The sequence below is a fragment of the Globicephala melas genome, chromosome 12 (assembly GCF_963455315.2).
Source record: "Globicephala melas chromosome 12, mGloMel1.2, whole genome shotgun sequence".
Lineage (NCBI taxonomy): Eukaryota > Metazoa > Chordata > Mammalia > Artiodactyla > Delphinidae > Globicephala > Globicephala melas.
In genome coordinates this window covers 27,646,090-27,779,194 of record NC_083325.1, presented here as the reverse complement: position 1 = coordinate 27,779,194, position 133,105 = coordinate 27,646,090, and the positions used below count along the sequence as shown (strand labels likewise).

Here is a 133,105-nt window from a genome sequence, read left to right as displayed (position 1 = left end):
GTGACATGGATTTGTTTTTCCTGCCCACAATGCTTCTGTCAAAATCACCATCTGTGAACATACAGGATGCCTTATCTGTATGTCATGGCATTCCACATAGCATTGCTTTTGACCAAAGAATTTCTTTTACAGCAAATGAAGAGAAACAATGGGCTCAGGCTTACGGTCTTCACTGGTCTTACCATGTTCCCCATTACTCTAAAGTAGCTGGCCTGAGAGAACAGTAGAATGGTCTATTGAAGACTCAGTTATGGTTCCAGCTGGGTGGCAACACCTTGAGGGCTTGGGTAATGCCCTTCAGGATGAAGGATATGCTCTAAATGAGCAACTGACATAGGGTGCTGTTTCTCCCAAAGCAAGGATTCGTGAGTCAGGAAACAGAGTATAAATGAGATAACACACAGTACTTCTCTAGCAGAATTATTGCTTTCTGTCTCTGAAACTTTGGGCTATGCTAATCTAGAGTATTAGTTCCCCAAAGAGAAATATTTCCACAGGAAACACAGCAGTGGTCCCACTGAGCTGTAAAGTGAGACTGGCCCTGGCTACTTTGGGCTTCTCTTGCCAGTGAATCAACAGGCAAAGAAGGTTATTGTACTGCCTGGGGTGGTTGGTCCTGACAATCAAGGGGGGAATGGGGAGTCTCTTTACCAAGTATTCTCACCTCCTGTGATTAAAATCGACAGCAAAACTACTACAAACTAATGCAGGAAGGAGTGCTATTGGCAGAAACAAGGGTCACCCCATCAGGCAGGGAATATGAAATGGGGAGTGGAAGCGTATTTTTAAATATCAGCTAACACAACACAACCAGTTGCAGGAATGAGGACGAAAATGTCTTCTTATTTCAATGTAAATATTTTTGTGTTTTAACCAAAATTTCCCTTAGGCTTCCCATCCCTCTACTGTCTAAATAAGTTTTTAACATTATTCATCAGTAATTGTTACAGGATATCACAGGGGCAGTGTGACATAGCTAGAAGAGAAGTGAACATCACCAAACTATGAAAACTATGAACTTACAGACTTTGTATCTTCTTTTGGCAGGGGAGGGTTAGAAATGAACTTTTTCTTTTTCCACATAGATAACCACTTGATCCGACATATTTTCATTGTACAGGGATAGGTATATCATGTTAAGCAGAAACAGAATTTCGCTGTAGTTTGCTTTCAAACTTTATTTGAAAGTTAGGTCTGGTGAAAACAGGTATTTATGGATGCCAAGTTGACAAAGGGTGGGCAGTGATGGCTTTGGACTGTATCACCTTAACTAAGCTGGAATCATACTTCCTAGAATTCCCTTTCCTCTATGGTTCTAGGTTAGTGTTGGCCACAGGAGAAATTTCCATGATATTTGCAAGGTAGAAGTGAAGCAGCTATGTTTATACTTGGAAGGTCGCTGTAGGGTCAGGTGTTATTGCAGTTCAAGCACAGTGTTGTGGACCTGTTGGTTCACTTTATTGGTGTGAGGCAAGAGCCAAGTCTGCAGCTCTTTCAGCTCTCATTGGATCTCCTCCTTCAGCTTCTTCAACTCCTGGGTTAGGTGCATTTTTAGCTCTGGGACGAAAGACACCAGATTCTTCTACTGATCTCCTGCATCATGGAAGTTGGAGGCTTGGAGGTAGTGAAAGAAAGAAGTGAGTTCCAGTTTCTTCTTGAGAGCTTCAGCTCTTCCTCGAAGGTTCCAGCGATCCCTATCCTCCCCACTTCATGTTCACTTTTCATTCCTCACTGCCTACCCTGCCTACTTGAGGCCTCAGTACTAGATGCAGAAGCAATAGCTGTACGTGAACTGTTTAAATAGTACCCATAATTACATAAGATCAAATTTCCATAATAAATGCCTTATGGCATGCCACCCCTAGTGGTTTGGATTCTCTGATTGAATCCTGTCAGCTCTGGGGGTTGTACATATATTATCTCAGTTTGTGACTTGGCTTTTATCTTTGTTTATGGTGTCTTTTACTGTACAGAAGTTTTAAGTTTGAATGTATCAAAGTTTATTGTGTTTCTTGTATTTAAGCAAGTCTTCCTTATCCTGAGGTCATAAAACTATGCCTTTTGAAAAATGAAATCTCCTTTTTTCTTTTTCCATATTCATAACCAAATAATATGTCCACATTTTTACTATAGCTTTATAAGAAGTGTTGATATTGGGTAAGGTAAGTTCCTTTACCTTATTCACTTTTTTCAAATTGTCTTAGATACTCTTGGTGTTTTGTTCTACAGTTTTTGAATCAGTATGTCAAGCTCTATAATTGGGATTTTTTAAAATTCTAATTGCATTTAATTTTTGGATAATTTTGGGAATAGTTGTCATCTTTTGACCTTGAGTCTTCCCATTCATTTATTAAGGTCTTATTTTATGTCCTTCAATACTGTTTTCTACTTTTCTCTTTAAATATTTCACATATCTCCTAAGTTCATTCCTAGGTACCTTATAGTTTATGTTGCAGTTATGAATGAGATATATTTTTCTATTACATTTGCTAATAATATTTACATTTACCAATTTTTATATATTGATCAGATACCCAGCAACTTTACTAAATTTTCTGATTAGTTTTAATAGTTTCATTGTGAATTTGCTTGAATTTTCTCTGTAGTCATATTGTCTACAAATAAGAGTAATTTTATCTATTCCTTTCCAATTCTTACATCTTTCTTTTTGTGTCTTATGGCATTGTATCACCAGTACAATGATAAATAGACACTACAATACTGGGTATACATCTTATTCCTGACTTTAATTAGGGCTACTTCTGAAGTGTCATTTTGAAATATAATTCTTCCTGTAGGTTTTTTTTTTGATTTTTTTTTTGTTGTTTTTTTGGCTGTGTTGGGTCTTCATTGCTGTGTGGGATTTCTCTAGTTGCGGTGAGTGGGGGCTACTCTTTGTCGCGGTGCGCAGGCTTATCGCGGTGGCTTCTCTTGCTGCAGAGCACAGGCTATAGGCCCGCAGGCTTCAGTAGTTGTGGCTCACAGGCTCTATAGCGCAGGCTCAGTAGTTGTGGTGCACGGGCTTAGTTGCTCTGCGGCATGTGGGATCTTCCCGGACCAGGGCTTGAACCCATGTCCCCTGCATTGGCAGGTGGATTCTTAATGACTGCACCACCAGGGAAGTGCCTAATGAGGATAGTTTAAAAGACTTCTGGGACAATATCAAACATGGTAATATTCACAATCCAAGGGCCCAGAAGGAGAATAGAGAGAAAAGGGGGCAAAGAACTTATTTGAAGAAATAGTAAGTGAAAACTTCCCTAACCTGGGAAGAGAAACAGATATTCAGATCCAAAAAGCATAGAGTCCCAAACAAGATGAACCCAAAGAGGTCCACACCAAGACATGCTGTAACTAAAATGGCAATAATTAAAGATAATTATATTTAGATATAAAATAATTGGCATAAATATAAAGATATTTAAAAGCAGCAAGAAAAAAGCACTAGTTATATACAAGGGAACTCCCATAAGACACTCACAACAAAGGAAAGGAATCCAAACATAATACTAAAGATAGTCATCAGATCAAAAGGGAAGAGAGCAAAAGGAGAAAGGAACAAAAAAGAACTACAAAACAACCATAAAACAATTAAAAAGGCAATAAGTGCATACCTATCAATAATTACTTTAGGGAATTCCCTGGTGGTCCAGTGGTTAGGACTCCATGCTTCCACTACAGGGGGCATGGGTTCAATCTCTGTTTCGGGAGCTAAGATCCTGCAAGTCACACGGCATGACCAAAAAAAATTACTTTAAATATAAATGGATTAAATGCTCCAATCAAAAGACATAGAGTGGCTGATTGGATACAAAAACAAGACCTATATATGTGCTGCCTATAAGAGACTCACTTCAGATCTAAAGACAACACACAGACTGAAAGTGAGGAAATGGAAAAAGTATTCCATCCAAATGGAAATGAAAAGAAAGCTAGGTTAGCAATACTTATATCAGACAAAATAGACTTTAAAACAAAGACTGTAACAAGAGACAAAGAAGGACATTACATAATGATCAAGGGAACAATCCAACAAGAAGATATAACAGTTGTAAGTTATATGCACCGAACATAGGAGTACCTAAATATATAAAGCAAATATTAACAAAACATAAAGGGAGAAATTAACAAAAATATAATACTAGTATGGGACTTTTACACCCCACTTACCCCAATGGACAGATGATCTAGACAGAAAATCAATAAGGAAACAATGGCCTTAAATGACACGTTAGACCACATCGACTTAATAAATATATATAGAACATTCCATCCAAAAGCAGTAGAATATACATTCTTTTCAAGCACACATGGAACATTCTCCAGTATATATCAAATTCTAGGCCACAGAACAAGTCTCAATAAATTTAAGAAGCTTGAAATCATATCAAGCATCTTTTCTGACTACAACAGTATGAGACTGGAAATCAACCACAATTTTTAAAACTGCAAAAAATGCAAACACATGGATGCTAAACAAAGTACTACTAAACAACCAATGGGTCACTGAAGAGATCAAAGAGGAAATTTTTAAAATACCTGAAGACAAATGAAAATGGAAACACAATGATCCAAAATCTATGGTATACTAAAAAAGCTGTTCTAAGAGAGAAGTTTATAGTGATACAAGCCTACCTCAGAAAACAAGAATAATCTCAAATAAACAATTTAACATTACACCTAAAGGAACTAGAAAAAGAAAGACAAAAAATAAAACATGTTAATAAAAGGAAAGAAATAGTAAAGGTCAGAGTAGAAATAAATAAAAAGAGACTAAAAGAACAATGGAAAAGATCACTGAAACTAAGAGCTGATTCTTTGAAAAGCTAAATAAATAGATAAACCTTTAGCCAGATTCATCAAGAAAGAAAGAGAACAGTCCCAATAAATAAAATCAGAAATAAAAGTTACAACCGACACTACAGATATACAAAGGATCATAAGAGATTACGATGAACAATTATATGCCAATAAAATGGACAACCTAGGGGCTTCCCTGGTGGCACAGTGGTTAAGAGTCCGCCTGCCGATGCAGGGGACACAGGTTCTTGTCCCGGTCCGGGAAGATCCCACATGCCGCGGAGCGGCTAGGTCCGTGAGCCATGGCCACTGAGCCTGTGCGTCCGGAGCCTGTGCTCTGCAACGGGAGAGGCCACAACAGTGAGAGGCCCACGTACCGCAAAAAAAAAAAAAAAGAAAAGAAAAAGGACAACCTAGAAGAAATGGATAATTTCCTAGAAATGTACAACCTCACAAGACTGAATCAGGAATAAATAGAAAATATGAACAAATCAATTACCAGTAATGAAATTGAATCATCAATCAAGAAACTCCCAATGAACAAAAGTCCAGGACCAGATGGTTTCTCAGGTGAATTCTACCAAACACTTAAAGAAGAATTAACACATATTCTTCTCAAACTACTCCAAAAAATTCAAAAGGGAGGAATGTTTCCGAACTCATTCTACAAGGCCAGCATCACCCTGATACCAAAACCAGGCAAAGACACCACGAAAAGATAAAATTACAGTCCAATATCTCTGATGAACATAGATGCAAAAATCCTCAATGAAATACTAGCAAATCAAATTCAATAATACATTAAAAGAATCATACACCATGATAAAGTAAAATTTATTCCACAATGCAAGGATGGTTCAATATCTGCAAATCAATCAATGTGATACACCATATTAACAATTTGAAAATAAAAATCATATGATTACCTGATGCAGAAAAACTCTTGACGAAATTCAACATCCATTTATAATAAAAATTCTCAACAAAGTGGGTATAGAGGGAGCATACCCCAACATAATAAAGGCCATATATGATGAACCTATAGCCAATATCATATTCAATGGTCAAAAGCTGAAAGCATTTCCCCTAAGATCAGAGGCAAGACAAGGATGCCCACTCTTGCCACTTTTATTCAACACAGTATTGGAAGTCCTAGCCACAGGAATCAAACAATAGAAAGAAATAAAAGGAATCAAAATTGGAAAGGAAAAAGAAAACCTGTCACTGTTTGCTGATGACATGATACCACATATAGAAAATCCTAAAGATGCCACCAGAAAACTACTAGAGCTCATCAATGCATTTGGCAAAGTTTCAGGATACAAAATTAATATACAGAAATCTGTTGCATTTCTGTACACTAAAAAAGAAGTATCCAAAAGACAAATACAGAAAACAATCCCTTTTACAATTGCATAAAAAAGAATAAAATACCTAGGAATAAATCTAAATAAGGAGGTTAAAGACCTGTACTCAGAAAACTGAGACATCAATGAAAGAAACTGAAAATAACACAAACGAATGGAAAGATATACCACGTTTATGGATTGGAGGAATTAGTATTGTTAAAATGACATACTACCCAAGGCAATCTACAGATTCAGTGCAATTCCTGTCAAAATGCCAACGACATTTTTCACAGACCAGAACAAATAATTCTAAAGTTTTTGTAGTAACACAAAAGACCCTGAATGGCCAAAACAATCTGAGAATGAAGAATAAAGCTAGAAGTATTATACTCCCTGATTTCAAGTTATACTACAAAACTACAGTAATCAAAACAGTATAGTACTGGCACAAAAAGAGACACATAGATCAGTGGAACAGGATAGAGAGCCTAGAAATAAGCCGATACACTTACAGTCAATTAATCTATGACAAAGGCAGCAAAAATACACAATGGAGAAAAGACAGCCTCTTCAATAAATGGTGCTGGGAAAACTGGACAGCTAGATGCAAAAGAATCAAACTGGACTACTTGCTCACACCATATACAAATATAAACTCAAAATGGATTAAAGACTTAAAAGTAACACCTGCAACCATAAAACTCCTAGAAGAAAACATAGGCAGTATGCTCTTTGACATAGCAATATTTGGGGGGATATGTCTCCTCATGAAAGGGAAACAAAAGCAAAAATAAACAAATGGGACTACATAAGGCTAAAAAGTTTTTGAACAGTGAAGGAAACTATCAACAAAAGAAAATGTAACCTACTGAGTGGGAGAAGATATTTGCAAATGACATATGCAAGAAAGGGTTAATATCCAAAATATACAAAGAACTCATACAACTAAATAGCAATAAAACAAACAACCCAATTAAAAAATGATCAGAGGACCTGAATAGACATTTTCCCAAAAAGACATAACAGATGGCCAACGAACACATGGAAAGATGCTCAACATCACTAATCATCAGGAAAATTCAAATCAAAACCATAATGAAATATCACCTCACACTTAGCAGAACGTCTATTATCAAAAAGACAACAAAAAAAAATGTTGGTGAGGATGTGGAGAATAGGGAACCCTCATGTGCTTTGGTAGGAATGAAATTGGTACAGCTACTATGGAAAACAGTATGGTGATTCCTCACAAAATTTAAATAGAACTACCATACAATCCAGCAATTCCAGTTCTGGGTATTTTTCTGAAGTTAAAAAAACACTACTTTGAAAGCATATATGCACATCTATGTTCATTGCATCATTATTTACAATAGCAAGATATGGAAGCAACCTAAGTGTCTATCCATAGCTGAATGGATAAAGAAGATGTGGTATATATACATATACAATGGAATATTACTCAGCCATAAAAAAGGATGAAGTCTTGCCATTTGCAACAACATGGATGGATTTAGAGGGTATTACGCTATGTGAAGTAAGTCAGTCAGATAAAGACAAGTACCATATGATTTCACTTATATATAAAATCTAAAAAACAAAACAAATGAATAAACTTAAAACAGGAACAGACTCAGAGATACAGAGAATCAACTGGTGGCTTCCAGAGTGGAGGGAGGGAGACGAGTGAAATGGGAGAAAGAGATTAAGAAGTACAAACTTCCAGGGACTTCCCTGGTGGTCCAGTGGTATAGAATCCGCCTTCCAATGCAGGGGACATGGGTTCGATCCCTGGTTGGAGAACTAAGATCTCACATGCCGTGGGGCAACTAAGACCACGCGCCACAGCTACTGAGCTCCCACACCTCAACTAGAGAGGCTGCGTGCAGCAAACTACAGAGCCCACATGCCCTGGAGCCCGCACGCCACAACTAGAGGGAGAAAACCCACAGCCACAACTAGAGAGAAGCCCACATGCTGCAACGAAGAGCCCACACACCACAACAAAAAGATCCCGCATGCCACAACAAAGACCTAATGCAGCCAAAAATAAAAATAAGTAAATAAATAAATAGAAGTACAAACTTCCAGTTATAAAATAGATAAGTCATGGGGGTATAATGTACAGCATAAGGAATATAGTCAATAATATTGTAATTACTCTGTATGGTGACAGATGGTAACTAGATTTATTGTGGTGATCACTTTCAATTATACTTCAGTAAAAAAAGAAAAAAAGAAAAAAGATTCCATTGTATGTATAAACCACGGTTTGCTTACCCATTCTTCCATCAATGCACACTTGGGTTTCTTCTATGTTTTAGCTATTGTGAATAATGCTGCTATGAACATGGGTGTGTAAATATTTCTTCGAGACCCTGCTTCCAATCCTTTTGGGTATAGACTCAGAAGTGGAATGCCTGGATCATACGGTAATTCTATTTTTAATTTTTTTTTTTTTTTTTGCAGTATGCAGGCCTCTCACTGTTGTGGCCTCTCCCGTTGCGGAGCACAGGCTCTGGACGCGCAGGCTCAGCGGCCATGGCTCACGGGCCCCGCCGCTCCGCGGCATGTGGGATCTTCCTGGACCGGGGCACGAACCCGTGTCCCCTGCATCGGCAGGTGGACTCTCAACCACTGCGCCACCAGGGAAGCCCTTCACTGTAGTTTTGATTTGCATTTCCCTAATGATTAGTGATTTGAGCATTTTTTCATGTGCTTATTGTTCTTTCATATATATTCTTTGGAGAAATGTCTATTCAAGTCTTTTGCCCATTTTTGAATCAGGTTGTTTGCTATTTTGTTGTTGAGTTTAGGAATTCTCTATATATTCTGGATATTAATCCCTTATCAGATATAAAATTGCAAATATTTTCTCCCATCCTGTGTGGCCTTTCTACTCTGTTTATAGCATATTTTGATGTACAAAATTTTTACATTTTTTGTTGTTGTTGGGTAGAGTGTTCTGTATTTGTCTGTTACATCTAGTTGGTTAATTGTGTTGTTTAAGTCTTCTATTTCCTTACTTATCTTCTCTCCATTTGTTCTATCCATTATTGTAAGTAGGATATAAAAGTTTCCAACTATTATTGTTGAACTATTTCTCCCTTCAATTCTGTCAATTTTTGCTTTGTATATTTTGATGGTCTGTCATTAGGTACATAAATGTTTATTATACTTCTTCCTGTATTGAATATTTTATTAATATATAATGTCCTTCTTTGTCTCTTGTAACCCTTTTTTTTTTTTTTTTTTGGTTTAAAGTCTATTTTGTCCAATATTAGTATAGCTACTCCTATTCTCTTTTGGTTACTATTTTCATGGAATATCTTTTTCCATCCTTTCACTTTCAACCAGTTTATGTCTTTGCTTGTCAAGTGAGTCTCTTGTATAGAGCATATAGTTGGTTCATGTATTTTTATCCATTTTGCCAATCTGTCTTTTGACTGGAGAGTTCAATCTATTTAAAGTAATTTAAAGTAATTGATTATTACTTTATTGATAAGGAGTGGCTTACTTCTGTCATCGTGCTGTTTTCTGTATGCCTCATAGCTTTTGTCCCTCATTTCTTACAGTATTGTCTTCTTTTGTGTTTAGTCAATTTTTTGTAGTGAAATGTTTAAATTTCTTTCTCATCTTCTTTTATGTATATTCTATAGCTATCTTCTTTGTGGTTACCATGGGCATTACATTTAACTTACATCCTAAGTTATAACACTCTAATCTGAATTTATACCAGCTTAATTTTGATAACATACAAAAACTCTGCTTCTTCACAGCTCCATCCCTACTCTCTTTCAGTTGTTGATGTAACAAAATTACATTTTTATATGGTGTGTGCCCCAAAACATAAGCTAATACTTATTTTAAATGCATTAATCTCAAATTATGTAGAAAACAAGATTTGGAATTACAAATAAAAATTACAGTAATACTAGCTTTCACACTAATAATATTTTCTTCAAATGTGTTAGTCTCAAATCATTTAGAAAACAAAGTACAGTTACAAACCATTATTATAATTAATTTTTAAATTTTTGTGTATTTAAATCAATCAATATTTTCCTTTATTGATTCAGATTTTGACTCATCCTTGAAAAGTCTTTTTTCTAACACCTCCACAAAAATCAATTCCAGACCTAAATATAAAAGGTAAAATAACAAAGAATTTTAAAAATAACAGAAGAATATCTTCATGACTTTGGATAGGCAAAGGTTTCTTTTAAAGGACACAAAAGCAGATGATTAAGCTTGATTAAAATTAGTAATTTTGTTCACCAAAAGAAAACTTTAAAAGAATGAAAAGGCAGGCCGCAGAGTGGAAGAAGATATTTGCTTATATATATATATATATTTAACAAAAGACTTGATTCCAAATATCTATCTCTATCTATACATAAATATTCTTACAAATTAATAAGAAAAAGATAGTAACCCAATGGAAAAATAAGGAAACCACTGGAACAGGCGCTTCACACAAAAGGGGATATCCAAATCGCTGATAAGCTTAAGAAGAGATGCTCAACTTGAACAGTCTTCAGGGAAATAAATGTAAATTAAAACAAATTTTGCTAAGGGTGAAATAGCTAGGGGATTTGAACCTAGGCAGTCTGTTAACCTCTCTTGCTCTATTTACTTATATGTAAATGGAGGATATTAATGTCTATACCCTCAGGAGCTTACAGTTTGAGGAGAAATAAGTGAAACAACAGAATATAGATAACTATGTACTGAAATACAGTGAATTATGTATGGAAAATCCAGACCTAGAGACAGTGACCATATTTTTTACCTAAAACTCAGCACAAACATACTTAACAAAATGGTCATACACCTTCCATCTTACAAGCTTTTTCTTGTTCTTTGTCAACTTCCCCTGATTCCAGGGTGCATGCTGTTATTGTAAATAGCCTCTCTCCTCCCCATAATAGCTAGCATGTAGCTAAAAACTCAATCTCATTCAACTCTTGTAAGAATCCCATTAGGTATGATTTTCTCACTTAAGAGACCATTCCCATTTTATAAGAAACTGAGGCTTAGAGTGAATAGGCCACTTATCTGAAGTCACAGAAAAGTTCAGTGACAAAGTTGGGATTTGAAGCCAGGTTTGTCCAACTCCAAAATCCACATTTTCCATCATCTTGCTCCACTGTTCCCTGACTGCATAAGCTGCTGTCTTTGTGGGCCCAAAAAAGTGGGTGTGTGTATCCAGGCTCACAAGGCCTGCTTCTGGTGCCTTGGCACTGCAGTCTGGGTGGGTCCTGGGTGGGGTGGGGGGGTAACACAGCCCCTCCTTCTTGGAGAAAAAGCTCCTCCAAAAGAAACACGTTGAGAAATGGAATGGTGTGTGTAAGATTTGGGAGTTATGGGAGGGGGGAGCATCTAGAACTTTCCAAATCCCAGTGGGTCTGACCTCACGTAAGACAGAGTCCTTCCCATCCATGCCCCATCCCTAGGGCTCTCATTCCTGTATCCTCATCTCTGACCCTGCGTACTCTGGTCAGAACACAGTAAGCCTAGACCTGGGATCAGATCGGACGCTTGCACATCATTTTGCCCACAATCTCACGTTCCAGGCTGCCTGGGGGGTTGCTCAGAAGGCAGGGCCGGTAGTTGCTGAATTAGGAAGTGGGGGAGGGCAGGAACCCAGCAAGGTTCCTCCAGCCCTTACTTTGCAGAACAGACAGGGCATGTTGGTGTTCCAAACAGCTGACACCTATGGACAATGCCACTGAACTGCACCTCGACCTGGTAGAGTGGTTTCAATGTTAGGCATTGATTTGGGGAGGCAGAATGCTATGGGAGCCTGGAAGGCAGGAATCCCTCAGAACTCTGCAATCACAGCATAGTGCTCACCGGCCAATTCTAAATGATTTACATGCATTAACTCATGTAATCACACAGCAACTCCATGAGGTACCTACCATCGTTATCCATTTTACAGGTGAAGAAATTCATACAGCAACTTGTAACTTGCCCAAGGACATGGGTAAATACTGATTATCCAACTGTAAAACTGGATACAAATGCCTGCCTTACACCTACATAATTCAGGTTTTGTAGGACATCAACTCTCATGCATTTGCAATAAATTAGTATTTCTTAATCTGGAACCATTAATGTTTTTACCCTTCTACTTTTTTGAATACAGGAAAGATTTTTCCAGTGGGCCCTAAGTAATGTGGGTGCAGAAAGTTCCTGGAAAGACTCAAAAGAAATTGGTAACTACAGCAGTGTCTCCAGTCAGGGAAAGGTGGGAAATTGACATTTCACAGTGGTTAAACAAGATATTTAAATTAATTTTTTTTTTTAATTTAGGGGCTTGCGCAGTCACAGGTGAGTGTGGCCAGGGGCTTCTGCTTCACAGACAGTGAGAGGATGAGCTAAAGCTTGAAGGCAAAGCTTAACATCCATCTACACTGGCAGGGTGGCTCGCCCAGGATCACCAGCAAGTCACAGCGAGCTCAGGGTCCTTTACCCGACAGCACGGGCTGGGGTTGGGGGTGGGATTTTTTTTAATGCGTAAGGAGGGAGGGCGCTGGGGCACACGGAGCTTTGGAACTTTGCGGGGTTGGTTGCGCCCGGGAGGCGGTGCCTGGGCTGCGGGAAGAAAAGGCCCGGCCAGTCCGGCCCCGCCCTGTCCAATTTAAGAGACCTCGCCGGCAGCGGCGGCTGTTCCTGGACAGCAAGGCTCGCTCCGTTATTTAAAGCAGGTGTCCTCACTCTCTTCTCGCGCTGCCCACACAGCCCAGAGGCCCCCGGCTCCCCTCCCTGCGCCCGTCCGGGCAAGGGCCGCGCCATGCCCAGCCCCGGGCAGCGAGGCTGCCGGCCGCCCGCTACCTCGGGCGCCCGGGTCCAGCGCCCGCGCTCCAGCTGCTCTCCCGCGCCCGCGTCTCCCGCGCCCGCGTCCCCCGCGCTGCCGCGCCGCTCGGCAGGCCCAGGCCCACCCCGTGCAACCGGACGCCTCGAGTCCTCCTTCTCTGTCGAGGCCATCCTGGCCAGACCCGACCGCCGTGCGCCCGCCATCTCCTCTCTGTCTGTCTCCGCCGGCGCTGCCGGGGGCCTCTGGACCGCGCCCGCCCGGCCTCCCGCTCCGGCTCTGCCCAGCGCGTACCCGGCTACGTGGCTGCCCGCCTACCTGAACGCGGGGCTCGACCAGCGGTGCCCCCAGCTCCCGGTGCTGCGGCTGCGCACCGCCCACTTTTGCGGCCTCCAGGGCCTCGGCGTCACAGGTACGAGGTGGCGGACGGCCGCGACGGTGGGCACAGGGTAGAGGAGAAGTCCCCGAGTTTGAGAGCCACACACTGTTAGAGTGGGTGGAAACGCTATGACCCTTGAGCCTGCCGTTGATACCGGGCGGAGAGAGGGACCCAGACCGGGTGGGAGGCTGCCCGGCCCGCCGCTGAGGTGGGAGAAGGTGTGTGTGGTGAGGCGGGTGCGGAGCGGGAGGTGAGGGCGGGCCAGAGGGGGCTCGGAAGACAGCTAGGACCAGCGCAGGGCTGCAGGGGGCCCAGCCCCGCGTCGCTGGACGAGGGATTGGTAGAGGCCCTTGCTCCCTCCCACACCCGCTTCGGATAATGCTTGGTGGCGCAGGCTCTTTCCCAAAGCGGCTCTCGTCGCGAACCCAGGGCCCGGTCTTAGACGGGAGAAGCGGATGCTGCCGCTGGTACCCTCCAGCGAGGAGCTGTTGGGAGTTAGCCGACGCGGTTACGGCTCTGCGCCTGCTTGCTTATAGCTCTTAGAGTGGTACCTTGGGGCTCTGGGTCCTTGGAGCGCAGTCACTTAAATCCCAGCGAGACTTTAACCATTGAGGTAACTTTCTCCTCTAGCATTAACATCCATCTACACGAGTTTCTGCCATCTTTGGCTCTCTGGTTCATGCATCTGCGTGGTTCCCATGAAGGAAAACAGAAGCAAAGTTAGTGCAAGCATTATTGACCCATACCAAGATCCTTGTAAGACAATCTTACCTGGTTCCTACTTCCTGGATTCCCCCCATCCTGCATCTCCTCAACTCCCTTCAGCTGGCATTTCTCCTAACCATGTGGGAGAGAAACACTGGTCTCCCAACCCCATCCAAATTCGTGCCATGAATAAGAGCCACAGCCCTCACTCCAAGCCACCTTTTTCTAACATCCCCACACACCTGAGGTTTGAATTGCAGTTTACGACTTTGTATATGGTTGTCTCATTTTCAAGTTAGTTTTTGCATGGGTATTACATCCATACAGTTCAAACTTCAAAATGTTAACTGAGATATAGTATGGAAAAGAGTTTCCTTTACCACTCCTGTCCCCCAGCCACCTGGTTCTCCCCACCCCGCAGGCAGCCAGACACCAGTTTCTTTATTCTTCCAGTGGTATTTTATACCTGCACACACGTATATATGTGTGAGAATAAATATATATATACATACATAAACACACACACATTCTTCTAACCCCCATACTAGACACACTGCTCTGCACCTTACTGTTTTCACCTGACCGTGAATCAGAGATTTTTCCTTGTAAGTCCATGCAGAGCTTCTTTGCCACAGAATGGTCCATTGTTAGGATGTACCATATTTTAAATCTGGCCCCATTGATTGTTCTTCATAGTTTTCTATTAATGCTTATGTTTATGGTAAGCCAGGTGAGCCCAGTGGTTTGGGTCTTGGGCAGCCAGGCCTCACTCCCTTCACTGGGGCAGTTTCGTTTGCCAGCCCTGGAGCCTCCCCAAGGCTAGTGGGAGCTGAGCAGTCTTAGCACTGCACTTGCCAGGCCTCTGTCTGGAACACTTCCCTCCAAGCTAGCCCAAGGGCTTACTTCCTCACTCCTTTGGAGTTATGACTCAGGTACTGCCCTCTGGCAGACCAATCTCCATCTCTGCTGGCCCACAGCTCTATGAGCTGAAAAGCACCCTTGTGTGCATTAGAAAAGGTTACCCCCTAACTTCAAGCTGGCACAACACCTTGTCAGGCAGGAAGAATTGGCCTGTGGAGAGTGGTCAGAATTTCAGACTCCACTTACCCTCTCAGCTGGGTACCTGTGTGCAGGGCACAAGCTATACATAGTGGCCCTGTTCAAGTGTCAACTTAGTGAGGTGCCTACCTTTCTAAAGATACAAACTATCCCCCTCCCCCTCCCACACACTTAACCCTGTCCTTCCCTGCTTTATTCTTCTCACTAGTGCTAATCCTTTTCTGACATACTCAATATTTTACTTATTTGCCTTTTTTTTACTATTAGGGATTTTCTGTTTTGTCCTGGAACCATGCCTGAAACATAGTAGACATTCAAAAAGTTGAATGAACAAAAAGGATGAACCCTCACTCTTTGTTCAGAAGCAGGTCTCTTCTCTGCTCATCCCATAGGGTTTTCCTGAAGTAGCCAAGGAAAGGAAAGGAGAGATGGAGGTTTGGCAGCTCCTCTTAGGGCCAAAGATTATGCCACTCACTTGAAGAATAATGGAGCCCGAAGCGGTCTCACAACACTGTCCCTTCTTTCTCATTTGTTTTACTTCTGCACAGTCTCTTCCCACCCTGCCTTCTTGCTGTGTTACCTGGCCAAGGGTAAGACAGGGCAGTGGAGCTGTGAGCTTGTTCTCTCTCCTCTAAGATGAGAAGCTAAGGGGTTACTGGCTAACCTCTCCTCCTGCTAATTGCTCTTCAGGCTTGGAGCTGGCTCACTGCCTAGGCCTCTGGGGTCCCCGCAACTGGGCCCAAGCTCAGGACCTTCAGGACACTGAGAGATCCCAAAAGAGGGTCCGAACCATGTTTAACTTGGAGCAGTTGGAAGAGTTGGAGAAAGTGTTTGCAAAACAGCACAATCTAGTGGGGAAGAAGAGAGCCCAGCTGGCAGCCCAGCTCAACCTTACAGAGAACCAGGTGAGAGCAGGGACTCCTGTGGGGCCCGGGCTGTACCTAGGGACAGATACTACTCTCTCAAAGACCCTGAGTTGGGGCTGGGAGGAATTTATAGGCCTTCATCCTCTGTGCCATGCCGATGGGGGAGACAGGCCCTAACCACTGGCACACTCCCTTCCCTATATGTTGAGAAAAATAGTCCTATTTGAAATCACATTATGGAAACAACACATGGTGTTAATCTAGAACTTTATAATGTAATGTCTTCATGCTAAATAAGGAGCTGACAGTGAAATTAAGTAGGTATTCAAGGGACTAAATATTAAAAATAATAAACATTCCCTTGACCTCATATTCCCCTCTGGCTACTGCATCATCTCTCTGCTCTTTTCAGAGGCAAACCTATCAAGAACTGGCTATGTTCTCTGTATGTCCTCACCTCCCATCTACTCCTTAACTCATTGCATTGTGAATTCTTTACCTACCATTTCACTGAACCTTCTCATCAAGGTCTCTAATGTCCTCCATGTTGCCAAAGTCAGCAGATGCTTTCCTTTCCTCATCTTACCCCACCACTCAGTACAGGCAACCACTCCTTCTCTTAGGAAATACACTCTTCTCTTGGCTTCCAGACACCACACTCTCTTGGTTTTTCTCCTGGCTTTTTGGTCCTTTCTTCTTGGTTGCCTTTGTAGGCAACTCTTCTCTTTGTGACCTCGAATTTTCCTCCCTAGCTGATTTAATCTATCCCCATGGGTTTTAAATACTATCTGTAAGCCAATGACTCCCTAATTTTTATCTTCAGCCCACCTTTCTTTCCTGACTTGTACATCTAACTACCTTCTTGCGGCCTCCACTTGGATGTCTTGTGGGTAGCCATTTTAAACTTAAGTCAGAACCTCAATTCTTGATTTTTTTTTCTCGCCATATCTCTTCCTTTTCCCACACATGGCACCACCGTCACCCAGTTGCTCAAAACACTTAGTCATCCTAGATTCCTCTTTCTCTCCCACTTCCAATCCATCAGCTAGCCTTTTCACTTCTACCTCCAAAATACAACTGGAATCATTTCATTTCTCTCCATTGCCCCCAGTTCCAAATGGGACTGTTTTTCTCATCACACAGGGAAGGGAGTGTGCAGCCCCAGCTCTCACTAGATCCCTGCAATAGTCTCCCCAGCTATCTCCCCAAATCTGTTTATATCCATTCTTCACACAACTGCCAGATGTGCAATTTACTTGACATGTAAATAGGACTGTGTTTCATCCCACTTAAAAGCTCAAAGTTGACACTTCTAACCCATGGCCTTCACAGTTTCCCTTCCTTTGCTTTCCTCTCTCAGATGTGCCTGCCATGCTGTCCTCCTTTTTGGTCCTCAGACGCTCCAAGCTTGGTTCCCCTGCCCTGGCTTGCTTTTTTCTCTGTTCCCATCGGGCTGGCCTCTTATCCTCTGAGCCTCAGCTTAAGTGCTGGTTCTTCAGGGAGGCTCAAACCCCTGTTCATACCCCCTTTTGTGTTTATACATTTGTTTCCATGTTTGTTATTAGTCTCCCTCCACTGGACTATGAGCTCCATGAGGGCAGAGATCATGCCTCTACTGCTCACTATTATCACCGTCACCTAGGGTGATGCCTAGTTCATATCAGGAGCTCAATAAATATTTGCTGAGTGAATGAGTGGTGACTGGCATTAGAGGGAAGGGTGTGCTTCCCTTAGAATGAAGAGTAAATTTTGACCAGAGAGGAGTGGGGACTGTGGGAATGGGGGAAGCAGTGGGAACTGCTGGTCACATTCTGATCTCTTCTCACTGCCTCAATTACAGGTGAGGGTCTGGTTCCAAAACCGCAGGGTTAAGTATCAGAAGCAGCAAAGGCTGAGACTGCCAGCTGCATCTGCCATGGCTGCCTCCCCGGATGAGCCCTCCAGCAGCTCCAACACCACCATCCAGAGAGAAGATGCAGAGTCAGGAGTGGACAGCTGAGGACTGGGACAGAGGCTCAACCCAAGCTGTTTGGGCTAGTTCTTCCTGGGGGCACCAACTGGACCTCCCTGTTCCAATTTTTAATGAAGAGCTTGTCAGGTCAAAGGGCATCAGGGGAATCTGAACTGTCAAGCAGGGGTCCCCCTTTCCTATATCTACCCCTGGGAGCTGTAATAATGCAAATGGTCATGGGTACAGACTTTGGCCTTCAGCTGTCCTTGGCTAAGTTACCGAACTTCTGAAGTTTTTTTCCCCACCTGTATAATGGGTATGTTGATAACGTAGACCTCCCAAGACTGAGATGATGTCTGTAAAACACTTATAGTGTGCCAGGCTCAGTACTAAGTGTGCAGTAACTATTAAGGCTTATAGGCCCCCTTCATCTGTGGGAGTAATACCTCACCCCTGGCTTCTCCAGGGATTAATCTTTGCCTGGCCTGGCTGTAGACGAGAGAGGGCCTCCTTGAATCAGTATATGGGCCTAGAAGACTTCGCCATTGGAGATGGTGGAGTTGAGAGCAAAGAAGGAAGGGCAGACCATTTAGCCCATTTCCTCTCCCAGAATTTACCAAAGTTTTCTTATTTTGTCTGAAATGTTAACACTCTCAGAAGGAGCTCAGGCCCAGCTGCCTCCTTGGAGCAGACATGCTACCCTGACCACCATCTTTTTCCGTCTACCTACTTGACTTGACCCCCTATCCATCTTCATACAGAGAGATTTAACTCTGCCTTTGCCAAAACTGGCATTTTGTCATAAACTCTGCTGTATTATTATTCCCCTGCTTCACAACCAGTTCTCATGGCTCCCGTTCCTTCCCAGGAATCTACTTAGTTTCTTTCCAAGAAGCGTAGCTGATAGCCTACTCTTGTGAAGCCTGCCACCAATATTTCCAGAGCTAATTTCTCTAGCACTCCACATTCCCTGGCGGGCTTCCGTTGAGGGTATTCATTTAGAATACAGAATGACTTCTGGGTGTTGAGATGAACTGGTGGAAGGAGGACTGCCCTGCCACCTGGTGGTGAGAGAGGGCATGGTCCACACTGCTCTCCAGAGTTTTCTGAGGGAGGGAGAAAAGGCAGGGAGCAGGGGTGGCCTTGGGAAACCACCTGCCGCCAAGTCAGTTGACCATCGCCTCCAGGACCAAGCTGCAGCTGGAGGGAGGCCAGGGTCCAGCTTCAAGAACCCTCCTGTTCCTGTCTTCCGGGAAATCCTTCCTAATGCTGGACCCAGTCAGCTCTATTAAAGGAACACAGCTACATTTGCCTCTTCCGGGAATCATGGGCTCACTTTTTTTTCTTTTTTTTTTTAAATCACCAGCAGTGACCTATTCAGCAGTTACTGTGCTCTATCAAATCCCTAAATGTCACCATGAGACCGCAGCAGATGCAGACACAGGTCCCTTTTCAAGTAGCACGGAATCAATTGGAGGACGAGAGAACAAACTGAGACATGGTGGTCAGGCCTGGCTGTGGGGACAAATGTTCAGGTCAGTCCTGAACAAGAGAATAGATCCCTCTCCTGTTGTCAGGACAATGAGAATCTGCAGACTCACTTCTGCATACAATTTCACGGGTCCTTAGACCTCCAGCACCCCCAGGCTACAAGGTCCCTACGCCCTGAAGAGTCTGAGGAAGACACATGTCCAGCTTGATCTTTCGTAGGACAGTTTGTCCCGCTGCCAGACTGCCTACGGAAATAGGAAATCTTGCGCCGGACTTTGTAGGATGGATAGGTGGGGGTAAGCTAGTTCTTCCCTTCAGGTTGAGGGCCAGAGAGGATAGCAGTAAGTCAGCCCGTTGCTGTCCCACCCCATGACTGGGTCCAGAGAGCGCTTTACTCAAGATGGACCACTGGGTGGCAGAAACAACAAACACAAACGTGAACTCGGATACAGGTACACAGATCAAAACTACACGCACACACAAGCTCTGGTACTGGCCACGAAGATAGAGACAGAGGCAAAACTGCGCAAAGGCAGGCCCAGCTACACCCAGTAAACGAACTACTTAACCTACAGATACATAAACCAAAAAGATCCAAATTAAGACCGGCTAGCGCGCAAACCCTCGCAGCCTCGGGGACGCTCACGCTGGGGTCGGGGCCAGTGAGGGGCGGGGCCTCCCGGGTCGAGGCGGGGTCAAGGGTCAGCAGGCGGAGGCACGCCCAAGATGGCGGCCTCCATGTGCGACGTGTTCTCCTTCTGCGTGGGCGTGGCGGGCCGAGCCCGGGTAGCCGTGGAAGTCCGCTTCGTGAGCAGCGCCAAGGTGAGGCCGCGGCGGACCGTGCCGGGGTCCCCCCACTCGGCCCGGCCTTGGAGACAGCCCCACCGGACCCCATGCCTGGAATCTAGAGGCTCCTCTGCCGCTCGGGCGCTGCGGCCCGTTCCCGGCTCGGGGCCCGGGGGCTACCTGTCCCCGCGCGCAGGGTTCCGGGGCGGTCATGCGGTGGGCCCGAGCCCGCTGAGTTTCCGTGCGCGTCACCTGCCCCCGTGGAATCGGGCCTTTCCGCCAGTGGGGCCGGGGAGCGCCAGGCCGGGGGACATTACTGCTGGGTCCTGGGAGCTTTGGGCGGGACGTGCTGGGCAGGGGGAGCTGCGGTACAGAAAGGCCTGGGTCCTCAGGGAACTTTATGAGTGAGATTTGGGTGGGGGTTGAGGGAAAAGGCCAGGACACTTCACGAAGGGGCTTGGAGTGTTAAGGAGTTTGGACCGAAGCCCGTAGTAGCATTGAAGGGTTTAAATCAAGAGGGTGACATTTTGTTGTTTTATTATCGTGTTTTAGAAGTTCGTTGTAGAAAAAAAAGCGCATGTAAGGAAAGAGAAGGTAAAACACTCAGAATCTATATTTGTGCAAATATATGCATATTAAAACTATTTTTAGAAACTGCTTTTTGATGCAGCAGTAAATATTTCAATATCAATAACGCTACATATTAATTTTTAAGAGTTGAGTAATAGTCTGTTTCATGGGAGGACCACTGTTCACTCAACAACTGCTCATTTATGGACCCTTATGTTGTATCTTGTTTTTTATCTCTGAGGTCAAAGATATTGGAGCTCAGTGTCTGTGCACACATCCTTTTGTTCTCACCAGCACTGAGTATTTTCTTTCTTGGATATCTTTGCTGGTTGATTTGTGCAAAATGATATCGCTTTGTTCTCATTTATATTTGTTTACTAATGAGGTTGAACAGTTTGTCATGTGTAGTGGCTGTGTGTATCCTTGGTCCTTGCCCTAGATGTCAGCCTTCTAGTCATCTGTCTCCTGCTCTCAACATCATCCTAGTCATCCAGTTCCCGAACCCAACCTTCCATTGTCCTCTTTTCACTCCAGAGGCATCTGGAGTGTTCCTCTCTTCCCGTGGTAAATCAGCTCCCATATCCTTGGCCTCCTCAGCTGCCCACAACTCCATCTCTACCCCAAGGCCTCCAGTGCTCTTCATTGGTTCACAGTTTGATGGTGTCTCAGTTCCGTCGCTCCTAGCCTGCAGAGATACTCACCTTTACTTTCACTTCACCCCTATCTCTCAGGCCCCTCCTTGTTTTACTTCTTCCCTCTTACTTCATCACTTCAGCCACTCTCCTTGCCCAATTGTCCAGCCCTAGCCTTCTATCAAAACCCCAGCTCTGGAAGAATGAGTTGGCTTCCCTCTTCATGCCTACATCATCTGCTGCTGCAGAAGAATCACATACCCAGACCTGGTGACAAGATGGCTTATCCTGGGCTTTTTGCCTCTACATTCATAAAGTGAGATTAGTTTGTGATTTTTTTTTTCCTTTATGGTATCTTCCTTAGGTTACCACATCAAAATTATGCTTGTTTGTTTTTTAATAGAGAGGCTTTCCATTTTTTCTCTGTTATTGGATAGTTTAAATAGCACAAGAATTACTTATTTGGTTTGAGAGAGCTCGCTCATGAAACCATATAGACTAGGGGTCTCACATGGGGGTAGTTTTTGACCACTTTCTCTATTGCCTCTATGGACATTGGCAGGAATGATTTCCAAAATTTTACCAATTGCTATGCCAGGGACATGACCAGTCAGAACAGAAACCTGACCAAATATGGTAGATGTCAACCAGGATGCTGTACTAATGCACATCAGGCAGGTACTGGCATTGCAAGTCTGTCTTGGCTTGGCTTTCTTCCTTTTGAATTCACTTTTGGCACTTGATATTTTTCTAGAAAATAATTTAATAAAGAATTAATTTACTACATAGTCTTAGATATTTTGGTACAATCTTTTTTTTTTTTAAACTTGAACTTTTCAAATTGGAAATAAACTTTGCATAGTTTGTACCCTTTCCATTCAGGTTCCGTTCTCTCCAGTCTTCTTGGTAATATGAATTAGAGTTGTTTTTCTTGAAATACTTTATATGTTTGGGGGATAAGTGGTTTCACAGAGGAACAGCTCTGATTCTTCCCTTTGCTTTACTAAATATTTCCTACATTTGGTCCTCCAGAAGGAGGGAGAAAGAGATCAATATTTATTCAATATTGAGATTTGAGGTTGTCAGAAGTAATGTGGATAGCTGTCCATATCTTCTTGTCCCACAGAGGAAGGCCAGGTTTTCATTTTGCTGGGTGGCTCCCAGGGGCTACTAGGCATGGAGGTGGGCTTCTAGAAAGACAACCAGGCTGCATCCACGGCTTTGCCAGTGGTTTTGTTCCAGCTGCCCCACTGTACCATATTAGAGCTCCCAGAGTTATTCACAGGATTGAGATGTGTGGCTCACGGGGTGCTCAGGGCCTGTCCAGGTCTTTACATCCTGCTGCTGATTTTGGGAGGTGCCCCTGTCTATCCAGAGTGCCAGTGCTAGAAGGAAACCGGGAGCTACCCAGGAGGCAACGTGACAGGACATTTCACTGCTGTGTCAATCATTTCCTTTCTATCTCTTTTCATGACAGTTCACTGTTGGCAGGGGCACCACTCCTCTGTAGAGTGGGAGAAAGTGCCCAGGTGGGCCAGTAACTGCCTAGGTTCTGAAGCTGTCTCCTGCGTCCCTTTGCACATTTGAGAGATGGCAATTCAACAGTTTTCTCATCCTTCATCCTGTACATATCCACAGTGCTTTAGACCAGTATTTCTCATTTAATGTGCATATGAATTGCCTGGGTATCTGCAGCTGATTTTAACAATGCAGATTCTGATTCAGCAGGTGTGGAGTGGGGCCTGAGATTCTGCATTTCTAACATCTCCCAGGCAATACCCATGCTGCCCAGTCCATCACTTCACTTTGAGTAGTAAGGAGCTAGAGTTCATGAAATTCCTTCACCTGTGTTATATCACTGCATCCTGGAAACTACCTGATAGGTATTATTATAATACCCACTTTTCACATGGTAAACAGATGCAAAAAAGTGAAGCAACTGGCTCAAATTTTCACAGCAAGTTAGCATTAGGACTGGTGCTAGGATTAGTCATTCCTTTCAGTGTAACACCTGAGAACTTGTTGGGTACCAGGTACTATGTATGCTAGGTGCTGTGAGTACCCAGCTGACCAGGGAAGAAGGGCATATACTCCTGCATAGGCCTCTCCCTCCCGTGGTGTAGGATTTCTATGCAACCCTGAGGAGCAGCATCACGACCAGGATCCTGGAGGGGCATGTGGGTGACTCAGAGAAGGCCGCCCTGTACCAGTTCCTGGTACTGGAGGCTCCAGCCTGCTGTGAACCTTGGCCCTGCTCTGGCCATCCTAAAAATTCTCTGATTAGTCTGACATGGCTGATGTGGTGGCTCTCTTCCCATCCCAAGCCCTCTGCTCTAGACAGGCTGGTAGAAGTGCGACTGAAACTGGGCAGAGCTGCGTTTCCAGAGGAGGCAGTTATGGAGGGTGCCGACCATGCTCCGTGAACCCTCCTGAGGCAGAGGCCTCTGATGAGAGGGAAGCACGTGGGGGTGAGGGGCCCTTGAAGCTATGTCCTCTGTCTCTTCTTATGGCCATCCTATTCTTCTCTGCCCTCTTAGGGAAAGGGGTTGTTTGCCACACAGCCGATCCAGAAGGGGGAGACCATATTCATCGAACGGCCCCTGGTGGCTGCACAGTTTCTCTGGAATGCACTTTATCGCTACCGAGGTGAGCACATCTCACCTACTCCTGAGGGCTGTTGGGCCCAGCAGCCTTTGCGCATGGAAGAGAGTACGTACATCCCTACCGGCTGCCATCTCTAGGACTCCAGGTGTTGGGAGGAAAGTGCGTCTTCCCTTGGAGAGCTGCACCTGAGAACCATGCCTCTGTCTAATCTCAGGCCATTTGGGGCTGTGAGCCTGCTGCAGAGAGGTTCTTCCAAAGTGCTCCTTGGGGGAGGACTGCTGGAACTCAGTGTGGCCTATACTCTAAGGTACTAGATGTCGTGCTGAAGGGCTCTGTGCCAAAGTGGAGCCCTCTACCAAGTGGAGACCCCATGCCCCTTGGTCAATAAAGGCTGTGTTAGGGGTCAGAAACAAATAGGACGCTCTTAGCTTTGCCAGTCACATGCTTTTTTCACACTTTTCTTGGGCTAGAGAAAAATCTGTGAAAGGAGGGTCACTCGGCTCCAGAATGTGGGGAAAGCCCAGTTTGGGGGCTGGGTGGGGAACCCCATAGACTAAGTCCCATCAAGAAGCAGAGAGAGTCTGCCGGGAGGAGTGGGGACTCCGGAGAGGGAAGAAGGCATCATCTATAATGCGTGTGAAATACATTCATTTAACATATTCATTCACTCACTTCTCATACTTTTATTGAACACCTTCTCTGAGCTAGGTGCTATACTAACTCTGGGCATATTGCTGTGAAAAGGACAAATGTGGCCCCTGCTCTCAAGACACTTAATTGTCAACATCTGGCTCTCTCCCCCAGCCTGTGACCACTGCCTTCGGGCACTGGAGAAGGCAGAGGAGAACGCCCAGAGACTGACTGGGAAACCAGGCCAGGTTTTGCCTCACCCTGAGCTGTGCACTGTGCGCAAGGACCTGCACCAGAATTGTCCCCACTGCCAGGTGAATATCCCTGGGGGCTAAGCTGAAGTCCTCTCTGGGGAGACAGGAGTGAGGACAGACTTGGTCATGGCCCTTGAGAGCCCGAATGTAGGGAAAGACATGAAAAAGACATTACTGTGCCAGTTTCATCCTCTGTTCCAGTCCCATTGTCTAGAAAATAGGCTTGGTGGGAGCTTGCCCTCTTCCTAGGAGCCTGGCAGGGGCCCTTCCCTGTACCTGAGAAGCAGTCTCTCCTTCCCACGTTTTTACAAGCCTGGGTCAGGTGCCCCTCTCACATGTCTCCAGAGCACTGTATGCTTTTTCATCTCACAATACCACTGACTACTGCTTAGGGGCTGTTTGTGGAAGGAGTACAGTTAGAGGAGGTGAGACCACATGGGTGTCTGTGCCTCACCCCACTGCCAGATCCTAGGGTGCTGACCTCCACCTCCCCCAACAGGTGACGTACTGCAGTACAGAATGTCTGCTAGCCGCAGCTGAGCAATACCATCGGGTCCTGTGCCCAGGCCCCTCCCAGGATGACCCCCTGCATCCTCTCAATAAGCTACAGGAGGCATGGAGGTAGGTAGCATTTCCTCTCTTCTTTCCTTTATCCTTCCCTCCCTGCCTGCCATCCCCACGCTTAGTGGATGCAGCCATCTTTGTTAAGTTACCACCCCCTAGATTTTTCCTCCATTCTTAGGACTAAACTATCACCCATTCCCCCTGCCTTAAATCTGAGCCGCCAGTCCTACCATTCTCAGTATTTTACACACTCCCAGGAAGAGCCCCATGAAGCCCATAGGGATATAAAATCCTGCCCAAGTCCTTGCCAATGACTTTCTCTCTTTGGTTATAAATGAGATTGGTAGGAAAGATTCTCTGTAGTAATCAGACTGGGCTTCCCTGAATTCAGCTACTGGGGAGGGAAGTTCTAGGCCAAACCTTTTTCTTTCTCCCCAGGAGTGTTCACTACCCCCCTGAGACTGCAAGCATCATGTTGATGGCCCGGATGGTGGCCACAGTGAAACAGGTGAGCCCACCTGATCTTCTCAGGGAAGCTGACTCCGGCCTCATTCAACCCTTGGCCTCAGTTTTCTTCTCACCTTAACACTCTGGCTTGGATACAGAGTTCCTTCTGGGCTTCCCAAAGGAGAGCTGCTTGCTGTGTAAACCTTAGGAGTAGCTAACCATAAATCTAGCAGGGGACATGGGGGCTCATCTTGCCTGTGGTCTGTGATCTATGGATGACTTCCTGTGCAGCAGCAATTCATATATAAGCACCACCTTTTCAGGATTGTGCCTCTTAGATAAAGCGAGAGAAGCCACTCTGACCCCTTTAGTGTTGTTGCTCGTCAGCCTCATCCTCCTATTTTCCCAAGTGTCGTGAACTGGCTAGCTTGGCACCAGCTGGGAAGATGGTTGGGTGTGGGCAGGGTGGGCAGGAAGGGTCTACTTAGAAGCTCATGTGTGATGGTGTTTCTCAGGGCAGGGGTTTTAGAATGACAGCTTACTCCTCTCACGTGGGCAGGAGTGGCAGTAAAGAGGAGGGTGTCTGTGAGTCCATGTGTGCACATGCATGCGTGAGCATGTGTGAACCTGACCCTGAAGTATATTTGTTCACTGCAGGCTAAGGATAAGGATCGTTGGATCAGGCTCTTCTCCCAGTTCTGTAATAAAACCGCCAATGAGGAGGAGGAAATTGTCCACAAACTCCTGGGGGACAAATTCAAGGTTGGTCTCTCCACATGACCCTCCCACCCCCCCAGTAGCCTGGGGATGTCCATGGCTACCTAAGGGAAGCTCCACATTTGCTGCCTTCCCAGCCACAGGAAGAAGTTAGAGCCTGGGTCCAAAAATCTGTTCAGAGACTTGTATTCCTGCCGCTATTTAACTTCATGACCTAATGTGGACTTAAAATTGGGAAGTGGGGTGATGACAGAGGACAGAAGGGCTGGGTGCCCTGATGTGGGAAGGCAGGACCCCATGATAGGATAGCAGTGGGTGAATCAAGTGTAATGGAAAGTGAAGGGCTGGGGGTTCCACAGGGTCAGGGAGCGGTGTGAAACAATTTTAGTTGCCAATGTACTGAGCACTTGCTTCAAATCAAAGAACTATGCATTCTCCCTGAGAATAGCAGACTTCCATGCAGGAGCTGCCTGAAGGTGGAGGTAGGTGTGTGAAAGGGCGCTGGGGTGGGCCTTCCTGCACTGAATCTGAGGAAAGGAGGGGGAGGGTCAAGCTGGTCTGGAGGCTGGGGCAGGGAGCCTGGAGGGTGGTGGTGAGGACAGACATTTTAAGCCAGGCTGCCTCCGCCCTGCTGGTACAAGGGCTAGAAAATAGGGAGGAATTTGGGTTTGCTACCCTGGGTTGGAACAGGCCAGTAGACTGCCAAGTCTCTTGCAGATAAGGATTCTGTGGCTTTCCTTTGCCCCCAGAGAAAGCTCGGTCTGCAGAGCTCACCCTTTTCCTTCCCTTATATGGTCTTATGGGCCCTGCCTGGGTGCTAATGGGAAATCCCCAGGGATGCAAGTCTCTCCCTGCTTCCCCTAAACCAGGGCCAGCTGGAGCTTCTGCGGAGACTCTTCACAGAGGCCCTTTATGAGGAAGCACTCAGCCAGGTGAGTGTGGGGAAGGTGGGACCAATGGCCTCCCAGTCACTCCAGCACTCCAGGAGCAACCAGGTCAGCGTCTCCTACTGGGACAGCTAAGCCAGAGCAGACCTGGTCTTCTGGAGTTGGGATGGGACTGACTCACAGCAAACTTCCTCAACAGGAAGAAAAGCTAGTGGCTGTAACCTGAATGCTCTTCTCCCTTTTTCCCCACAGTGGTTCACTCCGGATGGATTCCGGTCTCTCTTTGCTCTTGTTGGGACCAATGGCCAAGGAATTGGGACCAGGTTAGGAGAGAATGTTCCAGAGCTGTTGGGCTTGTCCCTCAGGGCTGGGGTGGGAGATTGACTGAGGAAGGTAGCCACATCTCTTTTCAAGACTAGGGTGGGGCAGGGTGTGACTCTGGCCAGAATGCTGGACTAAACTCAGTGGTGGGGGTCAGAAAGATTGAGTCTTGGGAGCACTTAGTCTGTTGGGGAAGGACACACCCACCCACCCCCACCCTCTCCCTGGAGAAAGAAATGGACTTAACTTGCTTGGAGTGGGGGAGCCCTGTGAGCTAGGCCTCCTCCTCTCCAACCATGGCTGCCTGGGACCCCCAGCTCCCTGAGCCAGTGGGTGCATGCCTGTGACGCTCTGGAGCTGAAGCCTCAGGACCGTGAGCAGCTGGACGCCTTCATTGACCAGCTGTACAAGGACATCGAGACAGGTTGGTGAGATGGAGTCTTGGCCTCACCCAACTTTGGAGACATCCGTCAGTTAGACAGTGGACAGTCTTCCCCCAGGGAGCTCTGAGTTCGTGGTTGGGGAAGGTAATTCCTGTGTGCCTATGGGAAGCTTCAGATCTGTTTGCAGGACATACACAAGAAATGGCTCCGCCATCCGTGCGGAGGCTTGATGCTGGGGGTGGGGGAGGGCTGGACAGTAAGGTGGTACCATTTATAGGAAAGCAAGGCTTGTGCCTCAGAGAAGCAATTTCAGGTAAAATAGTAGTGATTGGGTGGCAAGACAGTGGAGCCAGTGCCTGTCCTTATTAGCCTAGTTTCTTTTTCCCACCTATAAAGTGGATGCAATAACATCTGCATATTACTGTCTTACAGCAACTGGTGAGTTTCTTAACTGTGAAGGATCTGGCCTCTTTGTGCTGCAGAGCTGCTGTGAGTCCCAGCATTGAGAAGGGGTAGCCCCACAGCTGCAGTTCATCTCTCTTGGCCCCTTCTGGGCTGGTAGAGTTGAGTCTAGGAGTGGGGTTAGGGCTGAGCCTCCTGGGGATTTCCCCTCAGCCTTCTCCTTCTATTATTTTTCATTCATTTATTGGACTCTTGTGCCTTGATATAAAAGCTTCCAGTGGGCTAGGCCCAGTGCTGAGGCAGGGCACAGAGCTCTGATTCTTGCAAAGGGAAGCCTGGGTTTTGCCCCACCACTGCCCTGTGAGCTTTGGTAGGAGAGTGTTGTGATAGCCCGGGAGGAGCTCAGGCTGGAAGGCAGTCTTATCAGCACCTGATGGAGCGGGCAGAGCCAGCTCAGACTGTTGTCTTTTCCAGATCCCAGCCTCCCACCCTCTGCTCTCCTCACTGCAAAACCTTCCTCCCAAGCTCTGGGGACACTACTCCTCCCAAACTGGGCTCTCAGAGGGCCTGGCTCAGCTGTTACCAGACATCCAATAACAGACAGGACTGAGTTAAGTGGCCTGGCACGGGCATCCCTTTCACAGCCCTGTCCCTCCGTTTGTGAGACACTGGGAACACATCTGAGGATCAAGTTGACCAGTGAGGAGAGAAGGGGCAGTCATGGCAGGAGGGGAGGGGAGTGATGCGGGATTGCATTAGTGCCTGTGCTCTTCAGGAAAGAGCACTGGACAGGGATATAGGAAACGGGTCCCAGGACCTGCCTAGCCCTAGCAGGGATCAGAGAACAAGGAAAGATGGGACCCAGTGCTCTGCACAGTTAAGGCTGTTATTTTTATTAGTCAACAATCCTCATTACCTGCCTCTCATGACCCAGGCAATCACAGCTGTGTCCCCAATGCAGAGACCTCCTTCCCAGAAAACAACTTCCTTTTGCATGTCACCGCCCTGGAGGATATTAAGCCAGGAGAGGTGAGGGGGCCAGTAGCTGTCGGGGTGGGTGGGCAGTGGGCCTTGCAGGTTCTCTCCAGGAATTGGGAGCAGCAGTGGCTACAGTCCCAAGTTCAGGCTGTTGGGTTGAATCCCCACATGCTCCAGGACATGAGTCTTCCCCATGAGTATACTCTAACCCCACCCCACTTCAAAAAATAACTCCAGAAAGCGTCAGAGCAGTGTTTCAGAGACAACTGTGTGCCTCAGTTCTTGTCCCCAGCTATCTTTTGATCAAGGAATCTGCAGCATCTAAGGAAGCAGGACATGGCCCTTTGTGGCTTGGACTGTGGGGTACTAGTGTGGGTGTGGGGTCCTGGCTCTTAGAGCTGTGCACGGAGCCTGACTGAAACTTCTTTCAGGGCAAGTAGCTTCACACCAAGATAACCTCTGCCCCAGCCACAGACCTTGGCCATGGCCCAAGGCCAAGCATAGCCCCCTGTCTCAGACACAGATTGTGAAAGCCTCATAGTGGCCTCTGCTGTGAGCACAGGGGAATGGATCAGGGTGACCTGCGCCTTCGCTGAAGGGCAGCTCCGGCTCCTGGGGATGGGGCAATGGTTGGACATAGGGCAGAGGTTGGGGAGGCCCTAATCCCATCTGTTAGAAGCACAGACTGTCAGAGCCCACCTCTCTTCTGCCCGTTAGGAAATCTGCATCAGCTACTTAGACTGCTGTCAGCGGGAGCGCAGCCGCCATAGCCGCCACAAGATCCTCAGGTGCCAGCTGGGGGTGTGGTGGGAAGCTGGGCTCTGGGCTTCTCCGTGCTGGTGGCTGCCTGACTTTGTACCCTCACCATCATCCCCCCCAACCCTCTGCAGGGAGAACTATCTGTTTGTCTGTTCCTGCCCCAAATGTCTGGCAGAGGCTGATGAACCCAACATGACCTCTGAGGAGGAGGACGATGAAGAGGATGAGGAAGGAGAGCCGGAAGATGCTGAGCTGGGGGATGAGATGACTGATGTGTGATGTCATCCTGCCTGCAAGTGGTCCTACCCTAGACCCTGCCAGAAGAGGGGGCCTTCCCCCAGAGCAGAGGCTTGGAAGGAACTCCCACTCCTGTTGCCTGCTTTCCCCCCATGCCAGCTCTGTTTCTTCCAGAGGGTAAGACAGGCTGGACCCTAGGCCCTCCACCTCCCGCCAGACCTCATGCCCAGGACACTGCTGTTGAGCGGCTCAGGCTCTGCGCTGTCACTGAGCCTCTCAGAACTGGCCTCCCCCTGAGGTATGGGTGTAAGTGGCTGGAACCAAGGTCAGGGCCTAACAGTGTTTCTTCCCCTTGGCTCCATGGCCCCACTTACTCATCCACCTAAGGCTTCACCCTTCTCAACTCACTGTTGGGGGGGTGGTGGTTGGGTCACAAAGTGGCAACCTGCGAACAGCCTGACTCCATTGAAGAAGAGAGGGGGTTAGACACCCTTACCCTCTTCCCCACTAGCACAGCTGGGAGAGGCAAGAGGGAGGAACTGGGCCTCCAGAGCACCTTCCTAAGGCTTTCTGTGGGGGACACTGAACCGGGGGCATTACCTCCCTCTGCTCACCTCCCCACACCCACCATTTAGACATCCGGGGAGTAGAGAATCTCCCCAGACCCCAGAATCTGTCCTTATGCCTTGCCTCTCAGGCCCTGGCACAGTGCCTGGCCTCACAGGGTGTGGAAGAGGTCTCTGCCTCCCTTGGGAGGGACATCATGACCCCTTCCTCCCACCTTCCTCCCACTGAGGACTCTAGCAGCATGGCTGAATTCTGGGGGATGAAAGGCCTGTGCTCCGTAATTTAGGATGTCCTAGAATCTTCTAGAGCATGGGTCAGTGAGGGGCTCTCCTAGTCTCAGTCTCCATCTTTAGGATCATTTAGGAACACTGAAGTCTTCCAGAAACCTAGGAGAGCTAGGCTAGATACTCAGATTAGCCCTGACTCTCTCCCTCTCCTCCCCAGATTAGCACTACCCCTTACTCTTGGGTTGGAAGCTGTGGAAATTATAACCTATCACCTGCAATTCCTTTCTGCCTACCTTTCCTGAGGGGCTGCCACATGCCCCTGCTGAGGGATCCCAGGGAGGGCAGGTGCCGCCCCACAGGCCCTTTCCTGCATCGTGAGCCAGGTGGAATCTGCCTGTCTGGCCTATTGGGTTCTTAATCCTTCGCAGTAGCCAGCACCCCCTCCCCACCCGCCCACTGTTCTCAATAAAATATGAGTGGTGACAGGCCTTTGCAGGAATGCTTTGTGGAGAATGGCTTGACAAGCTGCTCCAGGAAGGCAGCAGTCACATGGGTGGTGCAAAAGTGCATAGGATAGAGCAGGTGACTGCAGGAGATGGGAGCTGCAGCTCCCCAGTTTGGGTTCATCCCTGGTCTTGCCTATACTCTGCTGTGCAAATGTTTCTAAAGTCCAAGAGCAGGGCTCTTCTGAGGTCCAGTGTGGATCCTCAGTACCAGGCTACAAGATGAGGCTTTTGCTCAGGGACTGAACTACAGCTTCCCAAGTTTTTGAGCAGGAGGCTGTTGTGATCCAAGATTAGCAATCTGAGCACTGGTCCTACAGGGCCTTGGGCAAGTCATGTATCCTCTCTGGGCCTCAGTTTCCTCCCTTCAAAACAAGAGCATGGGACCAGATAAGTGTTTGAAGGCCCCTCCCACCCCTGTGTACTTTCACTCTAGGACACAGTTACAACCCTGATGAGAGGCTTTATTGCTAAAAAGTCAGTGAGGGTTTATTATGTAGTCCTCAAACACCAGCTCCTTATACCATTCCAGCAACTGCTGTGAAAGACCCTGGGTGGGGAGGCTGAAGCCAGGTGGGATGTGACAGGTCTCAGATGGCTCTCAGACCACCTGCTGTTGGCCCCTTTAGTTCCAGACCCTAGCCCATAAGACCTGGGGCCTGGGTCTTGCCTCTTCCCATAGCATGAGACACCTTAGGAGCCCGGGGGGGGAAGGCCAGTGGTGTGTCTTCCTTTAACTTAGCCAAGGCCCAAGCCCTTTTCCTCTGCCTGGCTCCCCCAGTCCCCAAATGCTATCCCCAAGTCCCAAACAGCAGAATTCCTGGATTTTCCCCTTCCCAGCCCAGAGTTGCTTATGGCTGGAATGTGGGACCAACTCTTCTACCAGAAGGTCCAGGGTGGTTGCAGCAGCTCAAAGGTGGGGATGCTGGTGACATTGACTGGGATGGAAATGATGGCCCATGGCAGCCCATGCTGTTCCAGGGAGCGGCGGATCATGTAGCTGGGAGAGCATGAAGAGAGGTGGTGATGGTCACTTTCCTGACACCCCATTCTGCCCCACTGTCCCCATCACTCTGGGAGTTCCAGAGCCTGAGGACTTTTTTGGCCCTCCAACCAGGGCATCCCAAGATGAGGCTTGTGGGTAGGGACTGGTGATTGCCCTTGACCTCCCCGAGTCATGGCACCCAGCTTGGTGCTGATACAGCCAGAGACAAAGAGCCCTCACCCATCTCGGCCAAGCAGGAAGAGGGCGGGGATGTCAGCTGTGCGCTGGGTACTGTCTTGGATCATCTCCACGTAGAAGCTGTCATTGTCAACTGCGTTGTCAGAGATGATCACTGCCCGCCCACCGTGCTCCTGCACCACCCGGGTCTTGGAGAGGAAGGAGCAGCCCCTGGAAGAGGTGGTGATGAGACCAAAGGAAAGGCAGGGTCCTAGCTATCCGTTCCCCAGACCACCACCCTGGGAAGATGAAAGGAGGACCTTGGAGGCTTTTTGATAAAGGCTCACAAGTAAATGGCCAAAGGCTTGGATAATCTTAAGATGTTTCTTAAAGACCCTTAAAAAGATGAATTATTTAAAAGCAGCTATTTCAAAGCATCACCACCAACATTGATCTCAGAATCTACCCTATGCCTGCCTTCCCCTTGTGCCCATGCCTGTCCGCTCCTTACCCCCTCTCCACCAGAGCGATCTGGTCCTGGATGAAGAAACCGTTGCTGAGTTCCCCGCAGGCCTCTGAAGGTTCAGCAGGGACAAGGTGAATCTGCTCATACCTTGTGTGCTGAAAGACATTTAGACAGGTGAGAGTGTGGGAAGACACACCTGCTTTAGGACTGGGCTGACCATCCCATCTTATCAGCTTCTCACAAAGTGTGAGGGAAATGAGGAACGATTTCTGTGTACTGGACACTTGAGCATTTTTACTTAATTCTCACAAAGGTCTGTCTACTCCTATCCCACCCTGCCTTTCCCAGACATAGGAAGGGAAGTTGGTATGGACCCAGAGAGGGGAAGTAACTTGCCTTGAGTCATGTAGTTCAGAGGGGGAGCTAGCAGAGCCCTTGGTTTTTCACTACTTCGTGTCCCTAAGAAGATAGCTTTTCCCTCTGTGGTGCCCAGGTCTGTATTATACCCAGAGGAATAGCTGGAAGCCATTCCTGGCTTTGTAGCCCCTGGAAGACAGCTGGATTCTGCCCCCTTCTCTGTCCCAGCACTCAGGTATGGGTTGAAGCCATGAGGGTCACCTCGGCTTAGTGCGGGGAATGTGGAGACAGGATCAGAGATGAGGGGGCCTCCCTGAACTTACAAAGATACCACCAAAGTCCTTGGCAGGCGTGGCAGTAAAGATGTATCGAATGTCCCCAGGACTCAGCACTTGAAAGTACAAATAATCATGGATGCGTAAGCCTGAAAGGTAAAATGTACAGGTGAGAAGGCTCAAGGGAAAAAAGCTGGTTCAGGTTCAGATCATGGACCCCATGCCTTCAGTGGGGCTGGTTAAGGTCTGGACCCAGAGACCCAGCTTCAGCCAGTTGGGTCCTGCAGGTGGGTAAGATAGAGGTCTCTGCCCTGGAGAGGATAGAGTTGATGCAGACAGAGTTAGTAACCCCAGAGATTTACAGCTGCTGCTGTTGCTGCTTACACAGGTGAGCCAGGAAGACATAGCTCCAGTGTTAACCTCTCTGAGGGTTAATTCATTCATCTTTGCTCTGAAGCAGACTTGGGAATTTCAAGATGGAGATGTGGTAGCCTACGTATAAAGCAACTCTCACCAAAACTTAAAAGTTGACTCTGGTTCCACTGCCATCCTCCTAGTCCAGCCACTATCATTTCTTGTCCTGGCTGTTGCAGCTTTTTAACTGGTCTTTTTTTTTTTTTTTTTTTTTTTGCGGTACGCGGGCCTCTCACTGTTGTGGCCTCTCCCATTGCGGAGCACAGGCTCCGGATGCGCAGGCTCGGCGGCCATGGCTCACGGGCCAAGCCGCTTCGCGGCATATGGGATCTTCACGGACCGGGGCACGAACCCGTGTCCCCTGCATCGGCAGGCAGACCCTCAACCACTGCGCCACCAGGGAAGCCCTAACTGGTCTATCTTAGCCTCCATGTTTGCTCCCTACGGTCCATTCCCCCAATAACTGCCAGGGATTTTCTTAAAACATCTTAAAGCAAATATGATCATGTCACCACTTCAATACCCTTCAACGACTTCCCTTTGCACTTAAAATCAAAACTGTGGTCTGCAAGGCCCTGCTTGATCTGGCCCTCCAACTTCATCTCTTCCTATGTTCAAGCTACACTGCCCTCCTTTCAGTTTCTTCACATCTCCAAGGCTTCTTGCAAGTTCCCTCACCCTACCCCCACCTCTACCCCTTTATATGGCTCACTTCTATTCATCTACTAGGTCATAACTTAAATGTCACTTAGGGAAACCTGCCCTGTGACTGCCCTCCCCTTATGCCCATTCAAAATGTACTTTTTCTCCAATGACACTTCTAACATCATTTGTAATTATACAGTATTTGTAATTTTTTGTTTATTGTCTATCTCCTGCACTAGGACAAGGGCCTAAGTTTGTAACTTCATTCAATACTGTATCCACATTATCTAACATAGTGGCTAGGATACAGTTGGTGCTCAAAAAGGTTGTTGAATGAATGAACGGCTATTTCCAGCTCTACTGTGTTGAGGAAGGGAATTGCCAGAATAACCAGATATTTCTGGGGTGTGGATCTCTTTAGCACCAAAGTCTAATGATTTACCTGAACTTGAGTCCCTGGTTTCCTTAGCCCAGAGAGACTGAGGAATGTGAAAAGGTGGAAGCTGCTGCCACAGGTCTGTTAGTCAATCAACAAACTATCAAGTCGCTACTGTGTGCCAGCGTTGGGATGGATTGTGGCTTTTGCTGTCCTTTTCTACTGTCCAAAATCAGCCACCCGGTAGAGCTCCACTGGCTTGGCACTGGGCTACATATATGGCCTTTTATCCTGGGAGTGAAGACTTCCCATCGGGTACAGATACACTCCCAAGGAAGCTTTCCTGGATTAGCACTAAGCTTCCCCTCCTCCCCACATACATCTTTGCCTGGCCTTTGCATCTGCTGCTCTGTGTAAATCAAGTGTAGGTATACACATGTGCTCACGTACGTATATGGGTGTATGTTTATGTTCTCGTGTAGGTGCAAACAAGTTGGGTGTGTACGTATGTGCTAGTGCCTGTGAACCCACGTGTAGCAATGTGTGGCCCCGTTTACGTATGTGAGTGCTCACGTATCTCCAGCTTGTAGTATCGCTAGTTGCTCCTTGTTCCTCGCCCCCTTCGCCACCTAAGTCAGCGCTAGTGGGGGTAGAGGGAGTCTTACTTCGACGTGGGGGGCTGAGGACTCACAGCCCAGTCTCAGGCCGCACACAGTTCATGTCCCTCGGGAACCACTACCCACCCACTCCAGGCGCCCGTCTCTGAATCTGCCCTGCTCCGAATTCGCGGGGTCCCCAAGGTGACCCGTGGCCCCCGGCCCGAGCCGGGCTTAAGCTGGACCGCCAGCCCCACCCTGAAGCGCAGCCCCGCCCGTTGCCGCTCACCGTGGGCCGCGACGCACGCGGGGAGCCAGAGCACGAGACAACACCAGCCCGCGGCGCCGGGGACCATCTCCAGGGCCCGGCCCGGCGCCGCGCTTCCTCCAGCCGCCCTGCTGCGCGTAGCTCGCCGGACTTCAGCCTGACAGCTGCTCTGGACTCCCGCCCCCAGACCCGCTTACGCCGCCGGTTGGCGCACCGGAACGAGGCCCAGGGCTGATTGGTTCTGACGCCTGCTCGTGTAGCCACATTTGTCGCCCCTGTGCCCTAGCCCACTTCCTATTGGTGGAGAGAAGTGGGGCCGAGGGCTAATTTGTTTTAACTCTTAACTGCAACTGTCGTCCCCGCCCCAACATTTCTCTGATTGGATTCGACTCCGCAGGACCTCGCTGGCTGGGGCGGGGGCGGGAGAACTGCAGGTGGGAGACCCGCAGGACTCGCCTCAGCCGCCGAAAGTCTTGGCCAATCAGCTCGTGAGGTCTCGGCCGGATCCTCCCTGTGGCCGCTTCGCAAGACGACGATTTACCTTCCCCTAGTTGTGTTTTCCTCCTTCCCATCCTCTCTTTGGGAAGGCATTCGTCTAGCGCCCAGGTGGTCTCCGGCGACCCCTGCCTAGTTCTACCGGCGCTTGCGCTCTCATAGTCAGTAGGCTCTGGGGACATAGACTGATGTACACGACCCTCGAGGAAGCGCTGGCCAGTGCCGAGCCAGAAAACGAGCATTGGGGCCAGGTGCCCGCGCCTGTTTATCTACCATTTACTGTACAACTGTGATTTTGGACACCTAACCTCTCAGCCTCAGTTCTCTCATCTGTAAATTGGGCATGATTTCAGTGCCATCGCGATAGCGTTGTGAGGGTTAAATGAGCTCACTTACGTCAAATGCTTACTCAGCAAAAGCCTATTCCGCAGTCAGCGCTCAATAAATATTTGCGTTTATTACATTCCTTGGGCTGGCGTTTGAGGGGAGAAGGGAAATGGAATTAGAGTTAGTGGGCGACGCGGGCCGAGCAAGGATCCTACATGCTCAAAAAGAATGGCACCATCGAAAACCAGCGACTGACTGTTCCTTTACCACCGCTTCTCGTAAGACGGCTGGCGGAAGCCCAGCCTCTGGCCCTTCTAGCTACGCCGACTCTGTGATAGCGAACCATAGAGTGGCGGAAGCGGCCCATCCCCTTCCTCTCCCTTTGCAACGGCTTGGCGAAGCTTCTGGGGGTTTCTCTGGCGCGGAGGATTGTGGGGTTGCTGGGCGGCCCGGGCGCGAGAAGAGGAGCAGCGGGCCACTGAATAGGCTTCCAAAATGATGGTGAGTGGTGTCTTGCGCATCTGGCTCCATCCGCTGCCATCTGGTCAGTAGCTGGCGCCGCCTGGCCGGGGCCGGTCCAGTAGGACCTCCCCCCCCCCCACCGCCCCCGCCAGCCTACTGCCTCGGTCCTTCCCCCGAGCCCTGTCTGTGGGTGATCCCGGCCCGCCGCCGTCTGGTGGGCCCGGGCACGGAGCAGGGGCCCTCGATGAGGGTTGTGGGGGGCTCAGGAGGAGGCTCTGGTCGGCCCCGCTGGGGACTGCAAATCCCAGGGTGCTTCGGGGCCGCGAATCCGCATCGGCCACCCAGTTTTCTGAGCCCCCATAATCATGACCTGGGTTAAATGACTGCGGGTTGATCGTGCATACGCGGTCGAGGCCAGCCTAGGAAGCTCTGGCTGCCCTGGAAAATGCGGATGTGAAGCGGGTGCTTCCTAGAACCTGCAGAGGCAGCATGGGGACCTTATGTTGGGCCGAGCCCAAGGTCTCAACTGTGGTCTCCCACTGCTCCCCGCCTGCTGCTGCGTAAATGGAAACAGACCTCTCGGCTCGTACTTTAATTAACTCACTCGTTCATTAAGCAAACGCATATTTATTACCTACTGAATGTACCAGGCTCTGCTGGTTGTCGGAGGTCCACCTCCTCAGCCAGGAGAATAGGTAGGGCAGATGGGGACGCTGCATCAGAGGTGGGAAGACCCGGCCTCTGAGTCCGACCCTGTCTGCGCCTCCAGATGTGACATTAGGCGGCTTTTCTAGTTGGCCACCTAACTCTGGTTCTCGTTTTCTTAAGTTAGGGAGGTTGGTGAATCCTGGAGTGTCTCTGTAGCCCTCCTCCCCTCCCCGCTTCCACGTTGTCCGTTTTTCCATCTCAGCTGCAGATACCTTACGTGGGTCCCAAAGCACCTCGGTGGTGTCTCCTGAGTTGCTGTTGAACAGGGTCAGCTTTTAAGTGTTTGAAGCGAAACCCTAAGATACTGCTCCCTGTGCACTTGGCAGTTCACTCGTTCATTTTAGCCTCTCAATCCAACTCAGTTCTCTGTTCTTTTCCTGCTTCCTCAGCTTATCCCTGACCTAGTAGATGTCAAACTGACCCTTATGAGGTGTTCATTGTGGCCAAATGCCCTGTGAATCCCGCCTGTACCCAAGATAGAAGGAACCTGGCATTAATCTGTATTCCCTCTCCCTTTCATACCTCTAGTACTGCCTTTTTCAGTCCATCTTCAACGTTACTGTTCCTGAAGTCATCTTCATCTTGTGTGCAGAGGCAGCATAGTAGAGCAGTGGAGAGTAAGGGCTTTGGAGCTACACTGAATGCCTAGGTTCGTAACTAGCTCTGCCACTTACTAGGTGTGTGACTTTGAGCATGGTATTACATTTCTGGCCCTCAGTCTGTTAAAGGGGATTAAATGAATGAATACATATGAAGTGCCCATCAGGTAGTAACACTCAGCATGTTAGCTAGTCTGCTAGGTGGTTGCTTGCCTTTTCGTCCCTGTAATCCACCTTCCTGCCAAGGCTACCATAAGAGTTTTGGTTGGCCTTTAAAGAACTGGGGATCAGAACCAAGATTCTTCTGACTGGTGATAAAACCCTTCACCAAGAGGCTCCAGACCACCACCTTGGGTTTTTCCTGAACTGACATCTTTTCTGTTTCTTTGCTGTATTGACCAATTATAGTTGTCCTTTTGGTGTGTGAAACTTCAGTCACCAAGAATTCTCCTTGCTCTTATTGAATTGGTACTTGATATTCTGGAAGCCTTCTGGGATTGAGAGGTAAAACGGTTCCCCAGAAAGCTCAGTCTTTGGTACAGCCGTACAGAATGTATGCTTGCCTTTGTGGTGTTGAGCACTACATGACTTAGCATATGAACACCTGTTGTTTTATAGAGCGTCAAGCTTAATAATGCTTAATACAAGTTTTTAAGGAGGATGAAGAAGAAGACTATTAAGCTGAAATTACCAAGGCTTCCATGGTACCCTTGGCAGATTACTGGATTCTGCTGTTGTTTCTTTACTTGAGTAAAAATGCGGTTGGAAAGTAACTTAGGGACAGAAGCTGGGCTTTCCATAGCAGTGCTTGCCCCCGGGAAACTGACAGAAGAGGACCCATCCTGATTGACCTGGCTTGGCTCAATCCAGCCCTGCCACCTTTCCCTCCTTAAATGATCTCTGTACCCAGCCTGCCATTTATGTAGGGCCTTTAAAGTGTAGGGAACTTGGGGACAACGTGGTGAGCTGCTTCCAAGCCCTCCTTGCTTTGTACTTAAGAATTTTCAGTGAATTTAGTATCACCGTGATGCCGATGCTTTTCCAAAAATAACTGACTGCCACCTTATTTCATGACTTGTATAAAGCATTTTCAAGTGTAGTTGACCCTTGAAGAACTCGGGGGTTAGGAGGTCTGACTCCACTCAGTTGAAAATTTGCATATGATTTAGTCAGCCCTCCATATCCGGGGTTCCTCTGTATCCGAGGATTCAACCAACCTCAGATAGTGTAATACTGTAGTATTTACTATTGAAAAAACATCCAGGTATAAATGGATCCACACAGTTCAAACCCATGCTCTTCAAGGGTCAGTTGATGTGTAACAGTTGAATTTTCAGCACCAAAAGCTTCTGTATATTGTTTCGTATGTGACCAAATCTAGGCATTCTACACATTGAGATTAGTGTACTCCTTACCTTTGGGAAGCTTGTACTTTAAGATGGATGGCAATATAAACATCGTGCTCAAGAAGGAGCAGGGAGTGTTGGGATCCCCTGTTCCCAATGCTCATGTTAACGGCTGTTGAGAAAATTTGGAAGAATGGAGACTCTGAGGAATTGCTGGCCTAGTGGTAAGCAGGTGGTTTTGGTAGAACGGGGCAGTGTGGCTCTTGTTGGTGGGGGTACAATTTGGAGGTAGAGGGAGAAAAAGTTTATAAAAACATTGGATAAGTTAGCCTTGGAGAGGTGAAAGAATCTGTCAAAGGAAATAGGAAGGGATTAAGACTCAAGTTGGTTTTTGATTTAAAACGTAGGGCTTCATCCGGGGCAGGGTTGGACCAGAGGTGACTTGAGGTTGCCCTGAGGAATGATTTAGCAGGACTGGGAGAAGGTGGGGCCTTTTGGGGGACACAGCTTTCCTGTGAGGAACCCGAAGGAAAGCTGAGAGTATAGAGAAGCCATTTCTTGCCACCAAACCTGGGATTCTACCATGAAAAGGAAGGAATTTTCCTTCCAGTATTCTTTAAAAAAAAAAAAAAAGTAATGTGTGATATGTTTGTTAGAAAAAGTTGAAACAAAACAAAATATCCAAGTGTCAAAACTTTCTTTACTTACCACTCTTACTCATTAGAGTTTGTTGTACATTTTTCCAGCCTGTTTTTATGCATTTGCACATTATATCTTGCCTCTTCTTACCCATTTTCTATAGTTGTTTTTTGTTTTTTTCCCAGTGTAAATTAGACTATGCCATTCCTCTGCTAAAAGCCTTTCCAGGGCTTCCCTTCTTTGTAGGACTAAAATCTAAACTCCTTACGATAGTCTGTAAGTGAGTAGTGACCTGGTTCCTGCCTGCTTCTTCAGCCTCATTCCAGTCTTCCACTTACTCACTACCCTCCAGCTACACTGGCCAAAAGAGTCGAATTTTTAAAGAAACTGCTCAGTTAATGTGGAGTCAGCCTCATGGGTTGCTCGACTTTGTAGTGTGTGAATTCCTGGCTCCTTTTTGTTGGGCTGAAACAGCCCTGTGCTTTCCTATGCCTTCCCTGCTCAGACACCTGAAGTACCCCCTAGGGGTGGACATGGGCAGTGATTTTCAAACTTTATATTGTAACCCACAGGAAAAAATAAATTTCAAAGCATAGCGTAATAGCACTTGCATAACTAACATAACAAAAATGTTGCAACAGTATTTATCCTTAATTTGTTTTATACACATAAAATCAGTCACAAATGCAGGGAAGACTGGGCCTGGTTCATGAGCTCATCTCTGAAGGCACAGGCTTGGATGCAGAGAGAAAGCAGTCTTGTGTGCTAAGCTAAGGAATTACTGTCTGCTAATGGTCACTGGAGCAAAGGTACCTAAGCAGGCGCTTTAAAATAAGCAGATATCCCTGTCTTCCCAGAGTTTCTAAAGCAGTTCCACAGATAAAGCCTCTACGAGAACAGTGACTGTTCTGGAAACCAATGCAAAATAGAGAAAAACTTGTTTAGGGTATCTGGTTGGAGATTAGTCACAAGGAGGCTTTATGGACCCAGCATGAGAGAGGGAAACATTGCTGTACAAATTAGATTTGTTGTCATTTTGTGAGGCGGACAAAGGTGCCATTTGTTTCTCTGCCTAGCCATTTCCCTACACTCCAGCTAAACATCATTGGTAAAGCTGTCTGCCTGGGCATCTCCAGAACAACATCTGAAGCTGTTAGCACCTCATGTTTTGCATCAGTGCCCCATCTACTTCTCTACGATTAAGCTCTAATGCAGATAAATGAATGCTTGCTGGAGGGTGAACACTGAGCATGGCCTGCTTCCTCCTGTGATGTGGCCTAATTCCTTAAAACAGGGAATAAGGTCAGAAGTTGAAAGGGCTATGCTTATGCAGTTGGGCACTGGAGAACACATTATTTGATTTGTTCTTTTTGACTAAATCAGTGCTTCTCAAACCATTTTCTGGCACACCTGCAAGTATGCTATCTCTGGAGGTAGAGGCAGTTTAAGGAATTGATATAGTGGATGGACAGTGGAGGAATGTGGTTTAAAAGGGCCTCCAGATATATTTCTGTTATTGGGGAGATGAGAGCATTTTTCCTCTCCCTCCTTAAGTCTTATGTAATGAATGATTATTTTTTTAAAAAAACCATTCAATTGCTCTTTCTTCTCTAGCCCACACCAGTTATCCTGTTGAAAGAGGGGACTGATAGCTCCCAAGGCATCCCCCAGCTTGTAAGTAACATCAGTGCCTGCCAGGTGATTGCTGAGGCTGTAAGAACTACCCTGGGCCCCCGTGGTATGGACAAGCTCATTGTGGATGGCCGAGGTAAGTCTGCAGAGTTCCTCAGGCCAGTTGCAGAAGAGGAGGCTCCCCCAGAGTGTTTGGGGCTAGCAGAGGTTGGCATTAGAAATCTCACTGCCTTTTTTTTTTTTTGCGGTACGCGGGCCTCTCACTGCTATGGCCTCTCCCGTTGCGGAGCACAGGCTCCGGACGTGCAGGCTCAGCGGCCATGGCTCACGGGCCCAGCCGCTCCATGGCATGTGGGATCTTCCTGGACCGGGGCACGAACCCGTGTCCCCTGCATCGGCAGGAGGACTCCCAACCACTGCGCCACCAGGGAAGCCCAGAAATCTCACTGCTTTTAAGACCTCTGAAGGATTGCTCACTGTGAAGCAGTTTCTTTTCAGACATTGTCCTGAATCCTGAGCCCCCTGGGAATATATGAGAGAAGCCTGGCTCAGGAGCCTGTTGCCTTGTAGAGAGATTTAGCCTAGAAACACTATGGAATCTTCCGGAGTTGCCTGTGGTCACTCCCATTGGATCATGTTGCCAAGACAAATTCCCCCTTATGTTTTAGTGTATTAATTTACAAGTGAAATACTAGGGTATCAACTGTTAAGAATATCTAAATGATTATTCATTCTTATTTTTTAAAATGTTTTCTACATCCAGTAGAGGTGTGCTCTTTGCTCTTCAAGGAAAATCAGGAGTTCATGGTCTTTGGAATGTGTGATTTTAGGTGGCCCTTTTTGCACAGAGCTAACTCTGTAAAAAGATCAGTTCATTCCCACCATGAGCCCCTCTGTCCCATCCCAATAATGTGTATATGGGCTCCAAGTCCAACTAGAAGACAGAATTTAAGAAAAGGTCTTTACATTTTTACTTTGTGTTTGTTCCTTTTAAGGCAAAGCAACAATTTCTAATGATGGGGCCACAATTCTGAAACTCCTTGATGTTGTCCATCCTGCAGCAAAGACTTTAGTGGACATTGCCAAATCCCAAGATGCTGAGGTAGGAAAATCAAGCCTATGTGTTTCAGTGAAACACATGCCTGCTTGCTCCTTTGCTCTCCTTTCTTTAAAAATTTTGATTTTATGTCTAAAATTATAATTTCACAAGTAATTGCTTGCGAAAATATTTAGGTGGAATTAATAGTCTTTTAAAATTCCTGCTGATCCACTGTGTGTGGCTGAGATCTTAAGATCAGGCCTGTGTGCTGTCATTCATTTGAATTGCTCGGTAAATAATTTAACCTCTAATCTCTTGGTTGCCTTATAAGATGGGGCTGGAAACTGTTTCCAGTTTACCTTTCTTTTTAAAAGAAAATATTTTTATGGTGGTAAAATATACGTCGCCTAGAACTTACCATCTTAACGTGTGCAAATCAGTGACATTAACTCGTCTGCCTTTTTCAAAACCATTTCTGACACTGTAGTCTTGATAATAAATGTTGAGAGAGGCAAGTTTGCATTTCAGAGTATTACAGATATGTCCTGAAGTTATATCAAAAGGTCTGTTAGGACCCAGTAGCCTGTAAAACAGTATGGGTTATATAAAATTAAAGTGAGAAGAGTATAGATTTGATTGGTTAATATTTTCAACAAAGGAATACCTTTCTGTTCAGGAATTTGGTGGCTTAAACCCTTCGCCACAGTAACCATTTTTTCTCCCTGAAGTCCCTTATATTATACAGTGGACATAAGTGAATAAAAAATAAGTATCTTCTAAATCAGAGGTTAGCTAGTTTTTTTCAAAAGCTCTTATTCTTAAAAGAGAGAGAGAGAGAGAGAAAGCTCTTATTCTTTTCCTCCTTCATTAAAAATAAGGTTTAGATCCTATCATAGAAAATAGCTATGTAAGAAAGATTAGCAGACTAGTGATCTGCTAATTCCAAATAGTGTTTAAAATAAAAAGGACCTTAGCTGGTCCTTAGAGGTTTGTTTTGTAAACTCCTGTAGTATTTTGTGCTCCTTAAAGAATATTTATCTCATACCTCTTGCTACTATGGTTATTTGTGACATGTGAGCATTGTATTATAAGCATCTCTGGAACTGTCTTACTCATCATGGTATCTTGTCCGTAATAAATAAGTTCTTGGCTAATATACATATATGATTTCATATTCTGGGGAAATTTGTCCAAATCAGCTCTCTTTGGAGAATGGCCTGGCTGGGGAATTAATTTTGTGGCCCAGGACCATTTGATGGGATGAGTACCTATCCACCAACACCTTTCTTCTACTTGTTGCAAAAAGCTGTGCTTCCCAGAAAAGGCTTAATATCCATTTAAACAGTCCCCAGTTTAAATGGGTAGATTGCTTAAAAAGTGGAGTTTTGGAGCTTTATCCCTGAACGTGAGAAAACGTGAATTTACTGTCATCCTCTTCCAGGTCGGTGATGGCACCACCTCAGTGACCCTGCTGGCTGCAGAGTTTCTGAAGCAGGTGAAACCCTATGTGGAGGAAGGTTTGCACCCACAGATCATCATCCGAGCTTTCCGCACTGCCACTCAGTTGGTATGGGAGTGCTGGTGAACTTGGGCGCTTTGGGCACCTTTGTATTTCTCTTAGGATACTATCTTTATTGGGGTGTGGAGGGACTGGGAACAAGGTTCCTTGGACATTTTCTGAATTCTGCTGCCTAGGAATCTCAGTTCTACCATTCAGTAGCTTTGACTAGGTATATTACTTAATCTCTTTAAGCCTCAGGTTTCCTGATAGACTATGATAATAAGCTCTTGGTGAGAGCTGTTTTTGTTTTTATCAAGTACTTCATGGCACATCTTGAGACCTTGCTTTTATTGACCTTTGACTTTCATTCTGTAACCTGGGGTAAGTCAGTTCCTCTATGCCTTACTTTGTCTCGTTACTATCTCTGTTTTGGGGTGGTGGCATTAAAACGAAATCATACATGAGAAGTAAGTATGAACGGATATCTTTTGAAAAAGATGGCTTTGAAAAGATACCATGTTTAACGTACAAATATGTGTATCGTATATAACATACCTAATTAATATATAAAGTGCTAAAAGTTGTCACAGGTGCTGTTTGTAAGCCAGAAAATTTGGCCTAATTTAGTGTCGTAGTGTGTTTCCATTCATTTGTTTTAGTGTGTTACCTGCAGATCCAGAGCTGAATCCTGATGTACCCTGATGATTCTTCAGAACTATACCTACTCTACATTTCTAACTTTGGGCATTTTCTAAACTATAGAGATTTATATTTTTCTGGGCAGCTACAAGACTTAGAAATGTTGTTTCAGCTGTGGAGTAGAAATGCTTGAGATTTGGGAGCAGACAGATTAGGGACTAGCAGGAGCGATTGGGACGCACTTCTCCAGTTTGTCTTGAGCATGAGAGACTCACCCAGCTTGTGTTCTTGGCAGGCGGTTAACAAGATCAAAGAGATTGCCGTCACTGTGAAGAAGGAAGATAAAGTGTAAGTTTGCAGTGAACTTTGTCAGACCGTTGACTTCCGTGGCCAAATTGAATGGAGAAGCAAGTGGAATCCCTGCATGGCCTGGGGCTATTTGGCTCTTGCTAGACCTCTGGCTGTGCCCCAGCCCATGCATTACAAAAGAGGCTGTAGGTTGTAGTTTAAAAGCTATCACTCATAAGGTCTTTGACTGCAAGTCACCGGCTGTCACTGATAATCTGCCCTAAAGATACAGAAGATGAAATTGTTGAGGGCTGAGTTTAGAGACTAGAACAGAAACTATCTCCACATTGCAGTAGAGTCAGGTAAGAGGGGCTTTCAAGGCCTGATGCAGGTCCCACCCTTGTGTCCCAGGGAGCAGAGGAAGCTGCTAGAGAAATGTGCCGTGACTGCTCTGAGCTCCAAGCTGATCTCCCAGCAGAAAGCCTTCTTCGCTAAGATGGTGGTGGATGCGGTGATGATGCTCGATGACTTGCTGCAGCTTAAAATGATTGGAATCAAGAAGGTTCAGGGTGGAGCCCTAGAGGTGAGCCTGCTGTGGCCTCCCTAGGAGGCTCTTGCTTTCACATTGACCCTTCAGACAGCTTGGTGTAGGAGAGCACACGGTACAGGAACAGAGAGAATGCATGTTGGGCTGGAAGGCAGACTGGAGCTGTTCCCCATACTGCTGCTACAGGCTTCTCCTGTAGGTGCATTTTGTAACCTCTGCAGACCTATATTTACTTGTCAGCAGAATGGAAGATTGAACTGGCTGATTTTAAGAATCTCATTGTTAATGTGGGAGGGGGATAGGGCTAGCTCTGATAAATTATCTAAAACCCTCAATAAATATATGAGAAGTACATTTCAGTCCATTCTTCTCCAAGTGATATGGCCAACCTCTCCCTTCTTTTATTCATTAATTTTGAATAGATAATACATAATTCAAACTGTTTAGAATTCCTAAAGGAAAAAACAAATGTCCCCTACACCACTCCTGCCCCAGATACAGCCACCAGTTAACTGTGTGTGTGTGTGTGTGTGTGTGTGTGTGTGTGTGTCCCCGTGTCCCTGTCCATGTCCTTCTTCTTCCAGAAGTACTCTGCATCTCTAAGTACAAATGTAAATATTGTTTTCTTAAACAACTGCTCACTTGTAATACATAGTGTTCTGCAACTTGCTTTTGTCTACTTAACATATTTTTTCACTTATTTAAATTTAAATAGAGACATGTTGGCTAGTGGCCACTATATTGCACAGCATAACTATAACTTTTTTCTTTTTTAACACAGAAGTATCTTTCTGGAAACCTTCTTTAATGTTGGTGTCTCCATGTTGGACCTTTCTAGTCTTTGGCCTGCTCTACTTCTAACTTTACTCTTCCTTGGTGACCTCAGCCTGAGGTGATTTGGACAGGACAAGACCTGCTTGAAATATTATATCCTGGCCCTTTACTTTTTGTTCTTTGAAGTCTTTGGAGGGACTTCTACCCCTCCAAATTGCATTTCATTCTGTCCACCTCCCTCTTCCTCCTGTCATGGCACATGTCAGTGGGATGAGGTTCTCTTTATATAATAAAGCTGTGAGGAATCTGGAGGTCATCTGAGCCATTCCCCATCTTCAGCCCCCACTACCACTCATGTTTCCGCCCATTCTTTGCATCATGGCTTGCCGACTTTGTCTTTACACACTGCTTTGATAGCAATATTCCATTTTCTCCTGGGCCTTCCTACTCCCGTAAACCCTTGAGATTAGACTGGCATTCACTAAACTAGGGGTCAGAACTAATCTTATCTGGTGAGAAAGCCAGGGGCTCCAAGCCACACGTATGTTCTTCAGACTGTCCCACATCTCTTAAATGCATGTAAAACCTTTAACACAATACTTGACACACAATTCAGTAAATGGTGGTAGTAATTATTTACTTGTTCTCAGGATTAACTGAAAACTTCCTGATATATATCTTCAGCCTTTACCTCTCTCTTGAGCTTCACACTCCTGGATCTCACTGCTACTGAACTCATTATCTCATCCTCCAAACCTGTAATATTTTCTGTATTCCTTGACATAGCTGCTATCACCACCATTATTCAGTCACTCAACCCAGAAGTCTAGGGTCATCCTTAAAAATATTTCCAATTCCCCCCAACCTGTTGATCACTGTTGTTTCATTTTACCTACCAATCTGTTGTTTCCTAAATCTGTCTCTTTTACTAGACCATTGTCCTGGTAGTGGTCACTCTTCCTCCAGTCTTGCATCCCCTAAGTCCATTCTATTTTTTGTTGCAGCGTGAAGTTCCCCAGTTTACACTCTGTGTGTAAAGCATTTTGGGGTTCCACATTGTGTACAGGATAAGAGTCAGGCCTTAGCAGAGCCTTTAAGATTCTCCTAAACTGGTCCCTGTCCTCTTATTTTGTATTCCAGCAACTGCAGGTAGCTTTTCATCCCGATTGCACCACACTGCCTCTGTCTTTTGGGAACATCTCTTTCTTTTTTCTGTTTGACTAATTTCTGCTTATCCATCTTGATTCAGCTCAGGCATCACCCCCTTTAGGAGGCTGTGGATTTGAATGATGTAGCAATCTGTTTCACCGATAGGCTACAGTATTATAGACTAGTATTGTAGATTAGCACTAGCAGAGAACATATAGGTCGTTGAACTGAATACACTATTTAAAAAATTTATTTTTTTGACGTATAGTTGATTTACAGTGTTGTGTTAATTTCTGCTGTACAACAAAGTGATTCAGTTATACATATATATGTATATATTCTTTTTCATACTCTTTTCTGTTATGGTTTACCACAGGATACTGGATATAGTTTCCTGTGCTATATAGTAGGACCTTGTTGTTTATCCATTCTATATATAATAGTTTGCATCTGCTAATCCCAAATTCCCAATGCATCCTCCCCCTTGGCAGCCACAAGTCTGTTTTCCATGTTTGTGAGTGTTTCTGTTTCATAGATGAGTTCATTTGTGTCATATTTTAGATTCCACATGTAAGTGATATCATATGGTATTTGTCTTTCTCTTTCTGACTTACTTCACTTACTGAATACACCCTTCTTTACAGAGTGGGAAATGACTAGGTTTTTTAGTAAGAAAGAGATCTGAGATTTGAACCTGTCTTCTGATACTGCTGAAGCCACTCCCAAGTGCAACATGCTTTCTATTATGCCCTGCTATTAAATCCACCCCACAGCAAGCTCTGTTATGGAACAAGTGGTATTAGTTCATATTTTGAGGGATCAAGATGGGAATAGCCACAATGATAGCTTGGGAACTGCAGGAAATTTCTGACCCTTAGGACCTTTTGTTTTCATCTCCTGGAAGGAGGAAGCACCTAAGCTACAGCACACAGGTATGTGTGTGCAGTACAGGTAGGGAGGGGTATGTGTACGTATGTGTAGAAGACTGGGAGGTGGGGAGTTGGGATCAAAGTTCATCCCTTGGCACCCGCTTTGGAAGTCAGTCTCAGAGAACAGCCCAAACAGGCCTTTACCATGCTTAGTCTCTGCAAGCAAACTGGTTTTCCTTATACTGAAGACACAACCAAAATATGCTCTGTATTTTTCCTAGCTTTTAGGATGATGGAAAAACTTTGTTACAACAGTGAAATAAAAACATGGTTAACTCTTTCAGGTTCACAGAAATGGACACGCATTATTAGTCCAGCACACCACTAACTTGATTTCATTTCGTGCCAGTACTGAACTGTTGAACTGTTTGTTTTTTTAAACAGGAGTCCCAGCTTGTAGCTGGTGTTGCATTCAAGAAGACTTTCTCTTATGCTGGGTTTGAAATGCAACCCAAAAAGTACCATAATCCAATGATTGCCCTTTTAAATGTTGAGCTCGAGCTGAAAGCTGAGAAGGATAATGCGGAAATCAGAGTCCACACAGTTGAGGTAGGCCCTACCAGCTGGCAGTGGCATGGAAATGGGCAACATTCTGGGCCATAGCCTTGGGCCTTTGTGGCCATCTTGGGCTTAGCTTTGTTTCTCAGGTACCTTATGGGCTCCTTTCTCCTCCTATCCCCCTAAATATTAATGTCTAAATACTGGGTCCACTTCTTTTCTCACTCTATGCTCTCTCTCAGTGACCTGGACCTGAGGAGGTTTGGATAGGGCAAACATGCTGAAATACTATCCTCTGGCCCCAGGGAAGGGGCTTGCAGGGGCCTCTCAGCTATATAGTGAGCCCAGTATTTTGATTCCTCTTATTTGGGCAGATGTGAACTCTGCCTTTTCTATACTGGGTCCCGTGTTGCAGGGACAGGTGTGCTCCCAACATTGATATCACCAAGGCTGTCTCTGGAGGTAGCAGTGTCACCCAGCTGTAAGCAAGTATTCTTGGAAAATGTATCCCCAACACAGAATGGCCTTTGGGGGAAAGGGTCTTGTCATTGGTAACTCCATGGGTGCAGTGCCTCAGAGGAGCTAGAACTTAGCCGGGCTAAAGTAGGTCTCGCACCGTAGCAAGTGCTAGCTCTGGAGTAGCTCCTAGTCCTGGGGTTACTTTCTGCCTTTGTGTTTGAAAGTTTTAGGTGACTCTTACGTTACCTTATAGGGTCCTTGTATATTTGGACTGAGAGGAGGCTCTTCTGTTTATCCGTTAATTCCCAAACAAATCAGTATATTTTAGTTGGCAGGGGTGTGTTATATTTTAACATACCACATAGGCTAACCTCCACTCCAAAGCACCCTCATCCTTTTCTGGGTCTCTTCAGGATTATCAGGCAATCGTTGATGCTGAATGGAACATTCTTTATGACAAGTTAGAGAGGATCCATCACTCCGGAGCCAAAGTCGTCTTGTCCAAACTCCCCATTGGGGACGTGGCCACCCAATACTTTGCTGACAGGGACATGTTCTGTGCTGGCCGAGTGCCGGAGGAGGACCTGAAGAGGACAATGATGGTAACCAAACTTTCACAGGCTGCTTCTTGGTCTTTGTGGCCCCAGGGGGGTTTTCACTTACCCCTGGTGTACTGGAGTGATTGGTATGTGAATCTAGACCTGTCTTCTTAACTCTTTTTGCCATGAAACACTCCAGTTCCAGTGTGTATATGCTCGGTATACAAGAGTTAATCTAACCAAACAAGTCAGGGAAGCTGATTTGTAAGGAAACCTAGCAGTAGGGCTATGATTAGCTGGCTAAACTCCAGGCTGGATGCTTCCGGCCAGGTTTCCTCCCTTTCTTCTTGAGCATCTCACCAAAGATGTTTCAGGTCTAAAGCACTGACCCTGACTTCAGTCGCTGGGCCCAAAGCACCCTAGTTTAGGGGAGGGGGTATTGGGTGAAACAAAGGGTCACCATCTCCTTTTAACCAGGCTTGTTTGCCCTTCATGTGTCTTAGTTCTGTTTTGTTTTCTCCTCTTCCAGAGGGAGCCTGGAGGTCAAGGGTGAGAGTGGGTCATCCAGTGAGGAGAGCTCCGGGGCACCATGGCAGTCTAACATGGGAATTGGCTTTAAGACTAAGTGGCAGGAAGCTCACTTCTGGCCTCGTGTGAGCCTTCACTGCTAGATGATGTTGTCTTGTGTTCCTCAGGCTTGTGGAGGCTCCATCCAGACCAGTGTGAACGCTCTGTCATCAGATGTTCTGGGCCGCTGCCAGCTCTTTGAAGAGACCCAGATTGGAGGCGAGAGGTGAGCAGTAGTCCTGGGCTCCCTGTTTGCTTAGCTCACGAGACTTGCCTGATGGCCTTCTGCCATCTTTGGGGTGTGCTGTATGTATAGCACATGCTATTATTCTCTTCTGAGGTCTTATATCTCATGGGGCATAAAGAGCTCAGATATAGAGAGTGTTTTGGGAGGGAAGAAGATCAAGTTGGGTCTAAAGTCTGATTCCACATCTTTTATGCCCCTGTGGTACAACCAAGCCCCTGTGGTACCTTCCCAAGAACATGTCTTTAAGAGTGGGCTTGGAGAACCTTAGTGAGGAACAGAAGAGCAGCTGCTGAGTGTTGGGAGGACTTGGTAAGGTTCGAACACAGCAGGTTGGCAGCAGAAAGGAGTTCACAAATATGATTTGACCCTGGGTGTAGGTACAATTTCTTCAAAGGCTGCCCCAAGGCCAAGACTTGTACTATCATTCTCCGTGGTGGCGCTGAGCAGTTTATGGAGGAGACAGAGCGGTCCCTGCACGACGCCATCATGATTGTCAGAAGGGCCATCAAGGTACTAGGCTGGGAGCTTCCAGCCTGCACAGCTCACTCTGCCTCTTGAGCTGATGAGACCCTGGATTTGTGTGGTGATTCCTTCTCTGTATAACTTGTGTCCTTCCATGTGGGGCATGTGGGCCCTGATTCGTCTCACAGATGATAAAGAAACAGCCTCAGTCTCTCAAAATAAGTCATGCTGCCTTAAAAGCTAAGACTTGTTCTTGGGAGCAGCTGTGGAGCTGATAGAGTCAGCCATCCCAGGGATTGTGCCAGTGCCCTCAAGCTACAGGTGACCTTGAAGATGGTCAGAAACCATAAGGTTCACCAGATTGAAGTTGGGATGTGCTAGACAAGGTCCATGTCTGGGCTTCCTGGGGCTTGGGCTGAGGGAGGGAATGTGGAACCAGCCCTCTTTCTGGGCTGGAGGGCCTATTGACTGAACGGCCTAATTTGGCCAGGGCTGGAGCTTAGACCTGGGGACCCCTTGCATTTAGTGGTGGGTCTGGTCTCTGCAGAATGATTCAGTGGTGGCTGGTGGCGGCGCCATTGAGATGGAGCTCTCCAAGTACCTGCGAGATTACTCAAGGACCATTCCAGGAAAACAGCAGCTATTGATTGGGGCCTATGCCAAGGCATTGGAAATTATCCCACGCCAGCTGTGTGACAACGCTGGCTTTGATGCCACAAACATCCTCAACAAGCTGCGGGCTCGGCACGCCCAGGTGGGTTATTCCTCTCCTCCGGGTCCAGGGACTGGGTGGACGGGGCTAGATTCTGAGTGTGTGTTGTGCTTACTCAAGCTCTGTGTGGTCAGCCCAGGTGATAGTGCTGGAACCAAACCCAGTACCAACTGCCTGCCTCCTCTGAGGTCAGAAGGAAAGACCAGTGCTGGGACTGGTGGTTCCAGGGTTTGTTCAGTGCTTCTTCCAAGAGTCTGATCACTCCTCACGGTGCCGTGAGGGGAACCAAAGGAACCCTGTGGCCTTCTGCCTGGAAGCACATACCATGTGTACTGGGTTCCTTGGTGGTGAAGCACTCCAGGGCCCTGCTGACAGCAGTCCAGCCATGGCTCTACCACTTCCAAGTTGTGATCTCTCTGAGAATTTAATTTGTTCATCTGCTGTTTAGCAAATACTCATTTAGAGATGTTTCTTAAATGCTGTCTGTTAAATGCTCAGTGCGGTGACAGCAGCATTAAGTGAGTGACTTAGTTTCTGACTTGTGTTAGAACTTTAAGTAAGTCACTCTCTGCGTCTGTTTCCTTGTCTGTAAAATCGGGACTAATGGAAGCAGTGAGATGATGAAATGAGATAAGGGATTGGAAAGTGTTCCTCTTGAAAAGCCTGGTTTGACATACACAGTCCTCAGGTGACCTGAGGATGGGGCCTCCCTAAAAGCCAGCAGCTTGCCTGGGAGAGGGCCCGGAGGTCTTCTGTGGTCAGCACTTCTCAGGTTGGGGGTGGGGGAGGGGTGGGAAGAGGCTTCCAGGCTCCTGTTGTAATGCCACCTTCCTCAGGGAGATGCCAGCGGGTTCAGAGAACCTGAAGATTCCTAACAATCCGAGTCGTTCAGAGGGTGTGCAAGAAGAAATTTGAGAGCAGTTCCATATCACTTTCCCTCTTTTTCTGCTCTTTCAGGGGGGCATGTGGTATGGCGTGGACATCAACAATGAGGACATTGCTGACAACTTTGAGGCCTTCGTGTGGGAGCCAGCTATGGTGCGGATCAATGCCCTGACTGCAGCCTCTGAGGCTGCGTGCCTTATTGTGTCCGTAGATGAAACCATCAAGAACCCTCGCTCCACAGTGGATGTTCCCCCAGCTGCTGGCCGGGGCCGAGGTCGTGGCCACCCCCATTGAGAGGCACCCCAGCTCTCACTGCAGGCTGCCTGCAGGCTGTGCTCACTCTGTCTTGGTGAAATGGTATTACAAGGAAGGGGTAGTATTTGGCCCACTCTCTTCTCACTGGAGGTTATTTAAATAAAACTTAAAAGACTTAGAATTCATTTTGCAGATTATTTGGGCACAGGAGTTGTACTCATACATGTCTGGACTGCAGCTCACAATTGTAGCTTTATATGTACTCACCCAACAGGTAGAAAAGAGAAAATCATCTTCCCTCTTGGGCTGAGTCCTTCACAGCCTCTAGTCATTGTTGGGCAGAGTGTAGGTCCACTCTGCCAGGGGAGGAGGAGCTCCACCTGAGTAGCCCCTGTCTGGAAGTTTAGCTTTGGTTGTTTTCTCAGTCCTAGCAGTGGCTGGGAGGTGTGGAGTTGCTTCCTTTTCTTCTGACATCACCTTACATAGCCCTGGCCTCGCCTGGCTCTGCTGCCAGGGTTTCTCTGGGTTTGAGTTAAATGCATTACATTACCTTGTCTACCCCCTTCTACTTCCGTATTCTTTTGGCTCAGTCTTTTCATCCCTCTTTTTCAAGATCTTGAGGTTGAGGGCTTTCGGAGGAATGTTTCAGAGAGGACAGATCCTTTCTAAAGTCTTGTGACTTCTTAGAAGTAAGTCCATTGAGGAGGAGGCTGAAGGAGCCACCCGGTCTTCTCAGTTCGGCCACCAGTGGTCCTTTCTGCTTTCTTCTGACCAGAGGAAGTTTAGAACAACCAGCACAGATAAAATCAGCAGTCTGACTGCCTCCTTGTTTATTGCTAGTTCTGAGAGTTGGCCTGCAGCTACCTGTAATTAATAGGAAGCTTCTGCTCCCTAAATCTGGGAAGTGATTTTTTAAAAAATCTCTTGAGTTCCAGCCAAGTCAGATGAACTCAAAAGCAGAATGGGGGTGGTGGCAGGTCCAGACTTCGGAGTTTGGCATCCCTCCTAACTTGATTGTCTGTAAGTAAATTTTTTTCAGCTCTTCTACCTGTATAACGGTAATAGCTGACTCAGAGTTGTGGGGATAAGTTCTCCTCTACTTGTTTGATGCTAGAGCCACACACAGTTTAAGCCTAAACACCTGTTCTTTTTTCTGATTTTAAATGTTTCAAGACCTGAGTAATTAAATCAGTGGGGCAGCCCCATTTTGTAAAATGGGAAAGTTGAGCCAGACCATGATGGGGAACTGGTCTCCATCAGGCCAAAGTCGGATTGGCTGGCCAGAGCATCCTAAGGTTACCAAGCCAGTGAGGGGATGGGCAAGTGTGTGCTGTTCCTGCTATATTTGTGCTGGGGTTGCCCTTAAAAATGGCTTCTCCTGGCTGAGAGCCAGAAGGGACACCCTGAGGCTCTTTATCTGCCTGCACACACTGAAAGCTATGGCACGGTCAGTGACCTGCATGGCCTTCCTCCAGCAATGATGTCTACTGTCCTGATACAGGTCTTCCTAATGCTTCAGTTCACCTCACTGATGCCATTCAGATCATCCACCTCCTTCCTGCCTCAGTGCATTTCAGCTGAAGGAATGTTTGGTGACAGACTGGGAAATGTGGCCACCTACCATTTACTTCCCTGAGGCAGATACGATTCCAGTTTCACCATCTTTTATTGGATACAGAGCCACAAATTCTGATGCCCATCTGAGTCCTTTTAAATACATACGCTCGGGTACATTCAGCAAAGGGCATCTACGGATGATGTGGGGCAAAGTGCTGGGATGGTGATGCCTGGGTGGGTGGGGCAGAAAAGTGGGGCCAGGGAAGGCCCCCTAGGGGCTGGAGGTACTGGCGCCACTTCGGAAACAAAACCAAAAAACGCTCTCCACCCCTCTGCCTGATGTGCTCGGGGTGAGGGAAGCTCCATTCTCCCAGCTCAGGCCCACTGCAGCCTGGCTGTGCAGGGAAGGCAGAGCCTGGGGCCAGTTGTGGAGGTCCCCGCCAGCAGGGCTCACTAGAGCCAGGCCTACTGGCACTAGCCATGAGGCAAGTCTGCCCCTGCATGCAAGACCCCTGCCAGGGCAAAGCTGAGGCCTGGGGCCCTGCCAGCAGTGGCAGACAAGGCTCGGACTTGTGGCGGGGAAGCCTGCCTGATTGTCGGGGCAGTCTTGGGACTGGCCAGGGTCCCAAGGGGTTGGGGTCAGACTAGGAGCTGGTTGCCTCAGTTGGCCCTGGTATTCTGATCTTCACCCAATCCTAAACCTTATCCTCAGGCAAGGCTGTAGATGCACACACTTGTCCGGGAATAAATACACACACAATACACAGCAATATATACAGAAATGGGGCCTGGGACAAGGCTGGGTGAGAAAGCACAGCCACCAGGGGTAAAAAGAGAAGTGCCAGGCCCCTGGGGGAGGGAAGTTGCACTCATCAGGGGCTGATGGGCTGGGACAGATCCCATTGGTATGAGTTAACTCCTCTGGGCACTTGGGCCCTGCACCCAGTCACCATCTCTCCTGTTTTCACCCCAAGTCCACCAGGAACTGGGTCTTTGGCACCAATAGTCCCTCTGGAAAGATCTTCAACTTAGCGCCCAAGAGGGACTGGGGCATGGGCAGCTCCCCACCGGCAGCCCAGAGGACTAGAGACCAGGACCAGGGGGACAGGCGGGACCCAAAGGCAAAGGACACAGTCAAACCTTGGAGCAGCAGGCCTTGGGAAGGAGGTGGCGCTTTTTTTTTTTTTTTTCCCCCCCAGCAATTGCTGAGGGACTGGCTCAAACTCCACTCTCATGGGACTAGGAAACCATGAGCTGCCTTGGTCCTTAGGTGGTCTCCTGGCCAGTGAAAAGCCATGGTTCTGGGTAGCCCACTTTCTCTCCCTCAGGGATGCAGATACAGCATCTCCTTTGTTCTCTGCCAGTGCTGTGGGGAGGCAGCCTGAATAAAGCACGATACACTCAAGCCAAATACCCCAAGCCTCCCAGGCGCTGGGCTGGCAAGGAGAGGTGGTAAGGACACCAAGTGGCCATCACCCATGGGGCCTCTACACATGCTGGGACCCCTGGAGCAGGGCCTGTGTTGGTTTGCTCTCACAGATACTCCTCTTTTGCATCTCATCAAGGTGTGAGATGTGGAAGAGGGCTCTCCTGTGGGTGAGTGAGGGATAAGGTGCTCCTAGGGGATGGCCAGGCCCTCCCCATCCCTGTTCCCCACCCTCAGCCCTAGCTGTGTGCTTGCCAGAGAAGTGACCAAGTGAACAAAAGCTCTCCACTCAGCAGCAGGGCTCATCCCCCTGAGGAGAGGCAAAAATAGCATCAAGCTGGTGGGGAGCCCGCAAACCCGCCAGTTCTCAGGGCACATATGAAGGCCAGGGCACGCAAGTCTGTCAGCCCCAGGTGTGCAGCGGTACAGGCTGTGACCCATCGTTCACCTGTGCAATACGCTCCCCACACAGCCCTCACACACTCAGCTAGAAAATACAGGGCGGGGGGCTTGGTGGGTTTCCTGGAAACAGCCATACTTGTTGAGAGGCAAACTCCCCACCAGCAGGAGAGGGGAGTCTCTGTTCACTCTGCTGCCCCAGTGCCGGTGGTGCTCGGCGCTACTGCACAGAAGGAAACTACGACAACCGTCAGGCCTTTCAGCACCACCTTTCTCCCACTCAAGCCTGCTGCCTGTGCACCCTGACCTCTCCCAGAACTGATGCCAGGCATTCCAGCAGGCATCTTCCCAGGGAGAAACTGCCCAAAGCCTTGTATTCAGGGATGGAGGCTACCTAGGGCAGAAAAAGCCCCTCAGTAGGACAGGCTCAGGCCAAGCAGGGCATCCCTTTGTGCTTTGTCCGGGAGACATCCTGGGGTCACAGGGGGCAGGGGCTAGGGAGGGAGGATGCAGTTGGCAAAGCAGAACAGACACACCCAGGGCAACCAGGCCGAGTGGACCTCCACCTCCGTCCCAGGCCCCAGAACAGAGGAAAGTTGTGCTTCTCCTTCGTGACTCCTGGGGACAGGGCTGAGGAGGTAAGAGCCAATGGAACTAGCTGCTCTGGGGTGGGGATGCCACACAGACAAGGCTTCGTGCAGGACTGGACAAGGAGCTGCCAACATGCCACCCTTGGTATTTGGCGTCTTTAAAGGGCAGGGCCCGAACAAGCCACGGGAGGAAAATCATCAACAATGAAAACAGCCAGGACACAGCTGAGTGGGGAGCCAGGAGAGCTGGGTACACTTCTGATCCTGTGGGGTCCCAGCTCTGGACGCCTCGTTGCAGGGTAACCCAGAGCAGGGCTGATGTCCGTGCCAGGTTGCGGCAGAAAGTTGGGTTTCTGGAAAGGACTGAGAAACTAGAGGAGCCCAGCCCCAGCCAGGACCAGTGGCCTAATGATTAGGGCTGAGAGCCCACCCTGTAACAGGAGAGAAGGAAACCCTAAGATGGACCTAGATCAATGTTTGAAAGAACTTTCCAAATGAAGGTTGGCAGGACCCACGGCCTTTGCGCCACTGTGGGAGTCCTGAGAGGCGGAACTGGGGAGACCTGAGTCTTTAGAGCCATAGTGCCAGGACCTAGCCCTCTGGGAACCGTGCAAGGGTCGGTGAAAGCCCCCATTTGCATTTTAAGTCAGTGGTTCTGGCTCAGGTCCCAGCACTGCCCCTGGCAGAAGACCCCCAACACAGCCCTCAGCCTGTGAGGCCAGTGGAGATTGAGGAGGGAGGCAAGTCCAGTGAGGCGGGGGCTCTTCCTCATTCTTGGCCCCATGGGTCTGGCTCCCTACCAAAGCCACATCTTTAAGCAAGCTAGCCAGACGAGGAAGCAAACTAAACCACCCTCCTTCTGGACTCCTCCAGGCCCTAGCACAGAGGGCAGCCTAGTGATTCCCTCTCACACAGCCTTGGGGACCCAAAGACCATCAGATTCCTGCCCAAGCACCCGGATTAGAAGTACATTCCTGGAGGACAGGAACTGCTGACACCGTTTCCCAGAGACTTGGGATTGGTGGAAGTTATAGAAACATGCACCTTTTAGCTCTGAATTTAGTTCTGGTGTGTCGTGGGTATGTGGTGGCTGGGAGGGATCTTGTCTTTTCTACAGCAATAAAAACTCGAAGTTTTCTCTACCTTGGTAGGGGTGGTCTCGATGTCCTGGGAGGAAGTTCTGGACGAACGTCTTGCCCTTCCACGCCCACCCCACTACCTCGCTGCACCCCCTACCTCTCACTTTCGGCTGGCCGCATCCCCAGACCCCTAGGGTTATCCCTGGAAAATACGGACCCAGAGCCCCAGCAGGCTGCCTGGAGGGGGTGCCCCACAGAAGGCTGGGACACGGCAGGGGGAAGAGAAGAGCCCTCCTTGCCAAGTCCGAGCTGCCTTGTGGAGCAACCCTCTGGCCTGGAGCTTAACAGAGGCTCCTGACCAGGAGGCTGGACCTCACAAAGGGGAGGCCTGCCCCAGCAGCCCGAGTGGCCGAGGCGCCACTGGTGGTTATTGCAGATCTTCAGGGCGACGACACCAAGTGCTGGTGGGACTCAGCTCTTCGCTGACTGGGCCCAGAAAGCTGCTTCAGCTGCGGTTGGGGTGGGAGTCGGGGGACAGCTGTCCAAGCCCCTGCCCTGGAGAGGCAGTGCTCAGGGTCAGGCCTCTTGCTCCACTGTCCCAGCAGGACAGGAGACTGACAACCCCTCCCCGGAAGCCAGGGATAACACTAGGCCTCCAAAGGTCTAGTACAAATCAGGGTCCCTCTGGAGGTCCAAAGAGGGTGCCCTGGTGTGGGGCTGGCAGGGGCCCTGCCGCCCCCCACCCGGGTTAGCAGCCGCCTTCCACCTTGATGTGCAGGATCTTAGAGAAGCCGGGCCTCCGCCGTAGGGCCTGCGGACCAAACCTGCGTTAGTTCCCCTCAGGGCAGACAGGTGGAGCCCTCCCTTCAAACACCCAGGTCACCAACCCCAACCTAGGGATGCCACTGGGGGTCTTGGGCAGCCTCAGAGACAGCTGCTCACCTGGAGTTTTGTCACCATGTCCTCAAACAGCTTCTGGGCCTCAGGGCTGCTGGGCTCTTTGAAATAATCAGCAATCCCAATCTGGACCACAATGGACTTGAGGTTCCGGCAGATGCCTGGGAAAAGGTAAGATGGGGGCCCATGCCTGATCTGTTTACTAATTAACAGAATCAGAACCCTCTGAGAGACAATCGTGTGCCAAGCACTGGGAGCAGATCCATGCTGCCCCGGACTCAACTGGGCAAGGGGAGAAGGTGGAGGGTGAGGTCAAAGAGCAGAGGCTGTGGTGGACTCTGGGAGGACGAGTGGACAACAGCCAGTTGTGCAGGGGCTCTAGCAACTTCCCTGGCAGAGGAGACCGCTGTGCTATGGTCTGGGCATGTGGAAATGAATTACAAGGACGGAGTGGCTGAGGTTAGGCTGACGGATCTCAGCTGGAGCACTGGAAGGGGGGAGGCAGGGAACAAATAAGCGGGGAGCAGAGGGCTTAAGGGACTAGATGTTGCCATGAAGTCAGGGGAGGAGAAGCAAGAAGGCCAGGAGGCTGAGAGGATTCTAAAGGTTATGATTTTGGAGGCCAAGCAGTTAGTTCTGGTGGTTAGTCCAGGGCGGGGCCCTGAGGCTGAATTGGGGGAAGAAGAGGATCCTGGAGATGATAAGAAGGTCGAGGAACCTTCAGTGCTCAGGACGTGAGGTCCTGCCAGGGGCCAAATGGTCCCGGATGATGGTCTACCCTTGGGCGTGTGCAGCCCCAGCTGGGTACCTGTGTCCTTAATGAAGGTGGAGGAATGACTGGGAGGGGAGTGGGGGCTGGAGGGAGGCAGGGGCCAGCGGAGGTGTGTGTGTGAGAACTGTTCTAGGGGGCTCACACATTATCTCATTAATCCTCCCACTCATTCGGTTTAGAAGTCAGCTTAAAAGATGGGGATACAGGGCTTCCCTGGTGGGGCAGTGGTTGAGAGGCCGCCTGCCGAAGCAGGGGACACGGGTTCGTGCCCTGGTCCAGGAGGATCCCACATGCTGCGGAGTGGCTGGGCCCGTGAGTCATGGCCGCAGAGCCTGCGCGTCCGGAGCCTGTGCTCCGCAACGAGAGAGGCCACAACAGTGAGAGGCCCGCGTACCGCAAAAAAAAAAAAAAAAAAAAAGATGCGGATACAGAACCCAAGAGAAGTACAGTAATTTGCCCAAAGTCACACAGCTAATAATCAGTAGAGCCAGAACTGAGACCTAGGTCAGCCAGTTCCAGAACCCATCTGTTCTGCCTTTGCCCTTGGCTGGAGGCTCGTGTGGGGGTAGATGGTAGATGGTGCTGAACAGCTCATGCCTCCAACGTGGACAGAGCACAGGGCAATACATATCACTGAACCATTTGGGTCAGATGCTGGCAGGCCTTAAATGCCACACTGGCCTCAGAAGGCACTGGTGGCAAAGCCAGGACTAGAACCCTGGTCAATCTGACCCCAGTGCTGGTGTTTGCTGACTAGGAGCGAGAGGGAGTCGGTTATGCTACTTGCTGACAAGACATGGTAAGAGGCAACACTGGGACCCCACCCCACGCTACCCATCACTCACTGTTGAAATGCAGCAGGGCCTTGGGGGTGACAGGGGTGGCCGTGAGCACCAACATCTCCAGTCCCTTCAGGCCTTCCCGGCAGACCTCAGCCGCCACCTCTTGGGTGATCTCCGACACGTGGTCCAGCTCCAGGACCTGCAGTCGCATGCAGTTTCTCGCTAGGAAGAGGGAAGAAGAGGCAAGGTCCTGCTGACAAACAACCCCAGGTCACCTTCTGCCACCACCCAGGCTGCAGCCCCGAGTCCCTCTGGGATTTCAGTGTTGCATCCACGCCTGCTTCCCATCACCCCCTACCCCAGTCCCAAGGAAAGACTCACCGAGTGATGCCAGGCCCTGCACCCCACAGCCAGCACCCCCGACCCCCAGGGCCCGGAGGTGGGGCCAACAGCGACCGATCATCTGTAGGCAGCGGTTACTGAAGCGCGTGGGCTGCTGGCTGGAGAACAGGGTGGAGGGAGGGCTGTCAGGGAAGCCCCTGGCTGCATGATACCCTGAGCCTGCTCCTCTGTCAGGACCCGCCCCTCAAAGGCGAGGCCCCACCAACCACCCAGCTGTTCAAGTCAGAAACCTGGGATCTTCCCTGACTCCTCCCCCTCACCTCCTGGTAAGACCTGCAGATTCCGATTCCTGAATAACTCTTCAACCCACAGTTCAGACCACCATCCATATTCATCTGAGTTTACAACTAGTCTCCCTGTCAGTTCATCCAGCGGCTGCTGACAGCCAGCCACTCACTCCCATATCCTTTCACTCAGTCATTCAACAGAAGCTTCGCAAGTGCCTGTCATGACCAAGAACAATTGAGCTGGGCCCTGGGGACACAGTGGTGACACAGAGACATGGTCCCTGCCTCCAAGAGGTGGGCAGTGGGGGGGATGACACAGAACATTCCTAGTCTGACGTCATCCCGTTTTTTAAGATCTAAAATCCCCCAGTGGCTTCCCAGTGCTTTCTAGACAAAATGCAAACATCTAAAACCCCTTAGGCAAGGCCTTCTGACCTTGGCCCAAACCTTCCTTTCCACACTCATTGCTCGCTGGGCCCTGCCCACCACTCACACCACACTTGCTCCTTCCCTGAACACTTCATCACTTAACAATCGCCCACCATCTGCCACGTGCTCAGTACCAGGGATACAGAAATGGACATTCACAGCCTCTGCCCTTAGAAACATGAGTCTGGTGTAGACTGAAATATAGAGAAATTATTGTAAAATGGACTACAGCAGGGGCCATTCCTCTCAGAGGAATGGAGACAGGGGAGCAGTGACAAATTCTACCAGGGTGTTAGTGACAGGACACTGGGGGAACCCGGAAGGAGGTGTCACGTGGAGAGAGGCTTGAAGGGCAGGCACAGGGAGTGAAAAAGCCTGGCATGTTTGAGGAATTCCAAGTAAAGCGATGAATGATCTCACACCCTGGATTCTCAGAAAACCAGCTCTTTTGTACATTATACGATGACCTCCCTGAACTGCCTTTCATGTGCCAAACAAACCTGGCTATTGCCGGCTAGTGTGGGAAATAGCCCACTGTGGGCTCTGTAGCCTTTATGCACACATCTCATTTGAGCCAGCTATAGTCCTAATAAGATCGACAGATCTAATACCACCTTCATTTTACAGTTGAGAAACTAAGGCACGACTGGGTAGCCCAAAGTCACACTGCTAGCCGGCCAGGACATGATCCCATGTCTGATTCTGAAGCCCTGCTCCTGTCGCCTAAAGACACAGACTGATGAATGTGAATCTGTCACCCCAAACTGCATATGGAATGGGCCCAGATCTGCTCAGCCCTCAGCCCCACACCCAGCCCCAACCCTGCCCTTCCCCGCCCATGCCTGGGCTCACCAGGGGTGAAGTGGCGCCACCTGGAGGGAGACAATCTCTCTGCAGCCAGCGCCCAGGGCCCAAATGACCTCATGGCCCACCGGGTCCGTGGCGCTTCTGTTGAAAAGATAAAGCTGGGGCCACCAACTCTGAGGGCCTCTGCTCCTTTCCCTTGGGCCACAGAGCTCTTGGGTCCCTTTGCCCAAGAGCCCTGGGGGAAGGGTATGCAGAGTCCAGGGATCCCTGGGGCCCGAGGCCTTGCTTCTTGCAGTGCGGACCCACCTGTAGGTGACAGCCTGCAGGGCGCGGCAGTAGCAGCTGGCCAGCCAGAGTGAACGGTCGGTGAGGACGTTGGGACAGTGGGAGATGCGCAGGATCAGCAGATTCCCCCCAGCTGCCTTCAGCAGAGATTCTAGCCCTGCTTCCAGACAGCCCCTGGGGATAGCCAAGAGGTCAGGGCACTGTGTGTGGCCAGCTCCTCCTCTGGGAAGCATCCCAACATCACTCTGGGTCTGCAGCCCAGAAGCAGCCCCCACCCACCCACCGTGGCCTCACCGGGTACTCCGGGCATACTCCTCTTTGCTCTCCTTCTTGCCCCGCTGCCGGGGCTTCAGGTTCTGCAGTGTCAGCGAGTGCGCCTGGGTGCACCACTGAGCCAGCATTGCCAAGAACTGCAGGGAGAGAGGGGTTACCTGGGGATGAGGGGATCTGAGTTTGGTTGGCTGGAGGTGGACCAGCCCCAGGATAGGAGGCCTCACAAGAGCATTTCGGGGAGTCAGGTTGGAGCCGGGGTGCTGAAAAGGTTGCAAGGACCAGACCTTGCGGGGCCAGACTCTGCCAGGAAAAAGGTGGGTTCACAGCAAGGGTGATTGGGAGGGCAGGGCGGCAGGCAGGGACAGGCACCTTGGAACAGACGCGGGCATTCTCAAGCAGCACCCGTGTCCAGACGGCAGGGTGGCGGGCCACGAAGCGCCAGTCCCGGCAGACCTCGGCGGCATGTAGCAGTGTGCGCGTGTCCAGGTAGGTGAAGATGCAGAACAGGGCGGCTCGCATCTTGAGGATCTCCGGGCTGATGACCTCATTGGAGCGTGAGGGGCTGCCCCTCTCAGCTCGCCGACCCCGCCCACTGCCTCCCTCAGGGCGGGCTGCACAATATCACGGGGTCAAAGGTCAGTGTGGGGTATGGGTGGGGAGCTGGGGTAGGGTAGGAGCTGCAGGAGGAATGGGCATGACAGAACCATCCCAGGGGACCAGCAACTTGGGAGGAGGGACAAAGGGCCTCTGCTTCCCCCTCCTCTGCATCACCCTCATTCTTAATTTTGCAAATTAGAAAAAGGTGGCCCTTCCTCAAGGGAACTTTCTTTTTAAGGTCGTATATCATCACATAGTCCAAAGTCATCCCCCAGATGAGGTGACTGAGTCAAGGTTGGAGAAGGAAGGGGCTTGGACAGAAACCCTGCATCTGTGAACAGAATGCCGGCAAGAGGTTGCCCAGAGCAGTCACCAAGGCACAGCCATGCACCCTGACCTGAACTCTCCAGCCTCTTGACCCTGACCCACTCACATATGCACATGGCTTTGTGTGGATACAGGAGAGGGTTCGCCCTGCTGTCCCCAGGCTTCAGTTTGAACACTCAACTCCTCTCCTGTGAATGTCATGTGAAGGGACCCCCTTAGCTGTGGCATCCTTGTGCAATACCCAACCTGAGTGCCCCTGTGCTACATCACCGCCCTGTCCCAGCAGCTCCTGCTCCAAACTTGCTGGGCCCTGTGCGGGAGCGAGTTTGTCATTCTCATTGTGGGAAGTCTGGGGCAAGGCGAAAGGCGGTGCAGAAGCCCAGGAGATTTACTGCCTCAGCCCCATGTCCCGAGAGCGCCCAGCACCATGGAAAGACTGGCCTCTCAGTCCCCCTCCTGAGACTCACCAGAGAGCCGGCAGCTGCTCAACGGCCCAGCCATAGCAGGCCCAGGGCGGGGGGCATCCGAGGGGCCCTCAGCCTCTGACTCGGTGGTTCGGGAGCCCACATCCGAGACGTCACCTTCCTCCCCCTCCGTGCTGTGTTGGCGAGGTCTGCGCTGCCAGTTCTGGATGGCCTGGCGCCGCAGGCCTGAGCTGCGAGGGGGCTGGGCCCGTTCCAAGCCGCCGTTGGCAGCCTGGACCCGTGTGCCCAAGCCCCCGGGGCCACTGTCCTCAGGGGCCCCCTCTTCTGGCCGGGGCAGCTCCAGACTGTCACTGTCATAGCAGCCTGAGCTCTGGGATGCAGCTGGGATGCGACTGCAGGCCCTGGGGTAGGGTGGACCAGGTGGTGAGGAGCAAGGGGTCCTAGGCCTGCCTGAACTCCCCATGCCACCCCACCACTGGCCAAGGGCAACCCACCCACCTTACTTTCCAAGAGTCCCCTCTGAGTGTGGAAAGCCAGACAGAGGTGACCCGAGGAGGACGGGGGGAGAAGGGGAAGCCACGGCCCAGATGGGCCAGCCAGCCAGCGAGCCAGTGGATCTTTCCAGGGGGAGGGTGGGCTGTGTGGGGCGGGCCAGGCCCGCGGCTTACCCTGTGCTGGGAGAGGAGCCATGCCGTGACACTGCATACGTGCTAGGCATGGCCAGGCCCGCGTGGTGTTCTCGCTGTGGGCCCCCAGAGTGGGAGGGAAGGGCAGGGGGCAGAGGAGGCCAGAGGATGAGAAGGAACAGGAGAAACAGGGTACAAGATGGAGAGAAGGGGGGGTGGAGAAGAGAGAAGGAGAACAGTTGGGAAAGATGGACAAGTAGACAGATAGACAGCCCAGAGAGGCAGGCTCCCCAGCCCCCTCCCCACACCCACCAAGCACCCCAGACCCCGGCTTGTGGCTCCTGGGCTCTCATTTGCAGGGATGGGCAGAGGCAAACCCCTGCCTGAGGACTGGGGTTGCTGGATGGTATCTCACTACAGCCTCAGGGCTGGCACGTCTGCTGTCAGAGGGTCTCCCCTATTCCTGGACCCCAACTTCAGGCCTGGAATCTGCTTATGGGGAAGAGCCAAAGAAGGAAGCACGGAGCATCATGGGGCGGGGGGTTGTCAGGCCATGTGTGAGGCATGGCTGTAGGGGGTCAGGTGTGCAGGTGGAGGAGGGAAGGCAGGTGGGCACTCACCGTCCTGCCTGGACCCCGGGTACTGGGCCCAGCACCACTTCCCCCACCTCCGCGGCCCAGGCTGGCACTGGGAGTACTGCCACAGCTGCTGCTGATGACCTGCAGCTGCCGCTCAGCGCGGTCGGCCCGCTCGAGGAGCTCCTCGATGAACTGCTGCAGCCGCAGCTTGGCGCTGGCCTCCCGCGCCGCTGTCTCCTTCAGGAACTGGTCAATCTGCACCACCTCCCTGGGCCCGGAGCAGTCTCTTTACCCCAGTGCCTTGGCCTGGCTGCCCACCCACCCTCCGGAGGAGACCCTGAGCGGTAGGGAGAGACAGGGGCACAGCTGGCCGCAGGGTCCGCTCGCGGTCACGTGGGTACACACAGAACACACCCAGGAACACTGCCCCACACAACACCACGGCACACACAAAAATGCAAGCGCATGTTCCGAGTCATACACGCACACCCCACCAACCCAGGCCCAAACACACAACCAGACACCGCTGCTCCCCACAGAAAGACTCACAGGCGTGCTCAGTCACACACAGTCACCTCCCCTCTCCAGAAACGCTCACGGGCACACGCTTACAGTCCACATAGCCCAGCAGACAGCCCCCCACGCTCATGTACATGTACTCGTATCCCATTCATTCACAGGCACACAGTCTGAGGCACAGTCCTACGAACACATTCAAACACACACACTTTCAGAAACGTTCTCAGATTCAGAAAAGCACACTTATAGTTGCACCAACCTCCAGGAGTTGCACGGACACACAGTACACTTAACAGTCATGTGAGTATTTACTCTCGAGTGCATTCACAGTTGTTCATGCATCCATTCACCATTTACAGGCACCTTCTAGGTGCCAGGCACCATTCTAGGTGTTGGGGTGTCCCATCAGTAAACAAAGCAGAGAAAAATTCCTGCCCCCCATGGAGCTTATATCACAATGGGGACAAATAAATAACATCTGTGTTCTTCATAATTCTACACTGAAAGACCAGAGGAATGAGGAGAAGCCAGCAAAGAAGACTGAAAAGAAGCCAATAGAAAGACAGACGGTAATTCCAAAGAGAGTGTCTTAGAAGCCAAGTTAAAGAGGCGTTTCGAGGATCAGCTGTGTCAAAGGCTGCCAATGGGGCAAGTAAGATGATGACTTGGCCTCTGTAACATGAAGGTCATTTACGACATGAAGGATAGTGATGGAGGTGGACAACTGATCAGAGTGGGTTCAAGAGAGAAAATGGGGAAAGAAATTGAAGATGAGGAGTAGAAACAATATTTTCAAGGAGTTTTTCTGTAAGGAGGAGAGAAGGGGTGGTAGCTTAAGGGGGAGATAGGGTTAGGCAGAGTGGAGAAAGGACCGTATGTCTGTATGTTTTCAGTAATGATACAGTAGATAGGAAAAACCTGACGGGGGCAAAGGGAGAAGGGAGAATTGAGCCATGTCTTTGAGTAGGCAAAAGGGAAAACGATCTGGTGTCACAATCAGGAACTGGCCTTGGTAGGAGGTCAGATAAGGAAGAGAAACCGTCTTTACACACGCGGTCACACTGCCATGGACTCAGAGTCCTAAACACACACCTTCATGACACTCTTGGCCACACGCGCACCACCATTACATGCTAGTGGCCACAGATCCCATATAATTTGGGCACATACATAGCCACACTCACGGTGGTGGCGGCGGCACAGTGACACGCGTGGTCACCTACTCAGGAACATTCGCGGACACACCCACCCACAAGGCCCTTCGGGCCACTCACTGCTGCTTGCGGCTCAGCTCCTGTTCCTTGTGCACCAGGTCCTGCTTGAGCGAGGCCAGCAGCTCCACACTCACGTCCACCTGGCGCGAGAGCTCGGAAGCGCGCTCCTCCAGCTCCTCCTTCTCGCGCCCCAGCCGCGCGCTCTCCTGCCGCGCAGTCTCCAGCTCCGCCGCCTTGCGCTCCAGCTCGGCCTGAAGCCGGCCCACCTGGCCCGCGATTTTCTGCTCCACCTCCTCGCTCAGCCGCTCCAGCCGTCGGTCCACCTCCAGCTTCTCCAGCGCGCGGATCTTAAGGCGAGCCAGGCCCTCTTCGTAAGCCACATCGGCAGGCGAGGGAGACGCGGGCGAGGCAGAGGCGGGCCCGGGGCCAGGCCCGGGCGGCGGCGTCGAGCACGCCGAGGAGGCCACGGACTTGCGGGCGAATAGCTCCCCTAGAGGGATCTCGATCTCGCGGAGCGCGTAGCGCGCGGCGGCGGCGGCGGGCACGAGGCCCGGCTCAGCCAGCTCCTCGCAGGGCAGGCTGGCGGGCACCAGGTCGCCAGGGAAGTGGGCAAGGGGTGCGTGGTGGTGATGGTGGTGCAGCAGGTGTGGCGTCGCGGGGGACGGCCCGGCCGCCTGCTCCTTGCCCTGGAAGGACGTGCTCTCGAAGACCTCGCGCCGGGCGCCTGGCACGGCCAGCAGGGCAGCAGGCTCAGGCGCCAGAGGGAAGCCGGAGGCGGCGGCGGCGGCGGCGGCAGCCGCGGCCGCCGCGGCGCCGTCGCAAATGCTGTTGGTCTTGGAGAGGATGTAGAGCGTCTCGTACGTGTGGCTGTACTCCAGGTGCGCGCGCAGCGACGACAGGCTCCGGAAGCGCTTGTGCTCCCCGCAGCGGGGGCAGCGGTAGGGCAGGTCCAGCGAGGCCATGGTCCCGCCGTACCCGCGACTCCCGGGCTCCACCGCGGCCGCCCTGAGGGTCAGCCGGGCGCGCTCATGGGGGGCTGCGGGCGAGCCCCCCTGAGGGGTCAGGCAGACTCAGGGCGCTGGCGGCCAGGGGCAAGGAGGCTAGAAGAGAGGGAGCAAGCCTTAGGAGGTTGGTATCCCTCCCCACCTCCAACCCGTATCCTCCACCCATGACAAAATTGACTTCCCCAGAAAACACGTGCCCAGAAGAGAGAGGCGAGGGGAGACCAATGGCCAGACCTCCCAGAAGGGACTGGCCTGCTCCAGTACCTGTGTGAGGGCTGTGCATGTATGAGAGTGAGAAAGAATGAGAATTCTCTAAGAAAGAAAGAAAAAAAAAGCATTAGTTTTATTATAATAGTTACAACCTGGACATAACCGAAGTGCCCATCACCAGTAGAATGGATAAATTGTGTTATATTCATAATGGGATGTTACCCAGCAATAAGAAAAGGAACTACTGGTACATGCAACAACATGGGTGAATCCATTTAATATTATGCTGCATGAAAGAAGCCAGACTAGGTTGCATACTGCTGGATTCCACACATATGGAGTTCAAGAACAGACTAAATTGATGATGACAGAAGTCAGAAGAGAGTTTACCCCTGGGGCCTATACAGACTGGGCAGGGGCAGGAGGGAACTTTATGTAATGCTGAAAATGCTCTCTATCTTGATATGAGTGGTGGTTATACAGGTGTATATGTAAGGTTATACAGTTTACACATATGTACACTTACGATTAGTGTACTATATGTACTAGCTTATTACATCTCAAAAAACATGCTTATTTCGTGTCTTGCAAACCACACTCATTAGGCCAGCTGGACTACTGGTACCATGTTGCAGTGACCAAGATGTCACCTCACCTGATGATACCTATGTATGTCACTGTTCCCGTTCCTGCTTCTGTCCCACTCCCTCCCATTCCTGCTCTGCCCTTTGCCTCAAGGGCCATGATACTTGTCTTCTCCAGGTTCCTTCTGGCACAAGTCACCACCCTTCCTGGCATCCCACTCCTGGTCACCCTGAATGCCTGCTGCCCATCCCCCCTCATCTCTGGCTTCCGGTCACCCTTCCCCTGCCTTGTGGGATCCCTACCCTATTCTTCACTGCCCTCCTCTTCCTAACTGCCTGCTACCAGGCTTCAACCACCTCCTCTATCACTGTGCTCTTCAAGTCACAGACCACCTGCTAATCAGACAATGTAGTTGTCATCAAGGGTCTTCACTTACTTCGTCCCTTGGATAATACTACTGACCACTCCATGTTCATAGGCTGCCATGAAGCTGCCCCGTTTGGGTTCTCTGACCTTTTCTTCTTGCTGTCTTCCTAATCTTCCTATCTCCTGATGGGAGGTCTGCCTTCAAGTCCCCTTTGCCTCTCTCTGGTTCACTCCCACAGTCTGGTTTACTCACATCTTTAAGCCTTGACTCTCAGCCCTACCTCTCCATCCTGACCTACTCTTGAGTTCCGTTTGCCTTCTGGCTTTCCACATGGATGTATGGGTGGATGCCTGTTCCCTTTGCCAGCCCAGCACCCAGTCATCCCCCTGGCAACAGCACCCTGCTTTGACCTTGGGGAACCATCCCTCCTTCCCCACTTTCTCAGTCCATGTGGTCTGGGTGGGGGTTGATGGTTCACCCTTGCTCCAGGGGTAAGAATGTGATATAGGCCTGGCCAATCAGAGTCCTGAGATGGGCACAGATCACCCAACTTGAGTCAATGAGTCATTTCTCCGGGACTTCTCTGGCATTACTGGGGAAAGCATCCTCTTTGGGCTCAGGTTTCAAAGCTGATGGGGAGGGCCAGAGCTGTGAGGGCCATCTTTGCCTCCTTTGGGAATGAAGCCTGGGAATGAAGCCAACACAGACAGGTAGAAGTGAGATGGAGAGAGATTCCTCACACTGTTTGAGATCCTGGTCTGTTCAATTGTGTGAGCCAATCAATTCCTTTTGCTTTAGCCAGTTGGAGTTGGGTCTGTGTTATCTGCACCAGAAAAAATTGCAAACTCAGAAATTAGAATCAGAAGTCAAATTTTTTGGGAAAAAATTTTAGAAGGAATTAGCTGAAGAGGGACCGTAATGCTTCCCCTGCTCAGAAGTCGGTGAAGCCTGCTACACAGCAGCAAAGCAGCTGATGAAACTCTCCCACGGCCTCTAGAGCTCAGATGTTCCTACCAAGGCTGGAACTTTAGGGGACTTGTAGAAAAATGTCCAACAACAAAGAGACACACTCTGGCTAAAAGGGGCCCATCTGAAAGCAGAGAGGAAGAAAATGCTCCTTTGCCCAGAGAGGCCCTTTCTGCCTGAGGCCAGTAATTCAATATGGCTGAGAGTCAGATAATTAAGAGCCAGTTCTCTGCTTCTAGCTAAAGTCAGCTCAAGCAAAGACAGGCAGGCTGGAAACGCAGAGGGAGACAAACCTGGGGCCTGAGAGGTTCTTCACTCCTAAGGCCTTCTTGAACCCCTCCTGCTGTGCCCTCCCAGCTCAACAGAGGCAACCGTTGCTTCCAATACAAGTAGCCTTCCAGTGGGATGCAGCTTGAGGGAGAAGGGGCAAACGAAACTCTGCCTCTCATCACAGACTAGGAGTTTGCATTGCCCTGCGGCAGAGGCCTAGCTAGAGCCACAGAATCATGGGCTCCTGGGACAGGCAGAGCATCAAGCCCTGTTGCTAAGAGACAACTCCTCCTCCTCCCCCAACAGCATCACCAGGGACTTGATTCAAGAATTATAACTTTCGGGCTTCCCTGGTGGCGCAGTGGTTGAGAGTCCGCCTGCCGATGCAGGGGACACGGGTTCATGCCCCGGTCCAGGAAGATTCCACATGCCGCGGAGCGACTAGGCCCGTGAGCCATGGCCGCTGAGCCTGCGCGTCCAGAGCCTGTGCTCTGCAACAGGAGAGGCCACAACAGTGAGAGGCCTGCGTACCGCAAAAAAATAAAAAATAAAAATAAATAAAAATAAAGAATTATAACTTTCAATAGGTCTCTAGTTTGGTTAATAGCTCTGGGGATGGCTGAATACGAACTGACTGAGAGCTTTCTAATCATTAAAGGGATCGTATTGCCAGGAAAAACCCACAAACCTGGAAAACAAAGGCCAGGGATTACTCAGCCCCTAAAGTTTCCCACCCCCAAACCTGCATGGGAGGTGACCCCTCAAAGCCCCTTTTGCACATGGCCACAGAGCATGAAGGATAAGGGATGCTCTCCGAGACAGCAGAACCAGAGCAGCCGATAGGTGGGCCAGGGAACCTCATTCACGCCGACTGGTCAAGCATGTGGACTGGGCTATGGACTTATGACCCCTGAGTGTTCTCCCTCACCTCCCCTCTTCAACTGGGAGGGTTTTGTTCTTTCAGTTATCCAATTTTTCTTCCATCATTGTAGTTTGGCCATAAATTGAAAGACCATGAGGGGCTAGCTCAGTACCATGACAGATAAGATCTTGAATTGGGCTGGGCATGGTAAGTGGTGAGAACTTGGAACGTCTCCTTCCGGAGGTGGGACAAGTGTGTTTTAAGTTTTGTGAGGGACAATTGCATTATGAGAAACAGAGAAAGTTTTAAAATTATACGAGAAGGGGGATCTGTCTAGATCTTGGACAGAGGTGGAAGGTAGTGGACATTTATTGGTTTTGCTGTTCAACTCCAGTCCCCCTTTGTAGGTAGACACCCCAGTTTTCCCTTGGAGAACCGTTTCCCCCCCACTCTGAGTCGATGTTGTTTGGGTAAGGCTGACCCCACCCCCAGGCTCCAGGGGAGCTCATGTGACCTTGGCCTGTTCATCAGTCACAGTTATCCCTCCGTACTGGGTGAGTTTCCTAGGCCAGGCCAATACAGCCACTCTAGACCTGTGCTCAGCCGGCAGTGTGAGGCTGGAGCTGCTGGTGGCCCTTTCTGTCCTCTCTCTGGGTGAGAAGAAGAAAAAGACTCCTCATGACATCCCTTGAGCACCCAGATCCAGATGTGCCCAACACTTTAACCCAGGACTTGTCAATTGTGTGAGGCAGCAAATTTTTTTGTAGATTAAATCATTTGAATTGGTAGCCAGTAATGAGGCTCTAAACTACCACAAAGACCCACAGCACCAAAAAACAAACCTTGGACTTCCCTGACCCACTCCCCAGCATCCCTGTTTCCCTCAACAGTGCCACTGTCCTCCCAGGCACCCCACAGCCCTGGCCACCTTGATTTGGCTGTCTGCTAGCCATCAAGACCAGCTGATTTCTCCTTTGAATTCTCTCAACACAGCTGTTCTCTTCTCATGCTTTGTGCTCCCCCGACCCCTGGACTGCTAGTCCAGTCTTTGGTCTCACAGCTCTCCACCGCCCTATATCAGGCACCAGATGCCTCTGACTAGACATAGCTCCTGCTTACGATCCTTCCATGATGCCGATCATCTGTCGGCTGCAGCCAAACTCCACAGCTTCATGCTTTGGCCTTGATGTACTCTTGCCCATTTGAAAAATGGCCTGGCTGTGTCACTTGCATTTTTTTGATTACTAATGGCTGGACATTTTTTCACAATTTATCGGTCATTTATATCTTTTTGGTGCCTTGACTATGTACTACTTTGCTCATTTTTATACTGAACATTCATCTTTTCTTGTTGATTTTTTTTTTTTTTTTTTTTTGGTGGTACGCGGGCCTCTCACTGTTGTGGCCTCTCCCGTCGCGGAGCACAGGCTCCGGACGCGCAGGCTCAGCGGCCATGGCTCACGGGCCCAGCCGCTCGGCGGCATGTGGGATCTTCCCGGACCGGGGCAAGAACCCGTGTCCCCTGCATCGGCAGGCGGACTCTCAACCACTGCGCCACCAGGGAAGCCCTCTTGTTGATTTTTGAAGACTTTTTATAATATTGATATTTTGTCATTTATATACTACAAATATTTTTCTCGAGTGTGTTGATTAGCTTTTACTTTTGTTTACAGTCTTTATTGATATACTAAAGCTTTAAAGTTTCCTTCAGTAAAATCTTTAGGATTTCTCATTTTGTTGTCATGCTTAGGAAGTCCATCCCTATCCAAGGATTATATAAACTTTTAGTACTTTGTGATCTCCTTTTTTAAAAAGTCCAGAACATTTTTTAAGTTAAGGGCTTTAAACAAATAACCATAATATTATAACTGACAATGACTGATAGCATGCAAACATTTCAGGCTGTGTGGTTTCCTTTATACACTGGAGTTTTCATCCATCTAGAAATTTTGGGTATGCATGGTGAAACAAGGATTTTAAAAAACCCAACTTTTTGTTATGGAGATTTTCACACATATTCCAAAATAGAGAGAAAATGATGATGAACTCCTATGTACCCATCATCTAGCTTCAGAAATTATCAACTCGTGGCCAGTTTTTTTCATCTGTACACTGTTCTCCGGCTCACACCTCCTCCGTCACTGGATAATTTTGAGCAAATCCAAGTTATTGTATCATTTCATCTAAAAGTACATTAGTATGTATGAGATAGGGACTTAAATTTCTTTTAAAAAACTAAATATTAGTCACTGTTCTAACATCACCATCTTTTAGGTATATTAACACTCAAGAATCTGAAAAAATTGGTATAGACGATCTTATTTACAAAGCAGAAATAGAGACAAGACATACACAACAAACGTATGGATACCAAGGGGGAAAGGGAGGGTGGGATGAATTGGGAGATTGGAATTGACATATATACACTATTGATACTATGTATAAAATAGATAACTAATGAGAACCTACTGTATAGCTCAGGGAACTCTACTCAATGCTCTGTGGTGACCTAAATGGGAAGGAAATCCAAAAAAAGAGGGGATACATGTATACATATAGTCGATTTACTTTGCTGTACGGTAGAAACACAATATTGTAAAGCAACTATACTCCAATAAAAATTTTAAAAAAAAGAGAGGAAAAAAACCCCCTCAAACAGTAGCCTTAAGGGGTAAATCCAAAAGATGGTTCTCTGAAAAGACCAACAAAATAAATAGCCCTCTGGCAAATCTATTCAAAGAGAAAAAGAAAGAAAACAATTACATAACACTATAATGAAAAGATGGATATAACCACTGACACAGAGATTTTTTTTTAATTACTGAAATGCTACCAGTTACAACTCCTGGCCCAAATTTTTGAAAATCTGGATGAACTGAATGCTTTTCTAGGAAAATATAAATTATCAAAATTGACTCAAGAAGAAATAAAAAACCTGAATAGACTAATGGCTATAGATAAAACTGAGGAAGTTGGCAAAGTGATCAGGTATATATTATAAGGAGAACTTGGTTCACACACACACAACTGTTCAGGAACAGGGTTATTCTTCATGCACGTTCAGCCGGGTTTCTGAGCGCCTGTGTATGCCTGTCCATCTCAGTTAAACACTGGTCCTTCCTGTGGGGGAATCTTGCCTACACCTTGCTAGCACCTTGCTAGCCAGGCTTCTAGAAGAGCAGGGGAAGGGGGAGGCCTGGGGGTATAGGCCTAATTGTGGATGTGCGAGCTAGAGGAAGGAAGGGGCTTCTGGGATCCAGGTGGCTCTTCACCTGAGGCCAGCCCACCCCACAGTTTCCCTCCATCTGCTGGAGCTGAGGAATAACTATGAATCATTCTTAGGAATATTTCTGCCTAGATCTACCCACCTTCTCAGCATGAGCATGAAGCTTTGCCTGAACGCAAGCAAGAAGGTGATGGAGGGAGGAAGGGAGAGAAGGAAAGGGCAAAATAGAAGTGTTGTCTATTCAAATTCCATCACAATCCTGTACTGTGATCACCTTGACAGAACAGTCAGAGATTTTCCTTTTCTAGTCTCCCCAAATCAGCAACCTCTGCAGACCGAAGACCTGCCTCCTTTCTCAGCCTGGCCCTGCCTCCCTGCCATCCTCAGGAACTGTTATCTCCTTCCCCCATCTCAGATGTCTATCTCAAGTCTTTTTTTTTTTTTAAATCTAGGGGGATTCCAGGGACTCCAGTCCCCAGTCAATACTATTAATACCTCATTTTTTTAATTTATTAATTTATTTGTTTTTGGCTGTGTTGGGTCTTTGTCGCTATGCACGGGCTTTCTCTAGTTGCAGCGAGTGGGAGCCATTCTTCGTTGGGGTGTGCGGGCTTCTCATTGTGGTGGCTTCTCTTGTTGTGGAGCACGGGCTCTAGGCACACAGGCTTCAGTTGTTGTGGCAGGCGGGCTCAGTAGTTGTCGCACACGGGCTTAGCTGCTCCGCAGCATGTGGGATCTTCCCAGACCAGGGCTCGAACCTGTGTCCCCTGCATTGGCAGGGGGATTCTTAACCACTGAGCCACCAGCGAAGTCCAAGTCTACTTTTTTTTAAGTCCAGCCCAAGGTTGTTTTCTTTGGGTAGAAAACTGGATCAGAAGCATTAGCTTTTTTTTTTTTTTTTTTAAGGCTTTCCAGTGTGTGAGTTTCATCTCCTCTCAAATAAGACCAACCATGTCCAGATGTGTGCCTTCTCTGGCTCCTGTCTACTGTCACATTTTCACATGTTGACTCTGCCAGAAACACAGATAGTCTTGCATTTTCATGGCCTCCACTACCACGTAGTCACTAAGAGTTCCTGCAGTGAACATTATTATTTTTATCTGCTCAGCAAGTCTTCTTTACCTTCTGGTAATAGCAACATCTCATCTCCTCTTTGGTGAGCTGCCCCTCCCCACTCCATGTGGTTCTGACAGGGCTGCCAATCCTAGTAGGGTGGACCCAGACCTGACCAATCACTGTACCCCCATCTTCTTGGCCATAATGATTCCTCAGGCTGAACCAACTGAATCCTTCACTGAGAATTTATATGAAAGACTGAGGAGTCCTCTTGACTCTCTGGGATCACATGCTAGGGATGATGAAGCTGTCTAAGGCCTTTTGCAACCTCCACCCATGACATGGAGAAAACCCATGACTGGTGGGGAGAAAATGTGGCAACACTCAGAGTGAAGCCTAGTCAAGAGTTAGAGTCTTCACCCACTTTTTTTTTTTAATATTTTTCTTATTTATTTATTTGGCTACGTTGGGTCTTCGTTGCGGCACATGGGCTTTCTCTAGTTGCAGTGAGCAGGGGCTACTCTTTGTTGTAATGCGTGGGCTTCTCACTGAGGTGGCTTCTCTTGTTGCGGAGCACGGGCTCTAGGCATGCAGGTTTTCAGTAGTTGTGGCACGCGGGCTCAGTAATTGTGGCCCTCAGGCTCTAGAGCACAGGCTCCGTAGTTGTGGCGCACGGGCTTAGCTGCTCCGTGGCATGTGGGATCTTCCCGGACCAGAGCTTGAACCCATGTCCCCTGCATTGGCAGGTGAACTCTTAACCACTGCACCACCAGGGAAGTCCTTCACCCACCTTTGAGAACCTGTGTACAGTTATGCCCAAGATCCACTCATCCCTCTTTTTTCCAGTTATATGAATTGGTACATATCCTTTTTTGCTTAAAATAATCTGGGTTGGGTTGGATTTCTGTCATTTGCAATCAAAAGTCTTAACTAATACCCTTATAAATCTGTATTTCAAACCTAGAATTCTCTCCTAAACACTATTCCAACATGAATTCATTCAACGTACATTTACTGAGTACCTGCTCTGTGCCATGAACTATACCAGGTGCTGTGCTAGGGATGTTGAGGACACACAGACCTACAAGATCCAATCCTTGCCTTCAAGCAGCCTGTGATCTGGGACAGACTAAGGGATTGGATGGTGTAGTCATGAGATAAATGTTATGCAAGAGACTGGCACAGAATTCTACACTTAGCTTGAGGAACTGGGGGGGGGTTGGGGAACCCCCAGATGTAGTAGCATCTAGGCCGACTCTTTCTTTATTATTAATTTTTATTGGAGTATGGTTGCTTTACAATGTTGTGTTAGCCTCCACTGCAGGCTGACTCTTGAAGAGCAAAATAGAGTTGTCAGGTGAGGAAGGGCAATTATAAGGTTGGGGAGGGGAAGAAACAATCCTGAGCAGCAGAAAGAGCACGTACAAAGGCAAGGAACTGAGAAAGAGTATACCTCTCATAGGGAAGGAAAACGTAAACTCCATGAGGGTAGAGACGTTATCTTTCTCGATCACTGCTATTTCTCCAGCACTTAACAACAATGCCCGCTAAGTGCTCAGTAAATGTTTGTGGAATGAAGGGATGGCAAGGACTTAATCAGATGTAGTTTAGAGAATGGACTACAGAGGGCCAACGTCAGGAAGAAGGCTACAGGAACACACATGGAAATTGTTAGCCAAGGTAGCAGGAGTGCAAATGGGGAGAAGGATGGATCTGGGAACAATTAAGAAAGGAGAAGGGAGAAGGCTTGGTGACAGAATGACTGCGGTGGGTACGAAAGGGAGGAGTCAAGGGTCAGGCTCAGGTTTGGAGTTTTGAGCATCTATGTAGATGGGGATGAGGTTCAGTAAGGAGGGAAAATGAATGAGGGCAGGTTTGGGGGAGAGAGAGTGAGTTTGGTTGTAGATTCCATGAGTTTGAGGTTCCAGTGGGCCTTGGAAATAGACGTATTTGGTACATAGTTTGCAATATGCAATATGGAGCTGAAAATACAATTTTGGCAATTTAAGCCTAAAAACAAAAGTGGATGAACAGGACCACGGAGAGGGTGCAGAGAGAGGAGAGCAGGGGTGGAAAGGTGGACCCTCAGAGAAGCAGAGGAGGGAGAAGAACCAAGAAGTTCCTAAGAACCAGCAGCAGAAATGGGAATTCTGGCAGGAAACCTTCAGGAAGAGAGGACGTCATGGATGGAAGGAGTGGGAAGGAGTAGAGAAAACAGTGTAAACAACAGGAGTTGACAACTCGGTCAGAGCAGAGGTGGAAAAGGTCCACTAGTGACTTTAGAGAGGGCCACTTTGATGAGCCTGGCTGCTGTGGGTTAAGAAGAGAGTGAGGTGAGGATGTGAGTAGACAGTGAGTAGACGCAGGAAGCTCAGCCGTGAACGGAAGGGGGTTGCATGGGAGAATCAGAGACAGTATTGAAAATGAAAGACACCTGAACATATTCAAATGCTTCTTAGAGATAACCTAATTTTAATCTATACCATCACTTCCGCTAGCCTGAGGCATGGATAACTCAATGCCTCAGACCTGTAATTTATAGCAATTCTTTTTTTAAAAGTGTTTCTTAGAAGCAGCAAGTAGGGAAGACGAAATGGATGATATTTTAATGTAGGCGGCTGAGAGCTTAATATGACCAATAGTGAACTCATGATACCACAGTGCTCCCCTTGAAACCTGCTTCTTCCTCCTGTTTCCCATCTTGACTAACATGCTCATTGTCTACCTGGCACCCTGCATGCAACCCCCAACGCATCTCTGAATTCTCAAAGTCCCCCTCAGATCTCATCAGTTGCTGATTTTTGTCAATACTATCTTCTAAATATTTGACTCTATTTGTTACTTTTCCTATAGCCCTTCTCCTGTTATCCTCTTCTATCTGGACATTGATACTGTTTCTAACTGGAGTCTCTAACTCCTCCAGCTTTGAATTCTCATGGTTTCCTCAAAAAGAGATCCAGTCATGTCACTCTAATTCTTAGAAAACATCTCTGAAGGCAGGCCATCTTCTAAGAAGTAAAGGCCACCCTGCCTTGCCTGCCCTCAAGGCTGACTGGAATCTGACCACCACTCAGCCTTGTCAGCCCTAGCTTATGCTTCTCCGTGCATCCTTAGTGAGCCCTATGGGGCTTAGCTTCACTGAGAAGTGCCATGTGATGTCATATCCTTGAGTCTTGGCCCATGCTGGTCCCTCTTCCTGGGACTACCTCCTCTAATCGGTGAATTCTGCAGGCCCAGCTCAGATGCTACCCTTTCCATGCAGCCTTCTACCCGCTCCTCCAGCTCAAGTCACATCACAACATGAATCAATCCTCACCATAGCTCTTCACACATGGTAACAAGTATCACATACTGGATGGTCATGGACCTGTTTGCACATCAGATCCTACCCTTCCCATACATTGGAGGGCAGGGGCAATGCAACTGACTCATCCTCACACCTTCCACACACACAGTAGACCTCAGTATATTCTTAGAGGAATCACAATGAATAATGGAGGATGAATTGATTGATTTATGTAACCAAGGTGATTTCCACCACTCATTGTCATGGAACTGGGTGAATTTGGTTACAATTAAATCAATCCGAGAATCACCTTGAATAACATTTGCTTCTGCAACTCTGCAAGTCACCCACTGGGAGGTCAGAACTTGCTGTGTCTTCTCAACACTGTCGCTCTAGCAGAGCTCCAAGGCTTAGGACTTGTCTGCTTCATTCTATTTTATCCACCCAACAAAAAGATGTTGAACACAAATGCCCATGCCAGGCACTGAGGACACAAAGATGACTAAGACAGTAATGCTCTCAAGGTGCTTGCAGTCTAATAATCAAAGCAGGGAACATTGACCTACTAGTTATTCTGGTGAGACAACATGGTTTTCACTTAGTTCTCACGACAGTGCTGCCAAGTACGTAGTATCACCTCCATTTTAGGATGAGGAAATTGAGGCTCAGAGTGGCCAAATCACTGGTCCAAGGCCAGTAAGTGACTTAACAAACTGTCGCTTTGGTGGCACCCAATGAGCCATCCCTCCCAGTATTCTTGCCCTCATGCGGTCCTCTCCCACACTGACTCAGAGCTTGGCCGTGTGACTTTGGGCAATGGGACATTAAAGCCTGATGCAGGCAGAGGTTTGATAAGCAGTTCCACAGAGCTTATTCTCTTTGAATACTTCCTCTTGGAATCCAGCTGCCATGTAGAAAACTTGAGCTAGACTACTGAGTGATTAGATGCCGTGTGTGGAAAGGCCCTGGAGGATGAAAGGCCATCTTGATGTTCCTTTCCAGCCAGTCTCTCTCAACTGTATGCACCTGAGAAGGGCCAAGTGAGCCCACAGTCACAGCCAACCCACATACCATAATAAGTAATAAATCAGTGTAGTTTTAAGCCCCTGTATGCCGGAGAGGTTTGTTATACACCAGTGAATAACTGAAACAGTGACAAGCTGGGATTTGAACCCAGTCAGTCAGTACCATTTGACTGACTTCAAAAACCATGCTCTTAGTTTCAGTACTATGTTCCTTCTGGTTGGGAGTGGAATGTCATACCAATACTATAATATTCATAGGTTGGCCCATAGTAGCACTCAATAAGTATTTGTTGAATGAATGAATAAAGGGTGTGGTGGGCTACCAGAGAGGTAGGAAAGTCCAGGGAATTCAAAGGCAGGTTGGCAATTACCTTTCCACAACCATGACCCGCTTTCCCACTACAAATATTCCAAAAACAAATATTCCCTAAATCTAGAAACAAGTATGTGGATATCACCAAACTCCCTCTCTAGGTCTCTTTCTCTGTTAAATTCAGATCAGGCAAAATTGAGAATTTCAGAGTTTGGTTTTCGATGGTCATTCCCCTTGCCCCCAACTCTCTACCATGCCCCTGGCATCTTCTCTCCCTCCCACCTGGCCTTCTGGGCCCAGAAGCTCTTTCTCCCTCTTTCCATATAAAATCCACACGCAGGAACGCAGAGAAGGTGGAAATTACAGAAATGGGGGAGGAAGATTTGGATATTAGTAGATGGCATTACAGGCCAAAGAAATGAAACTCTAAGCTCAGTGCTTCCAGGAGACATCTGCCAGCAGGTGGAGGAGGTATTTTAAGGATGGGGAGCCAGCTGGAGGTGTCCCTGTGGTTGGGGAATAAAGGAATGCCCCCTGAATCTCCCAAGAAGGCAGAGGCTCTGGCTCTCCACACCTGGGGCTGTGGCCCAACATCTGTAGCTCCCAGAGTAGTCACTATAGCCTGGTGAAGACCCACAGGGGTCACTGCGTCCAGTCCGCTGCTTCTTGGCAGCTCTGACACTGCCTTTTCTGTTCTAAGCTCCCCCTCATTCTTAGGCTCCTGCAAGCATGCACACACACCCCCAAGGTCACACACACATGGCTCCAGCACCTGGATCCACACCCTGAAAACCATCTGGGCCCTTCACTGCAGACTCAACCTAAGGAGAGAGCAGGCCCCACTCCTGCTCACAGGCAGACTGTGGCAAGTGCACACAGGCACCGTGGCACACACTCACATGCAAAGCAATGCAGTGGGGAGCACACATCCAGACCACTGTGGGCACAGTCACCGGCGGAGGCACTGGGATATGAGGAGACATAAACATGCGTGCACACACATGCACACCTCCAGACCATCCAGACTTACCACACGTGCACAGGGGCACCCAAACCCTCCCACCCTCAGACACCCGCACAGGTGCCCAGCCAGGCCGCAACACCAAGCCCCTCCCCCACCCCTTTTCAGAAGCAGGTGGAGAGGGCTGGGGTTCGAGGGCGCTCTTCCTCCTCTCTCCCTCTGGCCCCGGCTCTCCAAGGTCCAGAGTCCCAGTGGGATCTGGAGCCCGCCCCGCCCCCCAGCCTGGCTCGAGGAGCGACTGGCGAGAGGGGGGATGGGAAGCCTGGTCCCAAATCGTTCTGATTTTAAGTCCTTAAATTAACCGCCTCCTTGCCTCTGCCCTGGCCTGCCCAAATCCCCTCCCCCGCCCCGGTCCGGGAGCCTCTCCGGCCTCCAGAGGGCTGTGGGAGAGAAGCAAGAGAAGGCGGCAGCGGCTGGGGTCCTCCCTGCCTTCTCTCCAGGAGCGGTCCCGCAGCACGCCCGCGACTCGCCCTTACCTACTCCACCCCGCGACGAGGCCAGGCCCCGCGGCCCTCGGCTGGGGGTGCAGAGGCAGCCCCCGCGTGCCCGGGCCAGATGCAGGGCCGCCTCGGGGCCTCGGATCTCTTTCCCCTCCGCAGCCTCGGGTAGCCGCCGCGGCTTGCGCCCCCGCCTCCCTCTCGGGGCGGGGGCGGCCAAGCCTCCCAGCCAGTCGCAGCGGGAGGGGCACACAAACAGGGTGGGGGAAGGATACAGGAGGGAGGAGGGGGCGCGCGGCCCGAGGAAAGGAAGGGAAGGGGGAGGGAGGTGGCAAGGAGGTGGGGCGGAGCCGGCCCCTCCTCCGGGGCGGGCTCTCCCGCGAGCTGGGGAGCCGCAGATACCGCCAGAAGCGGCTGCGCCGGGACCCCACGTTTTCCGCTGAAGGTGGCTTCGGTGGGGGAGGGGTCCGCGGCGCCGCCCTGGGGGTGCAGGGGCCTCTCCAGCCGCGCTCCTCCTGAGTCCCTGTCTTCCCGGATCGCGGCACCGCCCAGTGCACTCTCCCTGCCCCGGGCACCTCCAGTTGTGACCTCTGCTGCCCACCTTTAATCCGAACCTCTCCGCCCTAACTCTACCACTCTGGCTTGGGCCTGCTTCCACTCGGAGCACATCCTGGGGTGGGCGATTCTGTGGGTCGGGAAGAGGGCCGGCGCGCTGCATTACTCCTGGGATCTGCGCCACGGGCTCTATGCAGCCTCCTGGGACGCGCGCCTGGGTGTGCACTCAGCGACCCCGGGTCCGAGACACAGTCTCCGCAGACACTGCCTGTGTCAGTCCCCTCTGGGCATCCCTAGGGAACCACGGGAACTAGGAGTGTCTTCGGTCAGACTCCGTCATGTCCCGGACCCAATCTTGCCCTTGAGGGTGCCGTCTAGGAGCACGTGTCCCCGTCACAAATCCTATCCGGGACCTGGTGGAGGAAGAAAGGGACAGTGGGCTCCGGCCCTGGTTCCTTCCCACCCACTCCCACCTCAAACTTGGTTAGGGGAGAAGCCTGGCTCCCTGGGACTGGAGCACCTAGAGGGCCCGCCCTTGGCTTAAGGCCCATCCATCTATTGAAGCAGGAGCAATCTGACTGTCCTGGGCTTGGAGGAAGTTTACAGGGCTGCAGTGGGTAAATCAGATAGGGTGTTGGGGCTACTAAGCCCAGGGCTGAGATGAACTGAGCTTTGGATGAGGAAAAGAAGAAATGGCATTTCAGGCTAGGGGCAGTGCTTGGACAACGGCAAAGAAACTGGCTTGGGCAGGGTTGAGGTCCAAGACCACTAGGGGTCGTACAGCTGCAGCAGAACAGAAATCCAGCATAGCCCCAGGATTCTCCAATAAACGAGGCTGATGGGGACTTTCCTTGACCCCATCCAATTCCTGCTAAGGTAGGGACATTGGGCATTTAGTATCTGGAGGGATAATTTGTAGAGTTGTCAGGTGGCTTTTGAAGAAAGGCAAATTTTTTTTTTTTTTTTTTTTTTTTGCAGACTTGCGTTAACTTTATTTTGCTCTTTCCAGTCTGAAGCTACTATCATGGGCATTTAGAGTTATACAAATGACACTTACAAAAAATAAAAGACCAAGACACCCAGAGTGAGATGCATGGTGGACACTAACCAGAGGGGAAGGGAACTGGCAGGGGCGGGGCTAGGAGCCAGGGACCAGGGGGCTTCCACGGGGCTCCCGGCTGAGGGCGACGCCCAGCTTCATCCTGCCGAGACCCGGGAGTCCAGTCAGAAGAGAGAAAGGCAAATTTAATAAGGACCCAAGCCAGTCAGTTCAAACTTCCCTCCTCCCCCACATCTTCTCTTCCTACCCCATAGCTCCTGAATTTCCTTTCTCCTCAAGAAAGTCTTAGATTGAGCAAATAAGAAATCACTTCTCCTAAGACCTAAGTTATACCAGCTCCTATTAACCAAATGCCGGGCATTACACTAATCATTTTTAAGCATATCATTCAATTGTCAAACCTATTGAGTAGGTATTATTATTATCCCCACTTTACAGATTGGGAAACTAAAGCTCAGAGCTCAAAAAAGGGCACCGTCAGGATTTGAACTCAAGTCACCAAATTCCAAAGTCTGTGCTTGAATACAGTGCCCTCCTGCCACCCCTTTGCTCTATTAAGCCTACTGAGCCTTCCACTGCCAAAATGAAGATTCCCTAAATCCACCTGCTTTTGCAGACTGCCAAAAATATCCATATATTATTTTTTCCTCTAGTGATGTTTGTTCTCACTCTGTGCTTCCTATGAATATGCAAAACCAATTTGAGGGACTTCCCTGGTGGCGCAGTGGTTAAGAATCCGCCTGCCAATTCAGGGGACACGGGTTCAAGCCCTGGCCCCGGAAGATCCCACATGCCGCGGAGCAGCTAAGCCCGTGCGCCACAACTACTGAGCCTGCATTCCACAACTACTGAAGCCCACGCGTCTAGAGCCCATACTCCGCAACAAGAGAAGCCACCGCAGTGAGAAGCCCGCGCACCGCAACGAAGAGTAGCCCCCACTCGCCCACGCGCAGCAACGAAGACCCAACACAGCCAAAAATAAATAAATAAAATAAATAAATTTTAAAAAGAACAAACCAATTTGAGGCATGCTTGTGTATGAACACATGTTTTCGTGAATGTGTACATACATGCATGTGCATACAGGTGTATATCTGTGCATATGCATGCGTGTGCATTGTGTTTGTGAGTGCATGCACGTGTGAATGTATGCATGTGTATACATGTGGGTGTGCTTGTGCATATGAGTGTGTATATACGAGCGAATGTAAGTGGGCATGCATGTACTTTATGTGTGTATTCGGGTATGCATGTGCACACGTGCACACATGTGTGTATGTGTGTGTGCATGTGTGCCCAGGCTACGTTTTATGGACAACAGTTTCTGCTTGGTTGTTATGGGAACCACAGTTCTAAAAATGTTAAACTGAATCCCACTCCATGTGGGCCAGAAAAGCCAAAAGGGAGAGAGAAAGCTGAATGACAGACACATCTGGGGACCCAGACCTGAGGGAGAGAATCATGGGCTCTGGAAGAATTCGGCACAGACCATCCAGAAGTGTGGTCCTACTCATGGAACCCCATGGATTGCATCGGTGCCTCAATCTTGCTTCTTCCCGTCTCCCTCCTGATCCTTTCCCAGTTTCATGCTCTCCAACCACCTTCCTTCCTTCCTCTTTCCCCTTCTCTTTTTCTCTTCTCCTTTTAGCCAACCAATCAACCCAATAATTAAGCACTTAAGGTGTGCTGGGCAGAAGGCCTAGTGATATGGTGGCCACACATGTGGATGATCAGATAAGGCCTCTTGCCCTTGAAGGAGCTCAACGGTAGGAGGATTTGGACAAACGTAGGGGGGAGGAATGAGCACAGAGCAAAGGGAGAGACTACAGAGGAGGGTGGGTGATAAGTTTGTATCAGATATGGAGGGCTTTAACTGCGATGTATTTTTTGTAGGAAGGTGGAAATTGTGGTCAGTTTGGGATAAAACACTACGAATAATGGTTTAGGGAAATTACATCAGTAGTGCTGTGTAGTGTGAAACGGAAGGAGAGAGAATGGAGGCAGAGGGACCACAGGAAGCAGTTTGGTGTAGTGCAGGCTTGTTTCAAACAGGGCACAGAGGTTGGGGTGAAAAGGGAGGAAGGAGCACTCTGGGTTGCTTTGTCAAACTCTCCCCCATATCCTGCCTCATCAAGATTCTTATTACTCTTCCCTGTCTCTCCAGGGTGAGAGTCAGGATTTGAGTGAGGCTTTGTTACTGATGTGCGTGTATCGAACTCCTCAGGTGCACTAGAAAGTAAAAAAGTTGGGACCCATGGGCCCAACATATGGTAGGCACTCAGTAATACTTGTGAAACAAGTGGATATATGGATATGCACTGGTCTTGGAACTGGAAAGCCCAAGTTCAAGGCCCACTTCAGTCTCTCATCATCTGTGTCCCCTTAAGAAAATCCCAAACTTCTTGGGCCTCAGTTTCCTACTCTGTACAATGAGGGGTCAGACAAGATGTTCTTGTAAGCTCCTTCCAACTATTATGTGATTGTCATAGCCAAAGTGTTTGCGTATGTGGAAGGGGTGGAATGGACTGAGGTGCTGGCAATAGGAACAGAGAGGATAAATGGGGGAAATATTTTAAAAGAGGAATCAATATCTTCTGGCTTTAGTTTTCAGCAATACTGTGGAATAAACCAAAGTCCCTCAAGAATGCATGGACTGATTCACAAAACATAACAGACATCTGAAATGCTTAGCTGAGCTTGCAAGAAAGGGAAGAAAATCTACTTGGACCAAAACAAGGGAACTGAGACCGACAAATGTAAGCTCAAGATGTGCTGTGACTAACCCCAGGAAGTATGGGGAAGGAATACCTTCCCATATTGCTTGTCTGTCCTGACCTGGGCCCTGGGTGGAAAAGGAGGAGTTGCCTCTGAGAATTTATAACTACTTGAGTTAGAGTTTAAACTCACAACACCTACATAGTACAAGAAGCCCAAGTCAAGAAATGAACATAAAGATTGGTCTTCGTCAGTTGATATTCCTGGAATGCCTGGCAGAAGCAAGCACAAAACTACTCAGGAGAAACATACCCTCAACCCAGCCTACAGAATATTACTGACCAGGTAAACCCCCACTCACTGAAAATTAAGATGAGCTCACAAACTGAAAATTACAGTATGTAAAAGGAAACAATGTACCATGAATTAGAGTAGATAAGACCCTTTAGCACTTCAATAAGATCCAGTAAGTCTGAGTGACAGCCTGGATGTGGGGGAAAGAGGGGTAAAAAATGAATCCTACAGAAGAACTGTAGTGGGCTTCCCTGGTGGCGCAGTGGTTGGGAGTCCGCCTGCCGATGCAGGGGACGTGGGTGCGTGCCCCAGTCCGGGAGGATCCCACATGCTGCGGAGCGGCTGGGCCCGTGAGCCGTGGCCGCTGAGCCTGCGCATCCGGAGCCTGTGCTCCGCGACGGGAGAGGCCACAACAGTGAGAGGCCCGCGTAACGCAAAAAAACAAACAAACAAACAAACAAAAAAAAAGAACTGTGGTGATTTTGGGGAACCAAACAAATGATGGTCGCCTTTAGCATAAACTGGGTATATGGAAGGATGATTTGATTTTAGACAGATTGTATTTGAAATTGTGGTGAACATCCCCATATGGAGGTGTTCATTAGTCAGAACCATGGGCTTCAGCTGGAGTAGAGATGAGGGCTGGCTGGCTTAGAAGTCATCCATGCATCAGTGATAGCTGAAAGCCTAGGAATTCATGTGATCTCCAAGAAGAGTGTGGAAATGGGGAAGGAGGGGGCTCAGAACTAAGTCTGAGAAAACAACATTTTGAGGACCAGATAAAAAATAGGAGCAAGTAAAGAAAATGAGCTCTCTGTTAGTCCCCGATTATGTTTGGGTCCTGGGTTTGGGACGATTTTCTGATTGTTTTATTTAATTCTTTCCATCTCTGGCCTAACATTCTTTTCCATCAAAATCCCTAGGGGAAGTTCCAGTAAATGGAGCAGTTTCCCTTGGGAGTAATAGGAGGGACTTCTCAGCTGGGAGTTGTAGAACCAGGCTGGGCCCTGGTACCAGCACCACTACGAAGTCACTTCTTTGGGGTGCAATTTTCTCATCAGTGATTTTAGGCCTAGGTGGGTATGAGGACAAGGTGGGGCACAACAGAGCTGATAGTACTTGATGGGACGCTGCTCAAGGGGGCAAGGGTGGACCGGTTAGACACCACCCACCTACAGCCTGTCTGCCCTTCTTCTTTTGTTCAGGTTGTGTGGTTTGGGACCAGTTGCTTGAAATCTGGGCCTTTATGCTCTTTCTTACCCTATTCTGCATGGAAAGTGAAGTCAGGTGGTCCATGCCTATAAGTGAAAGGTGTGGTCACTTAAATAGTCAGATAATGAGAGTCATCATCGTCTTATGTCTCCATGAATCTACCACTTCCCTATTACAGTGCCTGATGGTCCATCATTTGAGCCTCACTACGGGGTTAAACATTGCCCTCTATAGGCTACTCTATTAAAATGTTAACTCTCCTAGAAGAGGTAGTATTGAATCCTTTACCACAAATTGGTTTATTAGATGCAAGGTACTCAACCACATGAAAGCACTTACCACTCAGGGAGAAAAATGGGTGGAATTCACTGATAATTGAATTGATAATTTTGTCTCTGGTCAAATGGACTGTGGGGGTGGAGGGTGAGCACATCTGAGAGTGAAGGGATGAAGTAGCCAAAGGATTAGAAGCTGGGTTGATCTGGCATCCTAGGGCTGTAGAACTCTCTTAATTCAAGAATAGCTCAGCTCAGAAAAGAATGAAGCCCCCAGACAGGCTCTATCCTTTCCTTAGCAGAGAGGAGCTGTTGGGGAGGAGAGATGGGAGCACAGCAGGCTTTTAATGCTCCAGCGTCTACCCAAGATCGCCAGAAAGAGTAAAAGCTTTTGGGTTGGGAGTTTAGGGAGTAAAGTGTGTGTGTGGGGGGGAGTTTCACCCATTCCCCACTTTCCCCATCACAGGATCATACTTTCCTCACCACCCTCCTAGCTCCACCACCTGCCCCCCGCCCTGAAAAGCCATGGAAGTTTCATCTGGAAGGAGAGTTAGGGAAAAGGGGCTGTGGCCAGTGCTTGACTAGATGGTAAATGGGCTGCTGTGGGAAAAGCAGCCTCTGGCAAGCACCCTCTTCTTACTGGGCTTGGCTCTGCCCATCAACGGTCTAGCTGAATGCTGAGTCCCTTTGGGGCCTGACAGCATGTGATTCTCATACAGATGCACAGGCACTGGCTGGAGCCTCTGTGATACCCAAAGCTCTGGGTGTTCACAAACAGCACTGAAATACTGCAGTCTTTTGCTGCTGTTGCTACTGCCTGGAGCTCCCTCTAGTTGCCAAATCTATTTCACCTCTTGGATGCCTTTCCAAACAGTGCTGATAAGCTGAGGTGCCGCCATTCTGGGGTTGGGAAAAAAAGCACTGGCTTTGGAGCCAGACAGATCTGAGTTTGACCCTGTCTGTTCCTAGCTGGGTTACCCAGCAAGTTATGTACTTTGCTTCCCCATGCTGCACTCAGGATTGTGAGGACTGAGGAGGATAATATATGCACAATGTTTAATACCTAAGCCTCTCAACCACTCTGAAAGTTCCAGAAACACCTTGAACCCTTAGGTCAGCTGTGATTAAATTCATTTGTTAATTCAGTACACATTTATTGAATGCCTACCACGTGCCAAAGTGCCTGACGGTAGGTGTGTAATGATGCCATGAGCGTGAGGATCTCCCTTCTCTTCTGGCACATATACTCCTGGGGGAGTGGGTGGGGAAATGGTCAGGAGCTTGGATGGCAGATTCAGTAAGCTTTTAGCACAATAATTTTAATTGCAAAAATAAACAGTTTTGTCAACTGCTTGAGAGTAGCGTCTGCTTTACAAAAATTAACGACAACAAAAAAGGAAATAACCCCAAAGCAAAACGTTACAACCAACGGCTGCTGAAAACGACATTGCTGTACAAAATCCCGCGCGAGACCAGCTCGGCTCTGCCCCTACCCGTCTCTGGGGGTCTAGGAGAGGGCGTGGGGCGTGCGCCATTACAAAAGAGTGTCTTAAGTCCCAGGGAAGTGCCTACTCAGTGGGTGGCCTGAGAGAACTTCCCTCCAAAGCGCGGCTGACTCGGAAGACAGCGCCCGGACCGCGGGAGCTGTCCATGGAGCTAGTGCTGTACGGAGAGTGTGCGGCGGGCGCTTCAAGGGAACTAGAAGCCGGACCAGAGGCCCGCCCTAGGGCGTGCCGGAAGAAAGTGGGCAGAGGAGCGGGGAGGGGTGGGCAGGTTTTCTCGTGCGCGCCGGACTGCGGCGCCCCAATGTGCAAACCCATTTCACCCTCACAGCGCAGCGAAGGAGAGGCCCAACGAGTAAAAGCCAAGGCCCTTGAGCCGCTCCTCGGCGCGCGCCTTCTGCTTGAGGTGCACCTTGCTGTGCCGTTTCTTCTCATCGCTGCGCGCGAAGCGGCGGCCGCACACGTCGCAGGCAAAGGGCTTCTCGCCTGTGTGGGTGCGCACGTGTGTGGTAAGGTGGTCGCTGCGGCTGAAGTTGCGGAGGCAGATGCGGCACTGGAACGGCTTGTGGCCCGTGTGGATGCGCAGGTGGCGGTTGAGCTCGTCAGAGCGCGCAAAGCTGCGCACACAGCTCTCCACCGGGCAAGCAAATGCCTTGGCGTGCGGCCGAGGGCAGAAGCAGCGTGCGCTGCACTTGCCGCCTCGGCGCCCCTTGCGCCGCGCCTTGGCTGTGGGGAATGGGACCGGCGGCGGTCCTGGAGGCTCAGGCACGCCACTGCTCCCGGGGAGGTCCGCCACCAGAGGTTTCGGGAAGTCCGCCCCGACGCTGCGAAGGCCCAGCGGGGAAAGCTCAGGCTGCGTACCATCTAGAAACTCTCCGCCTTCGCCGCTACTCCCTCCCTCCCCACTAGTAGGGGTCAGGAGCCCCGGGAGGCTCTCGGTTCCCTCCCCTAAGTCACCCGGGGCCAGCGGGAAAGCATCGTAGGCCCCCGTGGTGTATAGTCTGCTGGAAGGGCCAGCCGGCAGCTCCGCGGGGCAGCTGATGGACAGCAGGTCTTCAATTTTGGCCCCCATCGGGGGGAAACGGGCCTCCGGGGCGTCCTGGTAGCCTCCCTGTGACCCACAGCTCCCTGGCGCCCCGGCTGAGAGCAGCTCCCATGGAGCGTAGGGACCTTTGAAGGCCGAGGCAGTGTCCAGCGCAGGAGAAGCCGGAGGAGCCCGGAGGCCGGGCTTAACGTCGGGTGGGGAGAGATGAGGCTCATACAGGCACTGTGAGGGGGCGCCCGCCGAGGGTGAGGCCTCCCAGAACGCCTCTGGGAAGACGGTAGCGCCCAGATCCGGGGAGAAAAGGTCTGGCGGTCCCGGCAGCAAGGCGTCGGAGCCTGCGGGAAAAGAGGCGTCCAGAGGAGACCGGGATGCTGCCGCCTCAGCGCCCGGGAAAGGTGCCAGGCCTAGGATGCCCGACATGAGGTTGAAGAGTGCCTCCGGATCGTGCGGGTGTTCGGGTACTGCCTGGATGAAGAAGCTACCACTGTAGCTGAGGCCGGGAGGAGGCGTGGGCGCAGGCCCCTCCAGGAAGCAGGAGTCGGCTAAGTCCCCCCCGGCGCCGCAGCTGCTCAAGGCCCAGCTCAAGAAGTCACCTGCTGAGGAGGGAGCAGGAATCAGCTCCGCGCACATCAAAGGCCGTGCCTCGGAGCCCGCAGCCCCTACGCAAGAAGCCCTTGGTGCGCACTGGCACACACAAAGTGCCTTTTGCACATTCTGATCCAGCCGGAGCCAGCATACGCCCCAAGACGCACATACAAACATGCACACGCAAAACACACGTGCAAAGGCAAAAGGATGCCTTGATACACGCACAGGTTCCTGCGGAGGCGCTGGAGGCCTGGTGGGGGTGGCATTGGGGGTACGCACACACAGGACCCCGAATCTCCTTCCGCCCCTAGCCCCACAGCTCCAGCGTCCCAGGCCCTGCCTGTTCTCAGGCACCTTGCGTCCCCGCGCTGCGCCGCCGTCTGAGCACCCCTGGCCGCGCTCCTTACCTCCGGGATAGCCGGCGGCTGCGGGTGGGTCCCTGGCGGGCAGCCGGGTCAGTTCGGTACTGGATTCAGAGCAACAGCCCTCGGTGGACTTTACCAGGAGCGCGTCGGGGCCAGAAAACTCGCTAAGGTGGAGCATGGTTCGGCTGCGGCTGCGGGGCTCCGGGGGCCTCGCCCGCTGGGCTTGGGGGCGCACGGATGGCCGGGAGGCCGACAGTCGGGGCGCCCAGCGCCTCGCAGACCTAGGCTCTCGGGCTCCTGGCTCCGGGCTCTCACCTCTGGAAAAGGGTTGGGGGTGGTGGTGGCCGAGGCGCCCTTGCTCGCTGGGACCCGCCTCGGGTGGCGGTTCCTCGCCTGTCCAAAGCGCAGCCGGGCTCCCCCAACCCGCGGCCCCCCCACTTATATAGCAGCGGCGGCGCTGGCTCAGGGCTTCCGACTCCCAGGGCCACTGCCATTTCGGGAGGCCCCGGCCCAGCCGCCGTGACGTAAATGCCCAAACATGGACACAGGATGTGTACCGGGGACTCCCGAAAAGGAAAACTCGGGCTGTGACGTCTTCGCCACAGCCACCGCCGGGCCCGCGCCGCTGCGTGCGCGCGCGCTCGCTGAGCGTGGAGCACCGTGCGCGCCGGGACCGCGGGTGCGCCTGGCTGGGGCGCTGCGTCGCCTGGGTCCGGACGTCAAGTAAGTGCACTTCTCTCTTGGAGGGAGAGGCCGAAGGACGGTTAGGAAAAACAGTGGGCTTAGGGTTTCCACAGTTTGGGCTCGAATCCTCTCTCTGCCACCTTCTAGCTCTGTCATTTCATCTCCCCGAACGTCAGTTTCCTCACCTGTGAAATGGAGATACGTACGTCTACTTCATAAATTTGCTATAAAGATTAATTGGGTTAGAGCATATGAAATTCTAGGCACGGGGCACTCAATAAACCGTAGGGATTATTGCCATTATTCATTATTTGCTCACATCTGTGTGTTTTTCATATTCTTAATAGTCTTTTGTTGTTTAGCTTGTTCTAGGAAAAATAACTTATTTAAATTAAAAAGGATCATATCGTGAGAGAAAACGTCAATTAGCACAGAAAGGTATATTATAAATTGAAAATTAAAAGTCTCTCTTTTCTCTACTCACCTCCCTCCTGAGGTAGCCACGTCTAAATTTCCTGTGTATTCTTTAAGAAAAAAATTATGCATATTGCAAGCATACACACTGTCCTGCAGTAGAATTTTCCCCCGCTTATAATAGCTGAGCGATTGCTCCATGTCCAAACAGAGAGGTTGGTCATTCTTTTCTAAGGCTGTATAGTACTCCACTGTAAGGGAGGTAAGTTTGTCCCCTATCCATTAACGTATAGGAAGTTTCCAACCTTTTGCTTGTCATCGTTGTTGTAGTCCTTGAGTAAATAAATGTGAATATATCTGTGGGATAAATTCCAACGAGTGCAACTCTGGATCAAAGAGTATGTAAAATTTTGATACAACTGGCAATTGTCCTCCAGAGAAGTAGGGCCAATTCCTGCTCCCTCTTCTCTCACCTACAGGGTGTGAGATGCTTGTGTAGTAAACCTTTTTTCCTACCTTTGTATAAATGGCTTTACTCTAGGGGTGTTGTTCCCAGGAGCACACGGAGAATCTACAGGCTATATTTCCCTGGAATCAGTTCCTGGAATAATTGGGCTGCTTCTGAAAAACTTAAAAAATATATTTCATACCCTTATGGAAGCCGTGGATATTGGCTGCAGAAGGCTAGTCAACCCCTGCAAAGAAGCCTGCCTACTCTCCTGATCTCATCTCTCTTCTGCTATGGTTTTCCCTTTGTTTTATCTTCTCATCTTTTAAAATTTTTCATTTTATTTTGTGTTATAGTTCACTTAACTCCTTTCTGGACCAAATTAGGGGATTAGGTATATACATGGGATAGTATGTTTTTTTATGAAGAGCATCAATTCTTGGGACTCTGGGTGCCAGAAGGTAGGAGGGGCAGGGCTGGGATTCCCTCTTACTTCTCTACTTTCTTAGGAATGGGCACAAAGCCATTCAGGGGTGATGGGCTACAGCATGACTGGCAGTGTATCTCCGAGGCCCCTTGCCCAGCCTCCTTTTTCAAGGGAGAGTGTCAAGAATGCCCAAACTCCACCAAATTCTCAGGTCTTTCACCCTGTGTTCATTATGCAAACATTCATTCATTCAGCTTCTCAATGTTTGTTCATTCAGTATTCATTCCTTAAGTGCTTACTATGGACCAGAAGGTGGATTTTGGTTTTTATTCTACAATGACTGTGAGACCTATCTCCATTGCTAGCTGCACTGTGAGATCCATCTCCATCCCTAGCTGCCCTACCCACCACCCCAAAACAGTGCTACAAGTGTGTTCACAGAATATGTCATCACATAATCACCTGCAAAATACATGCTGACACACTTGCATTTATTCTCTTGTGTCTGGAAATCATGCATGTGCAGCATGACCTAACAAATGCCACAGACATAGGTCTGTGTTAGCAGCACATGTGTTTCCATTTAGGAAATGCAGAAACCCAGCACTTGTCTGTAAGGATTAGACACACAGGGCAGCATGTCCTTTATACTGTATTTCAGACTCTGGGTTTGATTCTAATCCAAATGCATTGCTAAGGCCAGGTGATCCCACACCAGACATACAGGGCACACATGTCTCAAATCCATGCTGGCATCTTGCTGCCTGGGAGGGAGGGGGAGTGGAGGAGTTTGGCTAGGCCGGTGTCCAGGGCTCGCCAGGTTGCCCCGTCAGGCCAGATTGGCCAGCCCCAGGTTCTCCATCCCTCTGCTGTTCTTCCCTCTGCCACGGCATTCCTCCTCCTTCTTAGTCATGGATAATTCTCCTACTCCTTTGGCAAGTTCCCAGGCCATTGCTGCTCTTTGCCAAGGGCAGTTGGGCTAGGTCTGTGTTAAGACAAAGGTCCAGCTTCCTCTTGTTAGAGGCCAGGCCTGCAGGCAGAGCTGGGGAGGAAAGAGGGAATAGGAGAGGAGATGGGGGACACAGCTTGTGCTCTGGATGTGGGCTGGCCCACATTCCTACCCCTGTGCCCCTCACCTTCAGCAGACACACATACACATACTCTCGCACATGGGATGGTTACCTCTGGAGGGCAGTTGCATCTACATTTGGCTCCTTGAGGAGGAGGAGGGAATATAAAGAGGGAATGGGCATTTTGTAGCCCTTCCCAGCTCAGTCCATCTTACTCCCAAATTTTAACAGCTTAAAAATAGATTCCTGGTGGTCTAGTGGTTAGGATTTGGCATTTTCAATGCTGTGGCCCAAGTTCAGTCCCTGGTCGGGGAACTGAGATCCTGCAAGCTGCGTGGCATGGCCAAGATAAAAAAAAAGAAAAGAAAAAAGATTCTGGGCCCAGATAGAATAAAGGTCTTTGGGTGGGCATGGAAGAGAGAGGAGTTTAGATCTATGAACTCTACTTTAATTCACACTTCAAATATAAAAACACGAATTTACACACAAGAGGGAAATCTCATACACTGAGCACTCTACGAACATATCACTTAATCATTACAAAAGCTCTATGGAATAGGGAATTGAAGACCCATTTCACAGATGAGGAAACAGACTTGAAAAGGTTCAACAACTCACTCAAGGCTATACTTCTATTCAGTGGTGGCACTGAGAGTCAAGCCCAGGCTAGCCTACTCCACAAGATAATTTAGGAAAAGATCATTCATTTTACAAAGAGTTTAACTTTAAGATGGCTTTAGGTGGAGAATCTTCCTCTAGATTTTCAAATGTGCAAACTCCGTCTGGCTGGTTTCCATCCCTGCAAGAATTCTCTGGAGGGACTGCCATTAGGAACACTGTGGGTCGCATCAGACACATGCTGAGGAGGAGAGCATTCCAGGTTCTTGGGAGCCATTGTGAAAGGTGGTGGTGGTGATGGTGTGTATGTGACTCTGGGGAGGCTGAGAGGAAATTTTGGATTTCCATGGGAAAAGGTGATGGAAGGAGACTTTACTTTCTAGACAAGCACCGAATAGACAATTACTGAATGAATTAATGAATGAACAAATTCATTCATCAAATGTTCATTGAATACAGCCCTGTGCCAGGGGCGCTGCATGGGCCCTTTGGATGCTGATGCTCATGTCGCAGTGGATGAGACTGGAAGCTCTGGATCCAGGGAGGGTAGAGGGAGAGGGATCAGAGAAGTAAGCCTCCCTTTTCTGTCTCCTGGGAAGGGCCCAGCCCCTGTCATCATTCTGGTAATGCAGCTGTCTCCTCCCCCACTCCCCACCTTGATCTTTCTGCTCTAAATATCATTGTGTTCAAATAGTACTGTATATTTTAAAAGACTCCAAGAAGACAGCTGCCTCAGAGTATTAATCATGTAGAGGCCAGCGCTCAGTCTCCATGGCGACTCCTGGCACAGAATGCTGAGGAGCAGCTCCACGTCCCACTTCCTGGGGCCATGGAGATGCAGGCACATAGCATTTCTCTTTCCTCTCTTCCTCTTCTCTCTCCTCTGGCCCCTCTTCCTCTCCTTTCTTCTTCTCTCCCATACCCCCTTCCACTGCCTCTCATTTTCTCTCCCTAAAGGATTTATTTAAAAGCATGGGCAGAGGCAAGATCCAGACATCAGACTAACACGGAATAAGGCCACTGAGGCTGTAGCAAAGATGAAGTTTGCCTCCAGCTGCAACTTCTGCAGTACACAGCTCCTGTCCCCAAGACCCTGCGGTGCCCCTAGGCTTCACTGACCACTAGGCCAGAGGAGCCCAATATCTGTCCCTGAGGCAAGGTACCCATCATCAGGGTCCTTCTCTGTCCCCTCCCTCTTCCCTGACCAATGTTCAGTTGTTGGTTTGTGGTTTGGGTTCTCACTATTATTATTTTTCTTAATGACCACACAAGTAACATAGGCTCGCTGGAAAAAGACAAACATGTTAAAATTTATAATGCAAAAAGTGAAAATATCTTTCCCTTCTCTACCCAGATATATACAGCTTAAAAGTTTTAGGTGGATTCCTATAGATTTTTCTTCATGCATATTCATTCAACATTCATCTATTCAGCTGTAGCGTCGTTATCCTCATCATTATTGATACCGATGGTATCATACTATATATACTCTTGTAACTAACTTGACATTGTACCTTGAACAGTTTCTTTTTTCCCCCAATCATGGTACAGACTAATCTATAGTATTAATAACAATTGCTTCAGAGTATTCCATCATGTAGATGTACCTAATTTTTTAACTCGATAGTTCCTTTTCTTCACTATTATGAAGAATCTGGCTGTGCATAGCCCTTTATGTATACTTGGTGTACTGATAAGGGTAATAATAATACAGTATGCTGGCTAACATTTGTGTACCACTTACTGTGGGCACTATTAACTGGGTATTGAGAGCTTTACATATACTCACAATTTAATCCTCACAACTTGCTAAGTACTATTACTATCTCTACTTCATGGAGATAGTGATGGGGAAATCGAGGCATGAGGAGGTTAAGAAACTTACCCGAGTGTACAAGGTTAAGATTAATGAGAGTGCCAGGATTTGTATAACCATAATATACAAACCATAACCATAGAATAGATTCCAAAAAGTAGAATTCCTAGGTCAAGGTAGAAATATTTAAAATTACAATATATGTTGTCAAACCTTCCTCTAAAAAGATTGTTCCAATTTGCAGAACAGAGAGCAGCACATGAGAGCCAACTGGTAAGCAGAAAAAGGTATCCCCGTGATATTTAAATTTGCATTCTAAAAGTTATCAGTAAAGACAAGGTACCTTTCACAGGGCCTTGCTCTTTATTTCCTTTTCTGTGATCTAGGGGCCTAATGCCTCACCCAAAGACATCTGAGTGGGAGCCTTCCTCATGCTACTTAAAACCCCGCACTGGGCACTAGAGATGAAGTTGTTCTCACATGGACTGGCGTGGGGACATGGGGTATAGGGGCTTCTGCACCCTCCTTAGTTTTGTTTTTTTCTAGTTTGGGTCATGGGGGAGGTGGAGAGGAGAACAAGGCAGCTGCAAACCATTCAGGAAAAGCTTCTTAGTTTCTTCCAAAGCAGCTTCTAAGCTTTTCTCCCACAGGAGAGAGGGAGGTTATCCTTTCTCTTATCTTCCATTCTACATTCCTCCTTGGGCAAAATCAACATTGGACAGAGCTGATCACAGAAGAGGTGTGACTAGAATGGGTTCTAGAGGGGTCAGAGGCAGGGGGATGGACAGAATGACGTCTCCATGCTGCTACCCACCCTGGTATTTGGAATCAGCCTCCCACCACCCCTTTGTCTCTAAGCCTGGTTCTCCCTTCATGGGCAGTAATGGACTTGGATCTTGATATGTGTTTTTATCTGATTAGGTAATGGTGTTCAGAACATTGGTTTTCAATTCATGAGCTGAGAAGTAGAAAAAGAGGCTGAGAGTAGACTGAGAGGCCTATAGCTCTAGAACAGAAGCAGAATCAGAAAGAAGCCCATTAAACCAACCTGGTGTGCTTCTCTTCTCCCTGGCCTCCTCCTGCTTCCTCTCACCTGCGCTCATCTCCTATTTTTTATCATCTCTCCTCTCCCGTCTTGTAATAGGGTTCCTTAAACTGCTTTGAAGTAGATTAGTCAGTGTACTTGGATCTGACAACATAACTCCAAAATACTCAGGCAGTTAATCTACAGCTGGGCCACTGAGCCATAGCCTGAGTCCTCTGTGTGTCCCTGAACACTGTCCACCACTAATCTAGGCTTCTGGTTGCAAGTGATAGAAATGCAACCTGAATTAGTTTAGACAAAAAAAGAAAAGAAAAGAAAAGAATTTATCAGCTCACAGAATCCAAGGGAGTGTCAACCAACCAACCTGCAAGGGAGTACGGACACAGCTGGTGTCAGGAGCTAGTGGAACCAGAGGCAAAGAGTTTTTCAAATACTTTCAGCTCTTCCTCTTTTCTCCTACTGATGACTGAAACCCTGGCCACTAGCAGATTCTGTATTCTCCATGCCCACCTCCTGTGATGAATGGGTTCTCATTCTCAATTCCAGGTAGGAGATCCCAGGAAAGACCTCTGCTGTCCTTCCTAGGACAATGATCTGGCTAGGGGTCAGAGTAATATACCTGACAAGACCACTAGGGGCTTACACTTGGGTTTTGAGAGCAATTCCTGGAGAAGGGGAAACCAGTGGGAGCCAGGAAGCCTCCCAAGAGGCCTCCATCTCAGGTCTTGAGGGCAGGAGCTGGGCAGCAGTGGGCTCTGCAGGTTCTCATAATGGGGGCAGAAGTGGATATTTCCCTCTGCTTAACAATGCCCCTGGAGCAAGTTGCATACTCCATCTGTCTGCGAGCTCCAAGGAGCACTGCCCAAAATAAAAAGCCCTAATGAGCAATTCCTGCAATCCAAAGCAAAACAATGTATTTGTTTCCTAGAATAATCTGGAGCCATATTTGGCTTGGCAACCAGTGGGTCCCACACATGCATGTGGTGTGCCATGTGACGACTCCAGCAGGGGCCTTTCCTCAGTCAGGGCATGAGGGGGAAGGCCCCAGGGGCCCCTGCCCAGATAGCAGCAAGCTGGGGCCCAGAACAGAACCGGATTTATCAATCATGTACAGCAGGTTTCTGAAACAGGGAGGTAGGGAATGGAGGGAACGTCAACAGGACTTCTAAATCCAGTCCCCATAAAAGCCAGACTAGGCACACACGGCCTGCAGGGTCATAGAGAATCCCGTAATAGAGTAGTGACCTCAAGCCTGGAGTCAGGGGAACAGATTCCAACTCAGCTCTGCTGTTAGCTTGTTCTGTGACCTTGAACAAATTCCCAATCTTTCTGTGCTGGCATTTCCTCATCTGTGAAAATGGGAGTATGTTATCTGCTCTACCTACGGTCTGAGGACTGAGAGCTAGAATTAACAAACTAGGCAGTTTGTTAATTAGAGAGCTAGAATTAACAAACTAGGCACTTTCTGTAGCAATGAGAGGTGATGTGAGAAGCAGTATATCCAGTTAAGAAATAGTGGATAAGGAAAACATAGGCAGAACACTCTATGACATAAATCACAGCAAGATCCTTTTTGACCCACCTCCTAGAGAAATGGAAATAAAAACAAAAATAAACAAACAGGACCTAATGAAACTTAAAAGCTTGTGCAAAGGAAACCATAAATGAGGTGAAAAGACAACCCTCAGAATGGGAGAAAATATTTGCAAATGAAGCAAATGAAAAAGGATTAATCTCCAACATTTACAATCAGCTCATGCAGCTCAATATCAAAAAAACAAACAAAGCAATCCAAAAATGGGCAGAAGACCTAAATAGACATTTCTCCAAAGAACATATACAGATTGCCAACAAACACATGAAAGTGTGCTCAACATCATTAATCATTAGAGAAATGCAAATCAAAACTACAATGAGGTATCACCTCACACCAGTCAGAATGGCCATCATCAAAAAATCTACAAATAATAAATGGTGGAGAGGGTGTGGAGAAAAGAGAACCCTCTTGCACTGTTGGTGGGAATGTAAATTGATACAACCACTATGGAGAACAGTATGGAGGTTCCTTAAAAAACTAAAAATAGAACTACCATACAACCCAGCAATCCCACTACTGGGTATATACCCTGAGAAAACCATAATTCAAAAAGAGTCATGTACCACAATGTTCTTTGCAGCTCTATTTACAATAGCCAGGACATGGAAGCAACCTAAGTGTCCATCAACAGATGAATGGATAAAGAAGATGTGGCACATATATACAATGGAATATTACTCAGCCATAAAAAGAAACAAAATTGAGTTATTTGTAGTGAGGTGGATGGACCTAGAGTCTGTCATACAGAGTGAAGTAAGTCAGAAAGTGAAAAACAAATACTGTATGCTAACACATATATATGGAATCTTAAAAAAAAAAAAGAAGGTTCTGAAGAACCTAGGGGCAGGACGGGAATAAAGACACATGCCTACTAGAGAATGGACTTGAGGATACGGGGAGGGGGAAGGGTAAACTGGGACAAAGTGAGAGAGTGGCATGAACATATACGCACTACCAAATGTAAAATCGATAGCTAGTGGGAAGCAGCCACATAGCACAGGGAGATCAGCTCAGTGCTTTGTGACCACCTAGAGGGGTGGGATAGGGAGGATGGGAGGGAGGGAGACACAAGAGGGAAGAGATATGGGGATATATGTATATGTATAGCTGATTCACTTTGTTATAAAGCAGAAACTAACACACTATTGTAAAGCAATTATACTCCAATAAAGATGTTAAAAAAAAAAAAAAAAAGGAAATAGTGGATAATCCTGACAAGCCCAGATGTGCTCCCTATGTTTTCTGGGCACCTCCTTATATGGGGGTGGGACTGGTCACCATGACCTGAATTTATTTTTCTGTATAAAACAACATCCATTTTATTATATCTCATTATTTTTGTGGGTAAGGAATTTGCGTAGGGCTTGCTTAGCCAGCCCATTTTTCTGCTCCACATGGCTTTTTTAAAAAACCATTAAAAAAATTGAAGTATAGTTAATTTACAACATTGTGTTAGCTTCAGGTGTACAGCAAGGTGATTCACACACACACACACATACACACACACATATACATGTGTATATATATGTATATACATATATATGTATATTCTTTTTCAGATTCTTTTCCACTAGAGGTTATTACAAGATACTGAATATAATTCCCTGTGCTGTACAGTAGATCCTTATTGTTTATCTATTTTATATATAATAGTGTGTAGATGTTAATCCCAAACTCCTAATTTATCTCTGCCTCATCCCCTTTGGTAACCATTAGCTTGTTTTTTATGTCTGTGAGTCTTTTCCTGTTTTGTAAATAAGTTCATTTGTATCATTTTTTAGATTCCACATATAAATGATATCATATGATATTTGTCTTTCTCTGACTTACTTCACTTAGTGTAATAATCTCTAGGTCCATACAAATGGCAGTATTTCATTCTTTTTTTAATTTCATTCTGTTTTGTGGCTGAGTAATATTCCATTGTATATATATACCACATCTTCTTTATGCATTTATCTGTCAGTGGACACATAGGTTGCTTCCATGTCTTAGCTATTGTAAATAATGCTGCTATAAACATTGGGGTGCATGTCTCTTTTCAAATTAGAGTTTTCTCCACATAAATGCCCAGGAGCACGATTGCAGGATCAGATGGCAACTCTATTTTTAGTTTTCTAAGGAACCTCCATACTGTTCTCCATAGTGGCTGCACCAATCTACATTCCTATCAACAGTGTAGGAGGGTTCCTTTTTCTCCACACTCTCTCCAGCATTTATTATTTGTAGACTTTTTAATGATGGCTATTCTGACTGGTGTGAGGTGATACTTCATTGTAGTTTTGATTTGCATTTCTCTAATAATTGGTGATATTGAGCATCTTTTCATGTGCCTGTTGGCCACCTGTATGTCTTCTTTGGAGAAATATCTATTTAGGTCTTCTGCCCATTTTTTTTTTTTTTGACCACGCCACACAGCATATGGGATCTTAGTTCCCCAACCAGGGATTGAACCTGTGCCCCCTTCAGTGGAAGTATGGAGTCTTAACAACTGGACCACTAGGGAAGTTCCTCTTCTGCCCATTTTTTAAATTGTTTTGTATTTTTTATATTAAGTTGTATGAGCTGTTTGTATATTTTGGAAATTAATCGCTTGTCAGTAGCATTATTTGCAAATATTTTCTCCCATTCCATAAGTTGTCTTTTTTGTTTCGTTTATGGTTTCCTTTGCTGTGCAAAAGCTTTTAAGTTTAATTAGGTCCCTTTTTTAAAAAAATTTCCATTACTGTAGGAGTTGGATCAAAAGAAAATATCACTGTGATTTATGTCAAAGAGTGTTCTGCCTATGTTTTCCTCTGGGAGTTTTATAGTATCTGACCTTACATTTAGATCTTTGATCCATCTCAAGTTTATTTTTGTATATGGTGTTACAGAATGTTCTAACTTCATTATTTTACATGTAGCTGTTCAGTTTTCCCAGCAGCACTTACTGAAAAGACTGTCTATTCTCCATTGTATATTCTTGCCTCCTTTGTCGTAGATAAGTGCATGGGTTTATTTCTAAGCTTTCTATCCTGTTTCATTGATCTATATGTCTGTTTTTGTGCCATTACCATACTGTTTTGATGACTGTAGCTTCATAGTATACTCTGACATCCATGACCTAAATTTTTTTAACATCTTTATTGGAGCATAATTGCTTTACATTGTTGTGTTAGTTTCTTCTGTATAACAAAGTGAATCAGCTATACATGTACATATATCCCCATATCCCCTCCTTCTTGTGTCTCCCTCTTACCCTCCCTATCCAACCCATGACCAAAATTTTATGACTAGCTATTTTCTTCTAATCCTTGCTCTCCTTCACTCATTTATTTATTGAGGACTTAGCTTATCAATACTTCAGTAGATTATTACAGAAATGTGTGATGCATGTGAAACTAGGGGAAGGAGAGGGTGGTTTGGGATCATAGAATGAGGCAGAAGGTAGTTATCTAGCCAAGAAATTTGGCGGAAGCTTCCTCAAGGAAGTGACATTCTAATTGAAACCAGAAAGTTGAGTAAACTGTTAGCCAAGAAAAAAGGAAAAGTTGCGTGGGGAGAATGTTCTAGGCAAAGGGATAGCATGTGAAAAGGACAGAAGGTAAGAGAAAGAGGGGTGGAGGAGAGAGAAGGATTCAGGGAACTGCAGAAGGCCATGATGGCTGGAGCATAAGGTGTAAAAGAGGCTAGGAAGTGGGGAAGTGGGGTCAGGCTGGAGAGATGGGCAGACTCAGGATCATAGAGGACCTTTTGTTTGAATTTTATTTTATTTGTTTTTATACAGCAGGTTCTTATTAGTTATCCATTTTATACATATTATTTTATATATGTCAATCCCAATCTCTCAATTCATCACACCACCACCCACCCCACCCCCTGCCACTTTCCCCCCTTGGTGTCCATATGTTTGTTCTCTACATCTGTGTCTCAATTTTTGCCCTGCAAACCGGTTCATCTGTACCATTTTTCTAGGTTCCATGTATATGTGTTAATATATGATATTTGTTTTTCTCTTTCTGACTTACTTCACTCTGTATGACAGTCTCTGGGTCCATCCACCTCACTACAAATAACTCAATTTCGTTTCATTTTATGGCTGAGTAATATTCCATTGTATATATTGTCCATTCATCTGTTGATGGACACTTAGGTTGCTTCCATGTCCTGGCTATTGTAAATAGTGCTGCAGTGAACATTGGGGTGCATGTGTCTTTTTGGATTATGGTTTTCTCAGGGTATATGCCCAGTAGTGGGATTGCTGGGTCATATGGTAATTCTATTTTTAGTTTTTTAAGGAACCTCCATACTGTTCTCCACAGTGGCTGTATCAATTTACATTCCCACCAACAGTGCAAGAGGGTTCCCTTTCCTCCACACCCTCTCTAGCATTTGTTGTTTGTAGATTTTCTGATGATGCCCATTCTAACTGGTGTGAGATGATACCTCATTGTAGTTTTGATTTGCGTTTCTCTAATAATTAGTGATGTTGAGCAGCTTTTCATGTTCTTCTTGGCCATCTGTATGTCTTCTTTGGAGAAATGTCTATTTAGGTCTTCTGCCCATTTTTGGATTGGGTTGTTTTTTTTTTTAATATTAAGCTGCATGATCTGTTTATATATTTTGGAGATTAGTCCTTTGTCCGTTGATCCATTTGCAAATATTTTCTCCCATTCTGAGAGTTGTCTTTTTGTCTTGTTTGTAGTTTCCTTTGCTTTGCAAAAGTTTTAAAGTTTCATTAGGTCCCATTTGTTTATTTTTGTTTTTATTTCCATTTCTCTAGGAGGTGGATCAAAAAAGATCTTGCTGTGATTTATGTCAAAGAGTGTTCTTCCTATGTTTTCCTCTAAGAGTTTTATAGTGTCCAATCTTACATTTAGGTCTCAAATCCATTTTGAGTTTATTTTTGTGTATGGTGTTAGGGAGAGTTCTAATTTCATTCTTTTACATGTAGCTGTCCAGTTTTCCCAGCACCACTTATTGAAGAGACTGTCTTTTCTCCATTGTATATCCTTGCCTCCTTTGTCATAGATTAGTTAACCATAGGTGCATGGGTTTATCTCTGGGCTTTCTATGCTTTCCCATTGGTCTATATTTCTGTTTTTGTGCCAGTACCATATTGTCTTGATTACTGTAGCTTTGTAGTATAGTCTGAAGTCAGGGAGTCTGATTCTTTCAGCTGTGTTTTTTCCCCTCAAGACTGCTTTAGCTATTCGGGGTCTTTTGTGTCTCCATACAAATTTTAGGATTTTTTGTTCTAGTTCTGTAAAAAATGCCATTGGTAATTTGATAGGGATTGCATTGAATCTGTAGATTGCTTTTGGTGGTATAGTCATTTTCACAATATTGGTTCTTCCAATGCAAGAATATGGTATATCTCTCCATCTGTTTGTATCATCTTTAATTTCTTTCAACAAAGTCTTATACTTTTCTGCATACAGCTCTTTTGTCTCCCTAAGTAGGTTTATTCCTAGGTATTTTATACTTTTTGTTGCAATGGTAAATGGGAGTGTTTCCTTAATTTCTCTTTCAGATTTTTCATCATTAGTGTATAGGAGTGCAAGAGATTTCTGTGCATTAATTTTGTATCCTGCAACTTTACCAAATTCGTTGAATACCGCTAGTAGTTTTCTGGTGGCATCTTTAGGATTCTCTATGTATAGTATCATGTGCTCTGCAAACAGTGACAGTTTTACTTCTTCTTTTCCAATTTGTATTCCTCTTATTTCTTTTTCTTCTCTGATTGCCATGGCTAGCACTTCCAAAACTATGTTGAATAATAGTGGTGAGAGTGGACATGCTTGTCTTGTTCCTGATCTTAGAGGAAATGGTTTCAGTTTTTCACCATTGCGAATGATGTTTGCTGTGGGTTTTTCATATATGGCCTTTATTATGTTGAGGTAGGTTCCCTCTATGCCCACTTTCTGGAGAATTTTTTTTTTACCATAAATGGGTGTTGAATTTTGTCAAAAGCTTTTTCTGCATCTATTGAGACGATCATATGGTTTTTATTCTTCAGTTTGTTAATATGGTGTATCACATTGATTGACGTGCGTATATCGAAGAATCCTTGCGTCCCTGGGATAAATCCCACTTGGTCATGTTGTATGATCCTTTTAGTGTGTTGTTGGATTCTGTTTGCTAGTATTTTGTTGAGGATTTTTGCATCTATATTCATCAGTGATATTGGTCTGTAATTTTCTTTTTTTGTAGTATCTTTGTTTGGTTTTGGTATCAGGGTGATGGTGGCCTCATAGAATGACTTTGGGAGTGTTCCTTCCTCTGCAATTTTTTGGAAGAGTTTGAGAAGGATGGGTGTTAGCTCTTCTCTAAATGTTTGATGGAATTCACCTGTGAAGCCAACTGGTCCTGGACTTTTGTGTGTTGGAAGATTTTTAATCACAGTTTCAATTTCATTACTTGTGATTGGACTGTTCATATTCTCTATTTCTTCCTGGTTCAGTCTTGGAAGGTTATATCTTTCTATGAATTTGTCCATTTCTTCCAGGTTGTCCATTTTATTGGCATAGAGTTGCTTGTAGTAGTCTCTTATGATGCTCTGTATTTCTGCGGTGTCTGTTGTAACTTCTCCTTTTTCATTTCTAATTTTGTTGATTTGAGTCCTCTCCTTCTTTTTCTTGTTAAGTCTGACTAATGGTTTATCAATTTTGTTTATCTTCTCAAAGAACCAGCTTTTAGTTTCATTGATCTTTGCTACTGTTTTCTTTGTTTCTATTTCATTTATTTCTGCTCTGATCTTTATGATTTCTTTCCTTCTGCTAACTTTGGGTTTTGTTTGTTCTTCTTTCTCTCGTTCCCTTAGGTGTAAGTTTAGATTGTTTATTTGAGATTTTTCTTGTTTCTTGAAGTAGGCTTGTATTGCTATAAACTTCCCTCTTAGAACTGCTTTTGCTGCATCCCATAGGTTTTGGATTGTCATGTTTTCATTGTCATTTGTCTCTAGGTATTTTTTAATTTCCTCTTTGATTTCTTCAGTGATCTCTTGGTTATTTAGTAACGTACTGTTTAGCCACCATGTGTTTGTGTTTTTTACATTTTTTTCCCCTGTAATTGATTTCTAATCTCATAGCGTTGTGGTCAGAAAAGATGTTTGATATGATTTCAGTTTTCTTAAATTTACTGAGGCTTGATTTGTGACCCAAGATGTGATCTATCCTGGAGAATGTTCCATGCACACTCGAGAAGAAAGTGAAATCTGCTGTTTTTGGATGGAATGTCGTATAAATATCAATTAAATCTATCTGGTCTATTGTGTCATTTAAAGGTTGTGTTTCCTTATTAATTTTCTGCTCAGATGATCTGTTGATTGGTGTAAGTGAGGTGTTAAAGTCCCCCACTATTATTATGTTACTGTCGATTTCCTCTTTTATAGCTGTTAGCAGTTGCCTTATGTATTGAGGTGCTCCTATGTTGGGTGCATATATTTATTTATTTATTTATTTATTTATTTTTGCATTATGTGGGCCTCTCACTGTTGTGGCCTCTCCCGTTGTGGAGCACAGGCTCCAGATGCACAGGCTCAGCGGTCATGGCTCACGGGCCCAGCTGCTCCGCAGCATGTGGGATCTTCCCAGACCAGGACACGAACCTGTGTCCCCTGCATCGGCAGGCAGACTCTCAACCACTGAGCCACCATGGAAGCCCCATATGTATTTATAATTGTTATATCTTCTTCTTGGATTGATCCCTTGATCATTATGTAGTGTCCTTCCTTGTCTCTTGTAACATTCTTTATTTTAAAGTCTATTTTATCTGGTATGAGTATTGCTACTCCAGCTTTCTTTTGATTTCCATTTGCATGGAATGTCAGTTTCCATCCTCTCACTTTCAGTCTGTATCTGTCCCTAGGCCTGAAGTGGGTCTCTTGTAGACAGCATATATACAGGTCTTGTTTTTGTTTCCATTCAACAAGCCTGTGTCTTTTGGTTGGAGCATTTAATCCGTTCATGTTTAAGGTAATTATCGATATGTATGTTCCTATTACCATTTTCTTAATTGTTTGGGTTTCTTTTTTTTTTTTCGGTACACGGGCCTCTCACTGCTGTGGCCTCTCCCATTGGGGAGCACAGGCTCCAGATGCACAGGCTCAGTGGCCATGGCTCACGGGCCCAGCCACTCCGTGGCATGTGGGATCTTCCTGGACCAGAGCACGAACCTGAGTCCCATGCATCGGTAGGCGGACTCTCAACCACTGCGCCACCAGGGAAGCCCTGTTTGGGGTTTTTTGTAGGTCCTTTTCTTCTGTTATGTTTCCCACTTAGAGAAGTTCCTTTAACATTTGTTGTAGAGCTGGTTTGGTGGTGCTGAATTCTCTTAGCTTTTGCTTGTCTGTAAAGCTTTTGATTTCTCCATCAAATCTGAATGAGATCCTTGCCAGGTGGAGTAATCTTGGTTGTAGTTCTTCCCTTTCATCACTTTAAATATGTCATGCCACTCTCTTCTGGCTTGTAGAGTTTCTGCTGAGAAATCAGCTGTTAACCTTACGGGAGTTCCCTTGTATGTTGTTTTTCCCTTGCTGCTTTCAATACTTTTTCTTTGTCTTTAATTTTTGCCAATTTGATTACTGTGTGTCTCAGTGTGTTTCTCCTTGGGTTTATCCTGTATGGGACTCTCTGTGCTTCCTGGATTGGGTGGCTACTTCCTTTCCCATGTTAGGGAAGTTTTCGACTATAATCTCTTCAAATATTTTCTCGGGTCCTTTCTCTCTCTCTCCTTCTGAGACCCCTATAATGCAAATGTCGTCACGTTTAATGTTGTCCCAGAGGTCTCTTAGGCTGTCTTCATTTCTTTTAATTCTTTTTTCTTTATTCTGTTGCGCAGCAGTGAATTCCACCATTCTGTCTTCCAGGTCACTTATCTGTTCTTCTGCCTCAGTTATTCTGCTATTGATTCCTTCTAGTGTAGTTTTCATTTCAGTTATTGTATTGTTCACTCTGTTTGTTTGTTCTTTAATTCTTCTAGGTCTTTGTTAAACATTTCTTACATCTTCCCGATCTTTGCCTCCATTGTTTTTCCAAGGTCCTGGATCATCTTCACTATCATTATTCTGAATTCTTTTTCTGGAAGGTTGCCTATCTCCACTTCATTTAGTTGTTTTATCTTGTTCTTTCATCTGGTACATAGCCCTCTGCCTTTTCATCTTTTCTATCTTTCTGTGAACGTGGTTTTTGTTCCACAGGCTGCAGGATTGTAGTTCTAAGAGGCTTGTGCAAGTTTCCTGATGGAAGGGACTGGTGGTGGGTAGAGCTGGCTGTTGCTCTGGTGGGCAGAGCTCAGTAAAACTTTAATCTGCTTGTTTGCTGATGGGTGGGGCTGGGTTCCCTCCCTGTTGGTTGTTTGGCCTGAGGCAACCCAACACTGGAGCCTACCTGGGCTCTTTGGTTGGGGTAATGGCAGACTCTGGGAGGGCTCACACCAAGGAGTACTTCCCATAACTTCTGCTGCCAGTGTCCTTGTCCTCACGGTGAGACACAGCCACCCCCTGCCTCTGCAGGAGACCCTCCAACACTAGCAGGTAGGTCTGGTTCAGTCTCCTATGGGGTCACTGCTCCTTTCCCTGGGTCCCAGTGTGCACACTACTTTGTGTGTGCCCTCCAAGAGTGGAGTCTCTGTTTCTCCCAGTCTTGTCAAAGTCCTGCAATCAAATCCCACTAGCCTTCAAAGTCTGATTCTCTAGGAATTCCTCCTCCTGTTTCCGGACCCCCAGGTTGGGAAGCCTGATGTGGGCCTCAGAACCTTCACTCCAGTGGGTGGACTTCTGTGGTATAAATGTTCTCCAGTTTGTGAGTCACCCACCCAGCAGTTACAGGATTTGATTTTATTGTGATTGTGTGCCTCCTACCATCTCATTGTGGCTTCTCCTTTGTCTTTGGATGTGGGGTATCTTTTTTGGTGAGTTCCAGTGTCCTACTGTCGATGATCGTTCGGCAGTTAGTTGTGACTCCGGTGCTCTCGCAAGAGGGAGTGAGAGCACGTCCTTCTACTCCGCCATCTTGAACCAATCTCTCTCTAGAGGACCTTTTAAAGCATGTTTAGCATCTGGACTCTATCCCTAGGGCCATAAGATGCCTTTGAAGAGGTTTAAGCTGTGTAGGAGATGCAGGTTTTATTTTAGAAAAATCAGTCTGCCTCCTGTATGGAAGGTGACCTGGAGGGGAGGTCAGTTAGGAAGGAGGCTGCTGTAGTAATTCAGGTGAGAGAAGTGCATGAGGCCTGAACCCTGTTAGCAACAGGAAAGGAGAAGCTTTCAGAATCAACAGCAGTTTAGGAGCTAGTCTATAATGGACATATATGGGTGCTTAGCTACACATCGGGCAGAAGGGAGAGGAAGGAATCAAGGTTGACTCTTGGGTTCTGGGTTTGACAATGAGGTAGTCATTTATTTAGGTGGAGGATCAGCAAGAAAAGCAGAGTCCTCCAACCAAACAAAAGTGTTTTATTTATGGAGCTATTATTCACATACAGTAAAAGGAGCAGCTCTTAAGTGTACAGTTTAATGACTCTATACCCACATCAAGATATAGAACATTTATATCCCCCAGAAAGTTCCCTTGTGCCCCTTTCCAATTGGGGTAACCACATTTCTCAATTCTATCCCAATAGATTAGTTTTGCCTGCTCTTGAACTTCATAGACATGGAATAATTCAGTAAATACTGTTTTGTGTCTGACTTCTTTTGCTCAACACAATGTCTGTTAGAGTTATCCACTCCATGTTTTGCATGTATCAATAGTTTATTCATTTTTTTGGTAATCACTGACTAACATGCCATTGTTTGAACATACCACCATTTGTTTATCCATTCTCCTACTGATGGAAGTAGGTTTTTGTTGTTGTTATTGTTTGCTTTTATGTTTGTTTGTTTTGAGGAATCCAAAAGGAAAATGATTTAGAAATGAATGACAATGAAAAGATGTAACAGGGACTTCCCTGGTGGCACAGTGGTTAAGAATCTGCCTGCCAACACAGGGGACACGGGTTCAAGCCCTGATCCAGGAAGATCCCACATGCCTTGGAGCAACTAAGCTCATGCGCCACAACTACTGAGCCTGCACTCTAGAGCCCATGAGCCACAACTACTGAAGCCCACGCACCTAGAGGCTATGATCTGCAACAAGGGAAGCCACTGCAATGAGAAGCCCGTACACCGCAATGAGGAGTAGCCCCTGCTCGCCGCAGCTAGAGAAAGCCCGCGCACAGCAACGAAGACCCAATGCAGTCAAAACTAAATTTAAAAAAAAAGATATAACAGTTATAAACTCTTATGCCCTACTATATAGCATCAAAATATATAAATAAAACTGTGAATAAAAGATCTCATTTACTTCAGCAAAAAAGAGAGAAATTTTGTAAAAATTTAGTAACAAACTCAAGAATGTGTAAGATGAATATGAAGAAAACTATAAAAATTTCCTGAAGGACATTAAAAAATAGAATAAGTGGGGAGATATGCATTTTTGGATGGAAAGACTCAATATTATAAATATGTCAATGTGTCTGTGTCAGTGGGTTCTCTGTGAAGCAGACATTGAGATGGAGTTAGGAGTACACAGGGTTTATTTGGGAGTAACATATGTGACGGATAAAAGAGAGGCAGGAGAGCCTCAGCCTGCATTGCATATCTGACAGGGTTTCAGTCAATCCAGTGATGAGTTCCAGAGCAAAAAAATGCGCATTACAAGAGTCTTGCCCTGGGAAGACGTGGCCTGATACCCTGATACCCCCTCTGTACTCAGTCACTGGTGGGAGCCTTCCTGGAAAAGGCATGGCCTTGGCTTGAAAGCTGAGGTGAACCTTAAAGGTGCTAACAGCTGGAGGCTCAGCTATATCTGCACTCCATGCAGCTGTACAGCACGTTCTTTCCTGAAGCAAAACTTAAGGGGCACACCTCCATAGCTGCCACAGTTAGTTCTCCCCAAATTAATCTGTAAATTTAATGCAATGCCAATAAAAAATGCAAACATGACATGATTATGTACAGGAAAATATCCAAAGGAATAAATAAATGAATTATGAAAAATTATGAGACTTTATAAAAGTTTCTTGATACAAAGTAAACATATAAAAATCTATTTTTCTATATATCAGCAAGAATGAGTTAGAAAATGAAACGTAACAGGATAAGAAAACAAAGCAGAATTTAAAAAATTCAATCATTTTCCAAAAGCAAAAATATGAAGTACTGAAGTGTAAATATAACAAAAAAGTAAAATATAAAGAAATTGATAACATTTTATTGAGAGACATTATACAAAGCTTAAATTAAGTGGGGCAATCTATCATTTTCATGTATTGAAAATTAAGAAATTTTACGATAACAGACTTCCCCAAATGCATTGATAGTGAAAACAAACAAAATAATGTTTTTTGGAGTTCTTGATAAGTTGATCATGAGGTATTTATGAAAATGCAAAGAACCAAGACCAGTTAAGATGCTTTTTGAAAAGAATAAGGATGAGTGGGTCATGCTGTTTAATATCAGAACATATTATAAATCTACAGTAAATGGTGTAGTATTATCATAAGTAGTAGGGGAAGGTATCCATGAATACAAAAAAAAATAATGTCAATAAGGTGTGGGGTTTTTTAGGAATTGGGGTGCAATTTAACAAATTATTTCTGAAGTATGTTTGGAAGAATATGAGAGAATAATCAAGAGAATTTTTAAAATTATGACTAATGCGCTATTAAATATCAAAACCTATTAAAATAATGTAGTGTTTGAACAAGAGATACCCAAATAAATCAGTGGAATAATTAAGAAACCAACTCACATATATATGGAATTTAGAATATGGTAAAAGACAAATTGTCACAGTAATGACAGAAATTTGATTATTGAATAAATGGCATTGAGAGAACAGGGTAGACCTGAAGAGGAAAAAGTAGAATACATATTTTATAAGATATTCAAAAGTAAATTACAGACATATTAAAAAATATAACAAACCTAAAACTATAAAATGTCAAAATAAAATTGTGTGGGAGAATACTTTTATAATCTTGGCATGAGGAAGGTCTTTGCAAGCATGAAATAAAACTTGGAAGAAAAAAATTGGCAAGTTTGTCTATATGAAAATTTTAAATGTTTGACAAAAGCCTTCATAAAATTTAAAACAAAGGACAGTCTTGGAGAAAAAAAATCTCTCTATATATTTAATAGACATGGCTTAATACCTACAAATAAATTTAAAAAGACAACCCAGTAGAAAGATAGCCAGAGGATATGACAGGCAACTTAAAGAAGGAACAATACAAATGATAAAGAGATAAAAGGTGTTCAACCTCATTGTTAATAAGATAAATGAAAATCAAACAATGAGATGTAAGAGATGAAGATTTTTACCCTTCAGACAGGCAAAAGCTTAATAATATTCATATTGGCATTAAAAAAAGAATGAAGTGTATCTAAACAGAGAGTTATTTGTGATAATGCTATTATTATACATTTAAGTTTTTAAAATATTGTTAAGTTTAAAAGCAGCACAGAACAATATATACATAAAATGATCCCATTTTTGAAAAACAAACAATTTATGTGTATGTGTTTCTGGTGTGTGTGTTTGCATATTCATACAGGAAGGCCTTGAAGGACACACATCAAACTGTTAGGAGTATTTAACTCTGGGGAAGTGTTGTGGAGGGATTTCTACATTTTACTTTATATAACTCCTTGTTCGAATTTTTAAACATTAAAAATGGCTTTAAAAATCAAGAAAAACAGTAAGAATTTTCTTTGATTCAACAGCTACACTTCTACATCTCCGTGCGCCACAACTAGAGATCCTGCGTGCCACAATGAAAGATCCCGTGTGCCGCAACGAAGATCCTGCATGCTGCAACTAAGACCTGACACAGCCAAATAAATAATTTTTAAAAAATTGTTAAAGCAGCAACAATCATTTATTTTGCTCACAAATCTGTGATTTGGGCAGGGCTTGGCAAGGAAAGCTCATTGGAGGGGTTCTACTGAAGGCTAACTATGCACTTTCAAGAGGGCTCACTCATAGAGAGGGCAAATTGGTGCTGGCTGTCAGCTGAGTTGCCTCTTCCTATACCCGTGGGCCTCTCCTCACAGCACAGTGGTTGGGTTCCAAGGATGAGTGTGTGTGTGTGTGTGTGTGTGTGTGTGTGTGTGTGTGTGAGAGAGAGAGAGAGAGAGAGAGAGAGAGAGAGAGAGAGATCATCTTTATTACTTACCTTCAGAAGTCTGTAGCATCACTTCTGCCATACTGTAGTAGTCGAGACAGTCACAAAGACCCACCCAGGTTCAACCCTCTCAGGTTCAAGGGGAGGAGACTTAGATACAACCTCTTGATGGAAGAGTGGCAAAGTTCTAGAAAAGCGTGTGGGATGGAAATATTGTGGCCATTTTTAGGAAGTACAATCTGCCACATTCCTGCTCTGAAACATAACTGATACAGTTAATAACAAAGTTGCTTTTCTTTTTAAACCTTAAGAATAAAAGATTAAGCTAAAATTAAATTCAACAGAAAATATTAAGTCTGAAAATATCTAAACAAGTAACATTTTAAAGGAATATACAAGAAAAGAAAAGAAAGGTAGATCTTTACAAGATTATTTTTTTAATAGAAAGCCTAAAATATAGAAGCAAATAGTTTTCTAAAGAATAAAGTTTAATACATAGGATGTGAAGGTAAAGGAAAATAACAGAGAGAAGACAGAACTAGAACAGGAGTCCCCAACCCCCGAGCCATGGACTAGTACCGGTCCGTGGCCTGTTAGGAACCAGGCCACACAGAAGGAGGTGAGCAGTGGGCAAGCGAGCGAAGCTTCATCTATATTTACAGCTGCTCCCCATTTCTCCCATTACTGCCTGAGTGCTGCCTCCTGTCAGATCAGCGGCGGCATTAGATTCTCATAGGAGCACCCTGCTGTGAACTGTGCGTGAGAGGGATCTAGGTTGTGCACTCCTTATGAAAATCTAATGCCTGATGATCTGAGGTGGAGCTAAGGCAGTGATGCTAGCATGGGGAGCAGCTGCAAATACAGATTATCATTAGCAGAGAGGTTTGACTGCACAGAGACCATAAAAAATCAATTACTTGATTGGGAAGAAGAAAATATTGAAAATGTGATTGAAAATATTTAGTGTCTCCTTCTTTTAGAAAATTAAAGAATGGTGGGTGTGGTGGTGGGGTTCAATGGGGGATGAGGTCCCTGCCCACAGCTACTTTCCTATAGGGCCTCCCTCAAGACCAAGGGCACCTGTTTTCCAGTGGCTGTCTGCTCCCCACCAGGGTGGGGTCTGTGCTGGAGGTGTGCTTCATCTCTGATGTGGAACCAAGAAGTGTTAGTGGACCCATAGGAAGACAGAGCCCCAACCCACTGCCTCAGTAGTACACGTTTTGACCAATTGAATGAATTGTCCCTGGATTAAATGGAATGTGGGGATAGAGAGATGACGGGCAGGTGTGGGGCACTGAGGCTGAATGCCTAGAGGCTAATCCTAGCTAACACTGATGAGGGCTAACTATATGCTAGTAGTTGTCAGCTCATTTCCTGCTCATCTCAGCTCTAAGAGGTAGGTGATTTTATTGTCCACATTTTACAGAAAAGAAATCTGAGGAACAGAGTTTAAATTTTAATCCAAGATTAAGGAGCTAAGAAGTGGAAGATATGAGACATAAATGCAAAAGTTGGATTCCAGACCATGTCCCTGGCCACTACAGTCTGATGGCTGTACTTTCTCACATCCCAAGCAGCACCTTCCGACAAGTATCTTGACCCAGACCCCGATTTGCCTCTCCAACCAGGGAGCCTCCTACCCTGCACCAGAGCTTCCCCTTCACAGAGAGCCTCCCAGGTGGTGGGTCCCAGGACAGATGCAGCCTTTCGTCTTTCCCAGCATCTATGCCTGACCCTCCTATCATTTTGGCCATGTTAACTTCATTCTTAGGGACCCTTGGGCCTTCTGGGAAGCCCAGAGTGTGATTCAGATTTAGAGGCTGCCCTTCCTCATGTCTCTTGTTTTCGTTGCTTCTCATCCACCCTTTCTAAGCCTTCGAGCATGTGGTATCCCTGTCTCTCTTCTCCAAGCCCCTCACTCATGGACTTCTCAGATGAGGCTCTCCCTGGCTTTTCCTCCGGGCCCCAGCATAAGGTGACTCAAATTTCCAAACTAGCCCTTCCCCTTCTCACTGTGCATTCATTGTCTTCCCCCATCTCCCCACCCCCCACTCCCCACTTTTTAATTCCTGGTCAAATTCTGTGTTTTTGTATAAAATAGCTATCCGTGTAGACACCTATCTCCCCAGTGAGACTCCAAACTCCTTGAGGGCAGGCACCGCTCCTTATTCATGTTTGCAACCTTTTCAGCACCCAGCCTGGGCCTGGCACACCTTAGACGAAATGCACGTTTGTCCAGGTGACTTGCCAGGGAGGTGCAGTTTATTATTGGCCCCACACTTTACTTGTCACTCATCAAATGCCCTTTACTTTTTTCTTGCTTGAATGGAGTGAAAGCACCCTCCTTTACATTCATGTAGTCATTTAATAACTGGTGTTCCAGTCTTTCCTAATCATTCCTAAATAGCAAGCTCATGAGAGTTCCAGAATCTGGGTCCATTCACCTCACTTTGCTCATTACTGAGACTCACATCATGGAAAATATTTGTGTGGAAACACTTTTGAAGATATTTAAAGGGATATTTTAACCAAATGGATTGAGGGAGCTGATGAAACAGAAGATCTGCCTACTATAATGCCATTTTCTAAGTTAGGAAATGCCCACCCCAACCCCACTGTGGTCCCCTTCAGGATTTAGAGGGGTGGTGGGAGAAGTGTTTATAATTCTCACATCCAACACAAAATAGGGTTATAGAGATGTTTACTCTTTTATCAATCTAGTATTTTCTAAACATTAAAAAAATCCCATTTAAAAGATAGGAACATGTAGTTGCTAAAGGCTGACTCTTCTGCCTTACCCCTCATCCTCCTTTATAACTTAATTTTATTTAGTTAATTTTAATAATGTAATAAGCACCCATAAACTCACTACTCAAAACAAAACCCGGCCCTTGGCAGTACTCCACATCTGACTGTGTGGCCCCCCACCCCATGCCTTCACCTTCCCTCACCCAAGGTGACTTTCCATGCTACAGTAAGATCAGGTTTGGAGTCAGGGACCTGCCTTGCCATATCACTTCCTCATCTGTTTCCACTGTCACCAATAGGGCAAATCTACTTTAGCAGGCTTAACATTTTAAAATATCCTTAAATGGCCTCACTTGGCAGAGAATAAAGCTCAGATTAAATGCTACTTCTTGTAGGATAATTTTCTATGTTTAACAGGAGCTCAAATATAGCTGAGATATTATTCATCTTGAAGCCATCACCCACTAATTTGGATATAACTTCTTTTGTCATATTCCAGAAATTCTTCTCTCTAGGATAGGACCAGGGCCGCTGACTAAGAGATTCCCACCCCACACGCCCTGCCCACCTCCTCTCCAATACCAATTAGTGTTTTTCCCTCAGCCTCTGCCATGGGACATAATGGCTCCTGAGTGACAGTCTCCATCTAGGCTCATAATTTAGAGAATTTAGAGGTTGCTGCATGGAGTGACACATACTGCCATTAGTCACTCCTCCCAGCACTGAGTTAGTATCATGTCTCACAGGTACAGACACCAAGTAGGAGTCATGAGACACACACCCAGACTTGAAGAGGGGATAAAAAGAATGATACGTTGTGGAACCCTTCTTGTGGCGAGGGTCTCTTAGAATAAAAATGAATTCTGGGATATAGAAAACTAATGGTTACCAGTAGGGAGAGGAAATGGGGGAGGGACAAGATGGGTGCAGGGGATTAAGAGGTACAAACTACTATGTGTAAAATAAATAAGCTACAAGGATATATTGTACAGCACAGGGAATATAGTCAATATTTTATAACTGTAAATGGAGTATAACCTTTAAAAATTGTGAATCACTATGTTGTACACCTGAAACTAATATAATATTGTCAATCAACTATACCTCAATTAAAAAAATGAATTCTGGGAGATGATTTGAATTAGCAGGATAAATCCCTGTTTGTCTTACAGATGTCTTACTCTGAAGAATCTGCAAGACCTAAAGTTATCTAGGCTTGAAGTGCTATAAGGAGGCTCCATCTACCACCAAGAGAATGCAGTCTCTAAGACATTGACCACAAGGGGCTCTGTCAGAATGGAACCGGAGCCTGAAGCCTGTGGGTAGGGTGAGGGTGGGGGTGGGGTGTGATAGGTGGGAACCAAGGAGTATTTTTGTTTTTGTTTTTGTTTTTGTTTTTGCGGTACGCGGGCCTCTCACTGTTGTGGCCTCTCCCGTTGCGGAGCACAGGAGCACAGGCTCCGGACGCGCAGGCTCAGCGGCCATGGCTCACAGGCCCAGCCGCTCCGCGGCATGTGGGATATTCCCGGACTAGGGCACGAACCCGTGTCCCCTGCATCGGCAGGCGGACTTGCAACCACTGCGCCACCAGGGAAGCTCAGAACAGAGGAGTAGAAAGAGAAGAGGGAGGAAGCCAGGGAAAGGAGGGCCTTGGGACTTCCCACCTAAGGCTGATTCAGTCTGCACTGAAGGACTGTATTAAGGAAAAAGTAAGGACATGTTTATCATTCTCTGGGTTCTTGGTGTCATCATGGCTGGCCACAGGAAAGATTGTTTCTTTCTGGTCAAGACATTGAAGGACATAAGAACAGGGTGACATAAGGAAGTTCATAAGCAGGGGCAAAGATTTGGGTTGGCTCCTGCAAGCCAGAGCTCTTCTAAGATGTTGTGCTAGTGAATATGGCTTACAATGGGCCCTGTGGTAGGGAGCTCTGTAGGTGGTACCCAGCCCACAATTGCTCCTTGTCTGAGAGCTGCCCCCAAATCAGCAGCATGGCCCAGCAACCAGATGTGTGTTCTTTAAATCTTCCCTGAGGTAGGTGACTGGCCCAGAGGAGAACAGGTCTAGGTTGGACCCATTGTATCCTATCTTCTGATAGGATCTGTAATGTGAAACAGAGACACGTGGAATGGGAGTCCCTAGAGCCAAGTCACATCCATGGTGATGTTGTAGAGGGAAACGGATCCTTCAGCCTCAGTCAGGCTTTCAGGCCAACCTCTTTTTATTTATTTATTTAGCTGCACCATGTCTTAGTTGCCGCATGCGGGATCTTTGTTGCCCCATGCAGGTTCTTCATTGCGGCATGTGGGATCTTTTTTACTTGCGGTATGCGGGGTCTTTTTTAGTTGCGGCATGTGAACTCTTAGTTGCAGCATGTGGGATCCACTTCCCTGACCAGGGATTGAACCTGGGCCCCCTGCATTGGGAGCGCAGAGTCTTAGCCACTGGACCACCAGAGAAGTCCCCAGGCCAACATCTTGACTTTAACCACCCGAGACTTTCACCAGAGCCAGAACCACCCACTTAAGCTACTGCTGAATTCCTGACCCATAGAAACTGTGTGAGATAATGTTTTTGTTGTTTCAAGCTGCTAAGTTTGGGGTGATTTGTTATACACCTAAGTACATATGTATATACATCCAAGATGTATCGACTAGGAACGTTTTTGGCAGCAACTAACAGAATGCCTGACCACAGTAAATCTTGAGGACATTTAGAGGTATGAGTTTCCTAGAGCTGCCATAATAATGTCCCACAACCCGGGTGGCTCAGAACAACATAAAGTTGTTGTCTCACCAGTCTGGAGGCCAGAAGTCTAAAATCAAAGTGTCAGTGGGGCTATCCTCCCTCTGAAGGAGCTAAGTAAGGATTTGATCAGGTTTTCTCCTGGCTTCTGATAGCCTCAGGCATCCCTTGGCTTGTAGATGGCTGTCTTCTCCTTGTGTCTCTTCACATTGTATCCCTCTGTGCGTGTCTGTCTTTGTGTTCAAATTTTCCCTTTTTATAAGGACAACTGTCATATTGGATTAGGGCTCACCCAGATGACCTCATTTTAACTTGATTACCTCTGTAAAGACCCAAAGAAGGTCACAATCTGAGGTATTGGGAGTTAGGACTCCAACATATCTTTTTCTGGAATATAAAATTTAACCCAAACAAATGTTTACATATCAAGAAGTCTGGAGGCAGTTCTCAGGACTTGTGTGGCATTCATTAGTGTAATTCCTAACCTTTGACCAAGGAAAATGAAATGACTTCTCTGATCAATAAGGCTGGGTAGAATGATCTGAGGACCTGTTTTACTCCAGCTTTTTTCCCTCATGGCAGTCAGCTGCCAGCAGAAAGGTCACGTGTTCTTCAATGCTATTTCTCACAACAAATGTTATATGGGAATGGGCCTTGCCCCTGGATGCGCCTTCAGTTTCGGAATGTGCAATCTCAGAAACTTAGGCATCTGCTACATTGGCCAGAAACATTTAGAAACAACGTAAGAGTGGATGTGGAGGAACGAAATATTCATATGGAAAAGGTTTTGGTGGGCCAGGATGTGTGGTTTGTCTTGTACTCTAGTTACAGAGGTTCGTTAAAGGAGGAAGGACTTTTTCTGCAGCTCGTTTTTTAATTTTATGACCCAGGTGACAGGATTTTAGCTGCCTATATGGTATTTAGCTCTTAAAGTGACTGTAACTGATGGAGGTTTTGTCTGTAGCTGAGTGACTGTTTCAGTGGAGCAGTGGTTCTCAACCTTGAATGTGGATAGAATCGCCCAAAGGGCTTGTTAAAACACACTTCATTGTTCTCTTTCCCCCAAAGGAGTACTCTGAGGCAGGATTTTTCCACATGGCTTACCTGGAAGATATCCTGTATGGCTGAGCAAGCAGCCATGTTTCCTGTGAAGCTGTGGCCAGCTTGCTAGTGCAGCAGCTTGGGTTTGCTCCCCTCCTTACCTGCCTTGCTTCCCATTTTACCTCACTCTTGGTGCCCTGGGCTTGTCTCTCTCAGTAAAGCACTAGCACATAAGCTTTGCCTCTGGGTTGTTTGCTGGGCAACCGGGGCTAAGAAAGGGCTGAAAGGGAAGTGGAAATTAAGGGATTATATGTAGGTGGATTCTCCCCACAGAAATGACTTAACACAGAAGTCATAGCTTTTAGCAAAAAAGACCCTATCGGGCTTCCCTGGTGGCGCAGTGGTTGGGAGTCCGCCTGCCGATGCAGGGGACGTGGGTTCGTGCCCCAGTCCGGGAGGATCCCACATGCCGCGGAGTGGCTGGGCCCGTGAGCCATAGCCGCTGGGCCTGCACGGCCGGAGCCTGTGCTCTGTAACGGGAGAGGCCACTACAGTGAGAGGCCAGCATATCGCAAAAAAAAAAGAGCCCCTATCAAGTCTGAACACCCTGTAAGCCTGGGCTCAGCTGGGGATGTGGGGACTAGAGTTTGGATTTCCCATTTGTGTCCCAGTGGGAACCAAGAGCAAGCGATCAGACTCCTTCTGGTCTACAGCTACCAAGATATGTAACCCTGGGAAATTCATGTAGTTTCTTTGAGTCACAATTTTATCAAATCACAGGTGCTGAGAATTGAAGGCTCATTTTACAAAAAGGTGTGTGTAGTGTGAAGAGCACTGGACTGAGAACCAGGAGAGGTTGCTAGACTTTCTGAGCCTTAATTTCTACCTCTATAAAGCAAGGTGGTATAACAATGCAACCAGCAACCAGAGGAAGAAATAAAATATTAACCTGAACATAAAATAAAAACAAAAACAAAAATGAGGTGGCAGGAATAAATAAACTTCAAGACTTCTCACTCTAAATTGTGAAATTAAAGATTTTGAGACTTACTTGGGGTCATAGCATGAAAAAATCGGGAACTAAACCTGCTTTTCCCTGCTCCCAATCTGGGATTCCAGTCTTATTGCTTGAGACTTGAATGTGCTCACTGTCTTTGACTCTTTAGCTCTGCTCTCCTCTTGACTCTTTGGGGTTGGGCTATGTAGGTTTGGGACTATGTGGGATTTGAGGTTGGACTAAGTGTTTCAAGACCTTCCCAAACCTGTGGGGACATTGTTTATAACACTGTATACTTTGTGTTTTGTTTTGATGTGGACCATTTCTAAGGTCTATTGGATTTGTTACAATATCGCTTCTGTTTTATGTTTTGGTTTTTTGGCCACAAGGCATGTGGGATCTTAGCTCCCTGACCAGGAATCAAACCTGCACCCCCAGCATTGAAAGGCAAAGTCTTAAGCACTGGAGGACCAGGGATGTCCCTAGCACTGTGTACTTTGGAAGGAGATTTTAAATATATTATCTGGCCAGGACCCGACAGTTTCCTAAGAACTACGTATTTATATCTACTTTCCAGATGAGAAATTGACTCTTGGAAGAGTTAAGGACTCAGAGTCCCAAGGCTGGCGATTTAGGGGCAGAACTAGGTGAGAATCCAGGTCACCTGACTTCCAGCCACAGGCTGTTGACTCACAAATGTAGAGGATTCTGGGGAGAAATAGAGTGGCTCAATGAGGGGAAGCAAAATGTAGTAGGAGAGAGTTGAAGTATGGCTCAAAGGAGAAGAAAAGAGGAGGGGTTTCCCTGCCTGGCTCCTCTTCCCTGCTGCTGAGCCAGGTTAATGCCTCCGTTTTCTTTCAATCACTTCTTTATTACTGTAGAAGCCATATGGGCTCATCATAAGTGATTCCATTAGAACAGAAGGATAGAAAGTAACATGTCAAACTCTTCTGCTCTCACCCATCTCAAGAGTCCTCTCAGAATGTCTCAAGAGTGTCTGGATTAGTGTTGCCACCTTTCCATGGTCCCTGGCATGGGTCATGTACTCTTGAAATGTTTGTGAAAATATTGAGGTTCATCCCACATGTCCCCTACTTCAATTTGGGGTGGAATTTTAGAGTCCGGATCATAGCACATGTCCCTTATCCATCCTGGGATTCCCTCAGCTACACGTGGAAGTGGGAAACACAGCATCACATGAGTAATAGTGCACAAGTAGATGTCACCTGTAAGAAACAGGGCTTAGTTCTGAAAATCTAGGAGGGGTTTCCTATGCCCTCTCTTCTAAACTGAGAAAAATTGAGCCTGCAGAGCCTACACACTCCCCTCCCTCCCACAGATCCAGGCAGACAAGACAGAACAGGATGGCTGACCAGAAGGACAGCCAAACCTGCTCTCTCACTGCATGAAGGCAGGGAGTGGAAGAAAGAGTAGAGCCCAAACTCTCACCTGTTACAAAATGCAGTCACTCTGCCCACCAGTAAAACATGGCTCAGGAATGCCCTAGGCTTTGGGCAACTCCTCCTCCCTCAGAAATGACTAATAATGTGGTATTCCCTCCCTTAAGGGCAAAAATGGACATAGGAGTAAAATAGTAGAAATAGCCTTGATTTACATATAACTGAAGTTTCCCCTTTTGGGAAACAAAATTGACACTTTATTTAGGGCACAATCCTTACAACAGCCCCATTTAAATGTACAAATTACCCTTTGAGCAGAATATATTAACCCTTACTGTGTTAGGGATTGGGAATCAGAGATAACAAAGATGTAGTCCCTGCTCTCAAGGAGCTTACAATCGAGAATGGGAGACAGACACCCACCTAAATGAAATAAAGTTCTATAATAATAACAATGACAATGGCTAAATGTCCATGGAACAATTACTCTGTATAGGTATTATGCTGATCACATTACATGTTTTATCTTGTTTAGTCTTCACAACAATCACACTAAGGTAATTTTAGTATTCCCAGTTTTCAGATGAGGGAGCTGAGGCTTAAAGAGGTTAAGAGCTTGCCCAAGTCCACATAGATAGCATGAGGCAGAGCCTGGAGTCACACCAAGTTCTGATTAAAGTCTCTGTGTGCAACCACTACATGATGTTCCTACAATAGAGGACAACACAGGTGCTACAAGAGCCCAGGGACGGGCAGTCACCCTGATTGCTGGGGTCAGGGGAGGATCACAGAGAAGCTCACATATCACTCTGTGAACGCTTGAGCACCTATTAGGGACCAGCCAGTTAAATTAGGGCAGAAAGAGGGAGCATTAGTAGGTCAGGTCTGCACAGGATATCTCAGTGGGAAAGGGAGGGGAGGAGGATGCTGAAAGGGGCAAGAGGAGTGGAAAGGGGTGATATGAAGGCTGAACTTCACAAGTATATATCATTAAGCTCATTCACCTCAAGGTTAATCCAGAAATGTTCAATAATGACCACTATTGAGGCTGGTTGATATAAAAATATTTATCTTTGAGGAGAACACAAATGAAAATATCTAAGAGAGGAGGGAGGGGAAGACATCAGGGCATCAGGAGCCGGAATCTCAACCATCTGGAATCCTACTGAGATTTGGCAGCCCATTCCAGAGTCTCAGGTATCTTGCCAAAATGTTTTTGAAAGGAGAAAAAAAATAATGTTGCCTGCTATAATAATGCACTGGAAACTCCTCACATTGACATTTACAGATTTCCTGCCAATGACCCAGAGAGCATATAATGGATGGATAGCAAAGGCAGCAAGGGGGAAAAAAGCAACTGAGTGATTGAGTTGTGCCTCCTTGGGTTTTTATTATCATTGCTGCCTTTAGCCATATGCTTTTCAAAGGCACTGACAAGCCTGGACCAATTTCAAAGGAATTCCTAAACCCAGATTTCAAAATCATCATTGCATCTCCGGATTGTCAGTGCTCTGTACAGGAAACACAAATTTATGTAAGTTCTTAAATGTTTCCCCTAAATGTTGATCAGCCTCTCCTGTCAATACATGAGATACCTCGGATGTTGAAATAGATGCTAATAAATTGCCAATCCAACTTATTGCCAAGTAATGAAAAGCATTTCTCTTCCTTGGAATAGGATGTCTTACCGCTTGAGTGGCTTCCAGAAGCTGCATAAAAAAAGGAAAAAGATGGTTTCTTTTTTAGCCTGGTTGTTCCTTACCACCCCCACCCCCACTGCCACTCTTTAAAATGGAATGGAAACAGATTCAATCTGGTGGGAACGCCGGTCTTTAAGTACAGGATGGACTCTGTTTGCGCTGCAGCTGTCATCCAAGACTTTTGTCATTCTTTGCCACCACTGGATAACCTAGGTGGTATGATTCTCCACTCATTCCAGGTCTTTCCCTATCCATTTTCTTGTCCCCCTTCTCCATACCAATTTTGCTCAATCTTACGAACAGAAAAATTAAACCAGAGGCTGATAAGTTAGGTGGTTGATGAGTCAGGAACAGAGTCTGGGAGAACCCACAACCAAGCGGGACTCTGGAACACTGCAGTGTCCCTGAATCCATCTCCATCCCAAAGGACAGCATGCTGCTTTGCAAGAATGATGGTGTCATACTAAAGGCTCTGGAGAACTAGAAGCCACAAGTACACTGGGTATTTTGGTAAGATTTGTGTGAAGAGAGCAAAGCAAAGGGATAAATCCTGTGAAAATACAGAAGTCTTTTACTTTAGAGAAATTCTTGGATGGATGGAGTGTGCAGAAATCTGGGTTATTTTGGGATATTCCATCCAAAATGAAAGACAAGTTGCTTCACCTTGTGCCTCATCACTGAGAAGAAGACCAATGTTTCAAAGACACCCTTGAATTTTGGAGGCAGCATAATAACGTTTTAACTCTCTGCTCCACACCACTAATTGGATCACACAAAATACTCCCCAGGAACCAATACAAAATCACATTCAGCACCTTGAGATGAAAGCATGGGACTATTAAATTCTTTTCCTGAACACATATTGTGTGTCAGGCATTTTTCTAAGTATTTTATTCATGTAGTCCTCACAGAGCACACATGTTGTATGGCAGAGTGAGTATTTGAACCCAAGCATGTGGCTCCCAAGTCCATTGTTCTTAACTACCATGTTCTATTGTTTTCATTTTCAGAGCTGCTAGTTAATCTTGGAGATTGCAATTTCCAGGTGATGCCCATTCCTCCTCTAGTCTATCATAATTCCAGGATTCTTTGACCTGTGAAATGAATGATAAATTTAACTACTGCCTACACACCCACTTAGAATAGTGAGAGGTAGGAATGAGTAAGAGGAAGAAATTTGCCATAAATAATATTTTAAAGAAAGGAAAAGGAGAAAATAATTATTCAATCTTCAAATACTCAAGAAGTAGTACACAAGTATGCAATTAATTAAGAATATGGTATCTGCACATACTTGTCCCTTTTTCTTCACTACCACAATTGGGGGAGTATATAACCTCCAGGATTTAAGGATGAATCCAAAAGCCTATAACTTCTAAAACAATATTTTTTTCAGCATTTTCCTTCAGAATTCTAATGTCAGATAAAGCAGTGCTTCTTGTTCATGTCTCACACAGCCTTGAGTACTTTAAAGCTCTGGTGTGATTCTTCCTTTGGCTGCACTTAACATTCTACCCAAGTGAGAACATACTTTGCTCCCAGCCCTGAGCTACCTCCTCAACTTCTTTCACTCTTCAGTAAATGGAGGGTCCCCAACGTCTAATTTTCAAGGCTTATTTTGTAGAACTCTCAAATATGGTAGAACAAAATTTTCCTATTATTTTTTAATCCCCCACTGCCCTCTAAAGATGATGGGGTCTTTTGTTTGCTAGGTTCAAATGAAGTCATCATCCTTAGTATGATAAGAATATACATATATACTTCTACATTCTTGAGGATAGAATGTAAATGCTGGGAGGGGTATAGATATGCAATTTTATTTCTTTTTCTTTTTTTTTTTTGGCCGCACCACGTGGCATGCAGAACTTCCCCGACCAGGAATTGAACCCGTGTCCCCTGCATTGGAAGCATGGAGTCTTAACCACTGGACCACCAGGGAAGTCCTAGATATGCAGTTTTAGATACAGAGACTAGAAGAGAAAAAAATTACCGTGTTTACGGAATAAGGAACTATAAAATAGAAATAATAATTTCCAGACGTAGGATTGTTTTGAGGGCTAAATGAGATAATTTAAAGTGTTTGGGTAATAATATTGTTTATATGTGGAATCTAGAAAAATGGTAGAGATGAACTTATTTGCAAAGCAGAAATAGAGTCACAGATGTAGAGAACAAACATGATTACCAAGGGTCGGGGGATGAATTGGGAGATTGGGACTGACATATATACACTACTATGTATAAAATAGATAACTAAGAAAACCTACTGTATAGCACAGGGAACTCTACTCAATGCTCTGTGATGACCTAAATGGGAAGGAAATCTAAAAAAGAGTGGATAGGGACTTCCCTGGTGGTCCAGTTGTTAAGAATCCGCCTCCAATGCAGGGGATGCTGGTTTGACCCCTAGTTGGGGAACTAACATCCCACATGCAGCGGGGCAACTAAGCCCACATGCTCTAGGGCCCGCGCACCACAACTAGAGAGAAGCCCACACTCTGCAACTAGAGAAGCCCACACGCCACAAGGAAGAGCCTCATGCCACAACGAAGATCCCACTTGCCTCAACTAAGACCCGACGCAGCCAAACAAATAAATATTAAAAATTAATAAATAATAAAAAGAGGGAATATATGTGTATGTATGACTGATTTACTTTGCTGTACAGCAAGAAACTAACACAGCATTGTAAAGCAACTATACTCCAATTTAAAAAAAAAGTATCTGGGTACAGTTCTCAGCACTAAGCGAGGGCTGAACCAATGTTAAAATGTTTTGCACTGCTATTATTGTTGTTGTTGTTGCTATTGTTATATATTGCTGTTGAAAAAATATGCTAATGATAGAAACAGAATCAAGAAGAGAATCAAAATAAGAACTAGAGAAATGTTTGGAAATGTTATTTGCAGTACTAAGTTAAACATAGAGATAGAAATAAACACAAAAATCTAAGGTTATCAAATGAAATGTATACGTTATAAACCTTGACAATGGAAAATAAAATAACATGTACTAAAAGTCAGGGAATGGGAAGAAGTATAAAAATACTAATTTGTTTTAGGTGTGTCTCTAGAATATAGCATAAAGTTGGTTTTTGCTTGGTAAGTCAACCTGAAAGTCTTTTTGTCTTAATACCTAAATTTTGCTCATTTACATTAATTAAGATGTTTTGTTTCCCTTTGTTTCTGTAATATTTTGGTCTTCAGTGCATTTTAGCTTTAAAAATATTTTGCTCTGTTTGCTTTGTTTTCTTTTTCATTGCAATTTTAACTGAGATAATTGTAGATTCACATGCACTTGAAATAATACAGAGAAATCTCATGTACCCCTTATCCAGTTTCCCTCAATGGTAATGTTCTCCAAACTCTAGTACAATATCACAACCAGGATATTGTCACTGATACAACCACCAATCTTATTCAGCTTTCCTCAGTTGTTTGAGTGTGTGTTCCTTCTAATAATTTGGAAATTAAACATTTTTATTCTGGTTTTTAGCTTTGTAATTTTAAGTAACTATCTCTTAAAAATTGATATTAATTGACATGTAATGTTGTCTGAGTTTTAGGTGTACAACATAATGGTTTGATATATGTATATATTGCAAAATGATTCTTAGAATAAGCTTAGTTAACATCCATCACCCCACACAATTTCAAAACTTTTTTCTTGAGATGAGAAATTTTAAGACCTACTCTCTTAGCAACTTTCAAATATACATACAATACAGTGTTGTTAACTGTGGTCAACATGCTCTACATTACATCCCCATGACTTTTAACTGGAAGTTTATACCTTTTGACCACCTTCACCCATTTTGCCCACCCCACAGCCCTACACCTGCCTCTGGCAACCATCAATTTGTTCTCTGTAAATATGAATTCAGTTTTTAAAATTTTGCTTTATTTTTAAAAATAAATTATTTTATTTTATTTTTAAAGGGCTCTTTTTTTTTTAACATAAATGTATTTATTTATTTATTTTTGGCTGCCTTGAGTCTTTGTCGCTGTGCAAGGGCTTCCCCCAGCTGCGGTCATTCTTCGTGGCAGTGCTCAGGCCTCTCACTGAGGTGGCTTCTCTTGTTGCAGAACACGGGCTCTAGGTGCACAGGCCTCAGTAGTTGCGGCTTGCGGGCTCAGTAGTTGTGGCTCGCGGGCTCTAGAGTGCAGGCTCAGTAGTTGTGGTGCATGGCCCAGTTGCTCTGCAGCATGTGGAATCTTCCCGGATCAGAGCTCGAACCCGCATTGGCAGGCGGACTCCCAACCACTGCGCCACCAGGGAAGTCCCAATTAATTTATATTTTTGGCTGCACCGCACAGCTTTCAGGATCTCAGTTCTCTGACCAGGGATTGAACCTGGGCCGCAGCAGTGAAAGCCTGGAATCCTAACCACTAGGCCACCAGGGAACTCCCAAATTCAGTTTTTTTAGATTCCACATATAAGTGAGATCATACAGTATTTGTCCTTCTCTCTGTCTGATTTCATTCTACATAAAGACCTCAAGGTCCATTCATGTTGCAGCAAGTGGCAGGATTTCTTCTTTCCGTTGTGTGCATCTTTATCCATTCATCTGTTGATGGACACTTAGGTTGTTTGCATGTCTTGGCTATTGTAAATAATGCTGCAATCAACATGCTGCAACAGCAATGCTGCATCAAATCTAGTGAAGGGAAGTCCATATTGAGTTCATGCATAGTGTCCATCCCAGCCACTACTTTGTTCAGGTGCCCATGCTCCGGACTGCATTCTAGGCACCTGCTACCCATAGAAGTTTTCTGTTTCTCCACTGAGTTCCATGAGCTACTACTTTCCTTTCCCCCAATGTTAATTGAAATCTCACTGCCTTTTGGGTCACCCCATATAGGGTCACCCAATATGAGGGTGACCTCATATAGGGACGCTATATGAGGGGTCCTTCCCATATAAGTTTGCTGTAATCTTCCATTGACTTTTATTACAGCATATGTCATTGTTAGGAAGTGTTCCAGAGGATCACTTGTGTTCCAGACATAGCCTTCTCTCACTCAACGTTGTGGCAGTGTTCTTATTTCTCTTTGATAATACTATTTCCCTTTGGTAATCCCCAGCCAAACAGTAACCTCCTTTTTGTCCTGTTAATCCAGGTGCATAAGGAGCACAAAATGGTCAGGTGACAGTTTCGACTTTCAGTTCAGTGGAATCCTTGTTTTGTCCAATGGTGGAAACACTAATTCCTTGGGTACAAAGACCTCTTAACCAATAGGACCAAAAATTGAAGGAACAAGAAGCAAACATGTAGATTTAATATTGAAAAGTAACACTACCACTTTCATCCCTTTGGCTCTCAGATCCATGTATTCTGCCTGTAGGGGAAAGAGCACTGTATATTAGTTCAGAGCATGTATAGCACCCACCCCTTTCCCCTGACTGCCCCAGTTTTTTGCCAGTCGGTTCAGTAACTGAGTCTTAATTGGACAGTTAACCATTCTGTATGTTCAGCTGTTTCTGGATGATGAGGTACATGACAAGACCACCAATTTCTGTCTGTATTAGCCTATTGCCTTCTCTGCTAGCTAGAAACAATGTTGTGCAGATACCATGACCAGGAATAAGGCATCCAGTAATTTCAAGGATGGTGTTTGTAGCAGAAGCATGATAAGTAAGAAAGGCAAATCCATGTTTAGAATAAATGTCTATTCTAGTATAGACAATACCCTGGCAGGGATCCAATAAAATCAATCTGCCACCAGGTGGCTGGCTGGTCTGCTCAGGTTATATTACCATATTAGGTGCTCACCATTGGTTGGTTTGGTTGGTTGGTTTTGTTCTTTTTTCCCCCAGCTTTATTGAAATATGACTGACATATAACATTGTGTAAGCTTAAGCTGTACGACATGATGATTTGATACACGTATATACTGTAAAAATGATTACCACAATAAATTAGTTAACATATTTACCACCTCACATAATTATCATTTTTTGGATACATGTATATAACATTTCTTTATCCATTTATTCATCAGTGACACTTAGGTTGTTTCCATGTCTTGGCTATTGTGAATAATGCTGCAGTAGAACATGGGGGTGCAGATAACTCTTCAAGATAGTGATTTCATTTCCTTCAGATATATACCCAGAAGTGCAGTTGCTGGATCATACAGCAGTTCTATTTTTAATTTTTTGAGGAACCTCCAGCTCCATACAGTTTTCCATAGTGGCTATACCAATTTATATTCCCATCAACGGTGCCCAAGAATTCCGTGTACTGCACATTCTTGCCAACATTTATTTCTTGTGTTTTTTGTATTTATATTACTATCTTAATTTTCTATTTTTCTAAAGAGTCTATTAATTCCTCACTATGAGCAATGGTGAAATTAGTATGTTTCTACTTCCTTCCCATTTCCTCTACTCTCCTCACCCCCTCCTAATTTTAATTGATAGTTTTATTTTCATAGAGTTAAATTTTGTATTGTTAAATATACTTCTCTCACTTGATTTGGCAGCTCCGTAGCCCAAGCTATTAAAGATGAAGAAACACATTTATGCTGCAATGTATTTATCCTACCTTTGTCCCCCCTTTTCATCTGAACTTTTGTCAGTTAGATCATTTCCAGATCATTTCTAATCTGCTCTTCAGCCATATTCACTGCATGTGTTTTGTCTTGGTCTATAGTAATATACATCCAATGCTCTCTGCCAGTTCTTTTGTTGCAGCTTTTCCATCATCCCTTGGTAGGCCCAAGTTTACACTCCAATAGAATCCTCCATTTGAACTCATAGGAATTCTCAGAATTCTTTTATGTTCGAAGCTGTTTATCTGTTACCTATGTACTTGAATGACAGTTCGGCTTGGAGTAAAATGTCATGTTTATTTTCCTTGAGGTTTTCCTGATTCTTCACTGTCTTACAGCATTTAAAAAGTTGTGGTGAAGTCACATGAAAATCAAGTTATTATTCTTGAGGAGAGAGAGAGAAGAAATGAGGAAAGAGGACTGAAAAATAAAAGAGGTTATTTAAAAAATTTTATTTATTTTCTTTTTGACTGCTTTGGGTCTTCGTTGCTGCCGGCAGGCTTTCTCTAGTTGCGGTGAGCGAGGGCTACTCTTCCTTGAGGTGCGCGGGCTTCTCACTGCAGTGGCTTCTCTTGCTGCAGAGCACGGACTCTAGGCGTGTGGGCTTCAGTAGCTGTGGCACACGGGCTCAGTAGTTGTGGCTCGTGGGCTCTAGAGTGCAGGCTCAGTAGTTGTGGTGCACAGGCTTAGTTGCTCCACGGCATGTGGGAACTTCCTGGAGCAGGGATCGAACCCGTGTCCCCTGCATTGGCAGGCAGATTCTTAACCACTGTGCCACCAGGGAAGCCCCAAAAGAGGTTATTTAATAATATCAATAAAGAAAAATACGTCATTAAAAGGAATAAACAAAAAGAAAGTTGGGTAGCAATCTTTGTGTCTCATGAAATATCAGTAGATTCCTAGAGAAATATAATAATAACAGACAAAGAGTATCATCATATGCTGGGAAAAGGAACCACGGGACAAGGACATATAGCCATCATGAACATGTATACAGCAACATAGCCTCAAAATATATAAAATAACAACTGACAGAACACTGAGAGAAACAGATTAC

At 46.9% G+C, this 133,105-nt stretch overlaps 6 protein-coding genes across 10 annotated transcripts; 3 read left to right on the top strand and 3 right to left on the bottom strand.

Annotated features, from left to right (window-relative positions):
• Positions 1 to 12,948: 12,948 nt before the first annotated feature.
• Positions 12,949 to 19,203, top strand: NOTO (notochord homeobox). The gene is made up of 3 exons (XM_030877562.2): positions 12,949 to 13,381; positions 15,803 to 16,017; positions 17,819 to 19,203. The coding sequence occupies exons 1-3, from the start codon at positions 12,949 to 12,951 to the stop codon at positions 17,975 to 17,977; spliced, it is 807 nt and encodes a 268-aa protein (XP_030733422.1). The 3' UTR covers positions 17,978 to 19,203.
• A 919-nt stretch (positions 19,204 to 20,122) lies between these two features.
• SMYD5 (SMYD family member 5) lies at positions 20,123 to 34,747 on the top strand. Of its 3 annotated transcripts, none has more exons than XM_060309289.2 (13): positions 20,123 to 20,242; positions 23,946 to 24,054; positions 24,817 to 24,956; positions 25,396 to 25,517; positions 25,899 to 25,968; positions 26,565 to 26,669; positions 27,494 to 27,556; positions 27,764 to 27,834; positions 28,150 to 28,256; positions 28,648 to 28,704; positions 29,552 to 29,646; positions 30,313 to 30,383; positions 30,530 to 34,747. In XM_060309289.2, the coding sequence occupies exons 1-13, from the start codon at positions 20,147 to 20,149 to the stop codon at positions 30,534 to 30,536; spliced, it is 1,113 nt and encodes a 370-aa protein (XP_060165272.1). In that variant the 5' UTR covers positions 20,123 to 20,146; the 3' UTR covers positions 30,537 to 34,747. The 3 variants fall into 3 exon arrangements, with proteins under 3 accessions (XP_060165272.1, XP_030733430.1, XP_060165271.1); XM_030877570.3 differs by having other exon boundaries at positions 30,486 to 34,744; XM_060309288.2 differs by lacking the exon at positions 28,648 to 28,704 and having other exon boundaries at positions 30,486 to 34,745.
• On the bottom strand, positions 32,332 to 36,624 carry PRADC1 (protease associated domain containing 1). The gene is made up of 5 exons (XM_030877574.2): positions 36,469 to 36,624; positions 34,197 to 34,297; positions 33,562 to 33,671; positions 33,114 to 33,281; positions 32,332 to 32,888 (listed from the first exon to the last, which is right to left on the bottom strand). Exons 1-5 carry the CDS (start codon positions 36,533 to 36,535, stop codon positions 32,768 to 32,770), a joined length of 567 nt encoding a protein of 188 aa, XP_030733434.1. The 5' UTR covers positions 36,536 to 36,624; the 3' UTR covers positions 32,332 to 32,767.
• A 990-nt stretch (positions 36,625 to 37,614) lies between these two features.
• CCT7 (chaperonin containing TCP1 subunit 7) lies at positions 37,615 to 54,326 on the top strand. Its single transcript, XM_030877563.2, has 12 exons — positions 37,615 to 37,770; positions 42,638 to 42,791; positions 43,651 to 43,757; positions 45,136 to 45,261; positions 46,130 to 46,182; positions 46,534 to 46,705; positions 49,906 to 50,070; positions 50,892 to 51,080; positions 51,713 to 51,810; positions 52,209 to 52,341; positions 52,841 to 53,047; positions 53,963 to 54,326. Exons 1-12 carry the CDS (start codon positions 37,765 to 37,767, stop codon positions 54,182 to 54,184), a joined length of 1,632 nt encoding a protein of 543 aa, XP_030733423.2. The 5' UTR covers positions 37,615 to 37,764; the 3' UTR covers positions 54,185 to 54,326.
• Positions 54,327 to 55,792: 1,466 nt separating this feature from the next.
• FBXO41 (F-box protein 41) lies at positions 55,793 to 92,766 on the bottom strand. 3 transcript variants are annotated; one of them, XM_060309484.1, is made up of 13 exons: positions 92,638 to 92,766; positions 68,417 to 69,456; positions 66,666 to 66,891; positions 66,088 to 66,161; positions 65,462 to 65,820; positions 64,440 to 64,681; positions 64,092 to 64,207; positions 63,819 to 63,971; positions 63,558 to 63,653; positions 62,029 to 62,147; positions 61,711 to 61,869; positions 60,139 to 60,254; positions 55,793 to 60,007 (listed from the first exon to the last, which is right to left on the bottom strand). In XM_060309484.1, exons 2-13 carry the CDS (start codon positions 69,316 to 69,318, stop codon positions 59,945 to 59,947), a joined length of 2,625 nt encoding a protein of 874 aa, XP_060165467.1. In that variant the 5' UTR covers positions 69,319 to 69,456; positions 92,638 to 92,766; the 3' UTR covers positions 55,793 to 59,944. The 3 variants fall into 3 exon arrangements, with proteins under 3 accessions (XP_060165467.1, XP_060165466.1, XP_030733435.2); XM_060309483.2 differs by lacking the exon at positions 92,638 to 92,766 and adding an exon at positions 83,586 to 84,291; XM_030877575.2 differs by lacking the exon at positions 92,638 to 92,766 and adding an exon at positions 83,024 to 83,165.
• On the bottom strand, positions 90,394 to 92,941 carry EGR4 (early growth response 4). The gene is made up of 2 exons (XM_030877730.3): positions 92,638 to 92,941; positions 90,394 to 92,238 (listed from the first exon to the last, which is right to left on the bottom strand). Exons 1-2 carry the CDS (start codon positions 92,771 to 92,773, stop codon positions 90,923 to 90,925), a joined length of 1,452 nt encoding a protein of 483 aa, XP_030733590.1. The 5' UTR covers positions 92,774 to 92,941; the 3' UTR covers positions 90,394 to 90,922.
• Positions 92,942 to 133,105: the final 40,164 nt, after the last annotated feature.

Bases quoted from the DNA above. Each gene is read 5' to 3' on its own strand.
- NOTO (XM_030877562.2), top strand. From the start codon at position 12,949: ATGCCCAGCCCCGGGCAGCGAGGCTGCCGGCCGCCCGCTACCTCGGGC. The intron at 13,382-15,802 runs GTACGAGGTGGC...ATTGCTCTTCAG, and splicing joins CCAGGGCCTCGGCGTCACAG to GCTTGGAGCTGGCTCACTGC. The intron at 16,018-17,818 runs GTGAGAGCAGGG...CCTCAATTACAG, and splicing joins TCAACCTTACAGAGAACCAG to GTGAGGGTCTGGTTCCAAAA.
- SMYD5 (XM_030877570.3), top strand. From the start codon at position 20,147: ATGGCGGCCTCCATGTGCGACGTGTTCTCCTTCTGCGTGGGCGTGGCG. The intron at 24,055-24,816 runs GTGAGCACATCT...TCTCTCCCCCAG, and splicing joins TGCACTTTATCGCTACCGAG to CCTGTGACCACTGCCTTCGG. The intron at 29,647-30,312 runs GTGAGGGGGCCA...TCTGCCCGTTAG, and splicing joins AGGATATTAAGCCAGGAGAG to GAAATCTGCATCAGCTACTT.
- PRADC1 (XM_030877574.2), bottom strand. From the start codon at position 36,535: ATGGTCCCCGGCGCCGCGGGCTGGTGTTGTCTCGTGCTCTGGCTCCCC. The intron at 34,298-36,468 runs GTGAGCGGCAAC...TTTACCTTTCAG, and splicing joins CGCGTGCGTCGCGGCCCACG to GCTTACGCATCCATGATTAT. The intron at 32,889-33,113 runs GTGAGGGCTCTT...ATGCTCTCCCAG, and splicing joins TTCCTGCTTGGCCGAGATGG to CTACATGATCCGCCGCTCCC.
- CCT7 (XM_030877563.2), top strand. The intron at 42,792-43,650 runs GTAAGTCTGCAG...GTTCCTTTTAAG, and splicing joins GCTCATTGTGGATGGCCGAG to GCAAAGCAACAATTTCTAAT. The intron at 53,048-53,962 runs GTGGGTTATTCC...CTGCTCTTTCAG, and splicing joins TGCGGGCTCGGCACGCCCAG to GGGGGCATGTGGTATGGCGT.
- FBXO41 (XM_060309484.1), bottom strand. From the start codon at position 69,318: ATGGCCTCGCTGGACCTGCCCTACCGCTGCCCCCGCTGCGGGGAGCAC. The intron at 65,821-66,087 runs GTAAGCCGCGGG...ACCCTACCCCAG, and splicing joins GGCTCCTCTCCCAGCACAGG to GGCCTGCAGTCGCATCCCAG. The intron at 61,870-62,028 runs GTGAGTCTTTCC...CCCTCTTCCTAG, and splicing joins GCAGGGCCTGGCATCACTCG to CGAGAAACTGCATGCGACTG.
- EGR4 (XM_030877730.3), bottom strand. From the start codon at position 92,773: ATGCTCCACCTTAGCGAGTTTTCTGGCCCCGACGCGCTCCTGGTAAAG. The intron at 92,239-92,637 runs GTAAGGAGCGCG...CTCCCTCCTCAG, and splicing joins AGCCGCCGGCTATCCCGGAG to CAGGTGACTTCTTGAGCTGG.